We start from the raw sequence: 143,543 nt of genomic DNA on the forward strand, positions 1-143,543 counted from the left end.
TGTCTACCTACCAGGGACAAGCAAGTAATTTGCTGGGACTATTACAGAATAGGCTTGGGAAGGCCTGTCTACCTACCAGGGGCAAGCAAGTAATTTGCTGGGACTATTACAGAATAGGCTTGGGAAGCCCAGCCTACCATACTTGGGCAAGCAAGTAATTTGCTGGGGCTATTACAGAATAGGCTTGGGAAGGCCTGTCAACCTACCAGGGGCAAGCAAGTAATTTGCTGGGACTATTACAGAATAGGCTTAGGAAGGCCTGTCTAAATACCAGAAGCAAGCAAGTAATTTGCTGGGGCTATTACAGAATAGGCTTGGGAAGGCCTGTCTACCTACCAGGGGCAAGCAAGTAATTTGCTGGGGCTATTACAGAATAGGCTTGGGAAGGCCTGTCTACCTACCAGGGACAAGCAAGTAATTTGCTGGGACTATTACAGAATAGGCTTGGGAAAGCCTGTCTACCTACCAGGGGCAAGCAAGTAATTTGCTGGGACTATTACAGAATAGGCTTGGGAAGGCCTGTCTACCTACCAGGGGCAAGCAAGTAATGTGCAGGGGATATGAGAGAAAAGGCTTGGGAAGGCCTGTCTGCCTACCAGGGGCAAGCAAGTAATTTGCAGGGGCTATTACAGAATAGGTTTGGGAAGGCCTGTCTAGCTACCAGGGACAAGCAAGTAATTTGCTGGGACTATTACAGAATAGGCTTGGGAAGGCCTGTCTACCTACCAGGGGCAAGCAAGTAATGTGCAGGGGCTATTAGAGAATTGGCTTGGGATATAAGAGAATTGGCTCGGGAAGGCCAGTGGACCTACCAGGAAGAAGTAAGTCATGGGCTGAGGCAATGAGAGAATAGGCTTGGGAAGGGCAGTCTACCTACCAGGGGCAAGCAAGTATTTTGCTGGGGCTATTAGAGAATTGGCTTGGGAAGGCCTGTCTACCTACCAGGGGCAAGCAAATAATATGCTGGGGCTATTCGAGATTTGGCTTGGGCTATGAGAGAATTGGTTTGGGAAGGCCTGTCTACCTACCAGGGGCAAGCAAGTAATTTGCTGGGACTATTACTGAATAGGCTTGGGAAAGCCTGTCTACCTACCAGGGGCAAGCAAGTAAAGTGCAGGGGCTATTCGAGAATTGGTTTGGGAAGGCCTGTCTACATACCAGGGGCAAGCAAGTAATTTGCTGGGACTATTACAGAATAGGCTTGGGAAGGCCTGTCTACCTACCAGGGGCAAGCAAGTAATTTGCTGGGACTATTACAGAATAGGCTTGGGAAGCCCCGCCTACCATACTTGGGCAAGCAAGTAATTTGCTGGGGCTATTACAGAATAGGCTTGGGAAGGCCTGTCTACCTACCAGGGGCAAGCAAGTAATTTGCTGGGACTATTACATAATAGGCTTAGGAAGGCCTGTCTACCTACCAGGGGCAAGCAAGTAATTTGCTGGGACTATTACAGAATAGGCTTAGGAAGGCCTGTCTACATACCAGGGGCAAGCAAGTAATGTGCTGGGGCTATTCGAGAATTGGCTTGGGCTATAAGAGAATTGGTTTGGGAAGGCCTGTCTACCTACCAGGGACAAGCAAGTAATTTCCTGGGACTATTACAGAATAGGCTTGCGAAGGCCTGTCTACCTACCAAGGAGAAATAAGTCATGGGCTGAGGCGATGAGAGAATAGGCTTGGGAAGGCCTATCTACCTACCAGGGGCAAGCAAGTAATTTGCTGGGACTATTACAGAATAGGCTTGGGAAAGCCTGTCTAACCACCAGGGGCAAGCAAGTAAAGTGCAGGGGCTATTAGAGAATTGGCATGGGAAGGCCTGTCTACCTACCAGGGGCAAGCAAATAATATGCTGGAGCTATTCGAGAATTGGCTTGGGCTATAAGAGAATTGGTTTGGGAAGGCCTGTCTACCTACCAGGGACAAGCAAGTAATTTGCTGGGACTATTACAGAATAGGCTTGGGAAGGCCTGTCTACCTACCAGGGGCAAGCAAGTAATTTGCTGGGACTATTACAGAATAGGCTTGGGAAGCCCAGCCTACCATACTTGGGCAAGCAAGTAATTTGCTGGGGCTATTACAGAATAGGCTTGGGAAGGCCTGTCAACCTACCAGGGGCAAGCAAGTAATTTGCTGGGACTATTACAGAATAGGCTTAGGAAGGCCTGTCTAAATACCAGAAGCAAGCAAGTAATTTGCTGGGGCTATTACAGAATAGGCTTGGGAAGGCCTGTCTACCTACCAGGGGCAAGCAAGTAATTTGCTGGGGCTATTACAGAATAGGCTTGGGAAGGCCTGTCTACCTACCAGGGACAAGCAAGTAATTTGCTGGGACTATTACAGAATAGGCTTGGGAAAGCCTGTCTACCTACCAGGGGCAAGCAAGTAATTTGCTGGGACTATTACAGAATAGGCTTGGGAAGGCCTGTCTACCTACCAGGGGCAAGCAAGTAATGTGCAGGGGATATGAGAGAAAAGGCTTGGGAAGGCCTGTCTGCCTACCAGGGGCAAGCAAGTAATTTGCAGGGGCTATTACAGAATAGGTTTGGGAAGGCCTGTCTAGCTACCAGGGACAAGCAAGTAATTTGCTGGGACTATTACAGAATAGGCTTGGGAAGGCCTGTCTACCTACCAGGGGCAAGCAAGTAATGTGCAGGGGCTATTAGAGAATTGGCTTGGGATATAAGAGAATTGGCTCGGGAAGGCCAGTGGACCTACCAGGAAGAAGTAAGTCATGGGCTGAGGCAATGAGAGAATAGGCTTGGGAAGGGCAGTCTACCTACCAGGGGCAAGCAAGTATTTTGCTGGGGCTATTAGAGAATTGGCTTGGGAAGGCCTGTCTACCTACCAGGGGCAAGCAAATAATATGCTGGGGCTATTCGAGATTTGGCTTGGGCTATGAGAGAATTGGTTTGGGAAGGCCTGTCTACCTACCAGGGGCAAGCAAGTAATTTGCTGGGACTATTACTGAATAGGCTTGGGAAAGCCTGTCTACCTACCAGGGGCAAGCAAGTAAAGTGCAGGGGCTATTCGAGAATTGGCTTGGGAAGGCCTGTCTACCTACCAGGGGCAAGCAAATAATATGCTGGTGCTATTCGAGAATTGGCTTGGGCTATAAGAGAATTGGTTTGGGAAGGCCTGTCTACCTACCAGGGGCAAGCAAGTAATTTGCTGGGACTATTACAGAATAGGCTTGGGAAGGCCTGTCTACCTACCAGGGGCAAGCAAGTAATTTGCTGGGACTATTACAGAATAGGCTTGGGAAGCCCCGCCTACCATACTTGGGCAAGCAAGTAATTTGCTGGGGCTATTACAGAATAGGCTTGGGAAGGCCTGTCTACATACCAGGGGCAAGCAAGTAATGTGCTGGGGCTATTCGAGAATTGGCTTGGGCTATAAGAGAATTGGTTTGGGAAGGCCTGTCTACCTACCAGGGACAAGCAAGTAATTTCCTGGGACTATTACAGAATAGGCTTGGGAAGGCCTGTCTACCTACCAGAGACAAGCAAGTAATTTGCTGGGACTATTACAGAATAGGCTTGGGAAAGCCTGTCTACCTACCAGGGGCAAGCAAGTAATTTGCTGGGGCTATTACAGAATAGGCTTGGGAAGGCCTGTCTACCTACCAGGGGCAAGCAAGTAATTTGCTGGAACTATTACAGAATAGGCTTGGGAAGGCCTGTCTACCTACCAGGGAGAAATAAGCCATGGGCTGAGGCGATGAGAGAATAGGCTTGGGAAGGCCTGTCTACCTACCAGGGGCAAGCAAGTAATTTGCTGGGACTATTACAGAATAGGCTTGGGAAAGCCTGTCTACCTATCAGGGGCAAGCAAATAATGTGCTGGGGCTATTCGAGAATTGGCTTGGGAAGGCCTGTCTACCTACCAGGGGAAAGCAAATAATTTGCTGGGGCTATTCGAGAATTGGCTTGGGCTATAAGAGAATTGGTTTGGGAAGGCCTGTCTATCTACCAGGGGCAAGCAAGTAATTTGCTGGGACTATTACAGAATAGGCTTGGGAAGCCCTGTCTACCTACCAGGATCAAGCAAGTAATTTGCTGGGGCTATTACAGAATAGGCTTGGGAAGGCCTGTCTACCTACCAGAGACAAGCAAGTAATTTGCTGGGACTATTACAGAATAGGCTTGGGAAAGCCTGTCTACCTACCAGGGGCAAGCAAGTAATTTTCTGGGGCTATTACAGAATAGGCTTGGGAAGGCCTGTCTACCTACCAGGGGCAAGCAAGTAATTTGCTGGAACTATTACAGAATAGGCTTAGGAAGGCCTGTCTACATACCAGGGGCAAGCAAGTAATTTGCTGGGGCTATTACAGAATAGGCTTGGGAAAGCCTGTCTACCTACCTGGGGCAAACAAGTAAAGTGCAGGGGCTATTAGAGAATTGGCTTGGGAAGGCCTGTCTACCTACCAGGGGCAAGCAAGTAATTTGCTGGGAGTATTACTGAATAGGCTTGGGAAAGCCTGTCTACCTACCAGGGGCAAGCAAGTAAAGTGCAGGGGCTATTAGAGAATTGGCTTGGGAAGGCCTGTCTACCTACCAGGGGCAAGCAAATAATATGCTGGTGCTATTTAAGAATTGGCTTGGGCTATAAGAGAATTGGTTTGGGAAGGCCTGTCTACATACCAGGGGCAAGCAAGTAATTTGCTGGGACTATTACAGAATAGGCTTGGGAAGGCCTGTCTACCTACCAGGGGCAAGCAAGTAATTTGCTGGGACTATTACAGAATAGGCTTGGGAAGCCCCGCCTACCATACTTGGGCAAGCAAGTAATTTGCTGGGGCTATTTCAGAATAGGCTTGGGAAGGCCTGTCTACCTACCAGGGGCAAGCAAGTAATTTGCTGGGACTATTACATAATAGGCTTAGGAAGGCCTGTCTACCTACCAGGGGCAAGCAAGTAATTTGCTGGGACTATTACAGAATAGGCTTAGGAAGGCCTGTCTACATACCAGGGGCAAGCAAGTAATGTGCTGGGGCTATTCGAGAATTGGCTTGGGCTATAAGAGAATTGGTTTGGGAAGGCCTGTCTACCTACCAGGGACAAGCAAGTAATTTCCTGGGACTATTACAGAATAGGCTTGCGAAGGCCTGTCTACCTACCAAGGAGAAATAAGTCATGGGCTGAGGCGATGAGAGAATAGGCTTGGGAAGGCCTATCTACCTACCAGGGGCAAGCAAGTAATTTGCTGGGACTATTACAGAATAGGCTTGGGAAAGCCTGTCTAACCACCAGGGGCAAGCAAGTAAAGTGCAGGGGCTATTAGAGAATTGGCATGGGAAGGCCTGTCTACCTACCAGGGGCAAGCAAATAATATGCTGGAGCTATTCGAGAATTGGCTTGGGCTATAAGAGAATTGGTTTGGGAAGGCCTGTCTACCTACCAGGGACAAGCAAGTAATTTGCTGGGACTATTACAGAATAGGCTTGGGAAGGCCTGTCTACCTACCAGGGGCAAGCAAGTAATTTGCTGGGACTATTACAGAATAGGCTTGGGAAGCCCAGCCTACCATACTTGGGCAAGCAAGTAATTTGCTGGGGCTATTACAGAATAGGCTTGGGAAGGCCTGTCAACCTACCAGGGGCAAGCAAGTAATTTGCTGGGACTATTACAGAATAGGCTTAGGAAGGCCTGTCTAAATACCAGAAGCAAGCAAGTAATTTGCTGGGGCTATTACAGAATAGGCTTGGGAAGGCCTGTCTACCTACCAGGGGCAAGCAAGTAATTTGCTGGGGCTATTACAGAATAGGCTTGGGAAGGCCTGTCTACCTACCAGGGACAAGCAAGTAATTTGCTGGGACTATTACAGAATAGGCTTGGGAAAGCCTGTCTACCTACCAGGGGCAAGCAAGTAATTTGCTGGGACTATTACAGAATAGGCTTGGGAAGGCCTGTCTACCTACCAGGGGCAAGCAAGTAATGTGCAGGGGATATGAGAGAAAAGGCTTGGGAAGGCCTGTCTGCCTACCAGGGGCAAGCAAGTAATTTGCAGGGGCTATTACAGAATAGGTTTGGGAAGGCCTGTCTAGCTACCAGGGACAAGCAAGTAATTTGCTGGGACTATTACAGAATAGGCTTGGGAAGGCCTGTCTACCTACCAGGGGCAAGCAAGTAATGTGCAGGGGCTATTAGAGAATTGGCTTGGGATATAAGAGAATTGGCTCGGGAAGGCCAGTGGACCTACCAGGAAGAAGTAAGTCATGGGCTGAGGCAATGAGAGAATAGGCTTGGGAAGGGCAGTCTACCTACCAGGGGCAAGCAAGTATTTTGCTGGGGCTATTAGAGAATTGGCTTGGGAAGGCCTGTCTACCTACCAGGGGCAAGCAAATAATATGCTGGGGCTATTCGAGATTTGGCTTGGGCTATGAGAGAATTGGTTTGGGAAGGCCTGTCTACCTACCAGGGGCAAGCAAGTAATTTGCTGGGACTATTACTGAATAGGCTTGGGAAAGCCTGTCTACCTACCAGGGGCAAGCAAGTAAAGTGCAGGGGCTATTCGAGAATTGGCTTGGGAAGGCCTGTCTACCTACCAGGGGCAAGCAAATAATATGCTGGTGCTATTCGAGAATTGGCTTGGGCTATAAGAGAATTGGTTTGGGAAGGCCTGTCTACCTACCAGGGGCAAGCAAGTAATTTGCTGGGACTATTACAGAATAGGCTTGGGAAGGCCTGTCTACCTACCAGGGGCAAGCAAGTAATTTGCTGGGACTATTACAGAATAGGCTTGGGAAGCCCCGCCTACCATACTTGGGCAAGCAAGTAATTTGCTGGGGCTATTACAGAATAGGCTTGGGAAGGCCTGTCTACCTACCAGGGGCAAGCAAGTAATTTGCTGGGACTATTACAGAATAGGCTTAGGAAGGCCTGTCTACCTACCAGGGGCAAGCAAGTAATTTGCTGGGACTATTACAGAATAGGCTTAGGAAGGCCTGTCTACATACCAGGGGCAAGCAAGTAATGTGCTGGGGCTATTCGAGAATTGGCTTGGGCTATAAGAGAATTGGTTTGGGAAGGCCTGTCTACCTACCAGGGACAAGCAAGTAATTTCCTGGGACTATTACAGAATAGGCTTGGGAAGGCCTGTCTACCTACCAAGGAGAAATAAGTCATGGGCTGAGGCGATGAGAGAATAGGCTTGGGAAGGCCTATCTACCTACCAGGGGCAAGCAAGTAATTTGCTGGGACTATTACAGAATAGGCTTGGGAAAGCCTGTCTAACCACCAGGGGCAAGCAAGTAAAGTGCAGGGGCTATTAGAGAATTGGCTTGGGAAGGCCTGTCTACCTACCAGGGGCAAGCAAATAATATGCTGGAGCTATTCGAGAATTGGCTTGGGCTAAAAGAGAATTGGTTTGGGAAGGCCTGTCTACCTACCAGGGGGAAGCAAGTAATTTGCTGGGACTATTACAGAATAGGCTTGGGAAGGCCTGTCTACCTACCAGGGGCAAGCAAGTAATTTGCTGGGACTATTACAGAATAGGCTTGGGAAGCCCAGCCTACCATACTTGGGCAAGCAAGTAATTTGCTGGGGCTATTACAGAATAGGCTTGGGAAGGCCTGTCTACCTACCAGGGGCAAGCAAGTAATTTGCTGGGACTATTACAGAATAGGCTTAGGAAGGCCTGTCTAAATACCAGGGGCAAGCAAGTAATTTGCTGGGGCTATTACAGAATAGGCTTGGGAAGGCCTGTCTACCTACCAGGGGCAAGCAAGTAATTTGCTGGGGCTATTACAGAATAGGCTTGGGAAGGCCTGTCTACCTACCAGGGACAAGCAAGTAATTTGCTGGGACTATTACAGAATAGGCTTGGGAAAGCCTGTCTACCTACCAGGGGCAAGCAAGTAATTTGCTGGGACTATTACAGAATAGGCTTGGGAAGGCCTGTCTACCTACCAGGGGCAAGCAAGTAATGTGCAGGGGATATGAGAGAAAAGGCTTGGGAAGGCCTGTCTGCCTACCAGGGGCAAGCAAGTAATTTGCAGGGGCTATTACAGAATAGGTTTGGGAAGGCCTGTCTAGCTACCAGGGACAAGCAAGTAATTTGCTGGGACTATTACAGAATAGGCTTGGGAAGGCCTGTCTACCTACCAGGGGCAAGCAAATAATGTGCAGGGGCTATTAAAGAATTGGCTTGGGATATAAGAGAATTGGCTCGGGAAGGCCAGTGGACCTACCAGGAAGAAGTAAGTCATGGGCTGAGGCAATGAGAGAATAGGCTTGGGAAGGGCAGTCTACCTACCAGGGGCAAGCAAGTATTTTGCTGGGGCTATTAGAGAATTGGCTTGGGAAGGCCTGTCTACCTACCAGGGGCAAGCAAATAATATGCTGGGGCTATTCGAGAATTGGCTTGGGCTATGAGAGAATTGGTTTGGGAAGGCCTGTCTACCTACCAGGGGCAAGCAAGTAATTTGCTGGGACTATTACAGAATAGGCTTGGGGAGGCCTGTCTACCTACCAGGGGCAAGCAAGTAAAGTACAGGGGCTATTAGAGAATTGGCTTGGGAAGGCCTGTCTGCCTACCAAGGGCAAGCAAGGAATTTGCAGGGGCTATTACAGTATAGGCTTGGGAAGGCCTGTCTGCCTACCAGGGGCAAGCAAGTAATTTGCTGGGGCTATTACAGAATAGGCTTGGGAAGGCCTGTCTACCTACCATGGGCAAGCAAGTAATTTACAGCGGCTATTACAGAAGAGGCTTGGGAAGGCCTGTTTACCTACCATGGAGAAATAAGTCATGGGCTGAGGCGATGAGAGAATAGGATTGGGAAGGCGTGTCTACCTACCAGGGGCAAGCAAGTAATTTGCAGCGGCTATTACAGAAAAGGCTTGGGAAAACCTTTCTACATACCAGGGGCAAGCAAGTAATGTGCAAGGGCTATTAGAGAATTGGCTTGGGAAGGTCTGTCTACCTACAAGCAAATAATGTGCTGGCGCTATTAGAGAATTGGCTTGGGATATAAGAGAATTGGTTCGGGAAGGCCAGTCGACCTACCAGGGAGAAGTAAGTCATGGGCTGAGGCAATGAAAGAATAGGCTTGGGAAGGGCAGTCTACCTACCAGGGGCAAGCAAGTAATTTGCTGGGGCGATGAGAGAATAGGCTTGGGAAGCCCAGCCTACCATACTTGGGCAAGCAAGTAATGTGCTGGGGCTATTCGAGAATTGGCTTGGGCTATAAGAGAATTGGTTTGGGAAGGCCTGTCTACCTACCAGGGGCAAGCAAGTAATTTGCTGGGACTATTACTGAATAGGCTTGGGAAAGCCTGTCTACCTACCAGGGGCAAGCAAGTAAAGTGCAGGGGCTATTAGAGAATTGGCTTGGGAAGGCCTGTCTACCTACCAGGGGCAAGCAAATAATATGCTGGTGCTATTCGAGAATTGGCTTGGGCTATAAGAGAATTGGTTTGGGAAGGCCTGTCTACCTACCAGGGGCAAGCAAGTAATTTGCTGGGAATATTACAGAATAGGCTTGGGAAGGCCTGTCTACCTACCAGGGGCAAGCAAGTAATTTGCTGGGACTATTACAGAATAGGCTTGGGAAGCCCCGCCTACCATACTTGGGCAAGCAAGTAATTTGCTGGGGCTATTACAGAATAGGCTTGGGAAGGCCTGTCTACCTACCAGGGGCAAGCAAGTAATTTGCTGGGACTATTACAGAATAGGCTTAGGAAGGCCTGTCTACATACCAGGGGCAAGCAAGTAATTTGCTGGGACTATTACAGAATAGGCTTAGGAAGGCCTGTCTACATACCAGGGGCAAGCAAGTAATGTGCTGGGGCTATTCGAGAATTGGCTTGGGCTATAAGAGAATTGGTTTGGGAAGGCCTGTCTACCTACCAGGGACAAGCAAGTAATTTCCTGGGACTATTACAGAATAGGCTTGGGAAGGCCTGTCTACCTACCAAGGAGAAATAAGTCATGGGCTGAGGCGATGAGAGAATAGGCTTGGGAAGGCCTATCTACCTACCAGGGGCAAGCAAGTAATTTGCTGGGACTATTACAGAATAGGCTTGGGAAAGCCTGTCTAACCACCAGGGGCAAGCAAGTAAAGTGCAGGGGCTATTAGAGAATTGGCTTGGGAAGGCCTGTCTACCTACCAGGGGCAAGCAAATAATATGCTGGAGCTATTCGAGAATTGGCTTGGGCTATAAGAGAATTGGCTTGGGAAGGCCTGTCTACCTACCAGGGGCAAGCAAGTAATTTGCTGGGACTATTACAGAATAGGCTTGGGAAGGCCTGTCTACCTACCAGGGGCAAGCAAGTAATTTGCTGGGACTATTACAGAATAGGCTTGGGAAGCCCAGCCTACCATACTTGGGCAAGCAAGTAATTTGCTGGGGCTATTACAGAATAGGCTTGGGAAGGCCTGTCAACCTACCAGGGGCAAGCAAGTAATTTGCTGGGACTATTACAGAATAGGCTTAGGAAGGCCTGTCTAAATACCAGAAGCAAGCAAGTAATTTGCTGGGGCTATTACAGAATAGGCTTGGGAAGGCCTGTCTACCTACCAGGGGCAAGCAAGTAATTTGCTGGGGCTATTACAGAATAGGCTTGGGAAGGCCTGTCTACCTACCAGGGACAAGCAAGTAATTTGCTGGGACTATTACAGAATAGGCTTGGGAAAGCCTGTCTACCTACCAGGGGCAAGCAAGTAATTTGCTGGGACTATTACAGAATAGGCTTGGGAAGGCCTGTCTACCTACCAGGGGCAAGCAAGTAATGTGCAGGGGATATGAGAGAAAAGGCTTGGGAAGGCCTGTCTGCCTACCAGGGGCAAGCAAGTAATTTGCAGGGGCTATTACAGAATAGGTTTGGGAAGGCCTGTCTAGCTACCAGGGACAAGCAAGTAATTTGCTGGGACTATTACAGAATAGGCTTGGGAAGGCCTGTCTACCTACCAGGGGCAAGCAAGTAATGTGCAGGGGCTATTAGAGAATTGGCTTGGGATATAAGAGAATTGGCTCGGGAAGGCCAGTGGACCTACCAGGAAGAAGTAAGTCATGGGCTGAGGCAATGAGAGAATAGGCTTGGGAAGGGCAGTCTACCTACCAGGGGCAAGCAAGTATTTTGCTGGGGCTATTAGAGAATTGGCTTGGGAAGGCCTGTCTACCTACCAGGGGCAAGCAAATAATATGCTGGGGCTATTCGAGATTTGGCTTGGGCTATGAGAGAATTGGTTTGGGAAGGCCTGTCTACCTACCAGGGGCAAGCAAGTAATTTGCTGGGACTATTACTGAATAGGCTTGGGAAAGCCTGTCTACCTACCAGGGGCAAGCAAGTAAAGTGCAGGGGCTATTCGAGAATTGGCTTGGGAAGGCCTGTCTACCTACCAGGGGCAAGCAAATAATATGCTGGTGCTATTCGAGAATTGGCTTGGGCTATAAGAGAATTGGTTTGCGAAGGCCTGTCTACCTACCAGGGGCAAGCAAGTAATTTGCTGGGACTATTACAGAATAGGCTTGGGAAGGCCTGTCTACCTACCAGGGGCAAGCAAGTAATTTGCTGGGACTATTACAGAATAGGCTTGGGAAGCCCCGCCTACCATACTTGGGCAAGCAAGTAATTTGCTGGGGCTATTACAGAATAGGCTTGGGAAGGCCTGTCTACCTACCAGGGGCAAGCAAGTAATTTGCTGGGACTATTACAGAATAGGCTTAGGAAGGCCTGTCTACCTACCAGGGGCAAGCAAGTAATTTGCTGGGACTATTACAGAATAGGCTTAGGAAGGCCTGTCTACATACCAGGGGCAAGCAAGTAATGTGCTGGGGCTATTCGAGAATTGGCTTGGGCTATAAGAGAATTGGTTTGGGAAGGCCTGTCTACCTACCAGGGACAAGCAAGTAATTTCCTGGGACTATTACAGAATAGGCTTGGGAAGGCCTGTCTACCTACCAAGGAGAAATAAGTCATGGGCTGAGGCGATGAGAGAATAGGCTTGGGAAGGCCTATCTACCTACCAGGGGCAAGCAAGTAATTTGCTGGGACTATTACAGAATAGGCTTGGGAAAGCCTGTCTAACCACCAGGGGCAAGCAAGTAAAGTGCAGGGGCTATTAGAGAATTGGCTTGGGAAGGCCTGTCTACCTACCAGGGGCAAGCAAATAATATGCTGGAGCTATTCGAGAATTGGCTTGGGCTAAAAGAGAATTGGTTTGGGAAGGCCTGTCTACCTACCAGGGGCAAGCAAGTAATTTGCTGGGACTATTACAGAATAGGCTTGGGAAGGCCTGTCTACCTACCAGGGAGAAATAAGCCATGGGCTGAGGCGATGAGAGAATAGGCTTGGGAAGGCCTGTCTACCTACCAGGGGCAAGCAAGTAATTTGCTGGGACTATTACAGAATAGGCTTAGGAAAGCCTGTCTACCTATCAGGGGCAAGCAAGTAATGTGCAGGGGCTATTAGAGAATTGGCTTAGGAAGGCCTGTCTACCTACCAGGGGCAAGCAAATAATGTGCTGGGGCTATTCGAGAATTTGCTTGGGAAGGCCTGTCTACCTACCAGGGGAAAGCAAATAATTTGCTGGGGCTATTCGAGAATTGGCTTGGGCTATAAGAGAATTGGTTTGGGAAGGCCTGTCTACCTACCAGGGACAAGCAAGTAATTTGCTGGGACTATTACAGAATAGGCTTGGGAAGGCCTGTCTACCTACCAGGGGCAAGCAAGTAATTTGCTGGGACTATTACAGAATAGGCTTGGGAAGCCCAGCCTACCATACTTGGGCAAGCAAGTAATTTGCTGGGGCTATTACAGAATAGGCTTGGGAAGGCCTGTCTACCTACCAGGGGCAAGCAAGTAATTTGCTGGGACTATTACAGAATAGGCTTAGGAAGGCCTGTCTAAATACCAGGGGCAAGCAAGTAATTTGCTGGGGCTATTACAGAATAGGCTTGGGAAGGCCTGTCTACCTACCAGGGGCAAGCAAGTAATTTGCTGGGGCTATTACAGAATAGGCTTGGGAAGGCCTGTCTACCTACCAGGGACAAGCAAGTAATTTGCTGGGACTATTACAGAATAGGCTTGGGAAAGCCTGTCTACCTACCAGGGGCAAGCAAGTAATTTGCTGGGACTATTACAGAATAGGCTTGGGAAGGCCTGTCTACCTACCAGGGGCAAGCAAGTAATGTGCAGGGGATATGAGAGAAAAGGCTTGGGAAGGCCTGTCTGCCTACCAGGGGCAAGCAAGTAATTTGCAGGGGCTATTACAGAATAGGTTTGGGAAGGCCTGTCTAGCTACCAGGGACAAGCAAGTAATTTGCTGGGACTATTACAGAATAGGCTTGGGAAGGCGTGTCTACCTACCAGGGGCAAGCAAGTAATGTGCAGGGGCTATTAAAGAATTGGCTTGGGATATAAGAGAATTGGCTCGGGAAGGCCAGTGGACCTACCAGGAAGAAGTAAGTCATGGGCTGAGGCAATGAGAGAATAGGCTTGGGAAGGGCAGTCTACCTACCAGGGGCAAGCAAGTAATTTGCTGGGACTATTACAGAATAGGCTTGGGGAGGCCTGTCTACCTACCAGGGGCAAGCAAGTAAAGTACAGGGGCTATTAGAGAATTGGCTTGGGAAGGCCTGTCTGCCTACCAAGGGCAAGCAAGGAATTTGCAGGGGCTATTACAGTATAGGCTTGGGAAGGCCTGTCTGCCTACCAGGGGCAAGCAAGTAATTTGCTGGGGCTATTACAGAATAGGCTTGGGAAGGCCTGTCTACCTACCAGGGGCAAGCAAGTAATTTACAGCGGCTATTACAGAAGAGGCTTGGGAAGGCCTGTTTACCTACCATGGAGAAATAAGTCATGGGCTGAGGCGATGAGAGAATAGGATTGGGAAGGCGTGTCTACCTACCAGGGGCAAGCAAGTAATTTGCAGCGGCTATTACAGAATAGGCTTGGGAAAACCTTTTTACATACCAGGGGCAAGCAAGTAATGTGCAAGGGCTATTAGAGAATTGGCTTGGGAAGGTCTGTCTACCTACAAGCAAATAATGTGCTGGCGCTATTAGAGAATTGGCTTGGGATATAAGAGAATTGGTTCGGGAAGGCCAGTCGACCTACCAGGGAGAAGTAAGTCATGGGCTGAGGCAATGAAAGAATAGGCTTGGGAAGGGCAGTCTACCTACCAGGGGCAAGCAAGTAATTTGCTGGGGCGATGAGAGAATAGGCTTGGGAAGCCCAGCCTACCATACTTGGGCAAGCAAGTAATGTGCTGGGGCTATTACTGAATAGGCTTGGGAAAGCCTGTCCACCTACCAGGGGCAAGCAAGTAATTTGCTGGGACTATTACTGAATAGGCTTGGGAAAGCCTGTCCACCTACCAGGGGCAAGCAAGTAATTTGCTGGGACTATTACAGAATAGGCTTAGGAAGGCCTGTCTACATACCAGGGGCAAGCAAGTAATGTGCTGGGGCTATTCGAGAATTGGCTTGGGCTATAAGAGAATTGGTTTGGGAAGGCCTGTCTACCTACCAGGGACAAGCAAGTAATTTCCTGGGACTATTACAGAATAGGCTTGGGAAGGCCTGTCTACCTACCAAGGAGAAATAAGTCATGGGCTGAGGCGATGAGAGAATAGGCTTGGGAAGGCCTATCTACCTACCAGGGGCAAGCAAGTAATTTGCTGGGACTATTACAGAATAGGCTTGGGAAAGCCTGTCTAACCACCAGGGGCAAGCAAGTAAAGTGCAGGGGCTATTAGAGAATTGGCTTGGGAAGGCCTGTCTACCTACCAGGGGCAAGCAAATAATATGCTGGAGCTATTCGAGAATTGGCTTGGGCTAAAAGAGAATTGGTTTGGGAAGGCCTGTCTACCTACCAGGGGGAAGCAAGTAATTTGCTGGGACTATTACAGAATAGGCTTGGGAAGGCCTGTCTACCTACCAGGGAGAAATAAGCCATGGGCTGAGGCGATGAGAGAATAGGCTTGGGAAGGCCTGTCTACCTACCAGGGGCAAGCAAGTAATTTGCTGGGACTATTACAGAATAGGCTTAGGAAAGCCTGTCTACCTATCAGGGGCAAGCAAGTAATGTGCAGGGGCTATTAGAGAATTGGCTTAGGAAGGCCTGTCTACCTACCAGGGGCAAGCAAATAATGTGCTGGGGCTATTCGAGAATTTGCTTGGGAAGGCCTGTCTACCTACCAGGGGAAAGCAAATAATTTGCTGGGGCTATTCGAGAATTGGCTTGGGCTATAAGAGAATTGGTTTGGGAAGGCCTGTCTACCTACCAGGGACAAGCAAGTAATTTGCTGGGACTATTACAGAATAGGCTTGGGAAGGCCTGTCTACCTACCAGGGGCAAGCAAGTAATTTGCTGGGACTATTACAGAATAGGCTTGGGAAGCCCAGCCTACCATACTTGGGCAAGCAAGTAATTTGCTGGGGCTATTACAGAATAGGCTTGGGAAGGCCTGTCTACCTACCAGGGGCAAGCAAGTAATTTGCTGGGACTATTACAGAATAGGCTTAGGAAGGCCTGTCTAAATACCAGGGGCAAGCAAGTAATTTGCTGGGGCTATTACAGAATAGGCTTGGGAAGGCCTGTCTACCTACCAGGGGCAAGCAAGTAATTTGCTGGGGCTATTACAGAATAGGCTTGGGAAGGCCTGTCTACCTACCAGGGACAAGCAAGTAATTTGCTGGGACTATTACAGAATAGGCTTGGGAAAGCCTGTCTACCTACCAGGGGCAAGCAAGTAATTTGCTGGGACTATTACAGAATAGGCTTGGGAAGGCCTGTCTACCTACCAGGGGCAAGCAAGTAATGTGCAGGGGATATGAGAGAAAAGGCTTGGGAAGGCCTGTCTGCCTACCAGGGGCAAGCAAGTAATTTGCAGGGGCTATTACAGAATAGGTTTGGGAAGGCCTGTCTAGCTACCAGGGACAAGCAAGTAATTTGCTGGGACTATTACAGAATAGGCTTGGGAAGGCCTGTCTACCTACCAGGGGCAAGCAAATAATGTGCAGGGGCTATTAAAGAATTGGCTTGGGATATAAGAGAATTGGCTCGGGAAGGCCAGTGGACCTACCAGGAAGAAGTAAGTCATGGGCTGAGGCAATGAGAGAATAGGCTTGGGAAGGGCAGTCTACCTACCAGGGGCAAGCAAGTATTTTGCTGGGGCTATTAGAGAATTGGCTAGGGAAGGCCTGTCTACCTACCAGGGGCAAGCAAATAATATGCTGGGGCTATTCGAGAATTGGCTTGGGCTATGAGAGAATTGGTTTGGGAAGGCCTGTCTACCTACCAGGGGCAAGCAAGTAATTTGCTGGGACTATTACAGAATAGGCTTGGGGAGGCCTGTCTACCTACCAGGGGCAAGCAAGTAAAGTACAGGGGCTATTAGAGAATTGGCTTGGGAAGGCCTGTCTGCCTACCAAGGGCAAGCAAGGAATTTGCAGGGGCTATTACAGTATAGGCTTGGGAAGGCCTGTCTGCCTACCAGGGGCAAGCAAGTAATTTGCTGGGGCTATTACAGAATAGGCTTGGGAAGGCCTGTCTACCTACCAGGGGCAAGCAAGTAATTTACAGCGGCTATTACAGAAGAGGCTTGGGAAGGCCTGTTTACCTACCATGGAGAAATAAGTCATGGGCTGAGGCGATGAGAGAATAGGATTGGGAAGGCGTGTCTACCTACCAGGGGCAAGCAAGTAATTTGCAGCGGCTATTACAGAAAAGGCTTGGGAAAAACTTTCTACATACCAGGGGCAAGCAAGTAATGTGCAAGGGCTATTAGAGAATTGGCTTGGGAAGGTCTGTCTACCTACAAGCAAATAATGTGCTGGCGCTATTAGAGAATTGGCTTGGGATATAAGAGAATTGGTTCGGGAAGGCCAGTCGACCTACCAGGGAGAAGTAAGTCATGGGCTGAGGCAATGAAAGAATAGGCTTGGGAAGGGCAGTCTACCTACCAGGGGCAAGCAAGTAATTTGCTGGGGCGATGAGAGAATAGGCTTGGGAAGCCCAGCCTACCATACTTGGGCAAGCAAGTAATGTGCTGGGGCTATTCGAGAATTGGCTTGGGCTATAAGAGAATTGGTTTGGGAAGGCCTGTCTACCTACCAGGGGCAAGCAAGTAATTTGCTGGGACTATTACTGAATAGGCTTGGGAAAGCCTGTCTACCTACCAGGGGCAAGCAAGTAAAGTGCAGGGGCTATTAGAGAATTGGCTTGGGAAGGCCTGTCTACCTACCAGGGGCAAGCAAATAATATGCTGGTGCTATTCGAGAATTGGCTTGGGCTATAAGAGAATTGGTTTGGGAAGGCCTGTCTACCTACCAGGGGCAAGCAAGTAATTTGCTGGGAATATTACAGAATAGGCTTGGGAAGGCCTGTCTACCTACCAGGGGCAAGCAAGTAATTTGCTGGGACTATTACAGAATAGGCTTGGGAAGCCCCGCCTACCATACTTGGGCAAGCAAGTAATTTGCTGGGGCTATTACAGAATAGGCTTGGGAAGGCCTGTCTACCTACCAGGGGCAAGCAAGTAATTTGCTGGGACTATTACAGAATAGGCTTAGGAAGGCCTGTCTACATACCAGGGGCAAGCAAGTAATTTGCTGGGACTATTACAGAATAGGCTTAGGAAGGCCTGTCTACATACCAGGGGCAAGCAAGTAATGTGCTGGGGCTATTCGAGAATTGGCTTGGGCTATAAGAGAATTGGTTTGGGAAGGCCTGTCTACCTACCAGGGACAAGCAAGTAATTTCCTGGGACTATTACAGAATAGGCTTGGGAAGGCCTGTCTACCTACCAAGGAGAAATAAGTCATGGGCTGAGGCGATGAGAGAATAGGCTTGGGAAGGCCTATCTACCTACCAGGGGCAAGCAAGTAATTTGCTGGGACTATTACAGAATAGGCTTGGGAAAGCCTGTCTAACCACCAGGGGCAAGCAAGTAAAGTGCAGGGGCTATTAGAGAATTGGCTTGGGAAGGCCTGTCTACCTACCAGGGGCAAGCAAATAATATGCTGGAGCTATTCGAGAATTGGCTTGGGCTATAAGAGAATTGGCTTGGGAAGGCCTGTCTACCTACCAGGGGCAAGCAAGTAATTTGCTGGGACTATTACAGAATAGGCTTGGGAAGGCCTGTCTACCTACCAGGGAGAAATAAGCCATGGGCTGAGGCGATTAGAGAATAGGCTTGGGAAGGCCTGTCTACCTACCAGGGGCAAGCAAGTAATTTGCTGGGACTATTACAGAATAGGCTTGGGAAAGCCTGTCTACCTATCAGGGGCAAGCAAGTAATGTGCAGGGGCTATTAGAGAATTGGCTTAGGAAGGCCTGTCTACCTACCAGGGGCAAGCAAATAATGTGCTGGGGCTATTCGAGAATTGGCTTGGGAAGGCCTGTCTACCTACCAGGGGAAAGCAAATAATATGCTGGTGCTATTTAAGAATTGGCTTGGGCTATAAGAGAATTGGTTTGGGAAGGCCTGTCTACATACCAGGGGCAAGCAAGTAATTTGCTGGGACTATTACAGAATAGGCTTGGGAAGGCCTGTCTACCTACCAGGGGCAAGCAAGTAATTTGCTGGGACTATTACAGAATAGGCTTGGGAAGCCCCGCCTACCATACTTGGGCAAGCAAGTAATTTGCTGGGGCTATTACAGAATAGGCTTGGGAAGGCCTGTCTACCTACCAGGGGCAAGCAAGTAATTTGCTGGGACTATTACAGAATAGGCTTAGGAAGGCCTGTCTACCTACCAGGGGCAAGCAAGTAATTTGCTGGGACTATTACAGAATAGGCTTAGGAAGGCCTGTCTACATACCAGGGGCAAGCAAGTAATGTGCTGGGGCTATTCGAGAATTGGCTTGGGCTATAAGAGAATTGGTTTGGGAAGGCCTGTCTACCTACCAGGGACAAGCAAGTAATTTCCTGGGACTATTACAGAATAGGCTTGCGAAGGCCTGTCTACCTACCAAGGAGAAATAAGTCATGGGCTGAGGCGATGAGAGAATAGGCTTGGGAAGGCCTATCTACCTACCAGGGGCAAGCAAGTAATTTGCTGGGACTATTACAGAATAGGCTTGGGAAAGCCTGTCTAACCACCAGGGGCAAGCAAGTAAAGTGCAGGGGCTATTAGAGAATTGGCATGGGAAGGCCTGTCTACCTACCAGGGGCAAGCAAATAATATGCTGGAGCTATTCGAGAATTGGCTTGGGCTATAAGAGAATTGGTTTGGGAAGGCCTGTCTACCTACCAGGGACAAGCAAGTAATTTGCTGGGACTATTACAGAATAGGCTTGGGAAGGCCTGTCTACCTACCAGGGGCAAGCAAGTAATTTGCTGGGACTATTACAGAATAGGCTTGGGAAGCCCAGCCTACCATACTTGGGCAAGCAAGTAATTTGCTGGGGCTATTACAGAATAGGCTTGGGAAGGCCTGTCAACCTACCAGGGGCAAGCAAGTAATTTGCTGGGACTATTACAGAATAGGCTTAGGAAGGCCTGTCTAAATACCAGAAGCAAGCAAGTAATTTGCTGGGGCTATTACAGAATAGGCTTGGGAAGGCCTGTCTACCTACCAGGGGCAAGCAAGTAATTTGCTGGGGCTATTACAGAATAGGCTTGGGAAGGCCTGTCTACCTACCAGGGACAAGCAAGTAATTTGCTGGGACTATTACAGAATAGGCTTGGGAAAGCCTGTCTACCTACCAGGGGCAAGCAAGTAATTTGCTGGGACTATTACAGAATAGGCTTGGGAAGGCCTGTCTACCTACCAGGGGCAAGCAAGTAATGTGCAGGGGATATGAGAGAAAAGGCTTGGGAAGGCCTGTCTGCCTACCAGGGGCAAGCAAGTAATTTGCAGGGGCTATTACAGAATAGGTTTGGGAAGGCCTGTCTAGCTACCAGGGACAAGCAAGTAATTTGCTGGGACTATTACAGAATAGGCTTGGGAAGGCCTGTCTACCTACCAGGGGCAAGCAAGTAATGTGCAGGGGCTATTAGAGAATTGGCTTGGGATATAAGAGAATTGGCTCGGGAAGGCCAGTGGACCTACCAGGAAGAAGTAAGTCATGGGCTGAGGCAATGAGAGAATAGGCTTGGGAAGGGCAGTCTACCTACCAGGGGCAAGCAAGTATTTTGCTGGGGCTATTAGAGAATTGGCTTGGGAAGGCCTGTCTACCTACCAGGGGCAAGCAAATAATATGCTGGGGCTATTCGAGATTTGGCTTGGGCTATGAGAGAATTGGTTTGGGAAGGCCTGTCTACCTACCAGGGGCAAGCAAGTAATTTGCTGGGACTATTACTGAATAGGCTTGGGAAAGCCTGTCTACCTACCAGGGGCAAGCAAGTAAAGTGCAGGGGCTATTCGAGAATTGGTTTGGGAAGGCCTGTCTACATACCAGGGGCAAGCAAGTAATTTGCTGGGACTATTACAGAATAGGCTTGGGAAGGCCTGTCTACCTACCAGGGGCAAGCAAGTAATTTGCTGGGACTATTACAGAATAGGCTTGGGAAGCCCCGCCTACCATACTTGGGCAAGCAAGTAATTTGCTGGGGCTATTACAGAATAGGCTTGGGAAGGCCTGTCTACCTACCAGGGGCAAGCAAGTAATTTGCTGGGACTATTACATAATAGGCTTAGGAAGGCCTGTCTACCTACCAGGGGCAAGCAAGTAATTTGCTGGGACTATTACAGAATAGGCTTAGGAAGGCCTGTCTACATACCAGGGGCAAGCAAGTAATGTGCTGGGGCTATTCGAGAATTGGCTTGGGCTATAAGAGAATTGGTTTGGGAAGGCCTGTCTACCTACCAGGGACAAGCAAGTAATTTCCTGGGACTATTACAGAATAGGCTTGCGAAGGCCTGTCTACCTACCAAGGAGAAATAAGTCATGGGCTGAGGCGATGAGAGAATAGGCTTGGGAAGGCCTATCTACCTACCAGGGGCAAGCAAGTAATTTGCTGGGACTATTACAGAATAGGCTTGGGAAAGCCTGTCTAACCACCAGGGGCAAGCAAGTAAAGTGCAGGGGCTATTAGAGAATTGGCATGGGAAGGCCTGTCTACCTACCAGGGGCAAGCAAATAATATGCTGGAGCTATTCGAGAATTGGCTTGGGCTATAAGAGAATTGGTTTGGGAAGGCCTGTCTACCTACCAGGGACAAGCAAGTAATTTGCTGGGACTATTACAGAATAGGCTTGGGAAGGCCTGTCTACCTACCAGGGGCAAGCAAGTAATTTGCTGGGACTATTACAGAATAGGCTTGGGAAGCCCAGCCTACCATACTTGGGCAAGCAAGTAATTTGCTGGGGCTATTACAGAATAGGCTTGGGAAGGCCTGTCAACCTACCAGGGGCAAGCAAGTAATTTGCTGGGACTATTACAGAATAGGCTTAGGAAGGCCTGTCTAAATACCAGAAGCAAGCAAGTAATTTGCTGGGGCTATTACAGAATAGGCTTGGGAAGGCCTGTCTACCTACCAGGGGCAAGCAAGTAATTTGCTGGGGCTATTACAGAATAGGCTTGGGAAGGCCTGTCTACCTACCAGGGACAAGCAAGTAATTTGCTGGGACTATTACAGAATAGGCTTGGGAAAGCCTGTCTACCTACCAGGGGCAAGCAAGTAATTTGCTGGGACTATTACAGAATAGGCTTGGGAAGGCCTGTCTACCTACCAGGGGCAAGCAAGTAATGTGCAGGGGATATGAGAGAAAAGGCTTGGGAAGGCCTGTCTGCCTACCAGGGGCAAGCAAGTAATTTGCAGGGGCTATTACAGAATAGGTTTGGGAAGGCCTGTCTAGCTACCAGGGACAAGCAAGTAATTTGCTGGGACTATTACAGAATAGGCTTGGGAAGGCCTGTCTACCTACCAGGGGCAAGCAAGTAATGTGCAGGGGCTATTAGAGAATTGGCTTGGGATATAAGAGAATTGGCTCGGGAAGGCCAGTGGACCTACCAGGAAGAAGTAAGTCATGGGCTGAGGCAATGAGAGAATAGGCTTGGGAAGGGCAGTCTACCTACCAGGGGCAAGCAAGTATTTTGCTGGGGCTATTAGAGAATTGGCTTGGGAAGGCCTGTCTACCTACCAGGGGCAAGCAAATAATATGCTGGGGCTATTCGAGATTTGGCTTGGGCTATGAGAGAATTGGTTTGGGAAGGCCTGTCTACCTACCAGGGGCAAGCAAGTAATTTGCTGGGACTATTACTGAATAGGCTTGGGAAAGCCTGTCTACCTACCAGGGGCAAGCAAGTAAAGTGCAGGGGCTATTCGAGAATTGGCTTGGGAAGGCCTGTCTACCTACCAGGGGCAAGCAAATAATATGCTGGTGCTATTCGAGAATTGGCTTGGGCTATAAGAGAATTGGTTTGGGAAGGCCTGTCTACCTACCAGGGGCAAGCAAGTAATTTGCTGGGACTATTACAGAATAGGCTTGGGAAGGCCTGTCTACCTACCAGGGGCAAGCAAGTAATTTGCTGGGACTATTACAGAATAGGCTTGGGAAGCCCCGCCTACCATACTTGGGCAAGCAAGTAATTTGCTGGGGCTATTACAGAATAGGCTTGGGAAGGCCTGTCTACCTACCAGGGGCAAGCAAGTAATTTGCTGGGACTATTACAGAATAGGCTTAGGAAGGCCTGTCTACCTACCAGGGGCAAGCAAGTAATTTGCTGGGACTATTACAGAATAGGCTTAGGAAGGCCTGTCTACATACCAGGGGCAAGCAAGTAATGTGCTGGGGCTATTCGAGAATTGGCTTGGGCTATAAGAGAATTGGTTTGGGAAGGCCTGTCTACCTACCAGGGACAAGCAAGTAATTTCCTGGGACTATTACAGAATAGGCTTGGGAAGGCCTGTCTACCTACCAAGGAGAAATAAGTCATGGGCTGAGGCGATGAGAGAATAGGCTTGGGAAGGCCTATCTACCTACCAGGGGCAAGCAAGTAATTTGCTGGGACTATTACAGAATAGGCTTGGGAAAGCCTGTCTAACCACCAGGGGCAAGCAAGTAAAGTGCAGGGGCTATTAGAGAATTGGCTTGGGAAGGCCTGTCTACCTACCAGGGAAAGCAAATAATATGCTGGAGCTATTCGAGAATTGGCTTGGGCTAAAAGAGAATTGGTTTGGGAAGGCCTGTCTACCTACCAGGGGCAAGCAAGTAATTTGCTGGGACTATTACAGAATAGGCTTGGGAAGGCCTGTCTACCTACCAGGGAGAAATAAGCCATGGGCTGAGGCGATGAGAGAATAGGCTTGGGAAGGCCTGTCTACCTACCAGGGAGAAATAAGCCATGGGCTGAGGCGATGAGAGAATAGGCTTGGGAAGGCCTGTCTACCTACCAGGGGCAAGCAAGTAATTTGCTGGGACTATTACAGAATAGGCTTAGGAAAGCCTGTCTACCTATCAGGGGCAAGCAAGTAATGTGCAGGGGCTATTAGAGAATTGGCTTAGGAAGGCCTGTCTACCTACCAGGGGCAAGCAAATAATGTGCTGGGGCTATTCGAGAATTTGCTTGGGAAGGCCTGTCTACCTACCAGGGGAAAGCAAATAATTTGCTGGGGCTATTCGAGAATTGGCTTGGGCTATAAGAGAATTGGTTTGGGAAGGCCTGTCTACCTACCAGGGACAAGCAAGTAATTTGCTGGGACTATTACAGAATAGGCTTGGGAAGGCCTGTCTACCTACCAGGGGCAAGCAAGTAATTTGCTGGGACTATTACAGAATAGTCTTGGGAAGCCCAGCCTACCATACTTGGGCAAGCAAGTAATTTGCTGGGGCTATTACAGAATAGGCTTGGGAAGGCCTGTCTACCTACCAGGGGCAAGCAAGTAATTTGCTGGGACTATTACAGAATAGGCTTAGGAAGGCCTGTCTAAATACCAGGGGCAAGCAAGTAATTTGCTGGGGCTATTACAGAATAGGCTTGGGAAGGCCTGTCTACCTACCAGGGGCAAGCAAGTAATTTGCTGGGGCTATTACAGAATAGGCTTGGGAAGGCCTGTCTACCTACCAGGGACAAGCAAGTAATTTGCTGGGACTATTACAGAATAGGCTTGGGAAAGCCTGTCTACCTACCAGGGGCAAGCAAGTAATTTGCTGGGACTATTACAGAATAGGCTTGGGAAGGCCTGTCTACCTACCAGGGGCAAGCAAGTAATGTGCAGGGGATATGAGAGAAAAGGCTTGGGAAGGCCTGTCTGCCTACCAGGGGCAAGCAAGTAATTTGCAGGGGCTATTACAGAATAGGTTTGGGAAGGCCTGTCTAGCTACCAGGGACAAGCAAGTAATTTGCTGGGACTATTACAGAAAAGGCTTGGGAAGGCCTGTCTACCTACCAGGGGCAAGCAAGTAATGTGCAGGGGCTATTAAAGAATTGGCTTGGGATATAAGAGAATTGGCTCGGGAAGGCCAGTGGACCTACCAGGAAGAAGTAAGTCATGGGCTGAGGCAATGAGAGAATAGGCTTGGGAAGGGCAGTCTACCTACCAGGGGCAAGCAAGTATTTTGCTGGGGCTATTAGAGAATTGGCTTGGGAAGGCCTGTCTACCTACCAGGGGCAGGCAAATAATATGCTGGGGCTATTCGAGAATTGGCTTGGGCTATGAGAGAATTGGTTTGGGAAGGCCTGTCTACCTACCAGGGGCAAGCAAGTAATTTGCTGGGACTATTACAGAATAGGCTTGGGGAGGCCTGTCTACCTACCAGGGGCAAGCAAGTAAAGTACAGGGGCTATTAGAGAATTGGCTTGGGAAGGCCTGTCTGCCTACCAAGGGCAAGCAAGGAATTTGCAGGGGCTATTACAGTATAGGCTTGGGAAGGCCTGTCTGCCTACCAGGGGCAAGCAAGTAATTTGCTGGGGCTATTACAGAATAGGCTTGGGAAGGCCTGTCTACCTACCAGGGGCAAGCAAGTAATTTACAGCGGCTATTACAGAAGAGGCTTGGGAAGGCCTGTTTACCTACCATGGAGAAATAAGTCATGGGCTGAGGCGATGAGAGAATAGGATTGGGAAGGCGTGTCTACCTACCAGGGGCAAGCAAGTAATTTGCAGCGGCTATTACAGAAAAGGCTTGGGAAAACCTTTCTACATACCAGGGGCAAGCAAGTAATGTGCAAGGGCTATTAGAGAATTGGCTTGGGAAGGTCTGTCTACCTACAAGCAAATAATGTGCTGGCGCTATTAGAGAATTGGCTTGGGATATAAGAGAATTGGTTCGGGAAGGCCAGTCGACCTACCAGGGAGAAGTAAGTCATGGGCTGAGGCAATGAAAGAATAGGCTTGGGAAGGGCAGTCTACCTACCAGGGGCAAGCAAGTAATTTGCTGGGGCGATGAGAGAATAGGCTTGGGAAGCCCAGCCTACCATACTTGGGCAAGCAAGTAATGTGCTGGGGCTATTCGAGAATTGGCTTGGGCTATAAGAGAATTGGTTTGGGAAGGCCTGTCTACCTACCAGGGGCAAGCAAGTAATTTGCTGGGACTATTACAGAATAGGCTTGGGAAAGCCTGTCTAACCACCAGGGGCAAGCAAGTAAAGTGCAGGGGCTATTAGAGAATTGGCTTGGGAAGGCCTGTCTACCTACCAGGGGCAAGCAAATAATATGCTGGAGCTATTCGAGAATTGGCTTGGGCTAAAAGAGAATTGGTTTGGGAAGGCCTGTCTACCTACCAGGGGCAAGCAAGTAATTTGCTGGGACTATTACAGAATAGGCTTGGGAAGGCCTGTCTACCTACCAGGGAGAAATAAGCCATGGGCTGAGGCGATGAGAGAATAGGCTTGGGAAGGCCTGTCTACCTACCAGGGGCAAGCAAGTAATTTGCTGGGACTATTACAGAATAGGCTTAGGAAAGCCTGTCTACCTATCAGGGGCAAGCAAGTAATGTGCAGGGGCTATTAGAGAATTGGCTTAGGAAGGCCTGTCTACCTACCAGGGGCAAGCAAATAATGTGCTGGGGCTATTCGAGAATTTGCTTGGGAAGGCCTGTCTACCTACCAGGGGAAAGCAAATAATTTGCTGGGGCTATTCGAGAATTGGCTTGGGCTATAAGAGAATTGGTTTGGGAAGGCCTGTCTACCTACCAGGGACAAGCAAGTAATTTGCTGGGACTATTACAGAATAGGCTTGGGAAGGCCTGTCTACCTACCAGGGGCAAGCAAGTAATTTGCTGGGACTATTACAGAATAGGCTTGGGAAGCCCAGCCTACCATACTTGGGCAAGCAAGTAATTTGCTGGGGCTATTACAGAATAGGCTTGGGAAGGCCTGTCTACCTACCAGGGGCAAGCAAGTAATTTGCTGGGACTATTACAGAATAGGCTTAGGAAGGCCTGTCTAAATACCAGGGGCAAGCAAGTAATTTGCTGGGGCTATTACAGAATAGGCTTGGGAAGGCCTGTCTACCTACCAGGGGCAAGCAAGTAATTTGCTGGGGCTATTACAGAATAGGCTTGGGAAGGCCTGTCTACCTACCAGGGACAAGCAAGTAATTTGCTGGGACTATTACAGAATAGGCTTGGGAAAGCCTGTCTACCTACCAGGGGCAAGCAAGTAATTTGCTGGGACTATTACAGAATAGGCTTGGGAAGGCCTGTCTACCTACCAGGGGCAAGCAAGTAATGTGCAGGGGATATGAGAGAAAAGGCTTGGGAAGGCCTGTCTGCCTACCAGGGGCAAGCAAGTAATTTGCAGGGGCTATTACAGAATAGGTTTGGGAAGGCCTGTCTAGCTACCAGGGACAAGCAAGTAATTTGCTGGGACTATTACAGAATAGGCTTGGGAAGGCCTGTCTACCTACCAGGGGCAAGCAAGTAATGTGCAGGGGCTATTAAAGAATTGGCTTGGGATATAAGAGAATTGGCTCGGGAAGGCCAGTGGACCTACCAGGAAGAAGTAAGTCATGGGCTGAGGCAATGAGAGAATAGGCTTGGGAAGGGCAGTCTACCTACCAGGGGCAAGCAAGTAATTTGCTGGGACTATTACAGAATAGGCTTGGGGAGGCCTGTCTACCTACCAGGGGCAAGCAAGTAAAGTACAGGGGCTATTAGAGAATTGGCTTGGGAAGGCCTGTCTGCCTACCAAGGGCAAGCAAGGAATTTGCAGGGGCTATTACAGTATAGGCTTGGGAAGGCCTGTCTGCCTACCAGGGGCAAGCAAGTAATTTGCTGGGGCTATTACAGAATAGGCTTGGGAAGGCCTGTCTACCTACCAGGGGCAAGCAAGTAATTTACAGCGGCTATTACAGAAGAGGCTTGGGAAGGCCTGTTTACCTACCATGGAGAAATAAGTCATGGGCTGAGGCGATGAGAGAATAGGATTGGGAAGGCGTGTCTACCTACCAGGGGCAAGCAAGTAATTTGCAGCGGCTATTACAGAATAGGCTTGGGAAAACCTTTTTACATACCAGGGGCAAGCAAGTAATGTGCAAGGGCTATTAGAGAATTGGCTTGGGAAGGTCTGTCTACCTACAAGCAAATAATGTGCTGGCGCTATTAGAGAATTGGCTTGGGATATAAGAGAATTGGTTCGGGAAGGCCAGTCGACCTACCAGGGAGAAGTAAGTCATGGGCTGAGGCAATGAAAGAATAGGCTTGGGAAGGGCAGTCTACCTACCAGGGGCAAGCAAGTAATTTGCTGGGGCGATGAGAGAATAGGCTTGGGAAGCCCAGCCTACCATACTTGGGCAAGCAAGTAATGTGCTGGGGCTATTCGAGAATTGGCTTGGGCTATAAGAGAATTGGTTTGGGAAGGCCTGTCTACCTACCAGGGGCAAGCAAGTAATTTGCTGGGACTATTACTGAATAGGCTTGGGAAAGCCTGTCCACCTACCAGGGGCAAGCAAGTAATTTGCTGGGACTATTACAGAATAGGCTTAGGAAGGCCTGTCTACATACCAGGGGCAAGCAAGTAATGTGCTGGGGCTATTCGAGAATTGGCTTGGGCTATAAGAGAATTGGTTTGGGAAGGCCTGTCTACCTACCAGGGACAAGCAAGTAATTTCCTGGGACTATTACAGAATAGGCTTGGGAAGGCCTGTCTACCTACCAAGGAGAAATAAGTCATGGGCTGAGGCGATGAGAGAATAGGCTTGGGAAGGCCTATCTACCTACCAGGGGCAAGCAAGTAATTTGCTGGGACTATTACAGAATAGGCTTGGGAAAGCCTGTCTAACCACCAGGGGCAAGCAAGTAAAGTGCAGGGGCTATTAGAGAATTGGCTTGGGAAGGCCTGTCTACCTACCAGGGGCAAGCAAATAATATGCTGGAGCTATTCGAGAATTGGCTTGGGCTAAAAGAGAATTGGTTTGGGAAGGCCTGTCTACCTACCAGGGGGAAGCAAGTAATTTGCTGGGACTATTACAGAATAGGCTTGGGAAGGCCTGTCTACCTACCAGGGAGAAATAAGCCATGGGCTGAGGCGATGAGAGAATAGGCTTGGGAAGGCCTGTCTACCTACCAGGGGCAAGCAAGTAATTTGCTGGGACTATTACAGAATAGGCTTAGGAAAGCCTGTCTACCTATCAGGGGCAAGCAAGTAATGTGCAGGGGCTATAAGAGAATTGGTTTGGGAAGGCCTGTCTACCTACCAGGGGCAAGCAAGTAATTTGCTGGGAATATTACAGAATAGGCTTGGGAAGGCCTGTCTACCTACCAGGGGCAAGCAAGTAATTTGCTGGGACTATTACAGAATAGGCTTGGGAAGCCCCGCCTACCATACTTGGGCAAGCAAGTAATTTGCTGGGGCTATTACAGAATAGGCTTGGGAAGGCCTGTCTACCTACCAGGGGCAAGCAAGTAATTTGCTGGGACTATTACAGAATAGGCTTAGGAAGGCCTGTCTACATACCAGGGGCAAGCAAGTAATTTGCTGGGACTATTACAGAATAGGCTTAGGAAGGCCTGTCTACATACCAGGGGCAAGCAAGTAATGTGCTGGGGCTATTCGAGAATTGGCTTGGGCTATAAGAGAATTGGTTTGGGAAGGCCTGTCTACCTACCAGGGACAAGCAAGTAATTTCCTGGGACTATTACAGAATAGGCTTGGGAAGGCCTGTCTACCTACCAAGGAGAAATAAGTCATGGGCTGAGGCGATGAGAGAATAGGCTTGGGAAGGCCTATCTACCTACCAGGGGCAAGCAAGTAATTTGCTGGGACTATTACAGAATAGGCTTGGGAAAGCCTGTCTAACCACCAGGGGCAAGCAAGTAAAGTGCAGGGGCTATTAGAGAATTGGCTTGGGAAGGCCTGTCTACCTACCAGGGGCAAGCAAATAATATGCTGGAGCTATTCGAGAATTGGCTTGGGCTATAAGAGAATTGGCTTGGGAAGGCCTGTCTACCTACCAGGGGCAAGCAAGTAATTTGCTGGGACTATTACAGAATAGGCTTGGGAAGGCCTGTCTACCTACCAGGGAGAAATAAGCCATGGGCTGAGGCGATGAGAGAATAGGCTTGGGAAGGCCTGTCTACCTACCAGGGGCAAGCAAGTAATTTGCTGGGACTATTACAGAATAGGCTTGGGAAAGCCTGTCTACCTATCAGGGGCAAGCAAGTAATGTGCAGGGGCTATTAGAGAATTGGCTTAGGAAGGCCTGTCTACCTACCAGGGGCAAGCAAATAATGTGCTGGGGCTATTCGAGAATTGGCTTGGGAAGGCCTGTCTACCTACCAGGGGAAAGCAAATAATATGCTGGTGCTATTTAAGAATTGGCTTGGGCTATAAGAGAATTGGTTTGGGAAGGCCTGTCTACATACCAGGGGCAAGCAAGTAATTTGCTGGGACTATTACAGAATAGGCTTGGGAAGGCCTGTCTACCTACCAGGGGCAAGCAAGTAATTTGCTGGGACTATTACAGAATAGGCTTGGGAAGCCCCGCCTACCATACTTGGGCAAGCAAGTAATTTGCTGGGGCTATTACAGAATAGGCTTGGGAAGGCCTGTCTACCTACCAGGGGCAAGCAAGTAATTTGCTGGGACTATTACATAATAGGCTTAGGAAGGCCTGTCTACCTACCAGGGGCAAGCAAGTAATTTGCTGGGACTATTACAGAATAGGCTTAGGAAGGCCTGTCTACATACCAGGGGCAAGCAAGTAATGTGCTGGGGCTATTCGAGAATTGGCTTGGGCTATAAGAGAATTGGTTTGGGAAGGCCTGTCTACCTACCAGGGACAAGCAAGTAATTTCCTGGGACTATTACAGAATAGGCTTGCGAAGGCCTGTCTACCTACCAAGGAGAAATAAGTCATGGGCTGAGGCGATGAGAGAATAGGCTTGGGAAGGCCTATCTACCTACCAGGGGCAAGCAAGTAATTTGCTGGGACTATTACAGAATAGGCTTGGGAAAGCCTGTCTAACCACCAGGGGCAAGCAAGTAAAGTGCAGGGGCTATTAGAGAATTGGCATGGGAAGGCCTGTCTACCTACCAGGGGCAAGCAAATAATATGCTGGAGCTATTCGAGAATTGGCTTGGGCTATAAGATAATTGGTTTGGGAAGGCCTGTCTACCTACCAGGGACAAGCAAGTAATTTGCTGGGACTATTACAGAATAGGCTTGGGAAGGCCTGTCTACCTACCAGGGGCAAGCAAGTAATTTGCTGGGACTATTACAGAATAGGCTTGGGAAGCCCAGCCTACCATACTTGGGCAAGCAAGTAATTTGCTGGGGCTATTACAGAATAGGCTTGGGAAGGCCTGTCAACCTACCAGGGGCAAGCAAGTAATTTGCTGGGACTATTACAGAATAGGCTTAGGAAGGCCTGTCTAAATACCAGAAGCAAGCAAGTAATTTGCTGGGGCTATTACAGAATAGGCTTGGGAAGGCCTGTCTACCTACCAGGGGCAAGCAAGTAATTTGCTGGGGCTATTACAGAATAGGCTTGGGAAGGCCTGTCTACCTACCAGGGACAAGCAAGTAATTTGCTGGGACTATTACAGAATAGGCTTGGGAAAGCCTGTCTACCTACCAGGGGCAAGCAAGTAATTTGCTGGGACTATTACAGAATAGGCTTGGGAAGGCCTGTCTACCTACCAGGGGCAAGCAAGTAATGTGCAGGGGATATGAGAGAAAAGGCTTGGGAAGGCCTGTCTGCCTACCAGGGGCAAGCAAGTAATTTGCAGGGGCTATTACAGAATAGGTTTGGGAAGGCCTGTCTAGCTACCAGGGACAAGCAAGTAATTTGCTGGGACTATTACAGAATAGGCTTGGGAAGGCCTGTCTACCTACCAGGGGCAAGCAAGTAATGTGCAGGGGCTATTAGAGAATTGGCTTGGGATATAAGAGAATTGGCTCGGGAAGGCCAGTGGACCTACCAGGAAGAAGTAAGTCATGGGCTGAGGCAATGAGAGAATAGGCTTGGGAAGGGCAGTCTACCTACCAGGGGCAAGCAAGTATTTTGCTGGGGCTATTAGAGAATTGGCTTGGGAAGGCCTGTCTACCTACCAGGGGCAAGCAAATAATATGCTGGGGCTATTCGAGATTTGGCTTGGGCTATGAGAGAATTGGTTTGGGAAGGCCTGTCTACCTACCAGGGGCAAGCAAGTAATTTGCTGGGACTATTACTGAATAGGCTTGGGAAAGCCTGTCTACCTACCAGGGGCAAGCAAGTAAAGTGCAGGGGCTATTCGAGAATTGGCTTGGGAAGGCCTGTCTACCTACCAGGGGCAAGCAAATAATATGCTGGTGCTATTCGAGAATTGGCTTGGGCTATAAGAGAATTGGTTTGGGAAGGCCTGTCTACCTACCAGGGGCAAGCAAGTAATTTGCTGGGACTATTACAGAATAGGCTTGGGAAGGCCTGTCTACCTACCAGGGGCAAGCAAGTAATTTGCTGGGACTATTACAGAATAGGCTTGGGAAGCCCCGCCTACCATACTTGGGCAAGCAAGTAATTTGCTGGGGCTATTACAGAATAGGCTTGGGAAGGCCTGTCTACCTACCAGGGGCAAGCAAGTAATTTGCTGGGACTATTACAGAATAGGCTTAGGAAGGCCTGTCTACCTACCAGGGGCAAGCAAGTAATTTGCTGGGACTATTACAGAATAGGCTTAGGAAGGCCTGTCTACATACCAGGGGCAAGCAAGTAATGTGCTGGGGCTATTCGAGAATTGGCTTGGGCTATAAGAGAATTGGTTTGGGAAGGCCTGTCTACCTACCAGGGACAAGCAAGTAATTTCCTGGGACTATTACAGAATAGGCTTGGGAAGGCCTGTCTACCTACCAAGGAGAAATAAGTCATGGGCTGAGGCGATGAGAGAATAGGCTTGGGAAGGCCTATCTACCTACCAGGGGCAAGCAAGTAATTTGCTGGGACTATTACAGAATAGGCTTGGGAAAGCCTGTCTAACCACCAGGGGCAAGCAAGTAAAGTGCAGGGGCTATTAGAGAATTGGCTTGGGAAGGCCTGTCTACCTACCAGGGGCAAGCAAATAATATGCTGGAGCTATTCGAGAATTGGCTTGGGCTAAAAGAGAATTGGTTTGGGAAGGCCTGTCTACCTACCAGGGGCAAGCAAGTAATTTGCTGGGACTATTACAGAATAGGCTTGGGAAGGCCTGTCTACCTACCAGGGAGAAATAAGCCATGGGCTGAGGTGATGAGAGAATAGGCTTGGGAAGGCCTGTCTACCTACAAGCAAATAATGTGCTGGCGCTATTAGAGAATTGGCTTGGGATATAAGAGAATTGGTTCGGGAAGGCCAGTCGACCTACCAGGGAGAAGTAAGTCATGGGCTGAGGCAATGAAAGAATAGGCTTGGGAAGGGCAGTCTACCTACCAGGGGCAAGCAAGTAATTTGCTGGGGCGATGAGAGAATAGGCTTGGGAAGCCCAGCCTACCATACTTGGGCAAGCAAGTAATGTGCTGGGGCTATTCGAGAATTGGCTTGGGCTATAAGAGAATTGGTTTGGGAAGGCCTGTCTACCTACCAGGGGCAAGCAAGTAATTTGCTGGGACTATTACTGAATAGGCTTGGGAAAGCCTGTCTACCTACCAGGGGCAAGCAAGTAAAGTGCAGGGGCTATTAGAGAATTGGCTTGGGAAGGCCTGTCTACCTACCAGGGGCAAGCAAATAATATGCTGGTGCTATTCGAGAATTGGCTTGGGCTATAAGAGAATTGGTTTGGGAAGGCCTGTCTACCTACCAGGGGCAAGCAAGTAATTTGCTGGGAATATTACAGAATAGGCTTGGGAAGGCCTGTCTACCTACCAGGGGCAAGCAAGTAATTTGCTGGGACTATTACAGAATAGGCTTGGGAAGCCCCGCCTACCATACTTGGGCAAGCAAGTAATTTGCTGGGGCTATTACAGAATAGGCTTGGGAAGGCCTGTCTACCTACCAGGGGCAAGCAAGTAATTTGCTGGGACTATTACAGAATAGGCTTAGGAAGGCCTGTCTACATACCAGGGGCAAGCAAGTAATTTGCTGGGACTATTACAGAATAGGCTTAGGAAGGCCTGTCTACATACCAGGGGCAAGCAAGTAATGTGCTGGGGCTATTCGAGAATTGGCTTGGGCTATAAGAGAATTGGTTTGGGAAGGCCTGTCTACCTACCAGGGACAAGCAAGTAATTTCCTGGGACTATTACAGAATAGGCTTGGGAAGGCCTGTCTACCTACCAAGGAGAAATAAGTCATGGGCTGAGGCGATGAGAGAATAGGCTTGGGAAGGCCTATCTACCTACCAGGGGCAAGCAAGTAATTTGCTGGGACTATTACAGAATAGGCTTGGGAAAGCCTGTCTAACCACCAGGGGCAAGCAAGTAAAGTGCAGGGGCTATTAGAGAATTGGCTTGGGAAGGCCTGTCTACCTACCAGGGGCAAGCAAATAATATGCTGGAGCTATTCGAGAATTGGCTTGGGCTATAAGAGAATTGGCTTGGGAAGGCCTGTCTACCTACCAGGGGCAAGCAAGTAATTTGCTGGGACTATTACAGAATAGGCTTGGGAAGGCCTGTCTACCTACCAGGGAGAAATAAGCCATGGGCTGAGGCGATGAGAGAATAGGCTTGGGAAGGCCTGTCTACCTACCAGGGGCAAGCAAGTAATTTGCTGGGACTATTACAGAATAGGCTTGGGAAAGCCTGTCTACCTATCAGGGGCAAGCAAGTAATGTGCAGGGGCTATTAGAGAATTGGCTTAGGAAGGCCTGTCTACCTACCAGGGGCAAGCAAATAATGTGCTGGGGCTATTCGAGAATTGGCTTGGGAAGGCCTGTCTACCTACCAGGGGAAAGCAAATAATATGCTGGTGCTATTTAAGAATTGGCTTGGGCTATAAGAGAATTGGTTTGGGAAGGCCTGTCTACATACCAGGGGCAAGCAAGTAATTTGCTGGGACTATTACAGAATAGGCTTGGGAAGGCCTGTCTACCTACCAGGGGCAAGCAAGTAATTTGCTGGGACTATTACAGAATAGGCTTGGGAAGCCCCGCCTACCATACTTGGGCAAGCAAGTAATTTGCTGGGGCTATTACAGAATAGGCTTGGGAAGGCCTGTCTACCTACCAGGGGCAAGCAAGTAATTTGCTGGGACTATTACATAATAGGCTTAGGAAGGCCTGTCTACCTACCAGGGGCAAGCAAGTAATTTGCTGGGACTATTACAGAATAGGCTTAGGAAGGCCTGTCTACATACCAGGGGCAAGCAAGTAATGTGCTGGGGCTATTCGAGAATTGGCTTGGGCTATAAGAGAATTGGTTTGGGAAGGCCTGTCTACCTACCAGGGACAAGCAAGTAATTTCCTGGGACTATTACAGAATAGGCTTGCGAAGGCCTGTCTACCTACCAAGGAGAAATAAGTCATGGGCTGAGGCGATGAGAGAATAGGCTTGGGAAGGCCTATCTACCTACCAGGGGCAAGCAAGTAATTTGCTGGGACTATTACAGAATAGGCTTGGGAAAGCCTGTCTAACCACCAGGGGCAAGCAAGTAAAGTGCAGGGGCTATTAGAGAATTGGCATGGGAAGGCCTGTCTACCTACCAGGGGCAAGCAAATAATATGCTGGAGCTATTCGAGAATTGGCTTGGGCTATAAGATAATTGGTTTGGGAAGGCCTGTCTACCTACCAGGGACAAGCAAGTAATTTGCTGGGACTATTACAGAATAGGCTTGGGAAGGCCTGTCTACCTACCAGGGGCAAGCAAGTAATTTGCTGGGACTATTACAGAATAGGCTTGGGAAGCCCAGCCTACCATACTTGGGCAAGCAAGTAATTTGCTGGGGCTATTACAGAATAGGCTTGGGAAGGCCTGTCAACCTACCAGGGGCAAGCAAGTAATTTGCTGGGACTATTACAGAATAGGCTTAGGAAGGCCTGTCTAAATACCAGAAGCAAGCAAGTAATTTGCTGGGGCTATTACAGAATAGGCTTGGGAAGGCCTGTCTACCTACCAGGGGCAAGCAAGTAATTTGCTGGGGCTATTACAGAATAGGCTTGGGAAGGCCTGTCTACCTACCAGGGACAAGCAAGTAATTTGCTGGGACTATTACAGAATAGGCTTGGGAAAGCCTGTCTACCTACCAGGGGCAAGCAAGTAATTTGCTGGGACTATTACAGAATAGGCTTGGGAAGGCCTGTCTACCTACCAGGGGCAAGCAAGTAATGTGCAGGGGATATGAGAGAAAAGGCTTGGGAAGGCCTGTCTGCCTACCAGGGGCAAGCAAGTAATTTGCAGGGGCTATTACAGAATAGGTTTGGGAAGGCCTGTCTAGCTACCAGGGACAAGCAAGTAATTTGCTGGGACTATTACAGAATAGGCTTGGGAAGGCCTGTCTACCTACCAGGGGCAAGCAAGTAATGTGCAGGGACTATTAGAGAATTGGCTTGGGATATAAGAGAATTGGCTCGGGAAGGCCAGTGGACCTACCAGGAAGAAGTAAGTCATGGGCTGAGGCAATGAGAGAATAGGCTTGGGAAGGGCAGTCTACCTACCAGGGGCAAGCAAGTATTTTGCTGGGGCTATTAGAGAATTGGCTTGGGAAGGCCTGTCTACCTACCAGGGGCAAGCAAATAATATGCTGGGGCTATTCGAGATTTGGCTTGGGCTATGAGAGAATTGGTTTGGGAAGGCCTGTCTACCTACCAGGGGCAAGCAAGTAATTTGCTGGGACTATTACTGAATAGGCTTGGGAAAGCCTGTCTACCTACCAGGGGCAAGCAAGTAAAGTGCAGGGGCTATTCGAGAATTGGCTTGGGAAGGCCTGTCTACCTACCAGGGGCAAGCAAATAATATGCTGGTGCTATTCGAGAATTGGCTTGGGCTATAAGAGAATTGGTTTGGGAAGGCCTGTCTACCTACCAGGGGCAAGCAAGTAATTTGCTGGGACTATTACAGAATAGGCTTGGGAAGGCCTGTCTACCTACCAGGGGCAAGCAAGTAATTTGCTGGGACTATTACAGAATAGGCTTGGGAAGCCCCGCCTACCATACTTGGGCAAGCAAGTAATTTGCTGGGGCTATTACAGAATAGGCTTGGGAAGGCCTGTCTACCTACCAGGGGCAAGCAAGTAATTTGCTGGGACTATTACAGAATAGGCTTAGGAAGGCCTGTCTACCTACCAGGGGCAAGCAAGTAATTTGCTGGGACTATTACAGAATAGGCTTAGGAAGGCCTGTCTACATACCAGGGGCAAGCAAGTAATGTGCTGGGGCTATTCGAGAATTGGCTTGGGCTATAAGAGAATTGGTTTGGGAAGGCCTGTCTACCTACCAGGGACAAGCAAGTAATTTCCTGGGACTATTACAGAATAGGCTTGGGAAGGCCTGTCTACCTACCAAGGAGAAATAAGTCATGGGCTGAGGCGATGAGAGAATAGGCTTGGGAAGGCCTATCTACCTACCAGGGGCAAGCAAGTAATTTGCTGGGACTATTACAGAATAGGCTTGGGAAAGCCTGTCTAACCACCAGGGGCAAGCAAGTAAAGTGCAGGGGCTATTAGAGAATTGGCTTGGGAAGGCCTGTCTACCTACCAGGGGCAAGCAAATAATATGCTGGAGCTATTCGAGAATTGGCTTGGGCTAAAAGAGAATTGGTTTGGGAAGGCCTGTCTACCTACCAGGGGCAAGCAAGTAATTTGCTGGGACTATTACAGAATAGGCTTGGGAAGGCCTGTCTACCTACCAGGGAGAAATAAGCCATGGGCTGAGGTGATGAGAGAATAGGCTTGGGAAGGCCTGTCTACCTACAAGCAAATAATGTGCTGGCGCTATTAGAGAATTGGCTTGGGATATAAGAGAATTGGTTCGGGAAGGCCAGTCGACCTACCAGGGAGAAGTAAGTCATGGGCTGAGGCAATGAAAGAATAGGCTTGGGAAGGGCAGTCTACCTACCAGGGGCAAGCAAGTAATTTGCTGGGGCGATGAGAGAATAGGCTTGGGAAGCCCAGCCTACCATACTTGGGCAAGCAAGTAATGTGCTGGGGCTATTCGAGAATTGGCTTGGGCTATAAGAGAATTGGTTTGGGAAGGCCTGTCTACCTACCAGGGGCAAGCAAGTAATTTGCTGGGACTATTACTGAATAGGCTTGGGAAAGCCTGTCTACCTACCAGGGGCAAGCAAGTAAAGTGCAGGGGCTATTAGAGAATTGGCTTGGGAAGGCCTGTCTACCTACCAGGGGCAAGCAAATAATATGCTGGTGCTATTCGAGAATTGGCTTGGGCTATAAGAGAATTGGTTTGGGAAGGCCTGTCTACCTACCAGGGGCAAGCAAGTAATTTGCTGGGAATATTACAGAATAGGCTTGGGAAGGCCTGTCTACCTACCAGGGGCAAGCAAGTAATTTGCTGGGACTATTACAGAATAGGCTTGGGAAGCCCCGCCTACCATACTTGGGCAAGCAAGTAATTTGCTGGGGCTATTACAGAATAGGCTTGGGAAGGCCTGTCTACCTACCAGGGGCAAGCAAGTAATTTGCTGGGACTATTACAGAATAGGCTTAGGAAGGCCTGTCTACATACCAGGGGCAAGCAAGTAATTTGCTGGGACTATTACAGAATAGGCTTAGGAAGGCCTGTCTACATACCAGGGGCAAGCAAGTAATGTGCTGGGGCTATTCGAGAATTGGCTTGGGCTATAAGAGAATTGGTTTGGGAAGGCCTGTCTACCTACCAGGGACAAGCAAGTAATTTCCTGGGACTATTACAGAATAGGCTTGGGAAGGCCTGTCTACCTACCAAGGAGAAATAAGTCATGGGCTGAGGCGATGAGAGAATAGGCTTGGGAAGGCCTATCTACCTACCAGGGGCAAGCAAGTAATTTGCTGGGACTATTACAGAATAGGCTTGGGAAAGCCTGTCTAACCACCAGGGGCAAGCAAGTAAAGTGCAGGGGCTATTAGAGAATTGGCTTGGGAAGGCCTGTCTACCTACCAGGGGCAAGCAAATAATATGCTGGAGCTATTCGAGAATTGGCTTGGGCTATAAGAGAATTGGCTTGGGAAGGCCTGTCTACCTACCAGGGGCAAGCAAGTAATTTGCTGGGACTATTACAGAATAGGCTTGGGAAGGCCTGTCTACCTACCAGGGAGAAATAAGCCATGGGCTGAGGCGATGAGAGAATAGGCTTGGGAAGGCCTGTCTACCTACCAGGGGCAAGCAAGTAATTTGCTGGGACTATTACAGAATAGGCTTGGGAAAGCCTGTCTACCTATCAGGGGCAAGCAAGTAATGTGCAGGGGCTATTAGAGAATTGGCTTAGGAAGGCCTGTCTACCTACCAGGGGCAAGCAAATAATGTGCTGGGGCTATTCGAGAATTGGCTTGGGAAGGCCTGTCTACCTACCAGGGGAAAGCAAATAATATGCTGGTGCTATTTAAGAATTGGCTTGGGCTATAAGAGAATTGGTTTGGGAAGGCCTGTCTACATACCAGGGGCAAGCAAGTAATTTGCTGGGACTATTACAGAATAGGCTTGGGAAGGCCTGTCTACCTACCAGGGGCAAGCAAGTAATTTGCTGGGACTATTACAGAATAGGCTTGGGAAGCCCCGCCTACCATACTTGGGCAAGCAAGTAATTTGCTGGGGCTATTACAGAATAGGCTTGGGAAGGCCTGTCTACCTACCAGGGGCAAGCAAGTAATTTGCTGGGACTATTACATAATAGGCTTAGGAAGGCCTGTCTACCTACCAGGGGCAAGCAAGTAATTTGCTGGGACTATTACAGAATAGGCTTAGGAAGGCCTGTCTACATACCAGGGGCAAGCAAGTAATGTGCTGGGGCTATTCGAGAATTGGCTTGGGCTATAAGAGAATTGGTTTGGGAAGGCCTGTCTACCTACCAGGGACAAGCAAGTAATTTCCTGGGACTATTACAGAATAGGCTTGCGAAGGCCTGTCTACCTACCAAGGAGAAATAAGTCATGGGCTGAGGCGATGAGAGAATAGGCTTGGGAAGGCCTATCTACCTACCAGGGGCAAGCAAGTAATTTGCTGGGACTATTACAGAATAGGCTTGGGAAAGCCTGTCTAACCACCAGGGGCAAGCAAGTAAAGTGCAGGGGCTATTAGAGAATTGGCATGGGAAGGCCTGTCTACCTACCAGGGGCAAGCAAATAATATGCTGGAGCTATTCGAGAATTGGCTTGGGCTATAAGAGAATTGGTTTGGGAAGGCCTGTCTACCTACCAGGGACAAGCAAGTAATTTGCTGGGACTATTACAGAATAGGCTTGGGAAGGCCTGTCTACCTACCAGGGGCAAGCAAGTAATTTGCTGGGACTATTACAGAATAGGCTTGGGAAGCCCAGCCTACCATACTTGGGCAAGCAAGTAATTTGCTGGGGCTATTACAGAATAGGCTTGGGAAGGCCTGTCAACCTACCAGGGGCAAGCAAGTAATTTGCTGGGACTATTACAGAATAGGCTTAGGAAGGCCTGTCTAAATACCAGAAGCAAGCAAGTAATTTGCTGGGGCTATTACAGAATAGGCTTGGGAAGGCCTGTCTACCTACCAGGGGCAAGCAAGTAATTTGCTGGGGCTATTACAGAATAGGCTTGGGAAGGCCTGTCTACCTACCAGGGACAAGCAAGTAATTTGCTGGGACTATTACAGAATAGGCTTGGGAAAGCCTGTCTACCTACCAGGGGCAAGCAAGTAATTTGCTGGGACTATTACAGAATAGGCTTGGGAAGGCCTGTCTACCTACCAGGGGCAAGCAAGTAATGTGCAGGGGATATGAGAGAAAAGGCTTGGGAAGGCCTGTCTGCCTACCAGGGGCAAGCAAGTAATTTGCAGGGGCTATTACAGAATAGGTTTGGGAAGGCCTGTCTAGCTACCAGGGACAAGCAAGTAATTTGCTGGGACTATTACAGAATAGGCTTGGGAAGGCCTGTCTACCTACCAGGGGCAAGCAAGTAATGTGCAGGGGCTATTAGAGAATTGGCTTGGGATATAAGAGAATTGGCTCGGGAAGGCCAGTGGACCTACCAGGAAGAAGTAAGTCATGGGCTGAGGCAATGAGAGAATAGGCTTGGGAAGGGCAGTCTACCTACCAGGGGCAAGCAAGTATTTTGCTGGGGCTATTAGAGAATTGGCTTGGGAAGGCCTGTCTACCTACCAGGGGCAAGCAAATAATATGCTGGGGCTATTCGAGATTTGGCTTGGGCTATGAGAGAATTGGTTTGGGAAGGCCTGTCTACCTACCAGGGGCAAGCAAGTAATTTGCTGGGACTATTACTGAATAGGCTTGGGAAAGCCTGTCTACCTACCAGGGGCAAGCAAGTAAAGTGCAGGGGCTATTCGAGAATTGGCTTGGGAAGGCCTGTCTACCTACCAGGGGCAAGCAAATAATATGCTGGTGCTATTCGAGAATTGGCTTGGGCTATAAGAGAATTGGTTTGGGAAGGCCTGTCTACCTACCAGGGGCAAGCAAGTAATTTGCTGGGACTATTACAGAATAGGCTTGGGAAGGCCTGTCTACCTACCAGGGGCAAGCAAGTAATTTGCTGGGACTATTACAGAATAGGCTTGGGAAGCCCCGCCTACCATACTTGGGCAAGCAAGTAATTTGCTGGGGCTATTACAGAATAGGCTTGGGAAGGCCTGTCTACCTACCAGGGGCAAGCAAGTAATTTGCTGGGACTATTACAGAATAGGCTTAGGAAGGCCTGTCTACCTACCAGGGGCAAGCAAGTAATTTGCTGGGACTATTACAGAATAGGCTTAGGAAGGCCTGTCTACATACCAGGGGCAAGCAAGTAATGTGCTGGGGCTATTCGAGAATTGGCTTGGGCTATAAGAGAATTGGTTTGGGAAGGCCTGTCTACCTACCAGGGACAAGCAAGTAATTTCCTGGGACTATTACAGAATAGGCTTGGGAAGGCCTGTCTACCTACCAAGGAGAAATAAGTCATGGGCTGAGGCGATGAGAGAATAGGCTTGGGAAGGCCTATCTACCTACCAGGGGCAAGCAAGTAATTTGCTGGGACTATTACAGAATAGGCTTGGGAAAGCCTGTCTAACCACCAGGGGCAAGCAAGTAAAGTGCAGGGGCTATTAGAGAATTGGCTTGGGAAGGCCTGTCTACCTACCAGGGGCAAGCAAATAATATGCTGGAGCTATTCGAGAATTGGCTTGGGCTAAAAGAGAATTGGTTTGGGAAGGCCTGTCTACCTACCAGGGGCAAGCAAGTAATTTGCTGGGACTATTACAGAATAGGCTTGGGAAGGCCTGTCTACCTACCAGGGAGAAATAAGCCATGGGCTGAGGTGATGAGAGAATAGGCTTGGGAAGGCCTGTCTACCTACAAGCAAATAATGTGCTGGCGCTATTAGAGAATTGGCTTGGGATATAAGAGAATTGGTTCGGGAAGGCCAGTCGACCTACCAGGGAGAAGTAAGTCATGGGCTGAGGCAATGAAAGAATAGGCTTGGGAAGGGCAGTCTACCTACCAGGGGCAAGCAAGTAATTTGCTGGGGCGATGAGAGAATAGGCTTGGGAAGCCCAGCCTACCATACTTGGGCAAGCAAGTAATGTGCTGGGGCTATTCGAGAATTGGCTTGGGCTATAAGAGAATTGGTTTGGGAAGGCCTGTCTACCTACCAGGGGCAAGCAAGTAATTTGCTGGGACTATTACTGAATAGGCTTGGGAAAGCCTGTCTACCTACCAGGGGCAAGCAAGTAAAGTGCAGGGGCTATTAGAGAATTGGCTTGGGAAGGCCTGTCTACCTACCAGGGGCAAGCAAATAATATGCTGGTGCTATTCGAGAATTGGCTTGGGCTATAAGAGAATTGGTTTGGGAAGGCCTGTCTACCTACCAGGGGCAAGCAAGTAATTTGCTGGGAATATTACAGAATAGGCTTGGGAAGGCCTGTCTACCTACCAGGGGCAAGCAAGTAATTTGCTGGGACTATTACAGAATAGGCTTGGGAAGCCCCGCCTACCATACTTGGGCAAGCAAGTAATTTGCTGGGGCTATTACAGAATAGGCTTGGGAAGGCCTGTCTACCTACCAGGGGCAAGCAAGTAATTTGCTGGGACTATTACAGAATAGGCTTAGGAAGGCCTGTCTACATACCAGGGGCAAGCAAGTAATTTGCTGGGACTATTACAGAATAGGCTTAGGAAGGCCTGTCTACATACCAGGGGCAAGCAAGTAATGTGCTGGGGCTATTCGAGAATTGGCTTGGGCTATAAGAGAATTGGTTTGGGAAGGCCTGTCTACCTACCAGGGACAAGCAAGTAATTTCCTGGGACTATTACAGAATAGGCTTGGGAAGGCCTGTCTACCTACCAAGGAGAAATAAGTCATGGGCTGAGGCGATGAGAGAATAGGCTTGGGAAGGCCTATCTACCTACCAGGGGCAAGCAAGTAATTTGCTGGGACTATTACAGAATAGGCTTGGGAAAGCCTGTCTAACCACCAGGGGCAAGCAAGTAAAGTGCAGGGGCTATTAGAGAATTGGCTTGGGAAGGCCTGTCTACCTACCAGGGGCAAGCAAATAATATGCTGGAGCTATTCGAGAATTGGCTTGGGCTATAAGAGAATTGGCTTGGGAAGGCCTGTCTACCTACCAGGGGCAAGCAAGTAATTTGCTGGGACTATTACAGAATAGGCTTGGGAAGGCCTGTCTACCTACCAGGGAGAAATAAGCCATGGGCTGAGGCGATGAGAGAATAGGCTTGGGAAGGCCTGTCTACCTACCAGGGGCAAGCAAGTAATTTGCTGGGACTATTACAGAATAGGCTTGGGAAAGCCTGTCTACCTATCAGGGGCAAGCAAGTAATGTGCAGGGGCTATTAGAGAATTGGCTTAGGAAGGCCTGTCTACCTACCAGGGGCAAGCAAATAATGTGCTGGGGCTATTCGAGAATTGGCTTGGGAAGGCCTGTCTACCTACCAGGGGAAAGCAAATAATATGCTGGTGCTATTTAAGAATTGGCTTGGGCTATAAGAGAATTGGTTTGGGAAGGCCTGTCTACATACCAGGGGCAAGCAAGTAATTTGCTGGGACTATTACAGAATAGGCTTGGGAAGGCCTGTCTACCTACCAGGGGCAAGCAAGTAATTTGCTGGGACTATTACAGAATAGGCTTGGGAAGCCCCGCCTACCATACTTGGGCAAGCAAGTAATTTGCTGGGGCTATTACAGAATAGGCTTGGGAAGGCCTGTCTACCTACCAGGGGCAAGCAAGTAATTTGCTGGGACTATTACATAATAGGCTTAGGAAGGCCTGTCTACCTACCAGGGGCAAGCAAGTAATTTGCTGGGACTATTACAGAATAGGCTTAGGAAGGCCTGTCTACATACCAGGGGCAAGCAAGTAATGTGCTGGGGCTATTCGAGAATTGGCTTGGGCTATAAGAGAATTGGTTTGGGAAGGCCTGTCTACCTACCAGGGACAAGCAAGTAATTTCCTGGGACTATTACAGAATAGGCTTGCGAAGGCCTGTCTACCTACCAAGGAGAAATAAGTCATGGGCTGAGGCGATGAGAGAATAGGCTTGGGAAGGCCTATCTACCTACCAGGGGCAAGCAAGTAATTTGCTGGGACTATTACAGAATAGGCTTGGGAAAGCCTGTCTAACCACCAGGGGCAAGCAAGTAAAGTGCAGGGGCTATTAGAGAATTGGCATGGGAAGGCCTGTCTACCTACCAGGGGCAAGCAAATAATATGCTGGAGCTATTCGAGAATTGGCTTGGGCTATAAGAGAATTGGTTTGGGAAGGCCTGTCTACCTACCAGGGACAAGCAAGTAATTTGCTGGGACTATTACAGAATAGGCTTGGGAAGGCCTGTCTACCTACCAGGGGCAAGCAAGTAATTTGCTGGGACTATTACAGAATAGGCTTGGGAAGCCCAGCCTACCATACTTGGGCAAGCAAGTAATTTGCTGGGGCTATTACAGAATAGGCTTGGGAAGGCCTGTCAACCTACCAGGGGCAAGCAAGTAATTTGCTGGGACTATTACAGAATAGGCTTAGGAAGGCCTGTCTAAATACCAGAAGCAAGCAAGTAATTTGCTGGGGCTATTACAGAATAGGCTTGGGAAGGCCTGTCTACCTACCAGGGGCAAGCAAGTAATTTGCTGGGGCTATTACAGAATAGGCTTGGGAAGGCCTGTCTACCTACCAGGGACAAGCAAGTAATTTGCTGGGACTATTACAGAATAGGCTTGGGAAAGCCTGTCTACCTACCAGGGGCAAGCAAGTAATTTGCTGGGACTATTACAGAATAGGCTTGGGAAGGCCTGTCTACCTACCAGGGGCAAGCAAGTAATGTGCAGGGGATATGAGAGAAAAGGCTTGGGAAGGCCTGTCTGCCTACCAGGGGCAAGCAAGTAATTTGCAGGGGCTATTACAGAATAGGTTTGGGAAGGCCTGTCTAGCTACCAGGGACAAGCAAGTAATTTGCTGGGACTATTACAGAATAGGCTTGGGAAGGCCTGTCTACCTACCAGGGGCAAGCAAGTAATGTGCAGGGGCTATTAGAGAATTGGCTTGGGATATAAGAGAATTGGCTCGGGAAGGCCAGTGGACCTACCAGGAAGAAGTAAGTCATGGGCTGAGGCAATGAGAGAATAGGCTTGGGAAGGGCAGTCTACCTACCAGGGGCAAGCAAGTATTTTGCTGGGGCTATTAGAGAATTGGCTTGGGAAGGCCTGTCTACCTACCAGGGGCAAGCAAATAATATGCTGGGGCTATTCGAGATTTGGCTTGGGCTATGAGAGAATTGGTTTGGGAAGGCCTGTCTACCTACCAGGGGCAAGCAAGTAATTTGCTGGGACTATTACTGAATAGGCTTGGGAAAGCCTGTCTACCTACCAGGGGCAAGCAAGTAAAGTGCAGGGGCTATTCGAGAATTGGCTTGGGAAGGCCTGTCTACCTACCAGGGGCAAGCAAATAATATGCTGGTGCTATTCGAGAATTGGCTTGGGCTATAAGAGAATTGGTTTGGGAAGGCCTGTCTACCTACCAGGGGCAAGCAAGTAATTTGCTGGGACTATTACAGAATAGGCTTGGGAAGGCCTGTCTACCTACCAGGGGCAAGCAAGTAATTTGCTGGGACTATTACAGAATAGGCTTGGGAAGCCCCGCCTACCATACTTGGGCAAGCAAGTAATTTGCTGGGGCTATTACAGAATAGGCTTGGGAAGGCCTGTCTACCTACCAGGGGCAAGCAAGTAATTTGCTGGGACTATTACAGAATAGGCTTAGGAAGGCCTGTCTACCTACCAGGGGCAAGCAAGTAATTTGCTGGGACTATTACAGAATAGGCTTAGGAAGGCCTGTCTACATACCAGGGGCAAGCAAGTAATGTGCTGGGGCTATTCGAGAATTGGCTTGGGCTATAAGAGAATTGGTTTGGGAAGGCCTGTCTACCTACCAGGGACAAGCAAGTAATTTCCTGGGACTATTACAGAATAGGCTTGGGAAGGCCTGTCTACCTACCAAGGAGAAATAAGTCATGGGCTGAGGCGATGAGAGAATAGGCTTGGGAAGGCCTATCTACCTACCAGGGGCAAGCAAGTAATTTGCTGGGACTATTACAGAATAGGCTTGGGAAAGCCTGTCTAACCACCAGGGGCAAGCAAGTAAAGTGCAGGGGCTATTAGAGAATTGGCTTGGGAAGGCCTGTCTACCTACCAGGGGCAAGCAAATAATATGCTGGAGCTATTCGAGAATTGGCTTGGGCTAAAAGAGAATTGGTTTGGGAAGGCCTGTCTACCTACCAGGGGCAAGCAAGTAATTTGCTGGGACTATTACAGAATAGGCTTGGGAAGGCCTGTCTACCTACCAGGGAGAAATAAGCCATGGGCTGAGGTGATGAGAGAATAGGCTTGGGAAGGCCTGTCTACCTACAAGCAAATAATGTGCTGGCGCTATTAGAGAATTGGCTTGGGATATAAGAGAATTGGTTCGGGAAGGCCAGTCGACCTACCAGGGAGAAGTAAGTCATGGGCTGAGGCAATGAAAGAATAGGCTTGGGAAGGGCAGTCTACCTACCAGGGGCAAGCAAGTAATTTGCTGGGGCGATGAGAGAATAGGCTTGGGAAGCCCAGCCTACCATACTTGGGCAAGCAAGTAATGTGCTGGGGCTATTCGAGAATTGGCTTGGGCTATAAGAGAATTGGTTTGGGAAGGCCTGTCTACCTACCAGGGGCAAGCAAGTAATTTGCTGGGACTATTACTGAATAGGCTTGGGAAAGCCTGTCTACCTACCAGGGGCAAGCAAGTAAAGTGCAGGGGCTATTAGAGAATTGGCTTGGGAAGGCCTGTCTACCTACCAGGGGCAAGCAAATAATATGCTGGTGCTATTCGAGAATTGGCTTGGGCTATAAGAGAATTGGTTTGGGAAGGCCTGTCTACCTACCAGGGGCAAGCAAGTAATTTGCTGGGAATATTACAGAATAGGCTTGGGAAGGCCTGTCTACCTACCAGGGGCAAGCAAGTAATTTGCTGGGACTATTACAGAATAGGCTTGGGAAGCCCCGCCTACCATACTTGGGCAAGCAAGTAATTTGCTGGGGCTATTACAGAATAGGCTTGGGAAGGCCTGTCTACCTACCAGGGGCAAGCAAGTAATTTGCTGGGACTATTACAGAATAGGCTTAGGAAGGCCTGTCTACATACCAGGGGCAAGCAAGTAATTTGCTGGGACTATTACAGAATAGGCTTAGGAAGGCCTGTCTACATACCAGGGGCAAGCAAGTAATGTGCTGGGGCTATTCGAGAATTGGCTTGGGCTATAAGAGAATTGGTTTGGGAAGGCCTGTCTACCTACCAGGGACAAGCAAGTAATTTCCTGGGACTATTACAGAATAGGCTTGGGAAGGCCTGTCTACCTACCAAGGAGAAATAAGTCATGGGCTGAGGCGATGAGAGAATAGGCTTGGGAAGGCCTATCTACCTACCAGGGGCAAGCAAGTAATTTGCTGGGACTATTACAGAATAGGCTTGGGAAAGCCTGTCTAACCACCAGGGGCAAGCAAGTAAAGTGCAGGGGCTATTAGAGAATTGGCTTGGGAAGGCCTGTCTACCTACCAGGGGCAAGCAAATAATATGCTGGAGCTATTCGAGAATTGGCTTGGGCTATAAGAGAATTGGCTTGGGAAGGCCTGTCTACCTACCAGGGGCAAGCAAGTAATTTGCTGGGACTATTACAGAATAGGCTTGGGAAGGCCTGTCTACCTACCAGGGAGAAATAAGCCATGGGCTGAGGCGATGAGAGAATAGGCTTGGGAAGGCCTGTCTACCTACCAGGGGCAAGCAAGTAATTTGCTGGGACTATTACAGAATAGGCTTGGGAAAGCCTGTCTACCTATCAGGGGCAAGCAAGTAATGTGCAGGGGCTATTAGAGAATTGGCTTAGGAAGGCCTGTCTACCTACCAGGGGCAAGCAAATAATGTGCTGGGGCTATTCGAGAATTGGCTTGGGAAGGCCTGTCTACCTACCAGGGGAAAGCAAATAATATGCTGGTGCTATTTAAGAATTGGCTTGGGCTATAAGAGAATTGGTTTGGGAAGGCCTGTCTACATACCAGGGGCAAGCAAGTAATTTGCTGGGACTATTACAGAATAGGCTTGGGAAGGCCTGTCTACCTACCAGGGGCAAGCAAGTAATTTGCTGGGACTATTACAGAATAGGCTTGGGAAGCCCCGCCTACCATACTTGGGCAAGCAAGTAATTTGCTGGGGCTATTACAGAATAGGCTTGGGAAGGCCTGTCTACCTACCAGGGGCAAGCAAGTAATTTGCTGGGACTATTACATAATAGGCTTAGGAAGGCCTGTCTACCTACCAGGGGCAAGCAAGTAATTTGCTGGGACTATTACAGAATAGGCTTAGGAAGGCCTGTCTACATACCAGGGGCAAGCAAGTAATGTGCTGGGGCTATTCGAGAATTGGCTTGGGCTATAAGAGAATTGGTTTGGGAAGGCCTGTCTACCTACCAGGGACAAGCAAGTAATTTCCTGGGACTATTACAGAATAGGCTTGCGAAGGCCTGTCTACCTACCAAGGAGAAATAAGTCATGGGCTGAGGCGATGAGAGAATAGGCTTGGGAAGGCCTATCTACCTACCAGGGGCAAGCAAGTAATTTGCTGGGACTATTACAGAATAGGCTTGGGAAAGCCTGTCTAACCACCAGGGGCAAGCAAGTAAAGTGCAGGGGCTATTAGAGAATTGGCATGGGAAGGCCTGTCTACCTACCAGGGGCAAGCAAATAATATGCTGGAGCTATTCGAGAATTGGCTTGGGCTATAAGAGAATTGGTTTGGGAAGGCCTGTCTACCTACCAGGGACAAGCAAGTAATTTGCTGGGACTATTACAGAATAAGCTTGGGAAGGCCTGTCTACCTACCAGGGGCAAGCAAGTAATTTGCTGGGACTATTACAGAATAGGCTTGGGAAGCCCAGCCTACCATACTTGGGCAAGCAAGTAATTTGCTGGGGCTATTACAGAATAGGCTTGGGAAGGCCTGTCAACCTACCAGGGGCAAGCAAGTAATTTGCTGGGACTATTACAGAATAGGCTTAGGAAGGCCTGTCTAAATACCAGAAGCAAGCAAGTAATTTGCTGGGGCTATTACAGAATAGGCTTGGGAAGGCCTGTCTACCTACCAGGGGCAAGCAAGTAATTTGCTGGGGCTATTACAGAATAGGCTTGGGAAGGCCTGTCTACCTACCAGGGACAAGCAAGTAATTTGCTGGGACTATTACAGAATAGGCTTGGGAAAGCCTGTCTACCTACCAGGGGCAAGCAAGTAATTTGCTGGGACTATTACAGAATAGGCTTGGGAAGGCCTGTCTACCTACCAGGGGCAAGCAAGTAATGTGCAGGGGATATGAGAGAAAAGGCTTGGGAAGGCCTGTCTGCCTACCAGGGGCAAGCAAGTAATTTGCAGGGGCTATTACAGAATAGGTTTGGGAAGGCCTGTCTAGCTACCAGGGACAAGCAAGTAATTTGCTGGGACTATTACAGAATAGGCTTGGGAAGGCCTGTCTACCTACCAGGGGCAAGCAAGTAATGTGCAGGGGCTATTAGAGAATTGGCTTGGGATATAAGAGAATTGGCTCGGGAAGGCCAGTGGACCTACCAGGAAGAAGTAAGTCATGGGCTGAGGCAATGAGAGAATAGGCTTGGGAAGGGCAGTCTACCTACCAGGGGCAAGCAAGTATTTTGCTGGGGCTATTAGAGAATTGGCTTGGGAAGGCCTGTCTACCTACCAGGGGCAAGCAAATAATATGCTGGGGCTATTCGAGATTTGGCTTGGGCTATGAGAGAATTGGTTTGGGAAGGCCTGTCTACCTACCAGGGGCAAGCAAGTAATTTGCTGGGACTATTACTGAATAGGCTTGGGAAAGCCTGTCTACCTACCAGGGGCAAGCAAGTAAAGTGCAGGGGCTATTCGAGAATTGGCTTGGGAAGGCCTGTCTACCTACCAGGGGCAAGCAAATAATATGCTGGTGCTATTCGAGAATTGGCTTGGGCTATAAGAGAATTGGTTTGCGAAGGCCTGTCTACCTACCAGGGGCAAGCAAGTAATTTGCTGGGACTATTACAGAATAGGCTTGGGAAGGCCTGTCTACCTACCAGGGGCAAGCAAGTAATTTGCTGGGACTATTACAGAATAGGCTTGGGAAGCCCCGCCTACCATACTTGGGCAAGCAAGTAATTTGCTGGGGCTATTACAGAATAGGCTTGGGAAGGCCTGTCTACCTACCAGGGGCAAGCAAGTAACTTGCTGGGACTATTACAGAATAGGCTTAGGAAGGCCTGTCTACATACCAGGGGCAAGCAAGTAATGTGCTGGGGCTATTCGAGAATTGGCTTGGGCTATAAGAGAATTGGTTTGGGAAGGCCTGTCTACCTACCAGGGAGAAATAAGTCATGGGCTGAGGCGATGAGAGAATAGGCTTGGGAAGGCCTATCTACCTACCAGGGGCAAGCAAGTAATTTGCTGGGACTATTACAGAATAGGCTTGGGAAAGCCTGTCTAACCACCAGGGGCAAGCAAGTAAAGTGCAGGGGCTATTAGAGAATTGGCTTGGGAAGGCCTGTCTACCTACCAGGGGCAAGCAAATAATATGCTGGAGCTATTCGAGAATTGGCTTGGGCTAAAAGAGAATTGGTTTGGGAAGGCCTGTCTACCTACCAGGGGCAAGCAAGTAATTTGCTGGGACTATTACAGAATAGGCTTGGGAAGGCCTGTCTACCTACCAGGGAGAAATAAGCCATGGGCTGAGGTGATGAGAGAATAGGCTTGGGAAGGCCTGTCTACCTACCAGGGGCAAGCAAGTAATTTGCTGGGACTATTACAGAATAGGCTTAGGAAAGCCTGTCTACCTATCAGGGGCAAGCAAGTAATGTGCAGGGGCTATTAGAGAATTGGCTTAGGAAGGCCTGTCTACCTACCAGGGGCAAGCAAATAATGTGCTGGGGCTATTCGAGAATTTGCTTGGGAAGGCCTGTCTACCTACCAGGGGAAAGCAAATAATTTGCTGGGGCTATTCGAGAATTGGCTTGGGCTATAAGAGAATTGGTTTGGGAAGGCCTGTCTACCTACCAGGGACAAGCAAGTAATTTGCTGGGAGTATTACAGAATAGGCTTGGGAAGGCCTGTCTACCTACCAGGGGCAAGCAAGTAATTTGCTGGGACTATTACAGAATAGGCTTGGGAAGCCCAGCCTACCATACTTGGGCAAGCAAGTAATTTGCTGGGGCTATTACAGAATAGGCTTGGGAAGGCCTGTCTACCTACCAGGGGCAAGCAAGTAATTTGCTGGGACTATTACAGAATAGGCTTAGGAAGGCCTGTCTAAATACCAGGGGCAAGCAAGTAATTTGCTGGGGCTATTACAGAATAGGCTTGGGAAGGCCTGTCTACCTACCAGGGGCAAGCAAGTAATTTGCTGGGGCTATTACAGAATAGGCTTGGGAAGGCCTGTCTACCTACCAGGGACAAGCAAGTAATTTGCTGGGACTATTACAGAATAGGCTTGGGAAAGCCTGTCTACCTACCAGGGGCAAGCAAGTAATTTGCTGGGACTATTACAGAATAGGCTTGGGAAGGCCTGTCTACCTACCAGGGGCAAGCAAGTAATGTGCAGGGGATATGAGAGAAAAGGCTTGGGAAGGCCTGTCTGCCTACCAGGGGCAAGCAAGTAATTTGCAGGGGCTATTACAGAATAGGTTTGGGAAGGCCTGTCTAGCTACCAGGGACAAGCAAGTAATTTGCTGGGACTATTACAGAATAGGCTTGGGAAGGCCTGTCTACCTACCAGGGGCAAGCAAGTAATGTGCAGGGGCTATTAAAGAATTGGCTTGGGATATAAGAGAATTGGCTCGGGAAGGCCAGTGGACCTACCAGGAAGAAGTAAGTCATGGGCTGAGGCAATGAGAGAATAGGCTTGGGAAGGGCAGTCTACCTACCAGGGGCAAGCAAGTATTTTGCTGGGGCTATTAGAGAATTGGCTTGGGAAGGCCTGTCTACCTACCAGGGGCAAGCAAATAATATGCTGGGGCTATTCGAGAATTGGCTTGGGCTATGAGAGAATTGGTTTGGGAAGGCCTGTCTACCTACCAGGGGCAAGCAAGTAATTTGCTGGGACTATTACAGAATAGGCTTGGGGAGGCCTGTCTACCTACCAGGGGCAAGCAAGTAAAGTACAGGGGCTATTAGAGAATTGGCTTGGGAAGGCCTTTCTGCCTACCAAGGGCAAGCAAGGAATTTGCAGGGGCTATTACAGTATAGGCTTGGGAAGGCCTGTCTGCCTACCAGGGGCAAGCAAGTAATTTGCTGGGGCTATTACAGAATAGGCTTGGGAAGGCCTGTCTACCTACCAGGGGCAAGCAAGTAATTTACAGCGGCTATTACAGAAGAGGCTTGGGAAGGCCTGTTTACCTACCATGGAGAAATAAGTCATGGGCTGAGGCGATGAGAGAATAGGATTGGGAAGGCGTGTCTACCTACCAGGGGCAAGCAAGTAATTTGCAGCGGCTATTACAGAATAGGCTTGGGAAAACCTTTCTACATACCAGGGGCAAGCAAGTAATGTGCAAGGGCTATTAGAGAATTGGCTTGGGAAGGTCTGTCTACCTACAAGCAAATAATGTGCTGGCGCTATTAGAGAATTGGCTTGGGATATAAGAGAATTGGTTCGGGAAGGCCAGTCGACCTACCAGGGAGAAGTAAGTCATGGGCTGAGGCAATGAAAGAATAGGCTTGGGAAGGGCAGTCTACCTACCAGGGGCAAGCAAGTAATTTGCTGGGGCGATGAGAGAATAGGCTTGGGAAGCCCAGCCTACCATACTTGGGCAAGCAAGTAATGTGCTGGGGCTATTCGAGAATTGGCTTGGGCTATAAGAGAATTGGTTTGGGAAGGCCTGTCTACCTACCAGGGGCAAGCAAGTAATTTGCTGGGACTATTACTGAATAGGCTTGGGAAAGCCTGTCTACCTACCAGGGGCAAGCAAGTAAAGTGCAGGGGCTATTAGAGAATTGGCTTGGGAAGGCCTGTCTACCTACCAGGGGCAAGCAAATAATATGCTGGTGCTATTCGAGAATTGGCTTGGGCTATAAGAGAATTGGTTTGGGAAGGCCTGTCTACCTACCAGGGGCAAGCAAGTAATTTGCTGGGAATATTACAGAATAGGCTTGGGAAGGCCTGTCTACCTACCAGGGGCAAGCAAGTAATTTGCTGGGACTATTACAGAATAGGCTTGGGAAGCCCCGCCTACCATACTTGGGCAAGCAAGTAATTTGCTGGGGCTATTACAGAATAGGCTTGGGAAGGCCTGTCTACCTACCAGGGGCAAGCAAGTAATTTGCTGGGACTATTACAGAATAGGCTTAGGAAGGCCTGTCTACATACCAGGGGCAAGCAAGTAATTTGCTGGGACTATTACAGAATAGGCTTAGGAAGGCCTGTCTACATACCAGGGGCAAGCAAGTAATGTGCTGGGGCTATTCGAGAATTGGCTTGGGCTATAAGAGAATTGGTTTGGGAAGGCCTGTCTACCTACCAGGGACAAGCAAGTAATTTCCTGGGACTATTACAGAATAGGCTTGGGAAGTCCTGTCTACCTACCAAGGAGAAATAAGTCATGGGCTGAGGCGATGAGAGAATAGGCTTGGGAAGGCCTATCTACCTACCAGGGGCAAGCAAGTAATTTGCTGGGACTATTACAGAATAGGCTTGGGAAAGCCTGTCTAACCACCAGGGGCAAGCAAGTAAAGTGCAGGGGCTATTAGAGAATTGGCTTGGGAAGGCCTGTCTACCTACCAGGGGCAAGCAAATAATATGCTGGAGCTATTCGAGAATTGGCTTGGGCTATAAGAGAATTGGCTTGGGAAGGCCTGTCTACCTACCAGGGGCAAGCAAGTAATTTGCTGGGACTATTACAGAATAGGCTTGGGAAGGCCTGTCTACCTACCAGGGAGAAATAAGCCATGGGCTGAGGCGATGAGAGAATAGGCTTGGGAAGGCCTGTCTACCTACCAGGGGCAAGCAAGTAATTTGCTGGGACTATTACAGAATAGGCTTGGGAAAGCCTGTCTACCTATCAGGGGCATGCAAGTAATGTGCAGGGGCTATTAGAGAATTGGCTTAGGAAGGCCTGTCTACCTACCAGGGGCAAGCAAATAATGTGCTGGGGCTATTCGAGAATTGGCTTGGGAAGGCCTGTCTACCTACCAGGGGAAAGCAAATAATTTGCTGGGGCTATTCGAGAATTGGCTTGGGCTATAAGAGAATTGGTTTGGGAAGGCCTGTCTACCTACCAGGGGCAAGCAAGTAATTTGCTGGGACTATTACAGAATAGGCTTGGGAAGGCCTGTCTACCTACCAGGGGCAAGCAAGTAATTTGCTGGGACTATTACAGAATAGGCTTGGGAAGCCCTGCCTACCATACTTGGGCAAGCAAGTAATTTGCTGGGGCTATTACAGAATAGGCTTGGGAAGGCCTGTCTACCTACCAGGGACAAGCAAGTAATTTGCTGGGACTATTACAGAATAGGCTTGGGAAAGCCTGTCTACCTACCAGGGGCAAGCAAGTAATTTGCTGGGACTATTACAGAATAGGTTTGGGAAGGCCTGTCTACCTACCAGGGGCAAGCAAGTAATGTGCAGGGGCTATGAGAGAAAAGGCTTGGGAAGGCGTGTCTACCTACCTGGGGCAAGCAAGTAATTTGCTGGGGCTATTACAGAATAGGCTTGGGAAGGCCTGTCTACCTACCAGGGGCAAGCAAATAATATGCTGGTGCTATTCGAGAATTGGCTTGGGCTATAAGAGAATTGGTTTGGGAAGGCCTGTCTACCTACCAGGGGCAAGCAAGTAATTTGCTGGGAATATTACAGAATAGGCTTGGGAAGGCCTGTCTACCTACCAGGGGCAAGCAAGTAATTTGCTGGGACTATTACAGAATAGGCTTGGGAAGCCCCGCCTACCATACTTGGGCAAGCAAGTAATTTGCTGGGGCTATTACAGAATAGGCTTGGGAAGGCCTGTCTACCTACCAGGGGCAAGCAAGTAATTTGCTGGGACTATTACAGAATAGGCTTAGGAAGGCCTGTCTACATACCAGGGGCAAGCAAGTAATTTGCTGGGACTATTACAGAATAGGCTTAGGAAGGCCTGTCTACATACCAGGGGCAAGCAAGTAATGTGCTGGGGCTATTCGAGAATTGGCTTGGGCTATAAGAGAATTGGTTTGGGAAGGCCTGTCTACCTACCAGGGACAAGCAAGTAATTTCCTGGGACTATTACAGAATAGGCTTGGGAAGTCCTGTCTACCTACCAAGGAGAAATAAGTCATGGGCTGAGGCGATGAGAGAATAGGCTTGGGAAGGCCTATCTACCTACCAGGGGCAAGCAAGTAATTTGCTGGGACTATTACAGAATAGGCTTGGGAAAGCCTGTCTAACCACCAGGGGCAAGCAAGTAAAGTGCAGGGGCTATTAGAGAATTGGCTTGGGAAGGCCTGTCTACCTACCAGGGGCAAGCAAATAATATGCTGGAGCTATTCGAGAATTGGCTTGGGCTATAAGAGAATTGGCTTGGGAAGGCCTGTCTACCTACCAGGGGCAAGCAAGTAATTTGCTGGGACTATTACAGAATAGGCTTGGGAAGGCCTGTCTACCTACCAGGGAGAAATAAGCCATGGGCTGAGGCGATGAGAGAATAGGCTTGGGAAGGCCTGTCTACCTACCAGGGGCAAGCAAGTAATTTGCTGGGACTATTACAGAATAGGCTTGGGAAAGCCTGTCTACCTATCAGGGGCATGCAAGTAATGTGCAGGGGCTATTAGAGAATTGGCTTAGGAAGGCCTGTCTACCTACCAGGGGCAAGCAAATAATGTGCTGGGGCTATTCGAGAATTGGCTTGGGAAGGCCTGTCTACCTACCAGGGGAAAGCAAATAATTTGCTGGGGCTATTCGAGAATTGGCTTGGGCTATAAGAGAATTGGTTTGGGAAGGCCTGTCTACCTACCAGGGGCAAGCAAGTAATTTGCTGGGACTATTACAGAATAGGCTTGGGAAGGCCTGTCTACCTACCAGGGGCAAGCAAGTAATTTGCTGGGACTATTACAGAATAGGCTTGGGAAGCCCTGCCTACCATACTTGGGCAAGCAAGTAATTTGCTGGGGCTATTACAGAATAGGCTTGGGAAGGCCTGTCTACCTACCAGGGACAAGCAAGTAATTTGCTGGGACTATTACAGAATAGGCTTGGGAAAGCCTGTCTACCTACCAGGGGCAAGCAAGTAATTTGCTGGGACTATTACAGAATAGGTTTGGGAAGGCCTGTCTACCTACCAGGGGCAAGCAAGTAATGTGCAGGGGCTATGAGAGAAAAGGCTTGGGAAGGCGTGTCTACCTACCTGGGGCAAGCAAGTAATTTGCTGGGGCTATTACAGAATAGGCTTGGGAAGGCCTGTCTACCTACCAGGGGCAAGCAAGTAATGTTCTGGGACTATTCGAGAATTGGCTTGGGCTATAGGAGAATTGGTTTGGGAAGGCCTGTCTACCTACCAGGGGCAAGCAAGTAATTTGCTGGGACTATTACAGAATAGGCTTAGGAAGGCCTGTCTATATACCAGGGGCAAGCAAGTAATTTGCTGGTGCTATTACAGAATAGGTTTGGGAAGGCCTGTCTACCTACCAGGGGCAAGCAAGTAATTTGCTGGGACTATTACAGAATAGGCTTGGGAAGCCCTGTCTACCATACTTGGGCAAGCAAGTAATTTGCTGGGGCTATTACAGAATAGGCTTGGGAAGGCCTGTGAACCTACCAGGGACAAGCAAGTAATTTGCTGGGACTATTACAGAATAGGCTTGGGAAAGCCTTTCTACCTTCCTGGGGCAAGCAAGTAATTTGCTGGGGCTATTACAGAATAGGCTTGGGAAGGCCTGTCTACCTACCAGGGGCAAGCAAGTAATGTTCTGGGGCTATTCGAGAATTGGCTTGGGCTATAGGAGAATTGGTTTGGGAAGGCCTGTCTACCTACCAGGGGCAAGCAAGGAATTTGCTGGGGCTATTACAGAATAGGCTTGGGAAGGCCTGTCTAGCTACCAGGGAGAAATAAGTCATGGGCTAAGGCGATGAGAGAATAGGCTTGGGAAGGCCTATCTACCTCCCAGGGGCAAGCAAGTAATTTGCTGGGACTATTACAGAATAGGCTTGGGAAGGCTTGTCTACCTACCAGAGGCAAGCAAGTAATTTGCAGCGGCTATTACAGAATAGGCTTGGGAAGGCCTGTCTACCTACCAAGGAGAAATAAGTCATGGGCTGAGGCGATGAGAGAATAGGCTTGGGAAGGCCTATCTACCTACCAGGGGCAAGCAAGTAATTTGCTGGGACTATTACAGAATAGGCTTGGGAAAGCCTTTCTAACTACCAGGGGCAAGCAAGTAAAATGCAGGGGCTATTAGAGAATTGGCTTGGGAAGGCCTTTCTACCTACCAGGGGCAAGCAAATAATATGCTGGAGCTATTCGAGAATTGGCTTGGGCTATAAGAGAATTGGTTTGGGAAGGCCTGTATACCTACCAGGGGCAAGCAAGTAATTTGCTGGGACTATTACAGAATAGGCTTGGGAAGCCCTGTCTACCTACCAGGAGCAAGCAAGTAAAGTGCAGGGGCTATTAGAGAATTGGCTTGGGAAGGCCTGTCTACCTACCAGGGGCAAGCAAATAATATGCTGGTGCTATTTAAGAATTGGCTTGGGCTATAAGAGAATTGGTTTGGGAAGGCCTGTCTACCTACCAGGGGCAAGCAAGTAATTTGCTGGGGCTATTACAGAATAGGCTTGGGAAGGCCTGTCTACCTACCAGGGACAAGCAAGTAATTTGCTGGGACTATTACAGAATAGGCTTGGGAAAGCCTGTCTACCTACCAGGGGCAAGCAAGTAATTTGCTGGGACTATTACAGAATAGGCTTGGGAAGGCCTGTCTACCTACCAGGGGCAAGCAAGTAATGTGCAGGGGATATGAGAGAAAAGGCTTGGGAAGGCCTGTCTGCCTACCAGGGGCAAGCAAGTAATTTGCAGGGGCTATTACAGAATAGGTTTGGGAAGGCCTGTCTAGCTACCAGGGACAAGCAAGTAATTTGCTGGGACTATTACAGAATAGGCTTGGGAAGGCCTGTCTACCTACCAGGGGCAAGCAAGTAATGTGCAGGGACTATTAAAGAATTGGCTTGGGATATAAGAGAATTGGCTCGGGAAGGCCAGTGGACCTACCAGGAAGAAGTAAGTCATGGGCTGAGGCAATGAGAGAATAGGCTTGGGAAGGGCAGTCTACCTACCAGGGGCAAGCAAGTATTTTGCTGGGGCTATTAGAGAATTGGCTTGGGAAGGCCTGTCTACCTACCAGGGGCAAGCAAATAATATGCTGGGGCTATTCGAGAATTGGCTTGGGCTATGAGAGAATTGGTTTGGGAAGGCCTGTCTACCTACCAGGGGCAAGCAAGTAATTTGCTGGGACTATTACAGAATAGGCTTGGGGAGGCCTGTCTACCTACCAGGGGCAAGCAAGTAAAGTACAGGGGCTATTAGAGAATTGGCTTGGGAAGGCCTGTCTGCCTACCAAGGGCAAGCAAGGAATTTGCAGGGGCTATTACAGTATAGGCTTGGGAAGGCCTGTCTGCCTACCAGGGGCAAGCAAGTAATTTGCTGGGGCTATTACAGAATAGGCTTGGGAAGGCCTGTCTACCTACCAGGGGCAAGCAAGTAATTTACAGCGGCTATTACAGAAGAGGCTTGGGAAGGCCTGTTTACCTACCATGGAGAAATAAGTCATGGGCTGAGGCGATGAGAGAATAGGATTGGGAAGGCGTGTCTACCTACCAGGGGCAAGCAAGTAATTTGCAGCGGCTATTACAGAATAGGCTTGGGAAAACCTTTCTACATACCAGGGGCAAGCAAGTAATGTGCAAGGGCTATTAGAGAATTGGCTTGGGAAGGTCTGTCTACCTACAAGCAAATAATGTGCTGGCGCTATTAGAGAATTGGCTTGGGATATAAGAGAATTGGTTCGGGAAGGCCAGTCGACCTACCAGGGAGAAGTAAGTCATGGGCTGAGGCAATGAAAGAATAGGCTTGGGAAGGGCAGTCTACCTACCAGGGGCAAGCAAGTAATTTGCTGGGGCGATGAGAGAATAGGCTTGGGAAGCCCAGCCTACCATACTTGGGCAAGCAAGTAATGTGCTGGGGCTATTCGAGAATTGGCTTGGGCTATAAGAGAATTGGTTTGGGAAGGCCTGTCTACCTACCAGGGGCAAGCAAGTAATTTGCTGGGACTATTACTGAATAGGCTTGGGAAAGCCTGTCTACCTACCAGGGGCAAGCAAGTAAAGTGCAGGGGCTATTAGAGAATTGGCTTGGGAAGGCCTGTCTACCTACCAGGGGCAAGCAAATAATATGCTGGTGCTATTCGAGAATTGGCTTGGGCTATAAGAGAATTGGTTTGGGAAGGCCTGTCTACCTACCAGGGGCAAGCAAGTAATTTGCTGGGAATATTACAGAATAGGCTTGGGAAGGCCTGTCTACCTACCAGGGGCAAGCAAGTAATTTGCTGGGACTATTACAGAATAGGCTTGGGAAGCCCCGCCTACCATACTTGGGCAAGCAAGTAATTTGCTGGGGCTATTACAGAATAGGCTTGGGAAGGCCTGTCTACCTACCAGGGGCAAGCAAGTAATTTGCTGGGACTATTACAGAATAGGCTTAGGAAGGCCTGTCTACATACCAGGGGCAAGCAAGTAATTTGCTGGGACTATTACAGAATAGGCTTAGGAAGGCCTGTCTACATACCAGGGGCAAGCAAGTAATGTGCTGGGGCTATTCGAGAATTGGCTTGGGCTATAAGAGAATTGGTTTGGGAAGGCCTGTCTACCTACCAGGGACAAGCAAGTAATTTCCTGGGACTATTACAGAATAGGCTTGGGAAGTCCTGTCTACCTACCAAGGAGAAATAAGTCATGGGCTGAGGCGATGAGAGAATAGGCTTGGGAAGGCCTATCTACCTACCAGGGGCAAGCAAGTAATTTGCTGGGACTATTACAGAATAGGCTTGGGAAAGCCTGTCTAACCACCAGGGGCAAGCAAGTAAAGTGCAGGGGCTATTAGAGAATTGGCTTGGGAAGGCCTGTCTACCTACCAGGGGCAAGCAAATAATATGCTGGAGCTATTCGAGAATTGGCTTGGGCTATAAGAGAATTGGCTTGGGAAGGCCTGTCTACCTACCAGGGGCAAGCAAGTAATTTGCTGGGACTATTACAGAATAGGCTTGGGAAGGCCTGTCTACCTACCAGGGAGAAATAAGCCATGGGCTGAGGCGATGAGAGAATAGGCTTGGGAAGGCCTGTCTACCTACCAGGGGCAAGCAAGTAATTTGCTGGGACTATTACAGAATAGGCTTGGGAAAGCCTGTCTACCTATCAGGGGCATGCAAGTAATGTGCAGGGGCTATTAGAGAATTGGCTTAGGAAGGCCTGTCTACCTACCAGGGGCAAGCAAATAATGTGCTGGGGCTATTCGAGAATTGGCTTGGGAAGGCCTGTCTACCTACCAGGGGAAAGCAAATAATTTGCTGGGGCTATTCGAGAATTGGCTTGGGCTATAAGAGAATTGGTTTGGGAAGGCCTGTCTACCTACCAGGGGCAAGCAAGTAATTTGCTGGGACTATTACAGAATAGGCTTGGGAAGGCCTGTCTACCTACCAGGGGCAAGCAAGTAATTTGCTGGGACTATTACAGAATAGGCTTGGGAAGCCCTGCCTACCATACTTGGGCAAGCAAGTAATTTGCTGGGGCTATTACAGAATAGGCTTGGGAAGGCCTGTCTACCTACCAGGGACAAGCAAGTAATTTGCTGGGACTATTACAGAATAGGCTTCGGAAAGCCTGTCTACCTACCAGGGGCAAGCAAGTAATTTGCTGGGACTATTACAGAATAGGTTTGGGAAGGCCTGTCTACCTACCAGGGGCAAGCAAGTAATGTGCAGGGGCTATGAGAGAAAAGGCTTGGGAAGGCGTGTCTACCTACCTGGGGCAAGCAAGTAATTTGCTGGGGCTATTACAGAATAGGCTTGGGAAGGCCTGTCTACCTACCAGGGGCAAGCAAGTAATGTTCTGGGACTATTCGAGAATTGGCTTGGGCTATAGGAGAATTGGTTTGGGAAGGCCTGTCTACCTACCAGGGGCAAGCAAGTAATTTGCTGGGACTATTACAGAATAGGCTTAGGAAGGCCTGTCTATATACCAGGGGCAAGCAAGTAATTTGCTGGTGCTATTACAGAATAGGTTTGGGAAGGCCTGTCTACCTACCAGGGGCAAGCAAGTAATTTGCTGGGACTATTACAGAATAGGCTTGGGAAGCCCTGTCTACCATACTTGGGCAAGCAAGTAATTTGCTGGGGCTATTACAGAATAGGCTTGGGAAGGCCTGTGAACCTACCAGGGACAAGCAAGTAATTTGCTGGGACTATTACAGAATAGGCTTGGGAAAGCCTTTCTACCTTCCTGGGGCAAGCAAGTAATTTGCTGGGGCTATTACAGAATAGGCTTGGGAAGGCCTGTCTACCTACCAGGGGCAAGCAAGTAATGTTCTGGGGCTATTCGAGAATTGGCTTGGGCTATAGGAGAATTGGTTTGGGAAGGCCTGTCTACCTACCAGGGGCAAGCAAGGAATTTGCTGGGGCTATTACAGAATAGGCTTGGGAAGGCCTGTCTAGCTACCAGGGAGAAATAAGTCATGGGCTAAGGCGATGAGAGAATAGGCTTGGGAAGGCCTATCTACCTCCCAGGGGCAAGCAAGTAATTTGCTGGGACTATTACAGAATAGGCTTGGGAAGGCTTGTCTACCTACCAGAGGCAAGCAAGTAATTTGCAGCGGCTATTACAGAATAGGCTTGGGAAGGCCTGTCTACCTACCAAGGAGAAATAAGTCATGGGCTGAGGCGATGAGAGAATAGGCTTGGGAAGGCCTATCTACCTACCAGGGGCAAGCAAGTAATTTGCTGGGACTATTACAGAATAGGCTTGGGAAAGCCTTTCTAACTACCAGGGGCAAGCAAGTAAAATGCAGGGGCTATTAGAGAATTGGCTTGGGAAGGCCTTTCTACCTACCAGGGGCAAGCAAATAATATGCTGGAGCTATTCGAGAATTGGCTTGGGCTATAAGAGAATTGGTTTGGGAAGGCCTGTATACCTACCAGGGGCAAGCAAGTAATTTGCTGGGACTATTACAGAATAGGCTTGGGAAGCCCTGTCTACCTACCAGGAGCAAGCAAGTAAAGTGCAGGGGCTATTAGAGAATTGGCTTGGGAAGGCCTGTCTACCTACCAGGGGCAAGCAAATAATATGCTGGTGCTATTTAAGAATTGGCTTGGGCTATAAGAGAATTGGTTTGGGAAGGCCTGTCTACATACCAGGGGCAAGCAAGTAATTTGCAGCGGCTATTACAGAATAGGCTTGGGAAAACCTTTCTACATACCAGGGGCAAGCAAGTAATGTGCAAGGGCTATTAGAGAATTGGCTTGGGAAGGTCTGTCTACCTACAAGCAAATAATGTGCTGGCGCTATTAGAGAATTGGCTTGGGATATAAGAGAATTGGTTCGGGAAGGCCAGTCGACCTACCAGGGAGAAGTAAGTCATGGGCTGAGGCAATGAAAGAATAGGCTTGGGAAGGGCAGTCTACCTACCAGGGGCAAGCAAGTAATTTGCTGGGGCGATGAGAGAATAGGCTTGGGAAGCCCAGCCTACCATACTTGGGCAAGCAAGTAATGTGCTGGGGCTATTCGAGAATTGGCTTGGGCTATAAGAGAATTGGTTTGGGAAGGCCTGTCTACCTACCAGGGGCAAGCAAGTAATTTGCTGGGACTATTACTGAATAGGCTTGGGAAAGCCTGTCTACCTACCAGGGGCAAGCAAGTAAAGTGCAGGGGCTATTAGAGAATTGGCTTGGGAAGGCCTGTCTACCTACCAGGGGCAAGCAAATAATATGCTGGTGCTATTCGAGAATTGGCTTGGGCTATAAGAGAATTGGTTTGGGAAGGCCTGTCTACCTACCAGGGGCAAGCAAGTAATTTGCTGGGAATATTACAGAATAGGCTTGGGAAGGCCTGTCTACCTACCAGGGGCAAGCAAGTAATTTGCTGGGACTATTACAGAATAGGCTTGGGAAGCCCCGCCTACCATACTTGGGCAAGCAAGTAATTTGCTGGGGCTATTACAGAATAGGCTTGGGAAGGCCTGTCTACCTACCAGGGGCAAGCAAGTAATTTGCTGGGACTATTACAGAATAGGCTTAGGAAGGCCTGTCTACATACCAGGGGCAAGCAAGTAATTTGCTGGGACTATTACAGAATAGGCTTAGGAAGGCCTGTCTACATACCAGGGGCAAGCAAGTAATGTGCTGGGGCTATTCGAGAATTGGCTTGGGCTATAAGAGAATTGGTTTGGGAAGGCCTGTCTACCTACCAGGGACAAGCAAGTAATTTCCTGGGACTATTACAGAATAGGCTTGGGAAGGCCTATCTACCTACCAGGGGCAAGCAAGTAATTTGCTGGGACTATTACAGAATAGGCTTGGGAAAGCCTGTCTAACCACCAGGGGCAAGCAAGTAAAGTGCAGGGGCTATTAGAGAATTGGCTTGGAAAGGCCTGTCTACCTACCAGGGGCAAGCAAATAATATGCTGGAGCTATTCGAGAATTGGCTTGGGCTATAAGAGAATTGGCTTGGGAAGGCCTGTCTACCTACCAGGGGCAAGCAAGTAATTTGCTGGGACTATTACAGAATAGGCTTGGGAAGGCCTGTCTACCTACCAGGGAGAAATAAGCCATGGGCTGAGGCGATGAGAGAATAGGCTTGGGAAGGCCTGTCTACCTACCAGGGGCAAGCAAGTAATTTGCTGGGACTATTACAGAATAGGCTTGGGAAAGCCTGTCTACCTATCAGGGGCAAGCAAGTAATGTGCAGGGGCTATTAGAGAATTGGCTTAGGAAGGCCTGTCTACCTACCAGGGGCAAGCAAATAATGTGCTGGGGCTATTCGAGAATTGGCTTGGGAAGGCCTGTCTACCTACCAGGGGAAAGCAAATAATTTGCTGGGGCTATTCGAGAATTGGCTTGGGCTATAAGAGAATTGGTTTGGGAAGGCCTGTCTACCTACCAGGGGCAAGCAAGTAATTTGCTGGGACTATTACAGAATAGGCTTGGGAAGGCCTGTCTACCTACCAGGGGCAAGCAAGTAATTTGCTGGGACTATTACAGAATAGGCTTGGGAAGCCCTGCCTACCATACTTGGGCAAGCAAGTAATTTGCTGGGGCTATTACAGAATAGGCTTGGGAAGGCCTGTCTACCTACCAGGGAAGAGCAAGTAATTTGCTGGGACTATTACAGAATAGGCTTGGGAAAGCCTGTCTACCTACCAGGGGCAAGCAAGTAATTTGCTGGGACTATTACAGAATAGGTTTGGGAAGGCCTGTCTACCTACCAGGGGCAAGCAAGTAATGTGCAGGGGCTATGAGAGAAAAGGCTTGGGAAGGCGTGTCTACCTACCTGGGGCAAGCAAGTAATTTGCTGGGGCTATTACAGAATAGGCTTGGGAAGGCCTGTCTACCTACCAGGGGCAAGCAAGTAATGTTCTGGGACTATTCGAGAATTGGCTTGGGCTATAGGAGAATTGGTTTGGGAAGGCCTGTCTACCTACCAGGGGCAAGCAAGTAATTTGCTGGGACTATTACAGAATAGGCTTAGGAAGGCCTGTCTATATACCAGGGGCAAGCAAGTAATTTGCTGGTGCTATTACAGAATAGGTTTGGGAAGGCCTGTCTACCTACCAGGGGCAAGCAAGTAATTTGCTGGGACTATTACAGAATAGGCTTGGGAAGCCCTGTCTACCATACTTGGGCAAGCAAGTAATTTGCTGGGGCTATTACAGAATAGGCTTGGGAAGGCCTGTGAACCTACCAGGGACAAGCAAGTAATTTGCTGGGACTATTACAGAATAGGCTTGGGAAAGCCTTTCTACCTTCCTGGGGCAAGCAAGTAATTTGCTGGGGCTATTACAGAATAGGCTTGGGAAGGCCTGTCTAGCTACCAGGGAGAAATAAGTCATGGGCTAAGGCGATGAGAGAATAGGCTTGGGAAGGCCTATCTACCTCCCAGGGGCAAGCAAGTAATTTGCTGGGACTATTACAGAATAGGCTTGGGAAGGCTTGTCTACCTACCAGAGGCAAGCAAGTAATTTGCAGCGGCTATTACAGAATAGGCTTGGGAAGGCCTGTCTACCTACCAAGGAGAAATAAGTCATGGGCTGAGGCGATGAGAGAATAGGCTTGGGAAGGCCTATCTACCTACCAGGGGCAAGCAAGTAATTTGCTGGGACTATTACAGAATAGGCTTGGGAAAGCCTTTCTAACTACCAGGGGCAAGCAAGTAAAATGCAGGGGCTATTAGAGAATTGGCTTGGGAAGGCCTGTCTACCTACCAGGGGCAAGCAAATAATATGCTGGAGCTATTCGAGAATTGGCTTGGGCTATAAGAGAATTGGTTTGGGAAGGCCTGTATACCTACCAGGGGCAAGCAAGTAATTTGCTGGGACTATTACAGAATAGGCTTGGGAAGCCCTGTCTACCTACCAGGAGCAAGCAAGTAAAGTGCAGGGGCTATTAGAGAATTGGCTTGGGAAGGCCTGTCTACCTACCAGGGGCAAGCAAATAATATGCTGGTGCTATTTAAGAATTGGCTTGGGCTATAAGAGAATTGGTTTGGGAAGGCCTGTCTACATACCAGGGGCAAGCAAGTAATTTGCTGGGACTATTACAGAATAGGCTTGGGAAGGCCTGTCTACCTACCAGGGGCAAGCAAGTAATTTGCTGGGACTATTACAGAATAGGCTTGGGAAGCCCCGCCTACCATACTTGGGCAAGCAAGTAATTTGCTGGGGCTATTACAGAATAGGCTTGGGAAGGCCTGTCTACCTACCAGAGACAAGCAAGTAATTTGCTGGGACTATTACAGAATAGGCTTGGGAAAGCCTGTCTACCTACCAGGGGCAAGCAAGTAATTTGCTGGGGCTATTACAGAATAGGCTTGGGAAGGCCTGTCTACCTACCAGGGGCAAGCAAGTAATTTGCTGGAACTATTACAGAATAGGCTTGGGAAGGCCTGTCTACCTACCAGGGAGAAATAAGCCATGGGCTGAGGCGATGAGAGAATAGGCTTGGGAAGGCCTGTCTACCTACCAGGGGCAAGCAAGTAATTTGCTGGGACTATTACAGAATAGGCTTGGGAAAGCCTGTCTACCTATCAGGGGCAAGCAAATAATGTGCTGGGGCTATTCGAGAATTGGCTTGGGAAGGCCTGTCTACCTACCAGGGGAAAGCAAATAATTTGCTGGGGCTATTCGAGAATTGGCTTGGGCTATAAGAGAATTGGTTTGGGAAGGCCTGTCTACCTACCAGGGGCAAGCAAGTAATTTGCTGGGACTATTACAGAATAGGCTTGGGAAGCCCTGTCTACCTACCAGGATCAAGCAAGTAATTTGCTGGGGCTATTACAGAATAGGCTTGGGAAGGCCTGTCTACCTACCAGAGACAAGCAAGTAATTTGCTGGGACTATTACAGAATAGGCTTGGGAAAGCCTGTCTACCTACCAGGGGCAAGCAAGTAATTTTCTGGGGCTATTACAGAATAGGCTTGGGAAGGCCTGTCTACCTACCAGGGGCAAGCAAGTAATTTGCTGGAACTATTACAGAATAGGCTTAGGAAGGCCTGTCTACATACCAGGGGCAAGCAAGTAATTTGCTGGGGCTATTACAGAATAGGCTTGGGAAAGCCTGTCTACCTACCTGGGGCAAACAAGTAAAGTGCAGGGGCTATTAGAGAATTGGCTTGGGAAGGCCTGTCTACCTACCAGGGGCAAGCAAGTAATTTGCTGGGACTATTACAGAATAGGCTTGGGAAAGCCTGTCTACCTACCAGGGGCAAGCAAGTAATTTTCTGGGGCTATTACAGAATAGGCTTGGGAAGGCCTGTCTACCTACCAGGGGCAAGCAAGTAATTTGCTGGAACTATTACAGAATAGGCTTAGGAAGGCCTGTCTACATACTAGGGGCAAGCAAGTAATTTGCTGGGACTATTACAGAATAGGCTTGGGAAGGCCTGTCTACCTACCAGGGGCAAGCAAGTAATTTGCTGGGACTATTACAGAATAGGCTTGGGAAGCCCCGCCTACCATACTTGGGCAAGCAAGTAATTTGCTGGGGCTATTACAGAATAGGCTTGGGAAGGCCTGTCTACCTACCAGGGGCAAGCAAGTAATTTGCTGGGAGTATTACATAATAGGCTTAGGAAGGCCTGTCTACCTACCAGGGGCAAGCAAGTAATTTGCTGGGACTATTACAGAATAGGCTTAGGAAGGCCTGTCTACATACCAGGGGCAAGCAAGTAATGTGCTGGGGCTATTCGAGAATTGGCTTGGGCTATAAGAGAATTGGTTTGGGAAGGCCTGTCTACCTACCAGGGACAAGCAAGTAATTTCCTGGGACTATTACAGAATAGGCTTGCGAAGGCCTGTCTACCTACCAAGGAGAAATAAGTCATGGGCTGAGGCGATGAGAGAATAGGCTTGGGAAGGCCTATCTACCTACCAGGGGCAAGCAAGTAATTTGCTGGGACTATTACAGAATAGGCTTGGGAAAGCCTGTCTAACCACCAGGGGCAAGCAAGTAAAGTGCAGGGGCTATTAGTGAATTGGCATGGGAAGGCCTGTCTACCTACCAGGGGCAAGCAAATAATATGCTGGAGCTATTCGAGAATTGGCTTGGGCTATAAGAGAATTGGTTTGGGAAGGCCTGTCTACCTACCAGGGACAAGCAAGTAATTTGCTGGGACTATTACAGAATAGGCTTGGGAAGGCCTGTCTACCTACCAGGGGCAAGCAAGTAATTTGCTGGGACTATTACAGAATAGGCTTGGGAAGCCCAGCCTACCATACTTGGGCAAGCAAGTAATTTGCTGGGGCTATTACAGAATAGGCTTGGGAAGGCCTGTCTACCTACCAGGGGCAAGCAAGTAATTTGCTGGGACTATTACAGAATAGGCTTAGGAAGGCCTGTCTAAATACCAGGGGCAAGCAAGTAATTTGCTGGGGCTATTACAGAATAGGCTTGGGAAGGCCTGTCTACCTACCAGGGGCAAGCAAGTAATTTGCTGGGGCTATTACAGAATAGGCTTGGGAAGGCCTGTCTACCTACCAGGGGCAAGCAAGTAATTTGCTGGGACTATTACAGAATAGGCTTAGGAAGGCCTGTCTACATACCAGGGGCAAGCAAGTAATTTGCTGGGACTATTACAGAATAGGCTTAGGAAGGCCTGTCTACATACCAGGGGCAAGCAAGTAATGTGCTGGGGCTATTCGAGAATTGGCTTGGGCTATAAGAGAATTGGTTTGGGAAGGCCTGTCTACCTACCAGGGACAAGCAAGTAATTTCCTGGGACTATTACAGAATAGGCTTGGGAAGGCCTATCTACCTACCAGGGGCAAGCAAGTAATTTGCTGGGACTATTACAGAATAGGCTTGGGAAAGCCTGTCTAACCACCAGGGGCAAGCAAGTAAAGTGCAGGGGCTATTAGAGAATTGGCTTGGAAAGGCCTGTCTACCTACCAGGGGCAAGCAAATAATATGCTGGAGCTATTCGAGAATTGGCTTGGGCTATAAGAGAATTGGCTTGGGAAGGCCTGTCTACCTACCAGGGGCAAGCAAGTAATTTGCTGGGACTATTACAGAATAGGCTTGGGAAGGCCTGTCTACCTACCAGGGAGAAATAAGCCATGGGCTGAGGCGATGAGAGAATAGGCTTGGGAAGGCCTGTCTACCTACCAGGGGCAAGCAAGTAATTTGCTGGGACTATTACAGAATAGGCTTGGGAAAGCCTGTCTACCTATCAGGGGCAAGCAAGTAATGTGCAGGGGCTATTAGAGAATTGGCTTAGGAAGGCCTGTCTACCTACCAGGGGCAAGCAAATAATGTGCTGGGGCTATTCGAGAATTGGCTTGGGAAGGCCTGTCTACCTACCAGGGGAAAGCAAATAATTTGCTGGGGCTATTCGAGAATTGGCTTGGGCTATAAGAGAATTGGTTTGGGAAGGCCTGTCTACCTACCAGGGGCAAGCAAGTAATTTGCTGGGACTATTACAGAATAGGCTTGGGAAGGCCTGTCTACCTACCAGGGGCAAGCAAGTAATTTGCTGGGACTATTACAGAATAGGCTTGGGAAGCCCTGCCTACCATACTTGGGCAAGCAAGTAATTTGCTGGGGCTATTACAGAATAGGCTTGGGAAGGCCTGTCTACCTACCAGGGACAAGCAAGTAATTTGCTGGGACTATTACAGAATAGGCTTGGGAAAGCCTGTCTACCTACCAGGGGCAAGCAAGTAATTTGCTGGGACTATTACAGAATAGGTTTGGGAAGGCCTGTCTACCTACCAGGGGCAAGCAAGTAATGTGCAGGGGCTATGAGAGAAAAGGCTTGGGAAGGCGTGTCTACCTACCTGGGGCAAGCAAGTAATTTGCTGGGGCTATTACAGAATAGGCTTGGGAAGGCCTGTCTACCTACCAGGGGCAAGCAAGTAATGTTCTGGGACTATTCGAGAATTGGCTTGGGCTATAGGAGAATTGGTTTGGGAAGGCCTGTCTACCTACCAGGGGCAAGCAAGTAATTTGCTGGGACTATTACAGAATAGGCTTAGGAAGGCCTGTCTATATACCAGGGGCAAGCAAGTAATTTGCTGGTGCTATTACAGAATAGGTTTGGGAAGGCCTGTCTACCTACCAGGGGCAAGCAAGTAATTTGCTGGGACTATTACAGAATAGGCTTGGGAAGCCCTGTCTACCATACTTGGGCAAGCAAGTAATTTGCTGGGGCTATTACAGAATAGGCTTGGGAAGGCCTGTGAACCTACCAGGGACAAGCAAGTAATTTGCTGGGACTATTACAGAATAGGCTTGGGAAAGCCTTTCTACCTTCCTGGGGCAAGCAAGTAATTTGCTGGGGCTATTACAGAATAGGCTTGGGAAGGCCTGTCTACCTACCAGGGGCAAGCAAGTAATGTTCTGGGGCTATTCGAGAATTGGCTTGGGCTATAGGAGAATTGGTTTGGGAAGGCCTGTCTACCTACCAGGGGCAAGCAAGGAATTTGCTGGGGCTATTACAGAATAGGCTTGGGAAGGCCTGTCTAGCTACCAGGGAGAAATAAGTCATGGGCTAAGGCGATGAGAGAATAGGCTTGGGAAGGCCTATCTACCTCCCAGGGGCAAGCAAGTAATTTGCTGGGACTATTACAGAATAGGCTTGGGAAGGCTTGTCTACCTACCAGAGGCAAGCAAGTAATTTGCAGCGGCTATTACAGAATAGGCTTGGGAAGGCCTGTCTACCTACCAAGGAGAAATAAGTCATGGGCTGAGGCGATGAGAGAATAGGCTTGGGAAGGCCTATCTACCTACCAGGGGCAAGCAAGTAATTTGCTGGGACTATTACAGAATAGGCTTGGGAAAGCCTTTCTAACTACCAGGGGCAAGCAAGTAAAATGCAGGGGCTATTAGAGAATTGGCTTGGGAAGGCCTTTCTACCTACCAGGGGCAAGCAAATAATATGCTGGAGCTATTCGAGAATTGGCTTGGGCTATAAGAGAATTGGTTTGGGAAGGCCTGTATACCTACCAGGGGCAAGCAAGTAATTTGCTGGGACTATTACAGAATAGGCTTGGGAAGCCCTGTCTACCTACCAGGAGCAAGCAAGTAAAGTGCAGGGGCTATTAGAGAATTGGCTTGGGAAGGCCTGTCTACCTACCAGGGGCAAGCAAATAATATGCTGGTGCTATTTAAGAATTGGCTTGGGCTATAAGAGAATTGGTTTGGGAAGGCCTGTCTACATACCAGGGGCAAGCAAGTAATTTGCAGCGGCTATTACAGAATAGGCTTGGGAAAACCTTTCTACATACCAGGGGCAAGCAAGTAATGTGCAAGGGCTATTAGAGAATTGGCTTGGGAAGGTCTGTCTACCTACAAGCAAATAATGTGCTGGCGCTATTAGAGAATTGGCTTGGGATATAAGAGAATTGGTTCGGGAAGGCCAGTCGACCTACCAGGGAGAAGTAAGTCATGGGCTGAGGCAATGAAAGAATAGGCTTGGGAAGGGCAGTCTACCTACCAGGGGCAAGCAAGTAATTTGCTGGGGCGATGAGAGAATAGGCTTGGGAAGCCCAGCCTACCATACTTGGGCAAGCAAGTAATGTGCTGGGGCTATTCGAGAATTGGCTTGGGCTATAAGAGAATTGGTTTGGGAAGGCCTGTCTACCTACCAGGGGCAAGCAAGTAATTTGCTGGGACTATTACTGAATAGGCTTGGGAAAGCCTGTCTACCTACCAGGGGCAAGCAAGAAAAGTGCAGGGGCTATTAGAGAATTGGCTTGGGAAGGCCTGTCTACCTACCAGGGGCAAGCAAATAATATGCTGGTGCTATTCGAGAATTGGCTTGGGCTATAAGAGAATTGGTTTGGGAAGGCCTGTCTACCTACCAGGGGCAAGCAAGTAATTTGCTGGGAATATTACAGAATAGGCTTGGGAAGGCCTGTCTACCTACCAGGGGCAAGCAAGTAATTTGCTGGGACTATTACAGAATAGGCTTGGGAAGCCCCGCCTACCATACTTGGGCAAGCAAGTAATTTGCTGGGGCTATTACAGAATAGGCTTGGGAAGGCCTGTCTACCTACCAGGGGCAAGCAAGTAATTTGCTGGGACTATTACAGAATAGGCTTAGGAAGGCCTGTCTACATACCAGGGGCAAGCAAGTAATTTGCTGGGACTATTACAGAATAGGCTTAGGAAGGCCTGTCTACATACCAGGGGCAAGCAAGTAATGTGCTGGGGCTATTCGAGAATTGGCTTGGGCTATAAGAGAATTGGTTTGGGAAGGCCTGTCTACCTACCAGGGACAAGCAAGTAATTTCCTGGGACTATTACAGAATAGGCTTGGGAAGGCCTATCTACCTACCAGGGGCAAGCAAGTAATTTGCTGGGACTATTACAGAATAGGCTTGGGAAAGCCTGTCTAACCACCAGGGGCAAGCAAGTAAAGTGCAGGGGCTATTAGAGAATTGGCTTGGAAAGGCCTGTCTACCTACCAGGGGCAAGCAAATAATATGCTGGAGCTATTCGAGAATTGGCTTGGGCTATAAGAGAATTGGCTTGGGAAGGCCTGTCTACCTACCAGGGGCAAGCAAGTAATTTGCTGGGACTATTACAGAATAGGCTTGGGAAGGCCTGTCTACCTACCAGGGAGAAATAAGCCATGGGCTGAGGCGATGAGAGAATAGGCTTGGGAAGGCCTGTCTACCTACCAGGGGCAAGCAAGTAATTTGCTGGGACTATTACAGAATAGGCTTGGGAAAGCCTGTCTACCTATCAGGGGCAAGCAAGTAATGTGCAGGGGCTATTAGAGAATTGGCTTAGGAAGGCCTGTCTACCTACCAGGGGCAAGCAAATAATGTGCTGGGGCTATTCGAGAATTGGCTTGGGAAGGCCTGTCTACCTACCAGGGGAAAGCAAATAATTTGCTGGGGCTATTCGAGAATTGGCTTGGGCTATAAGAGAATTGGTTTGGGAAGGCCTGTCTACCTACCAGGGGCAAGCAAGTAATTTGCTGGGACTATTACAGAATAGGCTTGGGAAGGCCTGTCTACCTACCAGGGGCAAGCAAGTAATTTGCTGGGACTATTACAGAATAGGCTTGGGAAGCCCTGCCTACCATACTTGGGCAAGCAAGTAATTTGCTGGGGCTATTACAGAATAGGCTTGGGAAGGCCTGTCTACCTACCAGGGACAAGCAAGTAATTTGCTGGGACTATTACAGAATAGGCTTGGGAAAGCCTGTCTACCTACCAGGGGCAAGCAAGTAATTTGCTGGGACTATTACAGAATAGGTTTGGGAAGGCCTGTCTACCTACCAGGGGCAAGCAAGTAATGTGCAGGGGCTATGAGAGAAAAGGCTTGGGAAGGCGTGTCTACCTACCTGGGGCAAGCAAGTAATTTGCTGGGGCTATTACAGAATAGGCTTGGGAAGGCCTGTCTACCTACCAGGGGCAAGCAAGTAATGTTCTGGGACTATTCGAGAATTGGCTTGGGCTATAGGAGAATTGGTTTGGGAAGGCCTGTCTACCTACCAGGGGCAAGCAAGTAATTTGCTGGGACTATTACAGAATAGGCTTAGGAAGGCCTGTCTATATACCAGGGGCAAGCAAGTAATTTGCTGGTGCTATTACAGAATAGGTTTGGGAAGGCCTGTCTACCTACCAGGGGCAAGCAAGTAATTTGCTGGGACTATTACAGAATAGGCTTGGGAAGCCCTGTCTACCATACTTGGGCAAGCAAGTAATTTGCTGGGGCTATTACAGAATAGGCTTGGGAAGGCCTGTGAACCTACCAGGGACAAGCAAGTAATTTGCTGGGACTATTACAGAATAGGCTTGGGAAAGCCTTTCTACCTTCCTGGGGCAAGCAAGTAATTTGCTGGGGCTATTACAGAATAGGCTTGGGAAGGCCTGTCTACCTACCAGGGGCAAGCAAGTAATGTTCTGGGGCTATTCGAGAATTGGCTTGGGCTATAGGAGAATTGGTTTGGGAAGGCCTGTCTACCTACCAGGGGCAAGCAAGGAATTTGCTGGGACTATTACAGAATAGGCTTGGGAAGGCCTGTCTACCTACCAGGGAGAAATAAGCCATGGGCTGAGGCGATGAGAGAATAGGCTTGGGAAGGCCTGTCTACCTACCAGGGGCAAGCAAGTAATTTGCTGGGACTATTACAGAATAGGCTTGGGAAAGCCTGTCTACCTATCAGGGGCAAGCAAGTAATGTGCAGGGGCTATTAGAGAATTGGCTTAGGAAGGCCTGTCTACCTACCAGGGGCAAGCAAATAATGTGCTGGGGCTATTCGAGAATTGGCTTGGGAAGGCCTGTCTACCTACCAGGGGAAAGCAAATAATTTGCTGGGGCTATTCGAGAATTGGCTTGGGCTATAAGAGAATTGGTTTGGGAAGGCCTGTCTACCTACCAGGGGCAAGCAAGTAATTTGCTGGGACTATTACAGAATAGGCTTGGGAAGGCCTGTCTACCTACCAGGGGCAAGCAAGTAATTTGCTGGGACTATTACAGAATAGGCTTGGGAAGCCCTGCCTACCATACTTGGGCAAGCAAGTAATTTGCTGGGGCTATTACAGAATAGGCTTGGGAAGGCCTGTCTACCTACCAGGGACAAGCAAGTAATTTGCTGGGACTATTACAGAATAGGCTTGGGAAAGCCTGTCTACCTACCAGGGGCAAGCAAGTAATTTGCTGGGACTATTACAGAATAGGTTTGGGAAGGCCTGTCTACCTACCAGGGGCAAGCAAGTAATGTGCAGGGGCTATGAGAGAAAAGGCTTGGGAAGGCGTGTCTACCTACCTGGGGCAAGCAAGTAATTTGCTGGGGCTATTACAGAATAGGCTTGGGAAGGCCTGTCTACCTACCAGGGGCAAGCAAGTAATGTTCTGGGACTATTCGAGAATTGGCTTGGGCTATAGGAGAATTGGTTTGGGAAGGCCTGTCTACCTACCAGGGGCAAGCAAGTAATTTGCTGGGACTATTACAGAATAGGCTTAGGAAGGCCTGTCTATATACCAGGGGCAAGCAAGTAATTTGCTGGTGCTATTACAGAATAGGTTTGGGAAGGCCTGTCTACCTACCAGGGGCAAGCAAGTAATTTGCTGGGACTATTACAGAATAGGCTTGGGAAGCCCTGTCTACCATACTTGGGCAAGCAAGTAATTTGCTGGGGCTATTACAGAATAGGCTTGGGAAGGCCTGTGAACCTACCAGGGACAAGCAAGTAATTTGCTGGGACTATTACAGAATAGGCTTGGGAAAGCCTTTCTACCTTCCTGGGGCAAGCAAGTAATTTGCTGGGGCTATTACAGAATAGGCTTGGGAAGGCCTGTCTACCTACCAGGGGCAAGCAAGTAATGTTCTGGGGCTATTCGAGAATTGGCTTGGGCTATAGGAGAATTGGTTTGGGAAGGCCTGTCTACCTACCAGGGGCAAGCAAGGAATTTGCTGGGGCTATTACAGAATAGGCTTGGGAAGGCCTGTCTAGCTACCAGGGAGAAATAAGTCATGGGCTAAGGCGATGAGAGAATAGGCTTGGGAAGGCCTATCTACCTCCCAGGGGCAAGCAAGTAATTTGCTGGGACTATTACAGAATAGGCTTGGGAAGGCTTGTCTACCTACCAGAGGCAAGCAAGTAATTTGCAGCGGCTATTACAGAATAGGCTTGGGAAGGCCTGTCTACCTACCAAGGAGAAATAAGTCATGGGCTGAGGCGATGAGAGAATAGGCTTGGGAAGGCCTATCTACCTACCAGGGGCAAGCAAGTAATTTGCTGGGACTATTACAGAATAGGCTTGGGAAAGCCTTTCTAACTACCAGGGGCAAGCAAGTAAAATGCAGGGGCTATTAGAGAATTGGCTTGGGAAGGCCTTTCTACCTACCAGGGGCAAGCAAATAATATGCTGGAGCTATTCGAGAATTGGCTTGGGCTATAAGAGAATTGGTTTGGGAAGGCCTGTATACCTACCAGGGGCAAGCAAGTAATTTGCTGGGACTATTACAGAATAGGCTTGGGAAGCCCTGTCTACCTACCAGGAGCAAGCAAGTAAAGTGCAGGGGCTATTAGAGAATTGGCTTGGGAAGGCCTGTCTACCTACCAGGGGCAAGCAAATAATATGCTGGTGCTATTTAAGAATTGGCTTGGGCTATAAGAGAATTGGTTTGGGAAGGCCTGTCTACATACCAGGGGCAAGCAAGTAATTTGCAGCGGCTATTACAGAATAGGCTTGGGAAAACCTTTCTACATACCAGGGGCAAGCAAGTAATGTGCAAGGGCTATTAGAGAATTGGCTTGGGAAGGTCTGTCTACCTACAAGCAAATAATGTGCTGGCGCTATTAGAGAATTGGCTTGGGATATAAGAGAATTGGTTCGGGAAGGCCAGTCGACCTACCAGGGAGAAGTAAGTCATGGGCTGAGGCAATGAAAGAATAGGCTTGGGAAGGGCAGTCTACCTACCAGGGGCAAGCAAGTAATTTGCTGGGGCGATGAGAGAATAGGCTTGGGAAGCCCAGCCTACCATACTTGGGCAAGCAAGTAATGTGCTGGGGCTATTCGAGAATTGGCTTGGGCTATAAGAGAATTGGTTTGGGAAGGCCTGTCTACCTACCAGGGGCAAGCAAGTAATTTGCTGGGACTATTACTGAATAGGCTTGGGAAAGCCTGTCTACCTACCAGGGGCAAGCAAGAAAAGTGCAGGGGCTATTAGAGAATTGGCTTGGGAAGGCCTGTCTACCTACCAGGGGCAAGCAAATAATATGCTGGTGCTATTCGAGAATTGGCTTGGGCTATAAGAGAATTGGTTTGGGAAGGCCTGTCTACCTACCAGGGGCAAGCAAGTAATTTGCTGGGAATATTACAGAATAGGCTTGGGAAGGCCTGTCTACCTACCAGGGGCAAGCAAGTAATTTGCTGGGACTATTACAGAATAGGCTTGGGAAGCCCCGCCTACCATACTTGGGCAAGCAAGTAATTTGCTGGGGCTATTACAGAATAGGCTTGGGAAGGCCTGTCTACCTACCAGGGGCAAGCAAGTAATTTGCTGGGACTATTACAGAATAGGCTTAGGAAGGCCTGTCTACATACCAGGGGCAAGCAAGTAATTTGCTGGGACTATTACAGAATAGGCTTAGGAAGGCCTGTCTACATACCAGGGGCAAGCAAGTAATGTGCTGGGGCTATTCGAGAATTGGCTTGGGCTATAAGAGAATTGGTTTGGGAAGGCCTGTCTACCTACCAGGGACAAGCAAGTAATTTCCTGGGACTATTACAGAATAGGCTTGGGAAGGCCTATCTACCTACCAGGGGCAAGCAAGTAATTTGCTGGGACTATTACAGAATAGGCTTGGGAAAGCCTGTCTAACCACCAGGGGCAAGCAAGTAAAGTGCAGGGGCTATTAGAGAATTGGCTTGGAAAGGCCTGTCTACCTACCAGGGGCAAGCAAATAATATGCTGGAGCTATTCGAGAATTGGCTTGGGCTATAAGAGAATTGGCTTGGGAAGGCCTGTCTACCTACCAGGGGCAAGCAAGTAATTTGCTGGGACTATTACAGAATAGGCTTGGGAAGGCCTGTCTACCTACCAGGGAGAAATAAGCCATGGGCTGAGGCGATGAGAGAATAGGCTTGGGAAGGCCTGTCTACCTACCAGGGGCAAGCAAGTAATTTGCTGGGACTATTACAGAATAGGCTTGGGAAAGCCTGTCTACCTATCAGGGGCAAGCAAGTAATGTGCAGGGGCTATTAGAGAATTGGCTTAGGAAGGCCTGTCTACCTACCAGGGGCAAGCAAATAATGTGCTGGGGCTATTCGAGAATTGGCTTGGGAAGGCCTGTCTACCTACCAGGGGAAAGCAAATAATTTGCTGGGGCTATTCGAGAATTGGCTTGGGCTATAAGAGAATTGGTTTGGGAAGGCCTGTCTACCTACCAGGGGCAAGCAAGTAATTTGCTGGGACTATTACAGAATAGGCTTGGGAAGGCCTGTCTACCTACCAGGGGCAAGCAAGTAATTTGCTGGGACTATTACAGAATAGGCTTGGGAAGCCCTGCCTACCATACTTGGGCAAGCAAGTAATTTGCTGGGGCTATTACAGAATAGGCTTGGGAAGGCCTGTCTACCTACCAGGGACAAGCAAGTAATTTGCTGGGACTATTACAGAATAGGCTTGGGAAAGCCTGTCTACCTACCAGGGGCAAGCAAGTAATTTGCTGGGACTATTACAGAATAGGTTTGGGAAGGCCTGTCTACCTACCAGGGGCAAGCAAGTAATGTGCAGGGGCTATGAGAGAAAAGGCTTGGGAAGGCGTGTCTACCTACCTGGGGCAAGCAAGTAATTTGCTGGGGCTATTACAGAATAGGCTTGGGAAGGCCTGTCTACCTACCAGGGGCAAGCAAGTAATGTTCTGGGACTATTCGAGAATTGGCTTGGGCTATAGGAGAATTGGTTTGGGAAGGCCTGTCTACCTACCAGGGGCAAGCAAGTAATTTGCTGGGACTATTACAGAATAGGCTTAGGAAGGCCTGTCTATATACCAGGGGCAAGCAAGTAATTTGCTGGTGCTATTACAGAATAGGTTTGGGAAGGCCTGTCTACCTACCAGGGGCAAGCAAGTAATTTGCTGGGACTATTACAGAATAGGCTTGGGAAGCCCTGTCTACCATACTTGGGCAAGCAAGTAATTTGCTGGGGCTATTACAGAATAGGCTTGGGAAGGCCTGTGAACCTACCAGGGACAAGCAAGTAATTTGCTGGGACTATTACAGAATAGGCTTGGGAAAGCCTTTCTACCTTCCTGGGGCAAGCAAGTAATTTGCTGGGGCTATTACAGAATAGGCTTGGGAAGGCCTGTCTACCTACCAGGGGCAAGCAAGTAATGTTCTGGGGCTATTCGAGAATTGGCTTGGGCTATAGGAGAATTGGTTTGGGAAGGCCTGTCTACCTACCAGGGGCAAGCAAGGAATTTGCTGGGGCTATTACAGAATAGGCTTGGGAAGGCCTGTCTAGCTACCAGGGAGAAATAAGTCATGGGCTAAGGCGATGAGAGAATAGGCTTGGGAAGGCCTATCTACCTCCCAGGGGCAAGCAAGTAATTTGCTGGGACTATTACAGAATAGGCTTGGGAAGGCTTGTCTACCTACCAGAGGCAAGCAAGTAATTTGCAGCGGCTATTACAGAATAGGCTTGGGAAGGCCTGTCTACCTACCAAGGAGAAATAAGTCATGGGCTGAGGCGATGAGAGAATAGGCTTGGGAAGGCCTATCTACCTACCAGGGGCAAGCAAGTAATTTGCTGGGACTATTACAGAATAGGCTTGGGAAAGCCTTTCTAACTACCAGGGGCAAGCAAGTAAAATGCAGGGGCTATTAGAGAATTGGCTTGGAAAGGCCTGTCTACCTACCAGGGGCAAGCAAATAATATGCTGGAGCTATTCGAGAATTGGCTTGGGCTATAAGAGAATTGGCTTGGGAAGGCCTGTCTACCTACCAGGGGCAAGCAAGTAATTTGCTGGGACTATTACAGAATAGGCTTGGGAAGCCCTGTCTACCTACCAGGAGCAAGCAAGTAAAGTGCAGGGGCTATTAGAGAATTGGCTTGGGAAGGCCTGTCTACCTACCAGGGGCAAGCAAATAATATGCTGGTGCTATTTAAGAATTGGCTTGGGCTATAAGAGAATTGGTTTGGGAAGGCCTGTCTACATACCAGGGGCAAGCAAGTAATTTGCTGGGACTATTACAGAATAGGCTTGGGAAGGCCTGTCTACCTACCAGGGGCAAGCAAGTAATTTGCTGGGACTATTACAGAATAGGCTTGGGAAGCCCCGCCTACCATACTTGGGCAAGCAAGTAATTTGCTGGGGCTATTACAGAATAGGCTTGGGAAGGCCTGTCTACCTACCAGAGACAAGCAAGTAATTTGCTGGGACTATTACAGAATAGGCTTGGGAAAGCCTGTCTACCTACCAGGGGCAAGCAAGTAATTTGCTGGGGCTATTACAGAATAGGCTTGGGAAGGCCTGTCTACCTACCAGGGGCAAGCAAATAATTTGCTGGAACTATTACAGAATAGGCTTGGGAAGGCCTGTCTACCTACCAGGGAGAAATAAGCCATGGGCTGAGGCGATGAGAGAATAGGCTTGGGAAGGCCTGTCTACCTACCAGGGGCAAGCAAGTAATTTGCTGGGACTATTACAGAATAGGCTTGGGAAAGCCTGTCTACCTATCAGGGGCAAGCAAATAATGTGCTGGGGCTATTCGAGAATTGGCTTGGGAAGGCCTGTCTACCTACCAGGGGAAAGCAAATAATTTGCTGGGGCTATTCGAGAATTGGCTTGGGCTATAAGAGAATTGGTTTGGGAAGGCCTGTCTACCTACCAGGGGCAAGCAAGTAATTTGCTGGGACTATTACAGAATAGGCTTGGGAAGCCCTGTCTACCTACCAGGATCAAGCAAGTAATTTGCTGGGGCTATTACAGAATAGGCTTGGGAAGGCCTGTCTACCTACCAGAGACAAGCAAGTAATTTGCTGGGACTATTACAGAATAGGCTTGGGAAAGCCTGTCTACCTACCAGGGGCAAGCAAGTAATTTTCTGGGGCTATTACAGAATAGGCTTGGGAAGGCCTGTCTACCTACCAGGGGCAAGCAAGTAATTTGCTGGAACTATTACAGAATAGGCTTAGGAAGGCCTGTCTACATACCAGGGGCAAGCAAGTAATTTGCTGGGGCTATTACAGAATAGGCTTGGGAAAGCCTGTCTACCTACCTGGGGCAAACAAGTAAAGTGCAGGGGCTATTAGAGAATTGGCTTGGGAAGGCCTGTCTACCTACCAGGGGCAAGCAAGTAATTTGCTGGGACTATTACTGAATAGGCTTGGGAAAGCCTGTCTACCTACCAGGGGCAAGCAAGTAAAGTGCAGGGGCTATTAGAGAATTGGCTTGGGAAGGCCTGTCTACCTACCAGGGGCAAGCAAATAATATGCTGGTGCTATTTAAGAATTGGCTTGGGCTATAAGAGAATTGGTTTGGGAAGGCCTGTCTACATACTAGGGGCAAGCAAGTAATTTGCTGGGACTATTACAGAATAGGCTTGGGAAGGCCTGTCTACCTACCAGGGGCAAGCAAGTAATTTGCTGGGACTATTACAGAATAGGCTTGGGAAGCCCCGCCTACCATACTTGGGCAAGCAAGTAATTTGCTGGGGCTATTACAGAATAGGCTTGGGAAGGCCTGTCTACCTACCAGGGGCAAGCAAGTAATTTGCTGGGAGTATTACATAATAGGCTTAGGAAGGCCTGTCTACCTACCAGGGGCAAGCAAGTAATTTGCTGGGACTATTACAGAATAGGCTTAGGAAGGCCTGTCTACATACCAGGGGCAAGCAAGTAATGTGCTGGGGCTATTCGAGAATTGGCTTGGGCTATAAGAGAATTGGTTTGGGAAGGCCTGTCTACCTACCAGGGACAAGCAAGTAATTTCCTGGGACTATTACAGAATAGGCTTGCGAAGGCCTGTCTACCTACCAAGGAGAAATAAGTCATGGGCTGAGGCGATGAGAGAATAGGCTTGGGAAGGCCTATCTACCTACCAGGGGCAAGCAAGTAATTTGCTGGGACTATTACAGAATAGGCTTGGGAAAGCCTGTCTAACCACCAGGGGCAAGCAAGTAAAGTGCAGGGGCTATTAGTGAATTGGCATGGGAAGGCCTGTCTACCTACCAGGGGCAAGCAAATAATATGCTGGAGCTATTCGAGAATTGGCTTGGGCTATAAGAGAATTGGTTTGGGAAGGCCTGTCTACCTACCAGGGACAAGCAAGTAATTTGCTGGGACTATTACAGAATAGGCTTGGGAAGGCCTGTCTACCTACCAGGGGCAAGCAAGTAATTTGCTGGGACTATTACAGAATAGGCTTGGGAAGCCCAGCCTACCATACTTGGGCAAGCAAGTAATTTGCTGGGGCTATTACAGAATAGGCTTGGGAAGGCCTGTCTACCTACCAGGGGCAAGCAAGTAATTTGCTGGGACTATTACAGAATAGGCTTAGGAAGGCCTGTCTAAATACCAGGGGCAAGCAAGTAATTTGCTGGGGCTATTACAGAATAGGCTTGGGAAGGCCTGTCTACCTACCAGGGGCAAGCAAGTAATTTGCTGGGACTATTACAGAATAGGCTTGGGAAGCCCAGCCTACCATACTTGGGCAAGCAAGTAATTTGCTGGGGCTATTACAGAATAGGCTTGGGAAGGCCTGTCTACCTACCAGGGGCAAGCAAGTAATTTGCTGGGACTATTACAGAATAGGCTTAGGAAGGCCTGTCTAAATACCAGGGGCAAGCAAGTAATTTGCTGGGGCTATTACAGAATAGGCTTGGGAAGGCCTGTCTACCTACCAGGGGCAAGCAAGTAATTTGCTGGGGCTATTACAGAATAGGCTTGGGAAGGCCTGTCTACCTACCAGGGACAAGCAAGTAATTTGCTGGGACTATTACAGAATAGGCTTGGGAAAGCCTGTCTACCTACCAGGGGCAAGCAAGTAATTTGCTGGGACTATTACAGAATAGGCTTGGGAAGGCCTGTCTACCTACCAGGGGCAAGCAAGTAATGTGCAGGGGATATGAGAGAAAAGGCTTGGGAAGGCCTGTCTGCCTACCAGGGGCAAGCAAGTAATTTGCAGGGGCTATTACAGAATAGGTTTGGGAAGGCCTGTCTAGCTACCAGGGACAAGCAAGTAATTTGCTGGGACTATTACAGAATAAGCTTGGGAAGGCCTGTCTACCTACCAGGGGCAAGCAAGTAATGTGCAGGGGCTATTAGAGAATTGGCTTGGGATATAAGAGAATTGGCTCGGGAAGGCCAGTGGACCTACCAGGAAGAAGTAAGTCATGGGCTGAGGCAATGAGAGAATAGGCTTGGGAAGGGCAGTCTACCTACCAGGGGCAAGCAAGTATTTTGCTGGGGCTATTAGAGAATTGGCTTGGGAAGGCCTGTCTACCTACCAGGGGCAAGCAAATAATATGCTGGGGCTATTCGAGATTTGGCTTGGGCTATGAGAGAATTGGTTTGGGAAGGCCTGTCTACCTACCAGGGGCAAGCAAGTAATTTGCTGGGACTATTACAGAATAGGCTTGGGAAGGCCTGTCTACCTACCAGGGGCAAGCAAGTAAAGTACAGGGGCTATTCGAGAATTGGCTTGGGAAGGCCTGTCTGCCTACCAAGGGCAAGCAAGGAATTTGCAGGGGCTATTACAGTATAGGCTTGGGAAGGCCTGTCTGCCTACCAGGGGCAAGCAAGTAATTTGCTGGGGCTATTACAGAATAGGCTTGGGAAGGCCTGTCTACCTACCAGGGGCAAGCAAGTAATTTACAGCGGCTATTACAGAAGAGGCTTGGGAAGGCCTGTTTACCTACCAGGGAGAAATAAGTCATGGGCTGAGGCGATGAGAGAATAGGATTGGGAAGGCGTGTCTACCTACCAGGGGCAAGCAAGTAAAGTGCAGGGGCTATTAGAGAATTGGCTTGGGAAGGCCTGTCTACCTACCAGGGACAAGCAAATAATATGCTGGTGCTATTCGAGAATTGGCTTGGGCTATAAGAGAATTGGTTTGGGAAGGCCTGTCTACCTACCAGGGGCAAGCAAGTAATTTGCTGGGAATATTACAGAATAGGCTTGGGAAGGCCTGTCTACCTACCAGGGGCAAGCAAGTAATTTGCTGGGACTATTACAGAATAGGCTTGGGAAGACCCGCCTACCATACTTGGGCAAGCAAGTAATTTGCTGGGGCTATTACAGAATAGGCTTGGGAAGGCCTGTCTACCTACCAGGGGCAAGCAAGTAATTTGCTGGGACTATTACAGAATAGGCTTAGGAAGGCCTGTCTACATACCAGGGGCAAGCAAGTAATTTGCTGGGACTATTACAGAATAGGCTTAGGAAGGCCTGTCTACATACCAGGGGCAAGCAAGTAATGTGCTGGGGCTATTCGAGAATTGGCTTGGGCTATAAGAGAATTGGTTTGGGAAGGCCTGTCTACCTACCAGGGGCAAGCAAGTAATTTGCTGGGACTATTACAGAATAGGCTTGGGAAGGCCTGTCTACCTACCAGGGAGAAATAAGCCATGGGCTGAGGCGATGAGAGAATAGGCTTGGGAAGGCCTGTCTACCTACCAGGGGCAAGCAAGTAATTTGCTGGGACTATTACAGAATAGGCTTGGGAAAGCCTGTCTACCTATCAGGGGCAAGCAAGTAATTTGCTGGGACTATTACAGAATAGGCTTGGGAAGCCCAGCCTACCATACTTGGGCAAGCAAGTAATTTGCTGGGGCTATTACAGAATAGGCTTGGGAAGGCCTGTCTACCTACCAGGGGCAAGCAAGTAATTTGCTGGGACTATTACAGAATAGGCTTGGGAAGGCCTGTCTACCTACCAGGGGCAAGCAAGTAATTTGCTGGGACTATTACAGAATAGGCTTGGGAAGCCCTGCCTACCATACTTGGGCAAGCAAGTAATTTGCTGGGGCTATTACAGAATAGGCTTGGGAAGGCCTGTCTACCTACCAGGGACAAGCAAGTAATTTGCTGGGACTATTACAGAATAGGCTTGGGAAAGCCTGTCTACCTACCAGGGGCAAGCAAGTAATTTGCTGGGACTATTACAGAATAGGTTTGGGAAGGCCTGTCTACCTACCAGGGGCAAGCAAGTAATGTGCAGGGGCTATGAGAGAAAAGGCTTGGGAAGGCGTGTCTACCTACCTGGGGCAAGCAAGTAATTTGCTGGGGCTATTACAGAATAGGCTTGGGAAGGCCTGTCTACCTACCAGGGGCAAGCAAGTAATGTTCTGGGACTATTCGAGAATTGGCTTGGGCTATAGGAGAATTGGTTTGGGAAGGCCTGTCTACCTACCAGGGGCAAGCAAGTAATTTGCTGGGACTATTACAGAATAGGCTTAGGAAGGCCTGTCTATATACCAGGGGCAAGCAAGTAATTTGCTGGTGCTATTACAGAATAGGTTTGGGAAGGCCTGTCTACCTACCAGGGGCAAGCAAGTAATTTGCTGGGACTATTACAGAATAGGCTTGGGAAGCCCTGTCTACCATACTTGGGCAAGCAAGTAATTTGCTGGGGCTATTACAGAATAGGCTTGGGAAGGCCTGTGAACCTACCAGGGACAAGCAAGTAATTTGCTGGGACTATTACAGAATAGGCTTGGGAAAGCCTTTCTACCTTCCTGGGGCAAGCAAGTAATTTGCTGGGGCTATTACAGAATAGGCTTGGGAAGGCCTGTCTACCTACCAGGGGCAAGCAAGTAATGTTCTGGGGCTATTCGAGAATTGGCTTGGGCTATAGGAGAATTGGTTTGGGAAGGCCTGTCTACCTACCAGGGGCAAGCAAGGAATTTGCTGGGGCTATTACAGAATAGGCTTGGGAAGGCCTGTCTAGCTACCAGGGAGAAATAAGTCATGGGCTAAGGCGATGAGAGAATAGGCTTGGGAAGGCCTATCTACCTCCCAGGGGCAAGCAAGTAATTTGCTGGGACTATTACAGAATAGGCTTGGGAAGGCTTGTCTACCTACCAGAGGCAAGCAAGTAATTTGCAGCGGCTATTACAGAATAGGCTTGGGAAGGCCTGTCTACCTACCAAGGAGAAATAAGTCATGGGCTGAGGCGATGAGAGAATAGGCTTGGGAAGGCCTATCTACCTACCAGGGGCAAGCAAGTAATTTGCTGGGACTATTACAGAATAGGCTTGGGAAAGCCTTTCTAACTACCAGGGGCAAGCAAGTAAAATGCAGGGGCTATTAGAGAATTGGCTTGGGAAGGCCTTTCTACCTACCAGGGGCAAGCAAATAATATGCTGGAGCTCTTCGAGAATTGGCTTGGGCTATAAGAGAATTGGTTTGGGAAGGCCTGTATACCTACCAGGGGCAAGCAAGTAATTTGCTGGGACTATTACAGAATAGGCTTGGGAAGCCCTGTCTACCTACCAGGAGCAAGCAAGTAAAGTGCAGGGGCTATTAGAGAATTGGCTTGGGAAGGCCTGTCTACCTACCAGGGGCAAGCAAATAATATGCTGGTGCTATTTAAGAATTGGCTTGGGCTATAAGAGAATTGGTTTGGGAAGGCCTGTCTACATACCAGGGGCAAGCAAGTAATTTGCAGCGGCTATTACAGAATAGGCTTGGGAAAACCTTTCTACATACCAGGGGCAAGCAAGTAATGTGCAAGGGCTATTAGAGAATTGGCTTGGGAAGGTCTGTCTACCTACAAGCAAATAATGTGCTGGCGCTATTAGAGAATTGGCTTGGGATATAAGAGAATTGGTTCGGGAAGGCCAGTCGACCTACCAGGGAGAAGTAAGTCATGGGCTGAGGCAATGAAAGAATAGGCTTGGGAAGGGCAGTCTACCTACCAGGGGCAAGCAAGTAATTTGCTGGGGCGATGAGAGAATAGGCTTGGGAAGCCCAGCCTACCATACTTGGGCAAGCAAGTAATGTGCTGGGGCTATTCGAGAATTGGCTTGGGCTATAAGAGAATTGGTTTGGGAAGGCCTGTCTACCTACCAGGGGCAAGCAAGTAATTTGCTGGGACTATTACTGAATAGGCTTGGGAAAGCCTGTCTACCTACCAGGGGCAAGCAAGTAAAGTGCAGGGGCTATTAGAGAATTGGCTTGGGAAGGCCTGTCTACCTACCAGGGGCAAGCAAATAATATGCTGGTGCTATTCGAGAATTGGCTTGGGCTATAAGAGAATTGGTTTGGGAAGGCCTGTCTACCTACCAGGGGCAAGCAAGTAATTTGCTGGGAATATTACAGAATAGGCTTGGGAAGGCCTGTCTACCTACCAGGGGCAAGCAAGTAATTTGCTGGGACTATTACAGAATAGGCTTGGGAAGCCCCGCCTACCATACTTGGGCAAGCAAGTAATTTGCTGGGGCTATTACAGAATAGGCTTGGGAAGGCCTGTCTACCTACCAGGGGCAAGCAAGTAATTTGCTGGGACTATTACAGAATAGGCTTAGGAAGGCCTGTCTACATACCAGGGGCAAGCAAGTAATTTGCTGGGACTATTACAGAATAGGCTTAGGAAGGCCTGTCTACATACCAGGGGCAAGCAAGTAATGTGCTGGGGCTATTCGAGAATTGGCTTGGGCTATAAGAGAATTGGTTTGGGAAGGCCTGTCTACCTACCAGGGACAAGCAAGTAATTTCCTGGGACTATTACAGAATAGGCTTGGGAAGGCCTATCTACCTACCAGGGGCAAGCAAGTAATTTGCTGGGACTATTACAGAATAGGCTTGGGAAAGCCTGTCTAACCACCAGGGGCAAGCAAGTAAAGTGCAGGGGCTATTAGAGAATTGGCTTGGAAAGGCCTGTCTACCTACCAGGGGCAAGCAAATAATATGCTGGAGCTATTCGAGAATTGGCTTGGGCTATAAGAGAATTGGCTTGGGAAGGCCTGTCTACCTACCAGGGGCAAGCAAGTAATTTGCTGGGACTATTACAGAATAGGCTTGGGAAGGCCTGTCTACCTACCAGGGAGAAATAAGCCATGGGCTGAGGCGATGAGAGAATAGGCTTGGGAAGGCCTGTCTACCTACCAGGGGCAAGCAAGTAATTTGCTGGGACTATTACAGAATAGGCTTGGGAAAGCCTGTCTACCTATCAGGGGCAAGCAAGTAATGTGCAGGGGCTATTAGAGAATTGGCTTAGGAAGGCCTGTCTACCTACCAGGGGCAAGCAAATAATGTGCTGGGGCTATTCGAGAATTGGCTTGGGAAGGCCTGTCTACCTACCAGGGGAAAGCAAATAATTTGCTGGGGCTATTCGAGAATTGGCTTGGGCTATAAGAGAATTGGTTTGGGAAGGCCTGTCTACCTACCAGGGGCAAGCAAGTAATTTGCTGGGACTATTACAGAATAGGCTTGGGAAGGCCTGTCTACCTACCAGGGGCAAGCAAGTAATTTGCTGGGACTATTACAGAATAGGCTTGGGAAGCCCTGCCTACCATACTTGGGCAAGCAAGTAATTTGCTGGGGCTATTACAGAATAGGCTTGGGAAGGCCTGTCTACCTACCAGGGAAGAGCAAGTAATTTGCTGGGACTATTACAGAATAGGCTTGGGAAAGCCTGTCTACCTACCAGGGGCAAGCAAGTAATTTGCTGGGACTATTACAGAATAGGTTTGGGAAGGCCTGTCTACCTACCAGGGGCAAGCAAGTAATGTGCAGGGGCTATGAGAGAAAAGGCTTGGGAAGGCGTGTCTACCTACCTGGGGCAAGCAAGTAATTTGCTGGGGCTATTACAGAATAGGCTTGGGAAGGCCTGTCTACCTACCAGGGGCAAGCAAGTAATGTTCTGGGACTATTCGAGAATTGGCTTGGGCTATAGGAGAATTGGTTTGGGAAGGCCTGTCTACCTACCAGGGGCAAGCAAGTAATTTGCTGGGACTATTACAGAATAGGCTTAGGAAGGCCTGTCTATATACCAGGGGCAAGCAAGTAATTTGCTGGTGCTATTACAGAATAGGTTTGGGAAGGCCTGTCTACCTACCAGGGGCAAGCAAGTAATTTGCTGGGACTATTACAGAATAGGCTTGGGAAGCCCTGTCTACCATACTTGGGCAAGCAAGTAATTTGCTGGGGCTATTACAGAATAGGCTTGGGAAGGCCTGTGAACCTACCAGGGACAAGCAAGTAATTTGCTGGGACTATTACAGAATAGGCTTGGGAAAGCCTTTCTACCTTCCTGGGGCAAGCAAGTAATTTGCTGGGGCTATTACAGAATAGGCTTGGGAAGGCCTGTCTAGCTACCAGGGAGAAATAAGTCATGGGCTAAGGCGATGAGAGAATAGGCTTGGGAAGGCCTATCTACCTCCCAGGGGCAAGCAAGTAATTTGCTGGGACTATTACAGAATAGGCTTGGGAAGGCTTGTCTACCTACCAGAGGCAAGCAAGTAATTTGCAGCGGCTATTACAGAATAGGCTTGGGAAGGCCTGTCTACCTACCAAGGAGAAATAAGTCATGGGCTGAGGCGATGAGAGAATAGGCTTGGGAAGGCCTATCTACCTACCAGGGGCAAGCAAGTAATTTGCTGGGACTATTACAGAATAGGCTTGGGAAAGCCTTTCTAACTACCAGGGGCAAGCAAGTAAAATGCAGGGGCTATTAGAGAATTGGCTTGGGAAGGCCTGTCTACCTACCAGGGGCAAGCAAATAATATGCTGGAGCTATTCGAGAATTGGCTTGGGCTATAAGAGAATTGGTTTGGGAAGGCCTGTATACCTACCAGGGGCAAGCAAGTAATTTGCTGGGACTATTACAGAATAGGCTTGGGAAGCCCTGTCTACCTACCAGGAGCAAGCAAGTAAAGTGCAGGGGCTATTAGAGAATTGGCTTGGGAAGGCCTGTCTACCTACCAGGGGCAAGCAAATAATATGCTGGTGCTATTTAAGAATTGGCTTGGGCTATAAGAGAATTGGTTTGGGAAGGCCTGTCTACATACCAGGGGCAAGCAAGTAATTTGCTGGGACTATTACAGAATAGGCTTGGGAAGGCCTGTCTACCTACCAGGGGCAAGCAAGTAATTTGCTGGGACTATTACAGAATAGGCTTGGGAAGCCCCGCCTACCATACTTGGGCAAGCAAGTAATTTGCTGGGGCTATTACAGAATAGGCTTGGGAAGGCCTGTCTACCTACCAGAGACAAGCAAGTAATTTGCTGGGACTATTACAGAATAGGCTTGGGAAAGCCTGTCTACCTACCAGGGGCAAGCAAGTAATTTGCTGGGGCTATTACAGAATAGGCTTGGGAAGGCCTGTCTACCTACCAGGGGCAAGCAAGTAATTTGCTGGAACTATTACAGAATAGGCTTGGGAAGGCCTGTCTACCTACCAGGGAGAAATAAGCCATGGGCTGAGGCGATGAGAGAATAGGCTTGGGAAGGCCTGTCTACCTACCAGGGGCAAGCAAGTAATTTGCTGGGACTATTACAGAATAGGCTTGGGAAAGCCTGTCTACCTATCAGGGGCAAGCAAATAATGTGCTGGGGCTATTCGAGAATTGGCTTGGGAAGGCCTGTCTACCTACCAGGGGAAAGCAAATAATTTGCTGGGGCTATTCGAGAATTGGCTTGGGCTATAAGAGAATTGGTTTGGGAAGGCCTGTCTACCTACCAGGGGCAAGCAAGTAATTTGCTGGGACTATTACAGAATAGGCTTGGGAAGCCCTGTCTACCTACCAGGATCAAGCAAGTAATTTGCTGGGGCTATTACAGAATAGGCTTGGGAAGGCCTGTCTACCTACCAGAGACAAGCAAGTAATTTGCTGGGACTATTACAGAATAGGCTTGGGAAAGCCTGTCTACCTACCAGGGGCAAGCAAGTAATTTTCTGGGGCTATTACAGAATAGGCTTGGGAAGGCCTGTCTACCTACCAGGGGCAAGCAAGTAATTTGCTGGAACTATTACAGAATAGGCTTAGGAAGGCCTGTCTACATACCAGGGGCAAGCAAGTAATTTGCTGGGGCTATTACAGAATAGGCTTGGGAAAGCCTGTCTACCTACCTGGGGCAAACAAGTAAAGTGCAGGGGCTATTAGAGAATTGGCTTGGGAAGGCCTGTCTACCTACCAGGGGCAAGCAAGTAATTTGCTGGGACTATTACAGAATAGGCTTGGGAAAGCCTGTCTACCTACCAGGGGCAAGCAAGTAATTTTCTGGGGCTATTACAGAATAGGCTTGGGAAGGCCTGTCTACCTACCAGGGGCAAGCAAGTAATTTGCTGGAACTATTACAGAATAGGCTTAGGAAGGCCTGTCTACATACTAGGGGCAAGCAAGTAATTTGCTGGGACTATTACAGAATAGGCTTGGGAAGGCCTGTCTACCTACCAGGGGCAAGCAAGTAATTTGCTGGGACTATTACAGAATAGGCTTGGGAAGCCCCGCCTACCATACTTGGGCAAGCAAGTAATTTGCTGGGGCTATTACAGAATAGGCTTGGGAAGGCCTGTCTACCTACCAGGGGCAAGCAAGTAATTTGCTGGGAGTATTACATAATAGGCTTAGGAAGGCCTGTCTACCTACCAGGGGCAAGCAAGTAATTTGCTGGGACTATTACAGAATAGGCTTAGGAAGGCCTGTCTACATACCAGGGGCAAGCAAGTAATGTGCTGGGGCTATTCGAGAATTGGCTTGGGCTATAAGAGAATTGGTTTGGGAAGGCCTGTCTACCTACCAGGGACAAGCAAGTAATTTCCTGGGACTATTACAGAATAGGCTTGCGAAGGCCTGTCTACCTACCAAGGAGAAATAAGTCATGGGCTGAGGCGATGAGAGAATAGGCTTGGGAAGGCCTATCTACCTACCAGGGGCAAGCAAGTAATTTGCTGGGACTATTACAGAATAGGCTTGGGAAAGCCTGTCTAACCACCAGGGGCAAGCAAGTAAAGTGCAGGGGCTATTAGTGAATTGGCATGGGAAGGCCTGTCTACCTACCAGGGGCAAGCAAATAATATGCTGGAGCTATTCGAGAATTGGCTTGGGCTATAAGAGAATTGGTTTGGGAAGGCCTGTCTACCTACCAGGGACAAGCAAGTAATTTGCTGGGACTATTACAGAATAGGCTTGGGAAGGCCTGTCTACCTACCAGGGGCAAGCAAGTAATTTGCTGGGACTATTACAGAATAGGCTTGGGAAGCCCAGCCTACCATACTTGGGCAAGCAAGTAATTTGCTGGGGCTATTACAGAATAGGCTTGGGAAGGCCTGTCTACCTACCAGGGGCAAGCAAGTAATTTGCTGGGACTATTACAGAATAGGCTTAGGAAGGCCTGTCTAAATACCAGGGGCAAGCAAGTAATTTGCTGGGGCTATTACAGAATAGGCTTGGGAAGGCCTGTCTACCTACCAGGGGCAAGCAAGTAATTTGCTGGGGCTATTACAGAATAGGCTTGGGAAGGCCTGTCTACCTACCAGGGGCAAGCAAGTAATTTGCTGGGACTATTACAGAATAGGCTTAGGAAGGCCTGTCTACATACCAGGGGCAAGCAAGTAATTTGCTGGGACTATTACAGAATAGGCTTAGGAAGGCCTGTCTACATACCAGGGGCAAGCAAGTAATGTGCTGGGGCTATTCGAGAATTGGCTTGGGCTATAAGAGAATTGGTTTGGGAAGGCCTGTCTACCTACCAGGGACAAGCAAGTAATTTCCTGGGACTATTACAGAATAGGCTTGGGAAGGCCTATCTACCTACCAGGGGCAAGCAAGTAATTTGCTGGGACTATTACAGAATAGGCTTGGGAAAGCCTGTCTAACCACCAGGGGCAAGCAAGTAAAGTGCAGGGGCTATTAGAGAATTGGCTTGGAAAGGCCTGTCTACCTACCAGGGGCAAGCAAATAATATGCTGGAGCTATTCGAGAATTGGCTTGGGCTATAAGAGAATTGGCTTGGGAAGGCCTGTCTACCTACCAGGGGCAAGCAAGTAATTTGCTGGGACTATTACAGAATAGGCTTGGGAAGGCCTGTCTACCTACCAGGGAGAAATAAGCCATGGGCTGAGGCGATGAGAGAATAGGCTTGGGAAGGCCTGTCTACCTACCAGGGGCAAGCAAGTAATTTGCTGGGACTATTACAGAATAGGCTTGGGAAAGCCTGTCTACCTATCAGGGGCAAGCAAGTAATGTGCAGGGGCTATTAGAGAATTGGCTTAGGAAGGCCTGTCTACCTACCAGGGGCAAGCAAATAATGTGCTGGGGCTATTCGAGAATTGGCTTGGGAAGGCCTGTCTACCTACCAGGGGAAAGCAAATAATTTGCTGGGGCTATTCGAGAATTGGCTTGGGCTATAAGAGAATTGGTTTGGGAAGGCCTGTCTACCTACCAGGGGCAAGCAAGTAATTTGCTGGGACTATTACAGAATAGGCTTGGGAAGGCCTGTCTACCTACCAGGGGCAAGCAAGTAATTTGCTGGGACTATTACAGAATAGGCTTGGGAAGCCCTGCCTACCATACTTGGGCAAGCAAGTAATTTGCTGGGGCTATTACAGAATAGGCTTGGGAAGGCCTGTCTACCTACCAGGGACAAGCAAGTAATTTGCTGGGACTATTACAGAATAGGCTTGGGAAAGCCTGTCTACCTACCAGGGGCAAGCAAGTAATTTGCTGGGACTATTACAGAATAGGTTTGGGAAGGCCTGTCTACCTACCAGGGGCAAGCAAGTAATGTGCAGGGGCTATGAGAGAAAAGGCTTGGGAAGGCGTGTCTACCTACCTGGGGCAAGCAAGTAATTTGCTGGGGCTATTACAGAATAGGCTTGGGAAGGCCTGTCTACCTACCAGGGGCAAGCAAGTAATGTTCTGGGACTATTCGAGAATTGGCTTGGGCTATAGGAGAATTGGTTTGGGAAGGCCTGTCTACCTACCAGGGGCAAGCAAGTAATTTGCTGGGACTATTACAGAATAGGCTTAGGAAGGCCTGTCTATATACCAGGGGCAAGCAAGTAATTTGCTGGTGCTATTACAGAATAGGTTTGGGAAGGCCTGTCTACCTACCAGGGGCAAGCAAGTAATTTGCTGGGACTATTACAGAATAGGCTTGGGAAGCCCTGTCTACCATACTTGGGCAAGCAAGTAATTTGCTGGGGCTATTACAGAATAGGCTTGGGAAGGCCTGTGAACCTACCAGGGACAAGCAAGTAATTTGCTGGGACTATTACAGAATAGGCTTGGGAAAGCCTTTCTACCTTCCTGGGGCAAGCAAGTAATTTGCTGGGGCTATTACAGAATAGGCTTGGGAAGGCCTGTCTACCTACCAGGGGCAAGCAAGTAATGTTCTGGGGCTATTCGAGAATTGGCTTGGGCTATAGGAGAATTGGTTTGGGAAGGCCTGTCTACCTACCAGGGGCAAGCAAGGAATTTGCTGGGGCTATTACAGAATAGGCTTGGGAAGGCCTGTCTAGCTACCAGGGAGAAATAAGTCATGGGCTAAGGCGATGAGAGAATAGGCTTGGGAAGGCCTATCTACCTCCCAGGGGCAAGCAAGTAATTTGCTGGGACTATTACAGAATAGGCTTGGGAAGGCTTGTCTACCTACCAGAGGCAAGCAAGTAATTTGCAGCGGCTATTACAGAATAGGCTTGGGAAGGCCTGTCTACCTACCAAGGAGAAATAAGTCATGGGCTGAGGCGATGAGAGAATAGGCTTGGGAAGGCCTATCTACCTACCAGGGGCAAGCAAGTAATTTGCTGGGACTATTACAGAATAGGCTTGGGAAAGCCTTTCTAACTACCAGGGGCAAGCAAGTAAAATGCAGGGGCTATTAGAGAATTGGCTTGGGAAGGCCTTTCTACCTACCAGGGGCAAGCAAATAATATGCTGGAGCTATTCGAGAATTGGCTTGGGCTATAAGAGAATTGGTTTGGGAAGGCCTGTATACCTACCAGGGGCAAGCAAGTAATTTGCTGGGACTATTACAGAATAGGCTTGGGAAGCCCTGTCTACCTACCAGGAGCAAGCAAGTAAAGTGCAGGGGCTATTAGAGAATTGGCTTGGGAAGGCCTGTCTACCTACCAGGGGCAAGCAAATAATATGCTGGTGCTATTTAAGAATTGGCTTGGGCTATAAGAGAATTGGTTTGGGAAGGCCTGTCTACATACCAGGGGCAAGCAAGTAATTTGCAGCGGCTATTACAGAATAGGCTTGGGAAAACCTTTCTACATACCAGGGGCAAGCAAGTAATGTGCAAGGGCTATTAGAGAATTGGCTTGGGAAGGTCTGTCTACCTACAAGCAAATAATGTGCTGGCGCTATTAGAGAATTGGCTTGGGATATAAGAGAATTGGTTCGGGAAGGCCAGTCGACCTACCAGGGAGAAGTAAGTCATGGGCTGAGGCAATGAAAGAATAGGCTTGGGAAGGGCAGTCTACCTACCAGGGGCAAGCAAGTAATTTGCTGGGGCGATGAGAGAATAGGCTTGGGAAGCCCAGCCTACCATACTTGGGCAAGCAAGTAATGTGCTGGGGCTATTCGAGAATTGGCTTGGGCTATAAGAGAATTGGTTTGGGAAGGCCTGTCTACCTACCAGGGGCAAGCAAGTAATTTGCTGGGACTATTACTGAATAGGCTTGGGAAAGCCTGTCTACCTACCAGGGGCAAGCAAGTAAAGTGCAGGGGCTATTAGAGAATTGGCTTGGGAAGGCCTGTCTACCTACCAGGGGCAAGCAAATAATATGCTGGTGCTATTCGAGAATTGGCTTGGGCTATAAGAGAATTGGTTTGGGAAGGCCTGTCTACCTACCAGGGGCAAGCAAGTAATTTGCTGGGAATATTACAGAATAGGCTTGGGAAGGCCTGTCTACCTACCAGGGGCAAGCAAGTAATTTGCTGGGACTATTACAGAATAGGCTTGGGAAGCCCCGCCTACCATACTTGGGCAAGCAAGTAATTTGCTGGGGCTATTACAGAATAGGCTTGGGAAGGCCTGTCTACCTACCAGGGGCAAGCAAGTAATTTGCTGGGACTATTACAGAATAGGCTTAGGAAGGCCTGTCTACATACCAGGGGCAAGCAAGTAATTTGCTGGGACTATTACAGAATAGGCTTAGGAAGGCCTGTCTACATACCAGGGGCAAGCAAGTAATGTGCTGGGGCTATTCGAGAATTGGCTTGGGCTATAAGAGAATTGGTTTGGGAAGGCCTGTCTACCTACCAGGGACAAGCAAGTAATTTCCTGGGACTATTACAGAATAGGCTTGGGAAGGCCTATCTACCTACCAGGGGCAAGCAAGTAATTTGCTGGGACTATTACAGAATAGGCTTGGGAAAGCCTGTCTAACCACCAGGGGCAAGCAAGTAAAGTGCAGGGGCTATTAGAGAATTGGCTTGGAAAGGCCTGTCTACCTACCAGGGGCAAGCAAATAATATGCTGGAGCTATTCGAGAATTGGCTTGGGCTATAAGAGAATTGGCTTGGGAAGGCCTGTCTACCTACCAGGGGCAAGCAAGTAATTTGCTGGGACTATTACAGAATAGGCTTGGGAAGGCCTGTCTACCTACCAGGGAGAAATAAGCCATGGGCTGAGGCGATGAGAGAATAGGCTTGGGAAGGCCTGTCTACCTACCAGGGGCAAGCAAGTAATTTGCTGGGACTATTACAGAATAGGCTTGGGAAAGCCTGTCTACCTATCAGGGGCAAGCAAGTAATGTGCAGGGGCTATTAGAGAATTGGCTTAGGAAGGCCTGTCTACCTACCAGGGGCAAGCAAATAATGTGCTGGGGCTATTCGAGAATTGGCTTGGGAAGGCCTGTCTACCTACCAGGGGAAAGCAAATAATTTGCTGGGGCTATTCGAGAATTGGCTTGGGCTATAAGAGAATTGGTTTGGGAAGGCCTGTCTACCTACCAGGGGCAAGCAAGTAATTTGCTGGGACTATTACAGAATAGGCTTGGGAAGGCCTGTCTACCTACCAGGGGCAAGCAAGTAATTTGCTGGGACTATTACAGAATAGGCTTGGGAAGCCCTGCCTACCATACTTGGGCAAGCAAGTAATTTGCTGGGGCTATTACAGAATAGGCTTGGGAAGGCCTATCTACCTACCAGGGGCAAGCAAGTAATTTGCTGGGACTATTACAGAATAGGCTTGGGAAAGCCTGTCTAACCACCAGGGGCAAGCAAGTAAAGTGCAGGGGCTATTAGAGAATTGGCTTGGAAAGGCCTGTCTACCTACCAGGGGCAAGCAAATAATATGCTGGAGCTATTCGAGAATTGGCTTGGGCTATAAGAGAATTGGCTTGGGAAGGCCTGTCTACCTACCAGGGGCAAGCAAGTAATTTGCTGGGACTATTACAGAATAGGCTTGGGAAGGCCTGTCTACCTACCAGGGAGAAATAAGCCATGGGCTGAGGCGATGAGAGAATAGGCTTGGGAAGGCCTGTCTACCTACCAGGGGCAAGCAAGTAATTTGCTGGGACTATTACAGAATAGGCTTGGGAAAGCCTGTCTACCTATCAGGGGCAAGCAAGTAATGTGCAGGGGCTATTAGAGAATTGGCTTAGGAAGGCCTGTCTACCTACCAGGGGCAAGCAAATAATGTGCTGGGGCTATTCGAGAATTGGCTTGGGAAGGCCTGTCTACCTACCAGGGGAAAGCAAATAATTTGCTGGGGCTATTCGAGAATTGGCTTGGGCTATAAGAGAATTGGTTTGGGAAGGCCTGTCTACCTACCAGGGGCAAGCAAGTAATTTGCTGGGACTATTACAGAATAGGCTTGGGAAGGCCTGTCTACCTACCAGGGGCAAGCAAGTAATTTGCTGGGACTATTACAGAATAGGCTTGGGAAGCCCTGCCTACCATACTTGGGCAAGCAAGTAATTTGCTGGGGCTATTACAGAATAGGCTTGGGAAGGCCTGTCTACCTACCAGGGACAAGCAAGTAATTTGCTGGGACTATTACAGAATAGGCTTGGGAAAGCCTGTCTACCTACCAGGGGCAAGCAAGTAATTTGCTGGGACTATTACAGAATAGGTTTGGGAAGGCCTGTCTACCTACCAGGGGCAAGCAAGTAATGTGCAGGGGCTATGAGAGAAAAGGCTTGGGAAGGCGTGTCTACCTACCTGGGGCAAGCAAGTAATTTGCTGGGGCTATTACAGAATAGGCTTGGGAAGGCCTGTCTACCTACCAGGGGCAAGCAAGTAATGTTCTGGGACTATTCGAGAATTGGCTTGGGCTATAGGAGAATTGGTTTGGGAAGGCCTGTCTACCTACCAGGGGCAAGCAAGTAATTTGCTGGGACTATTACAGAATAGGCTTAGGAAGGCCTGTCTATATACCAGGGGCAAGCAAGTAATTTGCTGGTGCTATTACAGAATAGGTTTGGGAAGGCCTGTCTACCTACCAGGGGCAAGCAAGTAATTTGCTGGGACTATTACAGAATAGGCTTGGGAAGCCCTGTCTACCATACTTGGGCAAGCAAGTAATTTGCTGGGGCTATTACAGAATAGGCTTGGGAAGGCCTGTGAACCTACCAGGGACAAGCAAGTAATTTGCTGGGACTATTACAGAATAGGCTTGGGAAAGCCTTTCTACCTTCCTGGGGCAAGCAAGTAATTTGCTGGGGCTATTACAGAATAGGCTTGGGAAGGCCTGTCTACCTACCAGGGGCAAGCAAGTAATGTTCTGGGGCCATTCGAGAATTGGCTTGGGCTATAGGAGAATTGGTTTGGGAAGGCCTGTCTACCTACCAGGGGCAAGCAAGGAATTTGCTGGGGCTATTACAGAATAGGCTTGGGAAGGCCTGTCTAGCTACCAGGGAGAAATAAGTCATGGGCTAAGGCGATGAGAGAATAGGCTTGGGAAGGCCTATCTACCTCCCAGGGGCAAGCAAGTAATTTGCTGGGACTATTACAGAATAGGCTTGGGAAGGCTTGTCTACCTACCAGAGGCAAGCAAGTAATTTGCAGCGGCTATTACAGAATAGGCTTGGGAAGGCCTGTCTACCTACCAAGGAGAAATAAGTCATGGGCTGAGGCGATGAGAGAATAGGCTTGGGAAGGCCTATCTACCTACCAGGGGCAAGCAAGTAATTTGCTGGGACTATTACAGAATAGGCTTGGGAAAGCCTTTCTAACTACCAGGGGCAAGCAAGTAAAATGCAGGGGCTATTAGAGAATTGGCTTGGGAAGGCCTTTCTACCTACCAGGGGCAAGCAAATAATATGCTGGAGCTATTCGAGAATTGGCTTGGGCTATAAGAGAATTGGTTTGGGAAGGCCTGTATACCTACCAGGGGCAAGCAAGTAATTTGCTGGGACTATTACAGAATAGGCTTGGGAAGCCCTGTCTACCTACCAGGAGCAAGCAAGTAAAGTGCAGGGGCTATTAGAGAATTGGCTTGGGAAGGCCTGTCTACCTACCAGGGGCAAGCAAATAATATGCTGGTGCTATTTAAGAATTGGCTTGGGCTATAAGAGAATTGGTTTGGGAAGGCCTGTCTACATACCAGGGGCAAGCAAGTAATTTGCAGCGGCTATTACAGAATAGGCTTGGGAAAACCTTTCTACATACCAGGGGCAAGCAAGTAATGTGCAAGGGCTATTAGAGAATTGGCTTGGGAAGGTCTGTCTACCTACAAGCAAATAATGTGCTGGCGCTATTAGAGAATTGGCTTGGGATATAAGAGAATTGGTTCGGGAAGGCCAGTCGACCTACCAGGGAGAAGTAAGTCATGGGCTGAGGCAATGAAAGAATAGGCTTGGGAAGGGCAGTCTACCTACCAGGGGCAAGCAAGTAATTTGCTGGGGCGATGAGAGAATAGGCTTGGGAAGCCCAGCCTACCATACTTGGGCAAGCAAGTAATGTGCTGGGGCTATTCGAGAATTGGCTTGGGCTATAAGAGAATTGGTTTGGGAAGGCCTGTCTACCTACCAGGGGCAAGCAAGTAATTTGCTGGGACTATTACTGAATAGGCTTGGGAAAGCCTGTCTACCTACCAGGGGCAAGCAAGTAAAGTGCAGGGGCTATTAGAGAATTGGCTTGGGAAGGCCTGTCTACCTACCAGGGGCAAGCAAATAATATGCTGGTGCTATTCGAGAATTGGCTTGGGCTATAAGAGAATTGGTTTGGGAAGGCCTGTCTACCTACCAGGGGCAAGCAAGTAATTTGCTGGGAATATTACAGAATAGGCTTGGGAAGGCCTGTCTACCTACCAGGGGCAAGCAAGTAATTTGCTGGGACTATTACAGAATAGGCTTGGGAAGCCCCGCCTACCATACTTGGGCAAGCAAGTAATTTGCTGGGGCTATTACAGAATAGGCTTGGGAAGGCCTGTCTACCTACCAGGGGCAAGCAAGTAATTTGCTGGGACTATTACAGAATAGGCTTAGGAAGGCCTGTCTACATACCAGGGGCAAGCAAGTAATTTGCTGGGACTATTACAGAATAGGCTTAGGAAGGCCTGTCTACATACCAGGGGCAAGCAAGTAATGTGCTGGGGCTATTCGAGAATTGGCTTGGGCTATAAGAGAATTGGTTTGGGAAGGCCTGTCTACCTACCAGGGACAAGCAAGTAATTTCCTGGGACTATTACAGAATAGGCTTGGGAAGGCCTATCTACCTACCAGGGGCAAGCAAGTAATTTGCTGGGACTATTACAGAATAGGCTTGGGAAAGCCTGTCTAACCACCAGGGGCAAGCAAGTAAAGTGCAGGGGCTATTAGAGAATTGGCTTGGAAAGGCCTGTCTACCTACCAGGGGCAAGCAAATAATATGCTGGAGCTATTCGAGAATTGGCTTGGGCTATAAGAGAATTGGCTTGGGAAGGCCTGTCTACCTACCAGGGGCAAGCAAGTAATTTGCTGGGACTATTACAGAATAGGCTTGGGAAGGCCTGTCTACCTACCAGGGAGAAATAAGCCATGGGCTGAGGCGATGAGAGAATAGGCTTGGGAAGGCCTGTCTACCTACCAGGGGCAAGCAAGTAATTTGCTGGGACTATTACAGAATAGGCTTGGGAAAGCCTGTCTACCTATCAGGGGCAAGCAAGTAATGTGCAGGGGCTATTAGAGAATTGGCTTAGGAAGGCCTGTCTACCTACCAGGGGCAAGCAAATAATGTGCTGGGGCTATTCGAGAATTGGCTTGGGAAGGCCTGTCTACCTACCAGGGGAAAGCAAATAATTTGCTGGGGCTATTCGAGAATTGGCTTGGGCTATAAGAGAATTGGTTTGGGAAGGCCTGTCTACCTACCAGGGGCAAGCAAGTAATTTGCTGGGACTATTACAGAATAGGCTTGGGAAGGCCTGTCTACCTACCAGGGGCAAGCAAGTAATTTGCTGGGACTATTACAGAATAGGCTTGGGAAGCCCTGCCTACCATACTTGGGCAAGCAAGTAATTTGCTGGGGCTATTACAGAATAGGCTTGGGAAGGCCTGTCTACCTACCAGGGAAGAGCAAGTAATTTGCTGGGACTATTACAGAATAGGCTTGGGAAAGCCTGTCTACCTACCAGGGGCAAGCAAGTAATTTGCTGGGACTATTACAGAATAGGTTTGGGAAGGCCTGTCTACCTACCAGGGGCAAGCAAGTAATGTGCAGGGGCTATGAGAGAAAAGGCTTGGGAAGGCGTGTCTACCTACCTGGGGCAAGCAAGTAATTTGCTGGGGCTATTACAGAATAGGCTTGGGAAGGCCTGTCTACCTACCAGGGGCAAGCAAGTAATGTTCTGGGACTATTCGAGAATTGGCTTGGGCTATAGGAGAATTGGTTTGGGAAGGCCTGTCTACCTACCAGGGGCAAGCAAGTAATTTGCTGGGACTATTACAGAATAGGCTTAGGAAGGCCTGTCTATATACCAGGGGCAAGCAAGTAATTTGCTGGTGCTATTACAGAATAGGTTTGGGAAGGCCTGTCTACCTACCAGGGGCAAGCAAGTAATTTGCTGGGACTATTACAGAATAGGCTTGGGAAGCCCTGTCTACCATACTTGGGCAAGCAAGTAATTTGCTGGGGCTATTACAGAATAGGCTTGGGAAGGCCTGTGAACCTACCAGGGACAAGCAAGTAATTTGCTGGGACTATTACAGAATAGGCTTGGGAAAGCCTTTCTACCTTCCTGGGGCAAGCAAGTAATTTGCTGGGGCTATTACAGAATAGGCTTGGGAAGGCCTGTCTAGCTACCAGGGAGAAATAAGTCATGGGCTAAGGCGATGAGAGAATAGGCTTGGGAAGGCCTATCTACCTCCCAGGGGCAAGCAAGTAATTTGCTGGGACTATTACAGAATAGGCTTGGGAAGGCTTGTCTACCTACCAGAGGCAAGCAAGTAATTTGCAGCGGCTATTACAGAATAGGCTTGGGAAGGCCTGTCTACCTACCAAGGAGAAATAAGTCATGGGCTGAGGCGATGAGAGAATAGGCTTGGGAAGGCCTATCTACCTACCAGGGGCAAGCAAGTAATTTGCTGGGACTATTACAGAATAGGCTTGGGAAAGCCTTTCTAACTACCAGGGGCAAGCAAGTAAAATGCAGGGGCTATTAGAGAATTGGCTTGGGAAGGCCTGTCTACCTACCAGGGGCAAGCAAATAATATGCTGGAGCTATTCGAGAATTGGCTTGGGCTATAAGAGAATTGGTTTGGGAAGGCCTGTATACCTACCAGGGGCAAGCAAGTAATTTGCTGGGACTATTACAGAATAGGCTTGGGAAGCCCTGTCTACCTACCAGGAGCAAGCAAGTAAAGTGCAGGGGCTATTAGAGAATTGGCTTGGGAAGGCCTGTCTACCTACCAGGGGCAAGCAAATAATATGCTGGTGCTATTTAAGAATTGGCTTGGGCTATAAGAGAATTGGTTTGGGAAGGCCTGTCTACATACCAGGGGCAAGCAAGTAATTTGCTGGGACTATTACAGAATAGGCTTGGGAAGGCCTGTCTACCTACCAGGGGCAAGCAAGTAATTTGCTGGGACTATTACAGAATAGGCTTGGGAAGCCCCGCCTACCATACTTGGGCAAGCAAGTAATTTGCTGGGGCTATTACAGAATAGGCTTGGGAAGGCCTGTCTACCTACCAGAGACAAGCAAGTAATTTGCTGGGACTATTACAGAATAGGCTTGGGAAAGCCTGTCTACCTACCAGGGGCAAGCAAGTAATTTGCTGGGGCTATTACAGAATAGGCTTGGGAAGGCCTGTCTACCTACCAGGGGCAAGCAAGTAATTTGCTGGAACTATTACAGAATAGGCTTGGGAATGCCTGTCTACCTACCAGGGAGAAATAAGCCATGGGCTGAGGCGATGAGAGAATAGGCTTGGGAAGGCCTGTCTACCTACCAGGGGCAAGCAAGTAATTTGCTGGGACTATTACAGAATAGGCTTGGGAAAGCCTGTCTACCTATCAGGGGCAAGCAAATAATGTGCTGGGGCTATTCGAGAATTGGCTTGGGAAGGCCTGTCTACCTACCAGGGGAAAGCAAATAATTTGCTGGGGCTATTCGAGAATTGGCTTGGGCTATAAGAGAATTGGTTTGGGAAGGCCTGTCTACCTACCAGGGGCAAGCAAGTAATTTGCTGGGACTATTACAGAATAGGCTTGGGAAGCCCTGTCTACCTACCAGGATCAAGCAAGTAATTTGCTGGGGCTATTACAGAATAGGCTTGGGAAGGCCTGTCTACCTACCAGAGACAAGCAAGTAATTTGCTGGGACTATTACAGAATAGGCTTGGGAAAGCCTGTCTACCTACCAGGGGCAAGCAAGTAATTTTCTGGGGCTATTACAGAATAGGCTTGGGAAGGCCTGTCTACCTACCAGGGGCAAGCAAGTAATTTGCTGGAACTATTACAGAATAGGCTTAGGAAGGCCTGTCTACATACCAGGGGCAAGCAAGTAATTTGCTGGGGCTATTACAGAATAGGCTTGGGAAAGCCTGTCTACCTACCTGGGGCAAACAAGTAAAGTGCAGGGGCTATTAGAGAATTGGCTTGGGAAGGCCTGTCTACCTACCAGGGGCAAGCAAGTAATTTGCTGGGACTATTACAGAATAGGCTTGGGAAAGCCTGTCTACCTACCAGGGGCAAGCAAGTAATTTTCTGGGGCTATTACAGAATAGGCTTGGGAAGGCCTGTCTACCTACCAGGGGCAAGCAAGTAATTTGCTGGAACTATTACAGAATAGGCTTAGGAAGGCCTGTCTACATACTAGGGGCAAGCAAGTAATTTGCTGGGACTATTACAGAATAGGCTTGGGAAGGCCTGTCTACCTACCAGGGGCAAGCAAGTAATTTGCTGGGACTATTACAGAATAGGCTTGGGAAGCCCCGCCTACCATACTTGGGCAAGCAAGTAATTTGCTGGGGCTATTACAGAATAGGCTTGGGAAGGCCTGTCTACCTACCAGGGGCAAGCAAGTAATTTGCTGGGAGTATTACATAATAGGCTTAGGAAGGCCTGTCTACCTACCAGGGGCAAGCAAGTAATTTGCTGGGACTATTACAGAATAGGCTTAGGAAGGCCTGTCTACATACCAGGGGCAAGCAAGTAATGTGCTGGGGCTATTCGAGAATTGGCTTGGGCTATAAGAGAATTGGTTTGGGAAGGCCTGTCTACCTACCAGGGACAAGCAAGTAATTTCCTGGGACTATTACAGAATAGGCTTGCGAAGGCCTGTCTACCTACCAAGGAGAAATAAGTCATGGGCTGAGGCGATGAGAGAATAGGCTTGGGAAGGCCTATCTACCTACCAGGGGCAAGCAAGTAATTTGCTGGGACTATTACAGAATAGGCTTGGGAAAGCCTGTCTAACCACCAGGGGCAAGCAAGTAAAGTGCAGGGGCTATTAGTGAATTGGCATGGGAAGGCCTGTCTACCTACCAGGGGCAAGCAAATAATATGCTGGAGCTATTCGAGAATTGGCTTGGGCTATAAGAGAATTGGTTTGGGAAGGCCTGTCTACCTACCAGGGACAAGCAAGTAATTTGCTGGGACTATTACAGAATAGGCTTGGGAAGGCCTGTCTACCTACCAGGGGCAAGCAAGTAATTTGCTGGGACTATTACAGAATAGGCTTGGGAAGCCCAGCCTACCATACTTGGGCAAGCAAGTAATTTGCTGGGGCTATTACAGAATAGGCTTGGGAAGGCCTGTCTACCTACCAGGGGCAAGCAAGTAATTTGCTGGGACTATTACAGAATAGGCTTAGGAAGGCCTGTCTAAATACCAGGGGCAAGCAAGTAATTTGCTGGGGCTATTACAGAATAGGCTTGGGAAGGCCTGTCTACCTACCAGGGGCAAGCAAGTAATTTGCTGGGGCTATTACAGAATAGGCTTGGGAAGGCCTGTCTACCTACCAGGGGCAAGCAAGTAATTTGCTGGGACTATTACAGAATAGGCTTAGGAAGGCCTGTCTACATACCAGGGGCAAGCAAGTAATTTGCTGGGACTATTACAGAATAGGCTTAGGAAGGCCTGTCTACATACCAGGGGCAAGCAAGTAATGTGCTGGGGCTATTCGAGAATTGGCTTGGGCTATAAGAGAATTGGTTTGGGAAGGCCTGTCTACCTACCAGGGACAAGCAAGTAATTTCCTGGGACTATTACAGAATAGGCTTGGGAAGGCCTATCTACCTACCAGGGGCAAGCAAGTAATTTGCTGGGACTATTACAGAATAGGCTTGGGAAAGCCTGTCTAACCACCAGGGGCAAGCAAGTAAAGTGCAGGGGCTATTAGAGAATTGGCTTGGAAAGGCCTGTCTACCTACCAGGGGCAAGCAAATAATATGCTGGAGCTATTCGAGAATTGGCTTGGGCTATAAGAGAATTGGCTTGGGAAGGCCTGTCTACCTACCAGGGGCAAGCAAGTAATTTGCTGGGACTATTACAGAATAGGCTTGGGAAGGCCTGTCTACCTACCAGGGAGAAATAAGCCATGGGCTGAGGCGATGAGAGAATAGGCTTGGGAAGGCCTGTCTACCTACCAGGGGCAAGCAAGTAATTTGCTGGGACTATTACAGAATAGGCTTGGGAAAGCCTGTCTACCTATCAGGGGCAAGCAAGTAATGTGCAGGGGCTATTAGAGAATTGGCTTAGGAAGGCCTGTCTACCTACCAGGGGCAAGCAAATAATGTGCTGGGGCTATTCGAGAATTGGCTTGGGAAGGCCTGTCTACCTACCAGGGGAAAGCAAATAATTTGCTGGGGCTATTCGAGAATTGGCTTGGGCTATAAGAGAATTGGTTTGGGAAGGCCTGTCTACCTACCAGGGGCAAGCAAGTAATTTGCTGGGACTATTACAGAATAGGCTTGGGAAGGCCTGTCTACCTACCAGGGGCAAGCAAGTAATTTGCTGGGACTATTACAGAATAGGCTTGGGAAGCCCTGCCTACCATACTTGGGCAAGCAAGTAATTTGCTGGGGCTATTACAGAATAGGCTTGGGAAGGCCTGTCTACCTACCAGGGACAAGCAAGTAATTTGCTGGGACTATTACAGAATAGGCTTGGGAAAGCCTGTCTACCTACCAGGGGCAAGCAAGTAATTTGCTGGGACTATTACAGAATAGGTTTGGGAAGGCCTGTCTACCTACCAGGGGCAAGCAAGTAATGTGCAGGGGCTATGAGAGAAAAGGCTTGGGAAGGCGTGTCTACCTACCTGGGGCAAGCAAGTAATTTGCTGGGGCTATTACAGAATAGGCTTGGGAAGGCCTGTCTACCTACCAGGGGCAAGCAAGTAATGTTCTGGGACTATTCGAGAATTGGCTTGGGCTATAGGAGAATTGGTTTGGGAAGGCCTGTCTACCTACCAGGGGCAAGCAAGTAATTTGCTGGGACTATTACAGAATAGGCTTAGGAAGGCCTGTCTATATACCAGGGGCAAGCAAGTAATTTGCTGGTGCTATTACAGAATAGGTTTGGGAAGGCCTGTCTACCTACCAGGGGCAAGCAAGTAATTTGCTGGGACTATTACAGAATAGGCTTGGGAAGCCCTGTCTACCATACTTGGGCAAGCAAGTAATTTGCTGGGGCTATTACAGAATAGGCTTGGGAAGGCCTGTGAACCTACCAGGGACAAGCAAGTAATTTGCTGGGACTATTACAGAATAGGCTTGGGAAAGCCTTTCTACCTTCCTGGGGCAAGCAAGTAATTTGCTGGGGCTATTACAGAATAGGCTTGGGAAGGCCTGTCTACCTACCAGGGGCAAGCAAGTAATGTTCTGGGGCTATTCGAGAATTGGCTTGGGCTATAGGAGAATTGGTTTGGGAAGGCCTGTCTACCTACCAGGGGCAAGCAAGGAATTTGCTGGGGCTATTACAGAATAGGCTTGGGAAGGCCTGTCTAGCTACCAGGGAGAAATAAGTCATGGGCTAAGGCGATGAGAGAATAGGCTTGGGAAGGCCTATCTACCTCCCAGGGGCAAGCAAGTAATTTGCTGGGACTATTACAGAATAGGCTTGGGAAGGCTTGTCTACCTACCAGAGGCAAGCAAGTAATTTGCAGCGGCTATTACAGAATAGGCTTGGGAAGGCCTGTCTACCTACCAAGGAGAAATAAGTCATGGGCTGAGGCGATGAGAGAATAGGCTTGGGAAGGCCTATCTACCTACCAGGGGCAAGCAAGTAATTTGCTGGGACTATTACAGAATAGGCTTGGGAAAGCCTTTCTAACTACCAGGGGCAAGCAAGTAAAATGCAGGGGCTATTAGAGAATTGGCTTGGGAAGGCCTTTCTACCTACCAGGGGCAAGCAAATAATATGCTGGAGCTATTCGAGAATTGGCTTGGGCTATAAGAGAATTGGTTTGGGAAGGCCTGTATACCTACCAGGGGCAAGCAAGTAATTTGCTGGGACTATTACAGAATAGGCTTGGGAAGCCCTGTCTACCTACCAGGAGCAAGCAAGTAAAGTGCAGGGGCTATTAGAGAATTGGCTTGGGAAGGCCTGTCTACCTACCAGGGGCAAGCAAATAATATGCTGGTGCTATTTAAGAATTGGCTTGGGCTATAAGAGAATTGGTTTGGGAAGGCCTGTCTACATACCAGGGGCAAGCAAGTAATTTGCAGCGGCTATTACAGAATAGGCTTGGGAAAACCTTTCTACATACCAGGGGCAAGCAAGTAATGTGCAAGGGCTATTAGAGAATTGGCTTGGGAAGGTCTGTCTACCTACAAGCAAATAATGTGCTGGCGCTATTAGAGAATTGGCTTGGGATATAAGAGAATTGGTTCGGGAAGGCCAGTCGACCTACCAGGGAGAAGTAAGTCATGGGCTGAGGCAATGAAAGAATAGGCTTGGGAAGGGCAGTCTACCTACCAGGGGCAAGCAAGTAATTTGCTGGGGCGATGAGAGAATAGGCTTGGGAAGCCCAGCCTACCATACTTGGGCAAGCAAGTAATGTGCTGGGGCTATTCGAGAATTGGCTTGGGCTATAAGAGAATTGGTTTGGGAAGGCCTGTCTACCTACCAGGGGCAAGCAAGTAATTTGCTGGGACTATTACTGAATAGGCTTGGGAAAGCCTGTCTACCTACCAGGGGCAAGCAAGAAAAGTGCAGGGGCTATTAGAGAATTGGCTTGGGAAGGCCTGTCTACCTACCAGGGGCAAGCAAATAATATGCTGGTGCTATTCGAGAATTGGCTTGGGCTATAAGAGAATTGGTTTGGGAAGGCCTGTCTACCTACCAGGGGCAAGCAAGTAATTTGCTGGGAATATTACAGAATAGGCTTGGGAAGGCCTGTCTACCTACCAGGGGCAAGCAAGTAATTTGCTGGGACTATTACAGAATAGGCTTGGGAAGCCCCGCCTACCATACTTGGGCAAGCAAGTAATTTGCTGGGGCTATTACAGAATAGGCTTGGGAAGGCCTGTCTACCTACCAGGGGCAAGCAAGTAATTTGCTGGGACTATTACAGAATAGGCTTAGGAAGGCCTGTCTACATACCAGGGGCAAGCAAGTAATTTGCTGGGACTATTACAGAATAGGCTTAGGAAGGCCTGTCTACATACCAGGGGCAAGCAAGTAATGTGCTGGGGCTATTCGAGAATTGGCTTGGGCTATAAGAGAATTGGTTTGGGAAGGCCTGTCTACCTACCAGGGACAAGCAAGTAATTTCCTGGGACTATTACAGAATAGGCTTGGGAAGGCCTATCTACCTACCAGGGGCAAGCAAGTAATTTGCTGGGACTATTACAGAATAGGCTTGGGAAAGCCTGTCTAACCACCAGGGGCAAGCAAGTAAAGTGCAGGGGCTATTAGAGAATTGGCTTGGAAAGGCCTGTCTACCTACCAGGGGCAAGCAAATAATATGCTGGAGCTATTCGAGAATTGGCTTGGGCTATAAGAGAATTGGCTTGGGAAGGCCTGTCTACCTACCAGGGGCAAGCAAGTAATTTGCTGGGACTATTACAGAATAGGCTTGGGAAGGCCTGTCTACCTACCAGGGAGAAATAAGCCATGGGCTGAGGCGATGAGAGAATAGGCTTGGGAAGGCCTGTCTACCTACCAGGGGCAAGCAAGTAATTTGCTGGGACTATTACAGAATAGGCTTGGGAAAGCCTGTCTACCTATCAGGGGCAAGCAAGTAATGTGCAGGGGCTATTAGAGAATTGGCTTAGGAAGGCCTGTCTACCTACCAGGGGCAAGCAAATAATGTGCTGGGGCTATTCGAGAATTGGCTTGGGAAGGCCTGTCTACCTACCAGGGGAAAGCAAATAATTTGCTGGGGCTATTCGAGAATTGGCTTGGGCTATAAGAGAATTGGTTTGGGAAGGCCTGTCTACCTACCAGGGGCAAGCAAGTAATTTGCTGGGACTATTACAGAATAGGCTTGGGAAGGCCTGTCTACCTACCAGGGGCAAGCAAGTAATTTGCTGGGACTATTACAGAATAGGCTTGGGAAGCCCTGCCTACCATACTTGGGCAAGCAAGTAATTTGCTGGGGCTATTACAGAATAGGCTTGGGAAGGCCTGTCTACCTACCAGGGACAAGCAAGTAATTTGCTGGGACTATTACAGAATAGGCTTGGGAAAGCCTGTCTACCTACCAGGGGCAAGCAAGTAATTTGCTGGGACTATTACAGAATAGGTTTGGGAAGGCCTGTCTACCTACCAGGGGCAAGCAAGTAATGTGCAGGGGCTATGAGAGAAAAGGCTTGGGAAGGCGTGTCTACCTACCTGGGGCAAGCAAGTAATTTGCTGGGGCTATTACAGAATAGGCTTGGGAAGGCCTGTCTACCTACCAGGGGCAAGCAAGTAATGTTCTGGGACTATTCGAGAATTGGCTTGGGCTATAGGAGAATTGGTTTGGGAAGGCCTGTCTACCTACCAGGGGCAAGCAAGTAATTTGCTGGGACTATTACAGAATAGGCTTAGGAAGGCCTGTCTATATACCAGGGGCAAGCAAGTAATTTGCTGGTGCTATTACAGAATAGGTTTGGGAAGGCCTGTCTACCTACCAGGGGCAAGCAAGTAATTTGCTGGGACTATTACAGAATAGGCTTGGGAAGCCCTGTCTACCATACTTGGGCAAGCAAGTAATTTGCTGGGGCTATTACAGAATAGGCTTGGGAAGGCCTGTGAACCTACCAGGGACAAGCAAGTAATTTGCTGGGACTATTACAGAATAGGCTTGGGAAAGCCTTTCTACCTTCCTGGGGCAAGCAAGTAATTTGCTGGGGCTATTACAGAATAGGCTTGGGAAGGCCTGTCTACCTACCAGGGGCAAGCAAGTAATGTTCTGGGGCTATTCGAGAATTGGCTTGGGCTATAGGAGAATTGGTTTGGGAAGGCCTGTCTACCTACCAGGGGCAAGCAAGGAATTTGCTGGGACTATTACAGAATAGGCTTGGGAAGGCCTGTCTACCTACCAGGGAGAAATAAGCCATGGGCTGAGGCGATGAGAGAATAGGCTTGGGAAGGCCTGTCTACCTACCAGGGGCAAGCAAGTAATTTGCTGGGACTATTACAGAATAGGCTTGGGAAAGCCTGTCTACCTATCAGGGGCAAGCAAGTAATGTGCAGGGGCTATTAGAGAATTGGCTTAGGAAGGCCTGTCTACCTACCAGGGGCAAGCAAATAATGTGCTGGGGCTATTCGAGAATTGGCTTGGGAAGGCCTGTCTACCTACCAGGGGAAAGCAAATAATTTGCTGGGGCTATTCGAGAATTGGCTTGGGCTATAAGAGAATTGGTTTGGGAAGGCCTGTCTACCTACCAGGGGCAAGCAAGTAATTTGCTGGGACTATTACAGAATAGGCTTGGGAAGGCCTGTCTACCTACCAGGGGCAAGCAAGTAATTTGCTGGGACTATTACAGAATAGGCTTGGGAAGCCCTGCCTACCATACTTGGGCAAGCAAGTAATTTGCTGGGGCTATTACAGAATAGGCTTGGGAAGGCCTGTCTACCTACCAGGGACAAGCAAGTAATTTGCTGGGACTATTACAGAATAGGCTTGGGAAAGCCTGTCTACCTACCAGGGGCAAGCAAGTAATTTGCTGGGACTATTACAGAATAGGTTTGGGAAGGCCTGTCTACCTACCAGGGGCAAGCAAGTAATGTGCAGGGGCTATGAGAGAAAAGGCTTGGGAAGGCGTGTCTACCTACCTGGGGCAAGCAAGTAATTTGCTGGGGCTATTACAGAATAGGCTTGGGAAGGCCTGTCTACCTACCAGGGGCAAGCAAGTAATGTTCTGGGACTATTCGAGAATTGGCTTGGGCTATAGGAGAATTGGTTTGGGAAGGCCTGTCTACCTACCAGGGGCAAGCAAGTAATTTGCTGGGACTATTACAGAATAGGCTTAGGAAGGCCTGTCTATATACCAGGGGCAAGCAAGTAATTTGCTGGTGCTATTACAGAATAGGTTTGGGAAGGCCTGTCTACCTACCAGGGGCAAGCAAGTAATTTGCTGGGACTATTACAGAATAGGCTTGGGAAGCCCTGTCTACCATACTTGGGCAAGCAAGTAATTTGCTGGGGCTATTACAGAATAGGCTTGGGAAGGCCTGTGAACCTACCAGGGACAAGCAAGTAATTTGCTGGGACTATTACAGAATAGGCTTGGGAAAGCCTTTCTACCTTCCTGGGGCAAGCAAGTAATTTGCTGGGGCTATTACAGAATAGGCTTGGGAAGGCCTGTCTACCTACCAGGGGCAAGCAAGTAATGTTCTGGGGCTATTCGAGAATTGGCTTGGGCTATAGGAGAATTGGTTTGGGAAGGCCTGTCTACCTACCAGGGGCAAGCAAGGAATTTGCTGGGGCTATTACAGAATAGGCTTGGGAAGGCCTGTCTAGCTACCAGGGAGAAATAAGTCATGGGCTAAGGCGATGAGAGAATAGGCTTGGGAAGGCCTATCTACCTCCCAGGGGCAAGCAAGTAATTTGCTGGGACTATTACAGAATAGGCTTGGGAAGGCTTGTCTACCTACCAGAGGCAAGCAAGTAATTTGCAGCGGCTATTACAGAATAGGCTTGGGAAGGCCTGTCTACCTACCAAGGAGAAATAAGTCATGGGCTGAGGCGATGAGAGAATAGGCTTGGGAAGGCCTATCTACCTACCAGGGGCAAGCAAGTAATTTGCTGGGACTATTACAGAATAGGCTTGGGAAAGCCTTTCTAACTACCAGGGGCAAGCAAGTAAAATGCAGGGGCTATTAGAGAATTGGCTTGGGAAGGCCTTTCTACCTACCAGGGGCAAGCAAATAATATGCTGGAGCTATTCGAGAATTGGCTTGGGCTATAAGAGAATTGGTTTGGGAAGGCCTGTATACCTACCAGGGGCAAGCAAGTAATTTGCTGGGACTATTACAGAATAGGCTTGGGAAGCCCTGTCTACCTACCAGGAGCAAGCAAGTAAAGTGCAGGGGCTATTAGAGAATTGGCTTGGGAAGGCCTGTCTACCTACCAGGGGCAAGCAAATAATATGCTGGTGCTATTTAAGAATTGGCTTGGGCTATAAGAGAATTGGTTTGGGAAGGCCTGTCTACATACCAGGGGCAAGCAAGTAATTTGCAGCGGCTATTACAGAATAGGCTTGGGAAAACCTTTCTACATACCAGGGGCAAGCAAGTAATGTGCAAGGGCTATTAGAGAATTGGCTTGGGAAGGTCTGTCTACCTACAAGCAAATAATGTGCTGGCGCTATTAGAGAATTGGCTTGGGATATAAGAGAATTGGTTCGGGAAGGCCAGTCGACCTACCAGGGAGAAGTAAGTCATGGGCTGAGGCAATGAAAGAATAGGCTTGGGAAGGGCAGTCTACCTACCAGGGGCAAGCAAGTAATTTGCTGGGGCGATGAGAGAATAGGCTTGGGAAGCCCAGCCTACCATACTTGGGCAAGCAAGTAATGTGCTGGGGCTATTCGAGAATTGGCTTGGGCTATAAGAGAATTGGTTTGGGAAGGCCTGTCTACCTACCAGGGGCAAGCAAGTAATTTGCTGGGACTATTACTGAATAGGCTTGGGAAAGCCTGTCTACCTACCAGGGGCAAGCAAGAAAAGTGCAGGGGCTATTAGAGAATTGGCTTGGGAAGGCCTGTCTACCTACCAGGGGCAAGCAAATAATATGCTGGTGCTATTCGAGAATTGGCTTGGGCTATAAGAGAATTGGTTTGGGAAGGCCTGTCTACCTACCAGGGGCAAGCAAGTAATTTGCTGGGAATATTACAGAATAGGCTTGGGAAGGCCTGTCTACCTACCAGGGGCAAGCAAGTAATTTGCTGGGACTATTACAGAATAGGCTTGGGAAGCCCCGCCTACCATACTTGGGCAAGCAAGTAATTTGCTGGGGCTATTACAGAATAGGCTTGGGAAGGCCTGTCTACCTACCAGGGGCAAGCAAGTAATTTGCTGGGACTATTACAGAATAGGCTTAGGAAGGCCTGTCTACATACCAGGGGCAAGCAAGTAATTTGCTGGGACTATTACAGAATAGGCTTAGGAAGGCCTGTCTACATACCAGGGGCAAGCAAGTAATGTGCTGGGGCTATTCGAGAATTGGCTTGGGCTATAAGAGAATTGGTTTGGGAAGGCCTGTCTACCTACCAGGGACAAGCAAGTAATTTCCTGGGACTATTACAGAATAGGCTTGGGAAGGCCTATCTACCTACCAGGGGCAAGCAAGTAATTTGCTGGGACTATTACAGAATAGGCTTGGGAAAGCCTGTCTAACCACCAGGGGCAAGCAAGTAAAGTGCAGGGGCTATTAGAGAATTGGCTTGGAAAGGCCTGTCTACCTACCAGGGGCAAGCAAATAATATGCTGGAGCTATTCGAGAATTGGCTTGGGCTATAAGAGAATTGGCTTGGGAAGGCCTGTCTACCTACCAGGGGCAAGCAAGTAATTTGCTGGGACTATTACAGAATAGGCTTGGGAAGGCCTGTCTACCTACCAGGGAGAAATAAGCCATGGGCTGAGGCGATGAGAGAATAGGCTTGGGAAGGCCTGTCTACCTACCAGGGGCAAGCAAGTAATTTGCTGGGACTATTACAGAATAGGCTTGGGAAAGCCTGTCTACCTATCAGGGGCAAGCAAGTAATGTGCAGGGGCTATTAGAGAATTGGCTTAGGAAGGCCTGTCTACCTACCAGGGGCAAGCAAATAATGTGCTGGGGCTATTCGAGAATTGGCTTGGGAAGGCCTGTCTACCTACCAGGGGAAAGCAAATAATTTGCTGGGGCTATTCGAGAATTGGCTTGGGCTATAAGAGAATTGGTTTGGGAAGGCCTGTCTACCTACCAGGGGCAAGCAAGTAATTTGCTGGGACTATTACAGAATAGGCTTGGGAAGGCCTGTCTACCTACCAGGGGCAAGCAAGTAATTTGCTGGGACTATTACAGAATAGGCTTGGGAAGCCCTGCCTACCATACTTGGGCAAGCAAGTAATTTGCTGGGGCTATTACAGAATAGGCTTGGGAAGGCCTGTCTACCTACCAGGGACAAGCAAGTAATTTGCTGGGACTATTACAGAATAGGCTTGGGAAAGCCTGTCTACCTACCAGGGGCAAGCAAGTAATTTGCTGGGACTATTACAGAATAGGTTTGGGAAGGCCTGTCTACCTACCAGGGGCAAGCAAGTAATGTGCAGGGGCTATGAGAGAAAAGGCTTGGGAAGGCGTGTCTACCTACCTGGGGCAAGCAAGTAATTTGCTGGGGCTATTACAGAATAGGCTTGGGAAGGCCTGTCTACCTACCAGGGGCAAGCAAGTAATGTTCTGGGACTATTCGAGAATTGGCTTGGGCTATAGGAGAATTGGTTTGGGAAGGCCTGTCTACCTACCAGGGGCAAGCAAGTAATTTGCTGGGACTATTACAGAATAGGCTTAGGAAGGCCTGTCTATATACCAGGGGCAAGCAAGTAATTTGCTGGTGCTATTACAGAATAGGTTTGGGAAGGCCTGTCTACCTACCAGGGGCAAGCAAGTAATTTGCTGGGACTATTACAGAATAGGCTTGGGAAGCCCTGTCTACCATACTTGGGCAAGCAAGTAATTTGCTGGGGCTATTACAGAATAGGCTTGGGAAGGCCTGTGAACCTACCAGGGACAAGCAAGTAATTTGCTGGGACTATTACAGAATAGGCTTGGGAAAGCCTTTCTACCTTCCTGGGGCAAGCAAGTAATTTGCTGGGGCTATTACAGAATAGGCTTGGGAAGGCCTGTCTACCTACCAGGGGCAAGCAAGTAATGTTCTGGGGCTATTCGAGAATTGGCTTGGGCTATAGGAGAATTGGTTTGGGAAGGCCTGTCTACCTACCAGGGGCAAGCAAGGAATTTGCTGGGGCTATTACAGAATAGGCTTGGGAAGGCCTGTCTAGCTACCAGGGAGAAATAAGTCATGGGCTAAGGCGATGAGAGAATAGGCTTGGGAAGGCCTATCTACCTCCCAGGGGCAAGCAAGTAATTTGCTGGGACTATTACAGAATAGGCTTGGGAAGGCTTGTCTACCTACCAGAGGCAAGCAAGTAATTTGCAGCGGCTATTACAGAATAGGCTTGGGAAGGCCTGTCTACCTACCAAGGAGAAATAAGTCATGGGCTGAGGCGATGAGAGAATAGGCTTGGGAAGGCCTATCTACCTACCAGGGGCAAGCAAGTAATTTGCTGGGACTATTACAGAATAGGCTTGGGAAAGCCTTTCTAACTACCAGGGGCAAGCAAGTAAAATGCAGGGGCTATTAGAGAATTGGCTTGGGAAGGCCTGTCTACCTACCAGGGGCAAGCAAATAATATGCTGGAGCTATTCGAGAATTGGCTTGGGCTATAAGAGAATTGGTTTGGGAAGGCCTGTATACCTACCAGGGGCAAGCAAGTAATTTGCTGGGACTATTACAGAATAGGCTTGGGAAGCCCTGTCTACCTACCAGGAGCAAGCAAGTAAAGTGCAGGGGCTATTAGAGAATTGGCTTGGGAAGGCCTGTCTACCTACCAGGGGCAAGCAAATAATATGCTGGTGCTATTTAAGAATTGGCTTGGGCTATAAGAGAATTGGTTTGGGAAGGCCTGTCTACATACCAGGGGCAAGCAAGTAATTTGCTGGGACTATTACAGAATAGGCTTGGGAAGGCCTGTCTACCTACCAGGGGCAAGCAAGTAATTTGCTGGGACTATTACAGAATAGGCTTGGGAAGCCCCGCCTACCATACTTGGGCAAGCAAGTAATTTGCTGGGGCTATTACAGAATAGGCTTGGGAAGGCCTGTCTACCTACCAGAGACAAGCAAGTAATTTGCTGGGACTATTACAGAATAGGCTTGGGAAAGCCTGTCTACCTACCAGGGGCAAGCAAGTAATTTGCTGGGGCTATTACAGAATAGGCTTGGGAAGGCCTGTCTACCTACCAGGGGCAAGCAAATAATTTGCTGGAACTATTACAGAATAGGCTTGGGAAGGCCTGTCTACCTACCAGGGAGAAATAAGCCATGGGCTGAGGCGATGAGAGAATAGGCTTGGGAAGGCCTGTCTACCTACCAGGGGCAAGCAAGTAATTTGCTGGGACTATTACAGAATAGGCTTGGGAAAGCCTGTCTACCTATCAGGGGCAAGCAAATAATGTGCTGGGGCTATTCGAGAATTGGCTTGGGAAGGCCTGTCTACCTACCAGGGGAAAGCAAATAATTTGCTGGGGCTATTCGAGAATTGGCTTGGGCTATAAGAGAATTGGTTTGGGAAGGCCTGTCTACCTACCAGGGGCAAGCAAGTAATTTGCTGGGACTATTACAGAATAGGCTTGGGAAGCCCTGTCTACCTACCAGGATCAAGCAAGTAATTTGCTGGGGCTATTACAGAATAGGCTTGGGAAGGCCTGTCTACCTACCAGAGACAAGCAAGTAATTTGCTGGGACTATTACAGAATAGGCTTGGGAAAGCCTGTCTACCTACCAGGGGCAAGCAAGTAATTTTCTGGGGCTATTACAGAATAGGCTTGGGAAGGCCTGTCTACCTACCAGGGGCAAGCAAGTAATTTGCTGGAACTATTACAGAATAGGCTTAGGAAGGCCTGTCTACATACCAGGGGCAAGCAAGTAATTTGCTGGGGCTATTACAGAATAGGCTTGGGAAAGCCTGTCTACCTACCTGGGGCAAACAAGTAAAGTGCAGGGGCTATTAGAGAATTGGCTTGGGAAGGCCTGTCTACCTACCAGGGGCAAGCAAGTAATTTGCTGGGACTATTACTGAATAGGCTTGGGAAAGCCTGTCTACCTACCAGGGGCAAGCAAGTAAAGTGCAGGGGCTATTAGAGAATTGGCTTGGGAAGGCCTGTCTACCTACCAGGGGCAAGCAAATAATATGCTGGTGCTATTTAAGAATTGGCTTGGGCTATAAGAGAATTGGTTTGGGAAGGCCTGTCTACATACTAGGGGCAAGCAAGTAATTTGCTGGGACTATTACAGAATAGGCTTGGGAAGGCCTGTCTACCTACCAGGGGCAAGCAAGTAATTTGCTGGGACTATTACAGAATAGGCTTGGGAAGCCCCGCCTACCATACTTGGGCAAGCAAGTAATTTGCTGGGGCTATTACAGAATAGGCTTGGGAAGGCCTGTCTACCTACCAGGGGCAAGCAAGTAATTTGCTGGGAGTATTACATAATAGGCTTAGGAAGGCCTGTCTACCTACCAGGGGCAAGCAAGTAATTTGCTGGGACTATTACAGAATAGGCTTAGGAAGGCCTGTCTACATACCAGGGGCAAGCAAGTAATGTGCTGGGGCTATTCGAGAATTGGCTTGGGCTATAAGAGAATTGGTTTGGGAAGGCCTGTCTACCTACCAGGGACAAGCAAGTAATTTCCTGGGACTATTACAGAATAGGCTTGCGAAGGCCTGTCTACCTACCAAGGAGAAATAAGTCATGGGCTGAGGCGATGAGAGAATAGGCTTGGGAAGGCCTATCTACCTACCAGGGGCAAGCAAGTAATTTGCTGGGACTATTACAGAATAGGCTTGGGAAAGCCTGTCTAACCACCAGGGGCAAGCAAGTAAAGTGCAGGGGCTATTAGTGAATTGGCATGGGAAGGCCTGTCTACCTACCAGGGGCAAGCAAATAATATGCTGGAGCTATTCGAGAATTGGCTTGGGCTATAAGAGAATTGGTTTGGGAAGGCCTGTCTACCTACCAGGGACAAGCAAGTAATTTGCTGGGACTATTACAGAATAGGCTTGGGAAGGCCTGTCTACCTACCAGGGGCAAGCAAGTAATTTGCTGGGACTATTACAGAATAGGCTTGGGAAGCCCAGCCTACCATACTTGGGCAAGCAAGTAATTTGCTGGGGCTATTACAGAATAGGCTTGGGAAGGCCTGTCTACCTACCAGGGGCAAGCAAGTAATTTGCTGGGACTATTACAGAATAGGCTTAGGAAGGCCTGTCTAAATACCAGGGGCAAGCAAGTAATTTGCTGGGGCTATTACAGAATAGGCTTGGGAAGGCCTGTCTACCTACCAGGGGCAAGCAAGTAATTTGCTGGGACTATTACAGAATAGGCTTGGGAAGCCCAGCCTACCATACTTGGGCAAGCAAGTAATTTGCTGGGGCTATTACAGAATAGGCTTGGGAAGGCCTGTCTACCTACCAGGGGCAAGCAAGTAATTTGCTGGGACTATTACAGAATAGGCTTAGGAAGGCCTGTCTAAATACCAGGGGCAAGCAAGTAATTTGCTGGGGCTATTACAGAATAGGCTTGGGAAGGCCTGTCTACCTACCAGGGGCAAGCAAGTAATTTGCTGGGGCTATTACAGAATAGGCTTGGGAAGGCCTGTCTACCTACCAGGGACAAGCAAGTAATTTGCTGGGACTATTACAGAATAGGCTTGGGAAAGCCTGTCTACCTACCAGGGGCAAGCAAGTAATTTGCTGGGACTATTACAGAATAGGCTTGGGAAGGCCTGTCTACCTACCAGGGGCAAGCAAGTAATGTGCAGGGGATATGAGAGAAAAGGCTTGGGAAGGCCTGTCTGCCTACCAGGGGCAAGCAAGTAATTTGCAGGGGCTATTACAGAATAGGTTTGGGAAGGCCTGTCTAGCTACCAGGGACAAGCAAGTAATTTGCTGGGACTATTACAGAATAAGCTTGGGAAGGCCTGTCTACCTACCAGGGGCAAGCAAGTAATGTGCAGGGGCTATTAGAGAATTGGCTTGGGATATAAGAGAATTGGCTCGGGAAGGCCAGTGGACCTACCAGGAAGAAGTAAGTCATGGGCTGAGGCAATGAGAGAATAGGCTTGGGAAGGGCAGTCTACCTACCAGGGGCAAGCAAGTATTTTGCTGGGGCTATTAGAGAATTGGCTTGGGAAGGCCTGTCTACCTACCAGGGGCAAGCAAATAATATGCTGGGGCTATTCGAGATTTGGCTTGGGCTATGAGAGAATTGGTTTGGGAAGGCCTGTCTACCTACCAGGGGCAAGCAAGTAATTTGCTGGGACTATTACAGAATAGGCTTGGGAAGGCCTGTCTACCTACCAGGGGCAAGCAAGTAAAGTACAGGGGCTATTCGAGAATTGGCTTGGGAAGGCCTGTCTGCCTACCAAGGGCAAGCAAGGAATTTGCAGGGGCTATTACAGTATAGGCTTGGGAAGGCCTGTCTGCCTACCAGGGGCAAGCAAGTAATTTGCTGGGGCTATTACAGAATAGGCTTGGGAAGGCCTGTCTACCTACCAGGGGCAAGCAAGTAATTTACAGCGGCTATTACAGAAGAGGCTTGGGAAGGCCTGTTTACCTACCAGGGAGAAATAAGTCATGGGCTGAGGCGATGAGAGAATAGGATTGGGAAGGCGTGTCTACCTACCAGGGGCAAGCAAGTAAAGTGCAGGGGCTATTAGAGAATTGGCTTGGGAAGGCCTGTCTACCTACCAGGGACAAGCAAATAATATGCTGGTGCTATTCGAGAATTGGCTTGGGCTATAAGAGAATTGGTTTGGGAAGGCCTGTCTACCTACCAGGGGCAAGCAAGTAATTTGCTGGGAATATTACAGAATAGGCTTGGGAAGGCCTGTCTACCTACCAGGGGCAAGCAAGTAATTTGCTGGGACTATTACAGAATAGGCTTGGGAAGACCCGCCTACCATACTTGGGCAAGCAAGTAATTTGCTGGGGCTATTACAGAATAGGCTTGGGAAGGCCTGTCTACCTACCAGGGGCAAGCAAGTAATTTGCTGGGACTATTACAGAATAGGCTTAGGAAGGCCTGTCTACATACCAGGGGCAAGCAAGTAATTTGCTGGGACTATTACAGAATAGGCTTAGGAAGGCCTGTCTACATACCAGGGGCAAGCAAGTAATGTGCTGGGGCTATTCGAGAATTGGCTTGGGCTATAAGAGAATTGGTTTGGGAAGGCCTGTCTACCTACCAGGGGCAAGCAAGTAATTTGCTGGGACTATTACAGAATAGGCTTGGGAAGGCCTGTCTACCTACCAGGGAGAAATAAGCCATGGGCTGAGGCGATGAGAGAATAGGCTTGGGAAGGCCTGTCTACCTACCAGGGGCAAGCAAGTAATTTGCTGGGACTATTACAGAATAGGCTTGGGAAAGCCTGTCTACCTATCAGGGGCAAGCAAGTAATTTGCTGGGACTATTACAGAATAGGCTTGGGAAGCCCAGCCTACCATACTTGGGCAAGCAAGTAATTTGCTGGGGCTATTACAGAATAGGCTTGGGAAGGCCTGTCTACCTACCAGGGGCAAGCAAGTAATTTGCTGGGACTATTACAGAATAGGCTTGGGAAGGCCTGTCTACCTACCAGGGGCAAGCAAGTAATTTGCTGGGACTATTACAGAATAGGCTTGGGAAGCCCTGCCTACCATACTTGGGCAAGCAAGTAATTTGCTGGGGCTATTACAGAATAGGCTTGGGAAGGCCTGTCTACCTACCAGGGACAAGCAAGTAATTTGCTGGGACTATTACAGAATAGGCTTGGGAAAGCCTGTCTACCTACCAGGGGCAAGCAAGTAATTTGCTGGGACTATTACAGAATAGGTTTGGGAAGGCCTGTCTACCTACCAGGGGCAAGCAAGTAATGTGCAGGGGCTATGAGAGAAAAGGCTTGGGAAGGCGTGTCTACCTACCTGGGGCAAGCAAGTAATTTGCTGGGGCTATTACAGAATAGGCTTGGGAAGGCCTGTCTACCTACCAGGGGCAAGCAAGTAATGTTCTGGGACTATTCGAGAATTGGCTTGGGCTATAGGAGAATTGGTTTGGGAAGGCCTGTCTACCTACCAGGGGCAAGCAAGTAATTTGCTGGGACTATTACAGAATAGGCTTAGGAAGGCCTGTCTATATACCAGGGGCAAGCAAGTAATTTGCTGGTGCTATTACAGAATAGGTTTGGGAAGGCCTGTCTACCTACCAGGGGCAAGCAAGTAATTTGCTGGGACTATTACAGAATAGGCTTGGGAAGCCCTGTCTACCATACTTGGGCAAGCAAGTAATTTGCTGGGGCTATTACAGAATAGGCTTGGGAAGGCCTGTGAACCTACCAGGGACAAGCAAGTAATTTGCTGGGACTATTACAGAATAGGCTTGGGAAAGCCTTTCTACCTTCCTGGGGCAAGCAAGTAATTTGCTGGGGCTATTACAGAATAGGCTTGGGAAGGCCTGTCTACCTACCAGGGGCAAGCAAGTAATGTTCTGGGGCTATTCGAGAATTGGCTTGGGCTATAGGAGAATTGGTTTGGGAAGGCCTGTCTACCTACCAGGGGCAAGCAAGGAATTTGCTGGGGCTATTACAGAATAGGCTTGGGAAGGCCTGTCTAGCTACCAGGGAGAAATAAGTCATGGGCTAAGGCGATGAGAGAATAGGCTTGGGAAGGCCTATCTACCTCCCAGGGGCAAGCAAGTAATTTGCTGGGACTATTACAGAATAGGCTTGGGAAGGCTTGTCTACCTACCAGAGGCAAGCAAGTAATTTGCAGCGGCTATTACAGAATAGGCTTGGGAAGGCCTGTCTACCTACCAAGGAGAAATAAGTCATGGGCTGAGGCGATGAGAGAATAGGCTTGGGAAGGCCTATCTACCTACCAGGGGCAAGCAAGTAATTTGCTGGGACTATTACAGAATAGGCTTGGGAAAGCCTTTCTAACTACCAGGGGCAAGCAAGTAAAATGCAGGGGCTATTAGAGAATTGGCTTGGGAAGGCCTTTCTACCTACCAGGGGCAAGCAAATAATATGCTGGAGCTCTTCGAGAATTGGCTTGGGCTATAAGAGAATTGGTTTGGGAAGGCCTGTATACCTACCAGGGGCAAGCAAGTAATTTGCTGGGACTATTACAGAATAGGCTTGGGAAGCCCTGTCTACCTACCAGGAGCAAGCAAGTAAAGTGCAGGGGCTATTAGAGAATTGGCTTGGGAAGGCCTGTCTACCTACCAGGGGCAAGCAAATAATATGCTGGTGCTATTTAAGAATTGGCTTGGGCTATAAGAGAATTGGTTTGGGAAGGCCTGTCTACATACCAGGGGCAAGCAAGTAATTTGCAGCGGCTATTACAGAATAGGCTTGGGAAAACCTTTCTACATACCAGGGGCAAGCAAGTAATGTGCAAGGGCTATTAGAGAATTGGCTTGGGAAGGTCTGTCTACCTACAAGCAAATAATGTGCTGGCGCTATTAGAGAATTGGCTTGGGATATAAGAGAATTGGTTCGGGAAGGCCAGTCGACCTACCAGGGAGAAGTAAGTCATGGGCTGAGGCAATGAAAGAATAGGCTTGGGAAGGGCAGTCTACCTACCAGGGGCAAGCAAGTAATTTGCTGGGGCGATGAGAGAATAGGCTTGGGAAGCCCAGCCTACCATACTTGGGCAAGCAAGTAATGTGCTGGGGCTATTCGAGAATTGGCTTGGGCTATAAGAGAATTGGTTTGGGAAGGCCTGTCTACCTACCAGGGGCAAGCAAGTAATTTGCTGGGACTATTACTGAATAGGCTTGGGAAAGCCTGTCTACCTACCAGGGGCAAGCAAGTAAAGTGCAGGGGCTATTAGAGAATTGGCTTGGGAAGGCCTGTCTACCTACCAGGGGCAAGCAAATAATATGCTGGTGCTATTCGAGAATTGGCTTGGGCTATAAGAGAATTGGTTTGGGAAGGCCTGTCTACCTACCAGGGGCAAGCAAGTAATTTGCTGGGAATATTACAGAATAGGCTTGGGAAGGCCTGTCTACCTACCAGGGGCAAGCAAGTAATTTGCTGGGACTATTACAGAATAGGCTTGGGAAGCCCCGCCTACCATACTTGGGCAAGCAAGTAATTTGCTGGGGCTATTACAGAATAGGCTTGGGAAGGCCTGTCTACCTACCAGGGGCAAGCAAGTAATTTGCTGGGACTATTACAGAATAGGCTTAGGAAGGCCTGTCTACATACCAGGGGCAAGCAAGTAATTTGCTGGGACTATTACAGAATAGGCTTAGGAAGGCCTGTCTACATACCAGGGGCAAGCAAGTAATGTGCTGGGGCTATTCGAGAATTGGCTTGGGCTATAAGAGAATTGGTTTGGGAAGGCCTGTCTACCTACCAGGTACAAGCAAGTAATTTCCTGGGACTATTACAGAATAGGCTTGGGAAGGCCTATCTACCTACCAGGGGCAAGCAAGTAATTTGCTGGGACTATTACAGAATAGGCTTGGGAAAGCCTGTCTAACCACCAGGGGCAAGCAAGTAAAGTGCAGGGGCTATTAGAGAATTGGCTTGGAAAGGCCTGTCTACCTACCAGGGGCAAGCAAATAATATGCTGGAGCTATTCGAGAATTGGCTTGGGCTATAAGAGAATTGGCTTGGGAAGGCCTGTCTACCTACCAGGGGCAAGCAAGTAATTTGCTGGGACTATTACAGAATAGGCTTGGGAAGGCCTGTCTACCTACCAGGGAGAAATAAGCCATGGGCTGAGGCGATGAGAGAATAGGCTTGGGAAGGCCTGTCTACCTACCAGGGGCAAGCAAGTAATTTGCTGGGACTATTACAGAATAGGCTTGGGAAAGCCTGTCTACCTATCAGGGGCAAGCAAGTAATGTGCAGGGGCTATTAGAGAATTGGCTTAGGAAGGCCTGTCTACCTACCAGGGGCAAGCAAATAATGTGCTGGGGCTATTCGAGAATTGGCTTGGGAAGGCCTGTCTACCTACCAGGGGAAAGCAAATAATTTGCTGGGGCTATTCGAGAATTGGCTTGGGCTATAAGAGAATTGGTTTGGGAAGGCCTGTCTACCTACCAGGGGCAAGCAAGTAATTTGCTGGGACTATTACAGAATAGGCTTGGGAAGGCCTGTCTACCTACCAGGGGCAAGCAAGTAATTTGCTGGGACTATTACAGAATAGGCTTGGGAAGCCCTGCCTACCATACTTGGGCAAGCAAGTAATTTGCTGGGGCTATTACAGAATAGGCTTGGGAAGGCCTGTCTACCTACCAGGGAAGAGCAAGTAATTTGCTGGGACTATTACAGAATAGGCTTGGGAAAGCCTGTCTACCTACCAGGGGCAAGCAAGTAATTTGCTGGGACTATTACAGAATAGGTTTGGGAAGGCCTGTCTACCTACCAGGGGCAAGCAAGTAATGTGCAGGGGCTATGAGAGAAAAGGCTTGGGAAGGCGTGTCTACCTACCTGGGGCAAGCAAGTAATTTGCTGGGGCTATTACAGAATAGGCTTGGGAAGGCCTGTCTACCTACCAGGGGCAAGCAAGTAATGTTCTGGGACTATTCGAGAATTGGCTTGGGCTATAGGAGAATTGGTTTGGGAAGGCCTGTCTACCTACCAGGGGCAAGCAAGTAATTTGCTGGGACTATTACAGAATAGGCTTAGGAAGGCCTGTCTATATACCAGGGGCAAGCAAGTAATTTGCTGGTGCTATTACAGAATAGGTTTGGGAAGGCCTGTCTACCTACCAGGGGCAAGCAAGTAATTTGCTGGGACTATTACAGAATAGGCTTGGGAAGCCCTGTCTACCATACTTGGGCAAGCAAGTAATTTGCTGGGGCTATTACAGAATAGGCTTGGGAAGGCCTGTGAACCTACCAGGGACAAGCAAGTAATTTGCTGGGACTATTACAGAATAGGCTTGGGAAAGCCTTTCTACCTTCCTGGGGCAAGCAAGTAATTTGCTGGGGCTATTACAGAATAGGCTTGGGAAGGCCTGTCTAGCTACCAGGGAGAAATAAGTCATGGGCTAAGGCGATGAGAGAATAGGCTTGGGAAGGCCTATCTACCTCCCAGGGGCAAGCAAGTAATTTGCTGGGACTATTACAGAATAGGCTTGGGAAGGCTTGTCTACCTACCAGAGGCAAGCAAGTAATTTGCAGCGGCTATTACAGAATAGGCTTGGGAAGGCCTGTCTACCTACCAAGGAGAAATAAGTCATGGGCTGAGGCGATGAGAGAATAGGCTTGGGAAGGCCTATCTACCTACCAGGGGCAAGCAAGTAATTTGCTGGGACTATTACAGAATAGGCTTGGGAAAGCCTTTCTAACTACCAGGGGCAAGCAAGTAAAATGCAGGGGCTATTAGAGAATTGGCTTGGGAAGGCCTGTCTACCTACCAGGGGCAAGCAAATAATATGCTGGAGCTATTCGAGAATTGGCTTGGGCTATAAGAGAATTGGTTTGGGAAGGCCTGTATACCTACCAGGGGCAAGCAAGTAATTTGCTGGGACTATTACAGAATAGGCTTGGGAAGCCCTGTCTACCTACCAGGAGCAAGCAAGTAAAGTGCAGGGGCTATTAGAGAATTGGCTTGGGAAGGCCTGTCTACCTACCAGGGGCAAGCAAATAATATGCTGGTGCTATTTAAGAATTGGCTTGGGCTATAAGAGAATTGGTTTGGGAAGGCCTGTCTACATACCAGGGGCAAGCAAGTAATTTGCTGGGACTATTACAGAATAGGCTTGGGAAGGCCTGTCTACCTACCAGGGGCAAGCAAGTAATTTGCTGGGACTATTACAGAATAGGCTTGGGAAGCCCCGCCTACCATACTTGGGCAAGCAAGTAATTTGCTGGGGCTATTACAGAATAGGCTTGGGAAGGCCTGTCTACCTACCAGAGACAAGCAAGTAATTTGCTGGGACTATTACAGAATAGGCTTGGGAAAGCCTGTCTACCTACCAGGGGCAAGCAAGTAATTTGCTGGGGCTATTACAGAATAGGCTTGGGAAGGCCTGTCTACCTACCAGGGGCAAGCAAGTAATTTGCTGGAACTATTACAGAATAGGCTTGGGAAGGCCTGTCTACCTACCAGGGAGAAATAAGCCATGGGCTGAGGCGATGAGAGAATAGGCTTGGGAAGGCCTGTCTACCTACCAGGGGCAAGCAAGTAATTTGCTGGGACTATTACAGAATAGGCTTGGGAAAGCCTGTCTACCTATCAGGGGCAAGCAAATAATGTGCTGGGGCTATTCGAGAATTGGCTTGGGAAGGCCTGTCTACCTACCAGGGGAAAGCAAATAATTTGCTGGGGCTATTCGAGAATTGGCTTGGGCTATAAGAGAATTGGTTTGGGAAGGCCTGTCTACCTACCAGGGGCAAGCAAGTAATTTGCTGGGACTATTACAGAATAGGCTTGGGAAGCCCTGTCTACCTACCAGGATCAAGCAAGTAATTTGCTGGGGCTATTACAGAATAGGCTTGGGAAGGCCTGTCTACCTACCAGAGACAAGCAAGTAATTTGCTGGGACTATTACAGAATAGGCTTGGGAAAGCCTGTCTACCTACCAGGGGCAAGCAAGTAATTTTCTGGGGCTATTACAGAATAGGCTTGGGAAGGCCTGTCTACCTACCAGGGGCAAGCAAGTAATTTGCTGGAACTATTACAGAATAGGCTTAGGAAGGCCTGTCTACATACCAGGGGCAAGCAAGTAATTTGCTGGGGCTATTACAGAATAGGCTTGGGAAAGCCTGTCTACCTACCTGGGGCAAACAAGTAAAGTGCAGGGGCTATTAGAGAATTGGCTTGGGAAGGCCTGTCTACCTACCAGGGGCAAGCAAGTAATTTGCTGGGACTATTACAGAATAGGCTTGGGAAAGCCTGTCTACCTACCAGGGGCAAGCAAGTAATTTTCTGGGGCTATTACAGAATAGGCTTGGGAAGGCCTGTCTACCTACCAGGGGCAAGCAAGTAATTTGCTGGAACTATTACAGAATAGGCTTAGGAAGGCCTGTCTACATACTAGGGGCAAGCAAGTAATTTGCTGGGACTATTACAGAATAGGCTTGGGAAGGCCTGTCTACCTACCAGGGGCAAGCAAGTAATTTGCTGGGACTATTACAGAATAGGCTTGGGAAGCCCCGCCTACCATACTTGGGCAAGCAAGTAATTTGCTGGGGCTATTACAGAATAGGCTTGGGAAGGCCTGTCTACCTACCAGGGGCAAGCAAGTAATTTGCTGGGAGTATTACATAATAGGCTTAGGAAGGCCTGTCTACCTACCAGGGGCAAGCAAGTAATTTGCTGGGACTATTACAGAATAGGCTTAGGAAGGCCTGTCTACATACCAGGGGCAAGCAAGTAATGTGCTGGGGCTATTCGAGAATTGGCTTGGGCTATAAGAGAATTGGTTTGGGAAGGCCTGTCTACCTACCAGGGACAAGCAAGTAATTTCCTGGGACTATTACAGAATAGGCTTGCGAAGGCCTGTCTACCTACCAAGGAGAAATAAGTCATGGGCTGAGGCGATGAGAGAATAGGCTTGGGAAGGCCTATCTACCTACCAGGGGCAAGCAAGTAATTTGCTGGGACTATTACAGAATAGGCTTGGGAAAGCCTGTCTAACCACCAGGGGCAAGCAAGTAAAGTGCAGGGGCTATTAGTGAATTGGCATGGGAAGGCCTGTCTACCTACCAGGGGCAAGCAAATAATATGCTGGAGCTATTCGAGAATTGGCTTGGGCTATAAGAGAATTGGTTTGGGAAGGCCTGTCTACCTACCAGGGACAAGCAAGTAATTTGCTGGGACTATTACAGAATAGGCTTGGGAAGGCCTGTCTACCTACCAGGGGCAAGCAAGTAATTTGCTGGGACTATTACAGAATAGGCTTGGGAAGCCCAGCCTACCATACTTGGGCAAGCAAGTAATTTGCTGGGGCTATTACAGAATAGGCTTGGGAAGGCCTGTCTACCTACCAGGGGCAAGCAAGTAATTTGCTGGGACTATTACAGAATAGGCTTAGGAAGGCCTGTCTAAATACCAGGGGCAAGCAAGTAATTTGCTGGGGCTATTACAGAATAGGCTTGGGAAGGCCTGTCTACCTACCAGGGGCAAGCAAGTAATTTGCTGGGGCTATTACAGAATAGGCTTGGGAAGGCCTGTCTACCTACCAGGGGCAAGCAAGTAATTTGCTGGGACTATTACAGAATAGGCTTAGGAAGGCCTGTCTACATACCAGGGGCAAGCAAGTAATTTGCTGGGACTATTACAGAATAGGCTTAGGAAGGCCTGTCTACATACCAGGGGCAAGCAAGTAATGTGCTGGGGCTATTCGAGAATTGGCTTGGGCTATAAGAGAATTGGTTTGGGAAGGCCTGTCTACCTACCAGGGACAAGCAAGTAATTTCCTGGGACTATTACAGAATAGGCTTGGGAAGGCCTATCTACCTACCAGGGGCAAGCAAGTAATTTGCTGGGACTATTACAGAATAGGCTTGGGAAAGCCTGTCTAACCACCAGGGGCAAGCAAGTAAAGTGCAGGGGCTATTAGAGAATTGGCTTGGAAAGGCCTGTCTACCTACCAGGGGCAAGCAAATAATATGCTGGAGCTATTCGAGAATTGGCTTGGGCTATAAGAGAATTGGCTTGGGAAGGCCTGTCTACCTACCAGGGGCAAGCAAGTAATTTGCTGGGACTATTACAGAATAGGCTTGGGAAGGCCTGTCTACCTACCAGGGAGAAATAAGCCATGGGCTGAGGCGATGAGAGAATAGGCTTGGGAAGGCCTGTCTACCTACCAGGGGCAAGCAAGTAATTTGCTGGGACTATTACAGAATAGGCTTGGGAAAGCCTGTCTACCTATCAGGGGCAAGCAAGTAATGTGCAGGGGCTATTAGAGAATTGGCTTAGGAAGGCCTGTCTACCTACCAGGGGCAAGCAAATAATGTGCTGGGGCTATTCGAGAATTGGCTTGGGAAGGCCTGTCTACCTACCAGGGGAAAGCAAATAATTTGCTGGGGCTATTCGAGAATTGGCTTGGGCTATAAGAGAATTGGTTTGGGAAGGCCTGTCTACCTACCAGGGGCAAGCAAGTAATTTGCTGGGACTATTACAGAATAGGCTTGGGAAGGCCTGTCTACCTACCAGGGGCAAGCAAGTAATTTGCTGGGACTATTACAGAATAGGCTTGGGAAGCCCTGCCTACCATACTTGGGCAAGCAAGTAATTTGCTGGGGCTATTACAGAATAGGCTTGGGAAGGCCTGTCTACCTACCAGGGACAAGCAAGTAATTTGCTGGGACTATTACAGAATAGGCTTGGGAAAGCCTGTCTACCTACCAGGGGCAAGCAAGTAATTTGCTGGGACTATTACAGAATAGGTTTGGGAAGGCCTGTCTACCTACCAGGGGCAAGCAAGTAATGTGCAGGGGCTATGAGAGAAAAGGCTTGGGAAGGCGTGTCTACCTACCTGGGGCAAGCAAGTAATTTGCTGGGGCTATTACAGAATAGGCTTGGGAAGGCCTGTCTACCTACCAGGGGCAAGCAAGTAATGTTCTGGGACTATTCGAGAATTGGCTTGGGCTATAGGAGAATTGGTTTGGGAAGGCCTGTCTACCTACCAGGGGCAAGCAAGTAATTTGCTGGGACTATTACAGAATAGGCTTAGGAAGGCCTGTCTATATACCAGGGGCAAGCAAGTAATTTGCTGGTGCTATTACAGAATAGGTTTGGGAAGGCCTGTCTACCTACCAGGGGCAAGCAAGTAATTTGCTGGGACTATTACAGAATAGGCTTGGGAAGCCCTGTCTACCATACTTGGGCAAGCAAGTAATTTGCTGGGGCTATTACAGAATAGGCTTGGGAAGGCCTGTGAACCTACCAGGGACAAGCAAGTAATTTGCTGGGACTATTACAGAATAGGCTTGGGAAAGCCTTTCTACCTTCCTGGGGCAAGCAAGTAATTTGCTGGGGCTATTACAGAATAGGCTTGGGAAGGCCTGTCTACCTACCAGGGGCAAGCAAGTAATGTTCTGGGGCTATTCGAGAATTGGCTTGGGCTATAGGAGAATTGGTTTGGGAAGGCCTGTCTACCTACCAGGGGCAAGCAAGGAATTTGCTGGGGCTATTACAGAATAGGCTTGGGAAGGCCTGTCTAGCTACCAGGGAGAAATAAGTCATGGGCTAAGGCGATGAGAGAATAGGCTTGGGAAGGCCTATCTACCTCCCAGGGGCAAGCAAGTAATTTGCTGGGACTATTACAGAATAGGCTTGGGAAGGCTTGTCTACCTACCAGAGGCAAGCAAGTAATTTGCAGCGGCTATTACAGAATAGGCTTGGGAAGGCCTGTCTACCTACCAAGGAGAAATAAGTCATGGGCTGAGGCGATGAGAGAATAGGCTTGGGAAGGCCTATCTACCTACCAGGGGCAAGCAAGTAATTTGCTGGGACTATTACAGAATAGGCTTGGGAAAGCCTTTCTAACTACCAGGGGCAAGCAAGTAAAATGCAGGGGCTATTAGAGAATTGGCTTGGGAAGGCCTTTCTACCTACCAGGGGCAAGCAAATAATATGCTGGAGCTATTCGAGAATTGGCTTGGGCTATAAGAGAATTGGTTTGGGAAGGCCTGTATACCTACCAGGGGCAAGCAAGTAATTTGCTGGGACTATTACAGAATAGGCTTGGGAAGCCCTGTCTACCTACCAGGAGCAAGCAAGTAAAGTGCAGGGGCTATTAGAGAATTGGCTTGGGAAGGCCTGTCTACCTACCAGGGGCAAGCAAATAATATGCTGGTGCTATTTAAGAATTGGCTTGGGCTATAAGAGAATTGGTTTGGGAAGGCCTGTCTACATACCAGGGGCAAGCAAGTAATTTGCAGCGGCTATTACAGAATAGGCTTGGGAAAACCTTTCTACATACCAGGGGCAAGCAAGTAATGTGCAAGGGCTATTAGAGAATTGGCTTGGGAAGGTCTGTCTACCTACAAGCAAATAATGTGCTGGCGCTATTAGAGAATTGGCTTGGGATATAAGAGAATTGGTTCGGGAAGGCCAGTCGACCTACCAGGGAGAAGTAAGTCATGGGCTGAGGCAATGAAAGAATAGGCTTGGGAAGGGCAGTCTACCTACCAGGGGCAAGCAAGTAATTTGCTGGGGCGATGAGAGAATAGGCTTGGGAAGCCCAGCCTACCATACTTGGGCAAGCAAGTAATGTGCTGGGGCTATTCGAGAATTGGCTTGGGCTATAAGAGAATTGGTTTGGGAAGGCCTGTCTACCTACCAGGGGCAAGCAAGTAATTTGCTGGGACTATTACTGAATAGGCTTGGGAAAGCCTGTCTACCTACCAGGGGCAAGCAAGTAAAGTGCAGGGGCTATTAGAGAATTGGCTTGGGAAGGCCTGTCTACCTACCAGGGGCAAGCAAATAATATGCTGGTGCTATTCGAGAATTGGCTTGGGCTATAAGAGAATTGGTTTGGGAAGGCCTGTCTACCTACCAGGGGCAAGCAAGTAATTTGCTGGGAATATTACAGAATAGGCTTGGGAAGGCCTGTCTACCTACCAGGGGCAAGCAAGTAATTTGCTGGGACTATTACAGAATAGGCTTGGGAAGCCCCGCCTACCATACTTGGGCAAGCAAGTAATTTGCTGGGGCTATTACAGAATAGGCTTGGGAAGGCCTGTCTACCTACCAGGGGCAAGCAAGTAATTTGCTGGGACTATTACAGAATAGGCTTAGGAAGGCCTGTCTACATACCAGGGGCAAGCAAGTAATTTGCTGGGACTATTACAGAATAGGCTTAGGAAGGCCTGTCTACATACCAGGGGCAAGCAAGTAATGTGCTGGGGCTATTCGAGAATTGGCTTGGGCTATAAGAGAATTGGTTTGGGAAGGCCTGTCTACCTACCAGGGACAAGCAAGTAATTTCCTGGGACTATTACAGAATAGGCTTGGGAAGGCCTATCTACCTACCAGGGGCAAGCAAGTAATTTGCTGGGACTATTACAGAATAGGCTTGGGAAAGCCTGTCTAACCACCAGGGGCAAGCAAGTAAAGTGCAGGGGCTATTAGAGAATTGGCTTGGAAAGGCCTGTCTACCTACCAGGGGCAAGCAAATAATATGCTGGAGCTATTCGAGAATTGGCTTGGGCTATAAGAGAATTGGCTTGGGAAGGCCTGTCTACCTACCAGGGGCAAGCAAGTAATTTGCTGGGACTATTACAGAATAGGCTTGGGAAGGCCTGTCTACCTACCAGGGAGAAATAAGCCATGGGCTGAGGCGATGAGAGAATAGGCTTGGGAAGGCCTGTCTACCTACCAGGGGCAAGCAAGTAATTTGCTGGGACTATTACAGAATAGGCTTGGGAAAGCCTGTCTACCTATCAGGGGCAAGCAAGTAATGTGCAGGGGCTATTAGAGAATTGGCTTAGGAAGGCCTGTCTACCTACCAGGGGCAAGCAAATAATGTGCTGGGGCTATTCGAGAATTGGCTTGGGAAGGCCTGTCTACCTACCAGGGGAAAGCAAATAATTTGCTGGGGCTATTCGAGAATTGGCTTGGGCTATAAGAGAATTGGTTTGGGAAGGCCTGTCTACCTACCAGGGGCAAGCAAGTAATTTGCTGGGACTATTACAGAATAGGCTTGGGAAGGCCTGTCTACCTACCAGGGGCAAGCAAGTAATTTGCTGGGACTATTACAGAATAGGCTTGGGAAGCCCTGCCTACCATACTTGGGCAAGCAAGTAATTTGCTGGGGCTATTACAGAATAGGCTTGGGAAGGCCTATCTACCTACCAGGGGCAAGCAAGTAATTTGCTGGGACTATTACAGAATAGGCTTGGGAAAGCCTGTCTAACCACCAGGGGCAAGCAAGTAAAGTGCAGGGGCTATTAGAGAATTGGCTTGGAAAGGCCTGTCTACCTACCAGGGGCAAGCAAATAATATGCTGGAGCTATTCGAGAATTGGCTTGGGCTATAAGAGAATTGGCTTGGGAAGGCCTGTCTACCTACCAGGGGCAAGCAAGTAATTTGCTGGGACTATTACAGAATAGGCTTGGGAAGGCCTGTCTACCTACCAGGGAGAAATAAGCCATGGGCTGAGGCGATGAGAGAATAGGCTTGGGAAGGCCTGTCTACCTACCAGGGGCAAGCAAGTAATTTGCTGGGACTATTACAGAATAGGCTTGGGAAAGCCTGTCTACCTATCAGGGGCAAGCAAGTAATGTGCAGGGGCTATTAGAGAATTGGCTTAGGAAGGCCTGTCTACCTACCAGGGGCAAGCAAATAATGTGCTGGGGCTATTCGAGAATTGGCTTGGGAAGGCCTGTCTACCTACCAGGGGAAAGCAAATAATTTGCTGGGGCTATTCGAGAATTGGCTTGGGCTATAAGAGAATTGGTTTGGGAAGGCCTGTCTACCTACCAGGGGCAAGCAAGTAATTTGCTGGGACTATTACAGAATAGGCTTGGGAAGGCCTGTCTACCTACCAGGGGCAAGCAAGTAATTTGCTGGGACTATTACAGAATAGGCTTGGGAAGCCCTGCCTACCATACTTGGGCAAGCAAGTAATTTGCTGGGGCTATTACAGAATAGGCTTGGGAAGGCCTGTCTACCTACCAGGGACAAGCAAGTAATTTGCTGGGACTATTACAGAATAGGCTTGGGAAAGCCTGTCTACCTACCAGGGGCAAGCAAGTAATTTGCTGGGACTATTACAGAATAGGTTTGGGAAGGCCTGTCTACCTACCAGGGGCAAGCAAGTAATGTGCAGGGGCTATGAGAGAAAAGGCTTGGGAAGGCGTGTCTACCTACCTGGGGCAAGCAAGTAATTTGCTGGGGCTATTACAGAATAGGCTTGGGAAGGCCTGTCTACCTACCAGGGGCAAGCAAGTAATGTTCTGGGACTATTCGAGAATTGGCTTGGGCTATAGGAGAATTGGTTTGGGAAGGCCTGTCTACCTACCAGGGGCAAGCAAGTAATTTGCTGGGACTATTACAGAATAGGCTTAGGAAGGCCTGTCTATATACCAGGGGCAAGCAAGTAATTTGCTGGTGCTATTACAGAATAGGTTTGGGAAGGCCTGTCTACCTACCAGGGGCAAGCAAGTAATTTGCTGGGACTATTACAGAATAGGCTTGGGAAGCCCTGTCTACCATACTTGGGCAAGCAAGTAATTTGCTGGGGCTATTACAGAATAGGCTTGGGAAGGCCTGTGAACCTACCAGGGACAAGCAAGTAATTTGCTGGGACTATTACAGAATAGGCTTGGGAAAGCCTTTCTACCTTCCTGGGGCAAGCAAGTAATTTGCTGGGGCTATTACAGAATAGGCTTGGGAAGGCCTGTCTACCTACCAGGGGCAAGCAAGTAATGTTCTGGGGCTATTCGAGAATTGGCTTGGGCTATAGGAGAATTGGTTTGGGAAGGCCTGTCTACCTACCAGGGGCAAGCAAGGAATTTGCTGGGGCTATTACAGAATAGGCTTGGGAAGGCCTGTCTAGCTACCAGGGAGAAATAAGTCATGGGCTAAGGCGATGAGAGAATAGGCTTGGGAAGGCCTATCTACCTCCCAGGGGCAAGCAAGTAATTTGCTGGGACTATTACAGAATAGGCTTGGGAAGGCTTGTCTACCTACCAGAGGCAAGCAAGTAATTTGCAGCGGCTATTACAGAATAGGCTTGGGAAGGCCTGTCTACCTACCAAGGAGAAATAAGTCATGGGCTGAGGCGATGAGAGAATAGGCTTGGGAAGGCCTATCTACCTACCAGGGGCAAGCAAGTAATTTGCTGGGACTATTACAGAATAGGCTTGGGAAAGCCTTTCTAACTACCAGGGGCAAGCAAGTAAAATGCAGGGGCTATTAGAGAATTGGCTTGGGAAGGCCTTTCTACCTACCAGGGGCAAGCAAATAATATGCTGGAGCTATTCGAGAATTGGCTTGGGCTATAAGAGAATTGGTTTGGGAAGGCCTGTATACCTACCAGGGGCAAGCAAGTAATTTGCTGGGACTATTACAGAATAGGCTTGGGAAGCCCTGTCTACCTACCAGGAGCAAGCAAGTAAAGTGCAGGGGCTATTAGAGAATTGGCTTGGGAAGGCCTGTCTACCTACCAGGGGCAAGCAAATAATATGCTGGTGCTATTTAAGAATTGGCTTGGGCTATAAGAGAATTGGTTTGGGAAGGCCTGTCTACATACCAGGGGCAAGCAAGTAATTTGCAGCGGCTATTACAGAATAGGCTTGGGAAAACCTTTCTACATACCAGGGGCAAGCAAGTAATGTGCAAGGGCTATTAGAGAATTGGCTTGGGAAGGTCTGTCTACCTACAAGCAAATAATGTGCTGGCGCTATTAGAGAATTGGCTTGGGATATAAGAGAATTGGTTCGGGAAGGCCAGTCGACCTACCAGGGAGAAGTAAGTCATGGGCTGAGGCAATGAAAGAATAGGCTTGGGAAGGGCAGTCTACCTACCAGGGGCAAGCAAGTAATTTGCTGGGGCGATGAGAGAATAGGCTTGGGAAGCCCAGCCTACCATACTTGGGCAAGCAAGTAATGTGCTGGGGCTATTCGAGAATTGGCTTGGGCTATAAGAGAATTGGTTTGGGAAGGCCTGTCTACCTACCAGGGGCAAGCAAGTAATTTGCTGGGACTATTACTGAATAGGCTTGGGAAAGCCTGTCTACCTACCAGGGGCAAGCAAGTAAAGTGCAGGGGCTATTAGAGAATTGGCTTGGGAAGGCCTGTCTACCTACCAGGGGCAAGCAAATAATATGCTGGTGCTATTCGAGAATTGGCTTGGGCTATAAGAGAATTGGTTTGGGAAGGCCTGTCTACCTACCAGGGGCAAGCAAGTAATTTGCTGGGAATATTACAGAATAGGCTTGGGAAGGCCTGTCTACCTACCAGGGGCAAGCAAGTAATTTGCTGGGACTATTACAGAATAGGCTTGGGAAGCCCCGCCTACCATACTTGGGCAAGCAAGTAATTTGCTGGGGCTATTACAGAATAGGCTTGGGAAGGCCTGTCTACCTACCAGGGGCAAGCAAGTAATTTGCTGGGACTATTACAGAATAGGCTTAGGAAGGCCTGTCTACATACCAGGGGCAAGCAAGTAATTTGCTGGGACTATTACAGAATAGGCTTAGGAAGGCCTGTCTACATACCAGGGGCAAGCAAGTAATGTGCTGGGGCTATTCGAGAATTGGCTTGGGCTATAAGAGAATTGGTTTGGGAAGGCCTGTCTACCTACCAGGGACAAGCAAGTAATTTCCTGGGACTATTACAGAATAGGCTTGGGAAGGCCTATCTACCTACCAGGGGCAAGCAAGTAATTTGCTGGGACTATTACAGAATAGGCTTGGGAAAGCCTGTCTAACCACCAGGGGCAAGCAAGTAAAGTGCAGGGGCTATTAGAGAATTGGCTTGGAAAGGCCTGTCTACCTACCAGGGGCAAGCAAATAATATGCTGGAGCTATTCGAGAATTGGCTTGGGCTATAAGAGAATTGGCTTGGGAAGGCCTGTCTACCTACCAGGGGCAAGCAAGTAATTTGCTGGGACTATTACAGAATAGGCTTGGGAAGGCCTGTCTACCTACCAGGGAGAAATAAGCCATGGGCTGAGGCGATGAGAGAATAGGCTTGGGAAGGCCTGTCTACCTACCAGGGGCAAGCAAGTAATTTGCTGGGACTATTACAGAATAGGCTTGGGAAAGCCTGTCTACCTATCAGGGGCAAGCAAGTAATGTGCAGGGGCTATTAGAGAATTGGCTTAGGAAGGCCTGTCTACCTACCAGGGGCAAGCAAATAATGTGCTGGGGCTATTCGAGAATTGGCTTGGGAAGGCCTGTCTACCTACCAGGGGAAAGCAAATAATTTGCTGGGGCTATTCGAGAATTGGCTTGGGCTATAAGAGAATTGGTTTGGGAAGGCCTGTCTACCTACCAGGGGCAAGCAAGTAATTTGCTGGGACTATTACAGAATAGGCTTGGGAAGGCCTGTCTACCTACCAGGGGCAAGCAAGTAATTTGCTGGGACTATTACAGAATAGGCTTGGGAAGCCCTGCCTACCATACTTGGGCAAGCAAGTAATTTGCTGGGGCTATTACAGAATAGGCTTGGGAAGGCCTGTCTACCTACCAGGGAAGAGCAAGTAATTTGCTGGGACTATTACAGAATAGGCTTGGGAAAGCCTGTCTACCTACCAGGGGCAAGCAAGTAATTTGCTGGGACTATTACAGAATAGGTTTGGGAAGGCCTGTCTACCTACCAGGGGCAAGCAAGTAATGTGCAGGGGCTATGAGAGAAAAGGCTTGGGAAGGCGTGTCTACCTACCTGGGGCAAGCAAGTAATTTGCTGGGGCTATTACAGAATAGGCTTGGGAAGGCCTGTCTACCTACCAGGGGCAAGCAAGTAATGTTCTGGGACTATTCGAGAATTGGCTTGGGCTATAGGAGAATTGGTTTGGGAAGGCCTGTCTACCTACCAGGGGCAAGCAAGTAATTTGCTGGGACTATTACAGAATAGGCTTAGGAAGGCCTGTCTATATACCAGGGGCAAGCAAGTAATTTGCTGGTGCTATTACAGAATAGGTTTGGGAAGGCCTGTCTACCTACCAGGGGCAAGCAAGTAATTTGCTGGGACTATTACAGAATAGGCTTGGGAAGCCCTGTCTACCATACTTGGGCAAGCAAGTAATTTGCTGGGGCTATTACAGAATAGGCTTGGGAAGGCCTGTGAACCTACCAGGGACAAGCAAGTAATTTGCTGGGACTATTACAGAATAGGCTTGGGAAAGCCTTTCTACCTTCCTGGGGCAAGCAAGTAATTTGCTGGGGCTATTACAGAATAGGCTTGGGAAGGCCTGTCTAGCTACCAGGGAGAAATAAGTCATGGGCTAAGGCGATGAGAGAATAGGCTTGGGAAGGCCTATCTACCTCCCAGGGGCAAGCAAGTAATTTGCTGGGACTATTACAGAATAGGCTTGGGAAGGCTTGTCTACCTACCAGAGGCAAGCAAGTAATTTGCAGCGGCTATTACAGAATAGGCTTGGGAAGGCCTGTCTACCTACCAAGGAGAAATAAGTCATGGGCTGAGGCGATGAGAGAATAGGCTTGGGAAGGCCTATCTACCTACCAGGGGCAAGCAAGTAATTTGCTGGGACTATTACAGAATAGGCTTGGGAAAGCCTTTCTAACTACCAGGGGCAAGCAAGTAAAATGCAGGGGCTATTAGAGAATTGGCTTGGGAAGGCCTGTCTACCTACCAGGGGCAAGCAAATAATATGCTGGAGCTATTCGAGAATTGGCTTGGGCTATAAGAGAATTGGTTTGGGAAGGCCTGTATACCTACCAGGGGCAAGCAAGTAATTTGCTGGGACTATTACAGAATAGGCTTGGGAAGCCCTGTCTACCTACCAGGAGCAAGCAAGTAAAGTGCAGGGGCTATTAGAGAATTGGCTTGGGAAGGCCTGTCTACCTACCAGGGGCAAGCAAATAATATGCTGGTGCTATTTAAGAATTGGCTTGGGCTATAAGAGAATTGGTTTGGGAAGGCCTGTCTACATACCAGGGGCAAGCAAGTAATTTGCTGGGACTATTACAGAATAGGCTTGGGAAGGCCTGTCTACCTACCAGGGGCAAGCAAGTAATTTGCTGGGACTATTACAGAATAGGCTTGGGAAGCCCCGCCTACCATACTTGGGCAAGCAAGTAATTTGCTGGGGCTATTACAGAATAGGCTTGGGAAGGCCTGTCTACCTACCAGAGACAAGCAAGTAATTTGCTGGGACTATTACAGAATAGGCTTGGGAAAGCCTGTCTACCTACCAGGGGCAAGCAAGTAATTTGCTGGGGCTATTACAGAATAGGCTTGGGAAGGCCTGTCTACCTACCAGGGGCAAGCAAGTAATTTGCTGGAACTATTACAGAATAGGCTTGGGAATGCCTGTCTACCTACCAGGGAGAAATAAGCCATGGGCTGAGGCGATGAGAGAATAGGCTTGGGAAGGCCTGTCTACCTACCAGGGGCAAGCAAGTAATTTGCTGGGACTATTACAGAATAGGCTTGGGAAAGCCTGTCTACCTATCAGGGGCAAGCAAATAATGTGCTGGGGCTATTCGAGAATTGGCTTGGGAAGGCCTGTCTACCTACCAGGGGAAAGCAAATAATTTGCTGGGGCTATTCGAGAATTGGCTTGGGCTATAAGAGAATTGGTTTGGGAAGGCCTGTCTACCTACCAGGGGCAAGCAAGTAATTTGCTGGGACTATTACAGAATAGGCTTGGGAAGCCCTGTCTACCTACCAGGATCAAGCAAGTAATTTGCTGGGGCTATTACAGAATAGGCTTGGGAAGGCCTGTCTACCTACCAGAGACAAGCAAGTAATTTGCTGGGACTATTACAGAATAGGCTTGGGAAAGCCTGTCTACCTACCAGGGGCAAGCAAGTAATTTTCTGGGGCTATTACAGAATAGGCTTGGGAAGGCCTGTCTACCTACCAGGGGCAAGCAAGTAATTTGCTGGAACTATTACAGAATAGGCTTAGGAAGGCCTGTCTACATACCAGGGGCAAGCAAGTAATTTGCTGGGGCTATTACAGAATAGGCTTGGGAAAGCCTGTCTACCTACCTGGGGCAAACAAGTAAAGTGCAGGGGCTATTAGAGAATTGGCTTGGGAAGGCCTGTCTACCTACCAGGGGCAAGCAAGTAATTTGCTGGGACTATTACAGAATAGGCTTGGGAAAGCCTGTCTACCTACCAGGGGCAAGCAAGTAATTTTCTGGGGCTATTACAGAATAGGCTTGGGAAGGCCTGTCTACCTACCAGGGGCAAGCAAGTAATTTGCTGGAACTATTACAGAATAGGCTTAGGAAGGCCTGTCTACATACTAGGGGCAAGCAAGTAATTTGCTGGGACTATTACAGAATAGGCTTGGGAAGGCCTGTCTACCTACTAGGGGCAAGCAAGTAATTTGCTGGGACTATTACAGAATAGGCTTGGGAAGCCCCGCCTACCATACTTGGGCAAGCAAGTAATTTGCTGGGGCTATTACAGAATAGGCTTGGGAAGGCCTGTCTACCTACCAGGGGCAAGCAAGTAATTTGCTGGGAGTATTACATAATAGGCTTAGGAAGGCCTGTCTACCTACCAGGGGCAAGCAAGTAATTTGCTGGGACTATTACAGAATAGGCTTAGGAAGGCCTGTCTACATACCAGGGGCAAGCAAGTAATGTGCTGGGGCTATTCGAGAATTGGCTTGGGCTATAAGAGAATTGGTTTGGGAAGGCCTGTCTACCTACCAGGGACAAGCAAGTAATTTCCTGGGACTATTACAGAATAGGCTTGCGAAGGCCTGTCTACCTACCAAGGAGAAATAAGTCATGGGCTGAGGCGATGAGAGAATAGGCTTGGGAAGGCCTATCTACCTACCAGGGGCAAGCAAGTAATTTGCTGGGACTATTACAGAATAGGCTTGGGAAAGCCTGTCTAACCACCAGGGGCAAGCAAGTAAAGTGCAGGGGCTATTAGTGAATTGGCATGGGAAGGCCTGTCTACCTACCAGGGGCAAGCAAATAATATGCTGGAGCTATTCGAGAATTGGCTTGGGCTATAAGAGAATTGGTTTGGGAAGGCCTGTCTACCTACCAGGGACAAGCAAGTAATTTGCTGGGACTATTACAGAATAGGCTTGGGAAGGCCTGTCTACCTACCAGGGGCAAGCAAGTAATTTGCTGGGACTATTACAGAATAGGCTTGGGAAGCCCAGCCTACCATACTTGGGCAAGCAAGTAATTTGCTGGGGCTATTACAGAATAGGCTTGGGAAGGCCTGTCTACCTACCAGGGGCAAGCAAGTAATTTGCTGGGACTATTACAGAATAGGCTTAGGAAGGCCTGTCTAAATACCAGGGGCAAGCAAGTAATTTGCTGGGGCTATTACAGAATAGGCTTGGGAAGGCCTGTCTACCTACCAGGGGCAAGCAAGTAATTTGCTGGGGCTATTACAGAATAGGCTTGGGAAGGCCTGTCTACCTACCAGGGGCAAGCAAGTAATTTGCTGGGACTATTACAGAATAGGCTTAGGAAGGCCTGTCTACATACCAGGGGCAAGCAAGTAATTTGCTGGGACTATTACAGAATAGGCTTAGGAAGGCCTGTCTACATACCAGGGGCAAGCAAGTAATGTGCTGGGGCTATTCGAGAATTGGCTTGGGCTATAAGAGAATTGGTTTGGGAAGGCCTGTCTACCTACCAGGGACAAGCAAGTAATTTCCTGGGACTATTACAGAATAGGCTTGGGAAGGCCTATCTACCTACCAGGGGCAAGCAAGTAATTTGCTGGGACTATTACAGAATAGGCTTGGGAAAGCCTGTCTAACCACCAGGGGCAAGCAAGTAAAGTGCAGGGGCTATTAGAGAATTGGCTTGGAAAGGCCTGTCTACCTACCAGGGGCAAGCAAATAATATGCTGGAGCTATTCGAGAATTGGCTTGGGCTATAAGAGAATTGGCTTGGGAAGGCCTGTCTACCTACCAGGGGCAAGCAAGTAATTTGCTGGGACTATTACAGAATAGGCTTGGGAAGGCCTGTCTACCTACCAGGGAGAAATAAGCCATGGGCTGAGGCGATGAGAGAATAGGCTTGGGAAGGCCTGTCTACCTACCAGGGGCAAGCAAGTAATTTGCTGGGACTATTACAGAATAGGCTTGGGAAAGCCTGTCTACCTATCAGGGGCAAGCAAGTAATGTGCAGGGGCTATTAGAGAATTGGCTTAGGAAGGCCTGTCTACCTACCAGGGGCAAGCAAATAATGTGCTGGGGCTATTCGAGAATTGGCTTGGGAAGGCCTGTCTACCTACCAGGGGAAAGCAAATAATTTGCTGGGGCTATTCGAGAATTGGCTTGGGCTATAAGAGAATTGGTTTGGGAAGGCCTGTCTACCTACCAGGGGCAAGCAAGTAATTTGCTGGGACTATTACAGAATAGGCTTGGGAAGGCCTGTCTACCTACCAGGGGCAAGCAAGTAATTTGCTGGGACTATTACAGAATAGGCTTGGGAAGCCCTGCCTACCATACTTGGGCAAGCAAGTAATTTGCTGGGGCTATTACAGAATAGGCTTGGGAAGGCCTGTCTACCTACCAGGGACAAGCAAGTAATTTGCTGGGACTATTACAGAATAGGCTTGGGAAAGCCTGTCTACCTACCAGGGGCAAGCAAGTAATTTGCTGGGACTATTACAGAATAGGTTTGGGAAGGCCTGTCTACCTACCAGGGGCAAGCAAGTAATGTGCAGGGGCTATGAGAGAAAAGGCTTGGGAAGGCGTGTCTACCTACCTGGGGCAAGCAAGTAATTTGCTGGGGCTATTACAGAATAGGCTTGGGAAGGCCTGTCTACCTACCAGGGGCAAGCAAGTAATGTTCTGGGACTATTCGAGAATTGGCTTGGGCTATAGGAGAATTGGTTTGGGAAGGCCTGTCTACCTACCAGGGGCAAGCAAGTAATTTGCTGGGACTATTACAGAATAGGCTTAGGAAGGCCTGTCTATATACCAGGGGCAAGCAAGTAATTTGCTGGTGCTATTACAGAATAGGTTTGGGAAGGCCTGTCTACCTACCAGGGGCAAGCAAGTAATTTGCTGGGACTATTACAGAATAGGCTTGGGAAGCCCTGTCTACCATACTTGGGCAAGCAAGTAATTTGCTGGGGCTATTACAGAATAGGCTTGGGAAGGCCTGTGAACCTACCAGGGACAAGCAAGTAATTTGCTGGGACTATTACAGAATAGGCTTGGGAAAGCCTTTCTACCTTCCTGGGGCAAGCAAGTAATTTGCTGGGGCTATTACAGAATAGGCTTGGGAAGGCCTGTCTACCTACCAGGGGCAAGCAAGTAATGTTCTGGGGCTATTCGAGAATTGGCTTGGGCTATAGGAGAATTGGTTTGGGAAGGCCTGTCTACCTACCAGGGGCAAGCAAGGAATTTGCTGGGGCTATTACAGAATAGGCTTGGGAAGGCCTGTCTAGCTACCAGGGAGAAATAAGTCATGGGCTAAGGCGATGAGAGAATAGGCTTGGGAAGGCCTATCTACCTCCCAGGGGCAAGCAAGTAATTTGCTGGGACTATTACAGAATAGGCTTGGGAAGGCTTGTCTACCTACCAGAGGCAAGCAAGTAATTTGCAGCGGCTATTACAGAATAGGCTTGGGAAGGCCTGTCTACCTACCAAGGAGAAATAAGTCATGGGCTGAGGCGATGAGAGAATAGGCTTGGGAAGGCCTATCTACCTACCAGGGGCAAGCAAGTAATTTGCTGGGACTATTACAGAATAGGCTTGGGAAAGCCTTTCTAACTACCAGGGGCAAGCAAGTAAAATGCAGGGGCTATTAGAGAATTGGCTTGGGAAGGCCTTTCTACCTACCAGGGGCAAGCAAATAATATGCTGGAGCTATTCGAGAATTGGCTTGGGCTATAAGAGAATTGGTTTGGGAAGGCCTGTATACCTACCAGGGGCAAGCAAGTAATTTGCTGGGACTATTACAGAATAGGCTTGGGAAGCCCTGTCTACCTACCAGGAGCAAGCAAGTAAAGTGCAGGGGCTATTAGAGAATTGGCTTGGGAAGGCCTGTCTACCTACCAGGGGCAAGCAAATAATATGCTGGTGCTATTTAAGAATTGGCTTGGGCTATAAGAGAATTGGTTTGGGAAGGCCTGTCTACATACCAGGGGCAAGCAAGTAATTTGCAGCGGCTATTACAGAATAGGCTTGGGAAAACCTTTCTACATACCAGGGGCAAGCAAGTAATGTGCAAGGGCTATTAGAGAATTGGCTTGGGAAGGTCTGTCTACCTACAAGCAAATAATGTGCTGGCGCTATTAGAGAATTGGCTTGGGATATAAGAGA

This window comes from Corythoichthys intestinalis, chromosome 12 (assembly GCF_030265065.1).
Source record: "Corythoichthys intestinalis isolate RoL2023-P3 chromosome 12, ASM3026506v1, whole genome shotgun sequence".
Taxonomy (NCBI): Eukaryota; Metazoa; Chordata; class Actinopteri; order Syngnathiformes; family Syngnathidae; genus Corythoichthys; species Corythoichthys intestinalis.